The 139,311-nt window shown below is 52.2% G+C and overlaps 4 protein-coding genes across 10 annotated transcripts in view; 2 read left to right on the top strand and 2 right to left on the bottom strand.

Annotated features, from left to right (window-relative positions):
• Positions 1-24,232: 24,232 nt before the first annotated feature.
• Positions 24,233-97,226, top strand: Myh14 (myosin heavy chain 14). 2 transcript variants are annotated; one of them, XM_076839462.2, is made up of 42 exons: positions 24,272-24,293; positions 25,254-25,889; positions 29,550-29,957; positions 34,015-34,171; positions 36,660-36,687; positions 36,815-36,917; positions 38,709-38,801; positions 39,142-39,205; positions 40,779-40,877; positions 41,766-41,906; positions 51,529-51,624; positions 53,826-53,944; positions 54,410-54,562; positions 54,696-54,869; positions 55,157-55,330; positions 56,215-56,329; positions 60,312-60,499; positions 60,673-60,794; positions 61,421-61,490; positions 61,632-61,792; positions 62,527-62,635; positions 63,750-63,881; positions 64,859-65,065; positions 66,078-66,215; positions 67,506-67,629; positions 68,105-68,276; positions 69,687-69,899; positions 70,331-70,475; positions 70,873-71,079; positions 72,475-72,579; positions 72,663-72,815; positions 73,677-73,925; positions 78,489-78,701; positions 80,492-80,704; positions 82,086-82,247; positions 83,953-84,081; positions 84,602-84,690; positions 84,776-84,899; positions 88,566-88,774; positions 94,063-94,171; positions 95,737-95,909; positions 96,388-97,226. In XM_076839462.2, exons 3-42 carry the CDS (start codon positions 29,553-29,555, stop codon positions 96,542-96,544), a joined length of 5,994 nt encoding a protein of 1,997 aa, XP_076695577.1. In that variant the 5' UTR covers positions 24,272-24,293; positions 25,254-25,889; positions 29,550-29,552; the 3' UTR covers positions 96,545-97,226. The 2 variants fall into 2 exon arrangements, with proteins under 2 accessions (XP_076695576.1, XP_076695577.1); XM_076839461.2 differs by lacking the exon at positions 25,254-25,889 and having other exon boundaries at positions 24,233-24,293.
• A 3,596-nt stretch (positions 97,227-100,822) lies between these two features.
• Positions 100,823-112,752, bottom strand: Kcnc3 (potassium voltage-gated channel subfamily C member 3). Of its 5 annotated transcripts, none has more exons than XM_076838388.2 (5): positions 111,865-112,752; positions 106,640-107,747; positions 106,206-106,208; positions 105,168-105,359; positions 100,823-100,959 (listed from the first exon to the last, which is right to left on the bottom strand). In XM_076838388.2, the coding sequence occupies exons 1-5, from the start codon at positions 112,750-112,752 to the stop codon at positions 100,823-100,825; spliced, it is 2,328 nt and encodes a 775-aa protein (XP_076694503.2). The 5 variants fall into 5 exon arrangements, with proteins under 5 accessions (XP_076694503.2, XP_076694502.2, XP_076694506.2 ...); XM_076838391.2 differs by lacking the exon at positions 100,823-100,959 and adding an exon at positions 104,817-104,920; XM_076838389.2 differs by lacking the exons at positions 100,823-100,959; positions 106,206-106,208 and adding exons at positions 104,817-104,920; positions 105,909-105,933 and having other exon boundaries at positions 105,168-105,367.
• A 4,280-nt stretch (positions 112,753-117,032) lies between these two features.
• Positions 117,033-124,663, bottom strand: Napsa (napsin A aspartic peptidase). The gene is made up of 9 exons (XM_076838975.1): positions 124,587-124,663; positions 120,420-120,561; positions 120,218-120,341; positions 119,911-120,029; positions 119,440-119,639; positions 118,277-118,399; positions 118,039-118,183; positions 117,527-117,625; positions 117,033-117,313 (listed from the first exon to the last, which is right to left on the bottom strand). Exons 1-9 carry the CDS (start codon positions 124,658-124,660, stop codon positions 117,053-117,055), a joined length of 1,287 nt encoding a protein of 428 aa, XP_076695090.1. The 5' UTR covers positions 124,661-124,663; the 3' UTR covers positions 117,033-117,052.
• An 11,343-nt stretch (positions 124,664-136,006) lies between these two features.
• Positions 136,007-139,311, top strand: part of Nr1h2 (nuclear receptor subfamily 1 group H member 2) — a 6,475-nt gene continuing 3,170 nt past the window's right edge. Inside the window, exons 1-7 of one of the 2 annotated variants that reach the window (XM_076838728.2) lie at positions 136,007-136,121; positions 136,358-136,490; positions 137,245-137,306; positions 137,392-137,523; positions 137,840-138,130; positions 138,208-138,476; positions 138,644-138,823. In XM_076838728.2, coding sequence (XP_076694843.2) covers positions 137,264-137,306; positions 137,392-137,523; positions 137,840-138,130; positions 138,208-138,476; positions 138,644-138,823 — 915 coding nt within the window. In that variant the 5' untranslated portion in view covers positions 136,007-136,121; positions 136,358-136,490; positions 137,245-137,263. Of the gene's footprint in view, positions 136,245-136,357; positions 136,491-137,244; positions 137,307-137,391; positions 137,524-137,839; positions 138,131-138,207; positions 138,477-138,643; positions 138,824-139,311 lie in introns of both variants that reach the window. The other variant, XM_076838727.2, reaches the window with a different exon arrangement.

Genomic DNA, 139,311 nt, shown 5'->3' with positions numbered 1-139,311 from the left:
TGCTGTGAGATCTCCAGAAAATTGCCTCCCCTCTCTGAGGCTCCATTTCCTCACTTGTAAAACGGGAGAGTCCTAATTTCAAAAGTTGCAGTGAATACTAAATAATAAAACATGTAAAGAATCACAGATGGCATATAGTAAGCATTCAAAAAAAGGTGTTTTAGCTTTTAATGTTAATATAGAGGTTGGCCATCCTGTGAAGGGCCGGATGGTGAGCACTTTGGACTCTGTAGACCACGGGGTCTCTTGGGATAACTCAGCCCTGTTCTTGTAGTGCAGGAGCAGTTGGTGGCAGCGTGTAGACGAACGGGTGCAGCTGTATTCCAACAGCATTGTATTTAATAGACACGAGGCCCCTGGGCCACAGTTGGCCAGCATTTGTACTGGAACCGAAAAGAGGCAATAATGTACTTTTACAGGCTTTGGATGCCTAAAAGCCGCATGGAAGTATTTGCAAGAAATTTTGTTTGGGCTGGGGATGTGGCTCCAGCGGTAGCGTGCTCGCCTGGCATGCGTGCGACCCGGGTTCGATCCTCAGCACCATATACAAACAAAGATGTTGTGTCCATTGAAAAACTAAGAAATAAATATTTAAAAAAAAAAGAAAAAAAAAGAAATTTTGTTTACCTGTAGAAATAAAACTTCTGGGTGTTTAGATGGGAGGGAACTTTTGTTGTATATCCCCAAATTTTTCACTATGTACATATACTATTTTGGTCCAAAACTTGGAGCTTGATGTATGGCACAGCCTTTCATGAGAAATAAAAGTATTAAAGATGGTAAGGCATTGTGCAATTATCAAAACCTAATTATTATCTGTCCCTCTGAGACAAGAGGTCATAATCTCAGTCTAAAAGAGGCATCTATAAAATGCACATTAACTCTCTGACATAATGAGCTCTTAGGTGTGGTTTTGAGTTGCAGAGTTTGGCTGTTATAAGTGACATTTAAGTCATTCTTGCTGGAAGCACTCTCAGGAATGGTGCTGGGGTTAACAATGAGAGGGTATGACTTCAAATACTCACACTGCTTTTATGGAATTGGTAAGTGATTGTTCATTACAATTCAGTTGTTCAATACAATTACAATTCATCAGAATGGCTAAAATGAGAGACACTGCCAATTCCAAGTGTTGACAGGGATGCGGAGCAACTAGAACTCACACACCGCTGCAAGGGGTGCCACATGGTGCATCCATTTCATGACATCATTTGGCAATTTCTTGTAAAGGGAAGCAAGCACTCTCCTTTGACTCAATTTCCACTCCTGGGAATTCACCCTGGAGAAGAAAGCTTATGTTCATAAAAAGACTAGTGCAAGAATGTTCACAGTAGCTTTATTCACAGTAACCATAATTGGAAATGATGCAAATGTCCTTCAGTAGGTAAATGGCTGCAAAGACTGTGGTGGATCCACAGAGCAAAATGCTCAGCTCTAAACAGGAGGAACCACCGAGACACACAATGTGGATGAACCTCAAATGCAGAGTGGAAGCAGTCAGTCACAAAAGATGGTAGACTGCACCCACCATCCTGTGCAAAGAAATGGCCAAGCAGATCTGTAGGGACAGGAGCAGATTAGCATTGCTTCTGGAAGGTGAGCGGGAATATTGACTGGGACAGGGCACAGGGGAGCCCTCAGAGGGACTGGAAATGACCCACATCTTGGTCTGAGCAGCAGCCCCAAGGGTGTGTTCAATTTGCACAAACTCATTGATCTGCACACTTAAGAGTCATGGACATTACTTACACCACAATTTCAAAGTAAGACAAATAAACAAGAAATCCACTTTAAAAGAGAGCATCTTTATGAAATTTGGCCTGTCTTGAAATTCATTTTGCACTGGTCCCTGGCAGTTGATAGAGTGCTTAACCTGTGGGTTCTGTTTCACACACAAAATATTTCTCACTCAGTTTGAGTTTACATTAATTGTTCCAGGGGTGCAGCTGTTGAGTAAATTGAAAGAAGGTTGTACCCCATCTTGCTGAGACCACCAAGAGTTGGCTGCCATTTTGGAAGAAAAAAATCCCACACGTGATAGCAAAGCTGTCAGTTGGTAATATAGCTGCCAGGTCAGACTGGCTTGGTAGCTCTCACTTTCAGGACAATTGTATTATCCCATGGATAATAATAATTGTATAACCCATCTGGCTGCTTCATTATTTCACATAAGTTAGTGATTCTCATGCTTTAAAGTAAACACAAATTCCCTGGGCATGGGGATGAAGTGCAGATTATGATTTGCTGGGTCTGGGCTCAGGCCTGAGAGTCTACATTTCTACCAAATTTCAAGGAGTTGCTGATGCTTCTGGTCACTTTGGGAGTAAGCCTCTGGGCAGTTTCTCATCCTTGGCACTAGTGACCTTTGGGGCTGGATGATTCTTTGTTGTAGACACTCTCCTGTGCATTGTAAGATGTTGACAGCATCCTTGGCCCCTACCCACTAGATATCAGCAGACTTCACCACCAGTCATGACAATTAAAATTATCTCCAGACATTGCAAAATAATTTCTGAGGGACACAGGGTTGAGAATCACTAATCCAATATCATCATGGCAATAGCATGAAAGAGTCAGAAGAAAGTGGGTCATGCTGCAGTAACAAGCAAACCCCAAATCTCAAAAAGACATCACACTGCAAATATGTTTCTTCTTCGTGCTAATGCCTTCAAAGTCAACTTTGTGAAGTGTGGCTTCACTTCCACAACCTCGCAGTCTTGCCTATTACACCCAGGCTGAGGAAACATCTACTCTTGGGATTCTGCTGCCAGTCATTAAGTAGAGGAAGAAAGCAAGCATTTGTTGCTCCTAGAAATGCCACCTATTTCCATTCTCATTTCATTGGCTGGACCAAGTCACACTTCAGGAAGTATACAATCTTATGTACTCGGAGGAGAAATAAACAAAATATCTGTGAGCAGTTTGTCATCTTGCCTCAACATGTGCATAATGAATTTCATATTATTTATTTATTCATTTTTAGAGAATTTTAATATTTATTTTTTAGTTTTTCGGCAGACACAACATCTTTGTTGGTATGTGGTGCTGAGGATCGAACCCGGGCCGCACACATGCCAGGCGAGCGCGCTACCGCTTGAGCCACATCCCCAGCCCAATTTCATATTATTTTATTATAAATTACCCTCACTTTATCCTTTGTTTGGTGATTAATTGAATATTTAAAATTATATGTGAATTTCATTTCAGTAAAGTCAAGGGAATAACAAAACATTTGTTATAAAAAGAGGACATTGGGGCTGGGGATGTGGCTCAAGCGGTAGCGCACTCGCCTGGCATGCGTGCGGCCCGGGTTCGATCCTCAGCACCACATACAAAGATGTTGTGTCCGCCAAAAACTAAAAAAATAAATATTAAAAATTCTCTCTGTCTCTCTCTCTCTCTTTCACTTCTCTCTTTAAAAAAAAAAAAAAAAAAAAAAAAAAAGAGGACATTAGCATGCCAAGCAGCAGAATGTGTGTGTGTGTGTGTGTGTGTGTGTGATCAAAACCCATGCACTAATGCAGGGACTGAAAAACTGCAGCTTGAGAGCCAAAACTGTTTTGCAGCCTGTTCTTCTATGGTCAAGAGATAAGAATGGCTTATATACTTTTGAAGGATTGTTAAAAAAAAAAAAAAAAAAAAAAAAAGAAGAAGAAGAAAAGAACATGTAAGAAAGATTGTATGTGACCCGAAAATTTGAAGTATTTACTACCTGGTCTTTACAGAAAAAGTGAGACAACCACATTCTTAAGGGTCATATGGTAACTAAAAGTGGAAACTAGGAAAACACCCACCCTCCATTAAATGGAAAGACTGCTGTTATTTGTGTTTTTGTCACAGAATGCCACACAGCAGGGGTGAACAAACTTGTGCTAAGGGCTGATAGTAAATGTTTTCAGCTTTCTGGGCATAAGGTCACTTCTGCAGCCACAGGCCACTGCGAGGGGAAGGGCGAGGCTGGGTTCTAGTAAAGCTTCACTTACTCAAGTAGGCAACGGGCCAGGTGGGGCCCCCAGAGCCCGGGGTCCCACAAGGAGCATGGACAACAGGGTGGAACCTTCTTCACTGGAGATGGTCAGACTCAAGAGCACAGATTGCACCGTCCACCCTTGGGAAATTCAAGAGCAGGAAGAATCTGTGGTGTTAGGAGTGGGACAGTAGTGACCGTGGGGGAGGGGGCACCAGGAGGCTTCAGGGGCTGGAGTCTGTCTGCTTTCCCAGTCTGGGTGCTGGTCTCGTGGGAGAGTTGGCGAGTGGCAATCCCCTGAGCCGTATGTGTACGACCTGTCCTCTCTTTGGTGTGCATGTTGTTCTAAATGAAGGTGGCAGGGGCGTTGGCCGTGACAGCGTGAGACCTGGCAGAGCAGCTGGTGCTCAGCCGGGGCGCAAACTCTCCCTGGAATCAGGATCTGATGGCCTCTCTCCTCACAGCTGTCAGGGCTGCTCAGAGCTGCTGATTTAGTTAATTTGACACGGCAGAAACATTCTTGGGTTGTTAGGGGACCCCGCCTCAGTGACTCCTCCTGATGAATCTCACCAGGAAATGAGAGGGGACAAAAATTAAGAACAATTGAAATACCTCTGAGATGCCAAGGGAAATGTCTTAAATGCCAGGCAATGAAATCCATGCCCTTCCCTCCTGAGGAGAGCTTCGTTCACATGGCTCCCTTGGGTCTGTGACTCATGTCCCTTGCACCAAGAGGCCTCCCCAGGCCACCGGATCTAGGGGAGCAGCTCCCCAGGCCACCACTTCCTGGCTCTCTTTTCTGCTTCTTATTTGACATTCGTGTGTCTTAGTGGTTAAATTGCGTGTCCTCCAAGACAGAATAATACAACAGAAGAATTGTCACCCTAACCTCCAGGACCTCTCGGCAGGTGAACTTTGCTAACTGGGAAGAAAAAAGATTGCTCCAGAGGCAAAAGGAAATAGACTTTATTTGGGAAACAAAGAATCAAAATCGAGATCCCCTGGATCAGGGCAGGCCTAAGGCGAGCTCAGGAGAGGGTTTCTACAGGGGATTTCCACAGAAAGTTGTCTTTGAAAAATCTGTCTTGATTGGTTAGTTGATTGGGGTACTCCCAGCTGAGAGATGGGGAAGGCCATGGATATTGATTTCTATTGTTTATCCGTCTACTGGAATATTCTGTGGTCGGGCCTTTAGCAAATGCGAATAAAATCCTCTCCCCTTGAGACCCCTCTTAGAAAGTATAGGCTTAGTCTCTTTATTTTCTTCCTTACCTTATTCAGAAACAGTCACTGAAGATGTCATTAGTTCAGATGAGGTCATGCTGGAGCAGGGTGGGCCCCAAATCCAATACAATTGGTGCCATTTAAAAAAGAATACTTCCATGTGACAAGGAAGGTGGAGACCTCGGTGATGTGGCCAGGAGACAAAGAGGGACAATGGTTCACAGCAACCACAGAAGCTGGGAGAGATGGCAAAGATTTCATAGGAGGCTTGACCCTGCTGACACCTGGATTTTCAGACTTCAGCCTTTAGAATCAGAAGACAATAAAGTTCTGTTGTTCTAAGTTAGACTGTGTGTGTGTGTGTTTTACAGATTGTCCTAGGAAATCAATAGAGTGTGTATCACCATCTAACTTACTTATCTTGCTTATTCTCTTTCTCTCCTGGTGGGGGTATAAAAATCTATGAAGAAAAGGGATTTTTTTAAAAAAATCTGTTTTGATCACTGCTGTGCCCCTGAGAAGTAGCACAGGGCTTGTTCCTAGTAGGTATTCAATAAATATTGAATAAATTCATTGGTTCATTCTGAAACTATAGACTGAGCATTTTCTTTCTACCAATGCACCGTGGGGACAAAGAGTGTCTAAGACATCAGGAGCTGTCCTGAGCAAGCTCATATTCTACAAAAACAATTACAAAACACAGACGAAACTACCTAGACAAGTCTGCATTTAATACAGACTGGAAAAAGAAGCTCTGGAGATTCTGTGAGCAGAGTAGTGAGTGTGGGCGATTAGAGAATATTTTAAGGAGGAATCAGGAGTTAACATTTGCAGCTGGTATTATGGGTCAAAAGATGTCCCCCTCACCCCCAAAAGATGTTGAAGTCCTAACCCTTAGTACCTGTCAGTGTAATCTTATTTGGAAATAGGGACTTTTCAGATAACCCAGTTAAGATGAGGTTCTTAGAGGGCCCCCAACCCAACATGACCAGTATCCTTATAAGAAAGGGGAAACTTGAATACAGACACATGCAGAAGGAGGATGAGGAGGAGATGAAGGGCGAAGCCATATGTAGTTCAAGGAATACCTGTGGCCATAAGGAGCTAGGAGAGAGGCCAGGAACTGACCCTTATCATAGCCCTAGGTGGGCACCAACCCAAATGACCCTTTTATTTTAAACATCAAGCCTCCAGTCTGTGAAACAAGAGATTTCTCTTGTTGGAGGCACCCAGTTTGTGGTATTTGGTTATGTCAGTCCTAGCAAGCTAATATGGATGGGAAAGATTCGGATGTGTGGGGAAGAGTTCAGCCCGGACAGTGGCACACAGTCAGGACACCATGGAGCTTCTACAAGGAACACACAATTTAGTTTCATGCAGAGCTACAGGGTGCTGCATCCTGAGGAAGCCAACCTGTGGCCACTCACACCTTCTCAGTTTCAGATTTGTCTCCATTTTCCAGGTGACCTAAAACCATGCTGGGTCTTTCAGTAGAAGCTGATTGAATGTAGGGGACTGGTCACCTTGGGGAGTCGAGCTGTGCACGGGGAGGCTTCCAAGGGAGAGGCTGAGGGTGGAACACAGCACTCTATAGTTTTTCAAGTTCTCCAGGTGATTTCCAGATCTGCTCAAGTTCAGACCCTGGGCTTGCTGCCCAAAATAAGGTCTATGGAGAATTGGAATCTGCTGATCTATGAGGGATTGAGGGGTTCACTACATGTGATTCATTTTCTTTTAATTTTTCCTTTTGAAATAATTTCAAACAATGAAAAAGTTGTAAAAATAGTGCAAAGAAGTCTCATGTACTCTTCACCCAAGATTTTTTGAATGTCCCCACCTTAAAAATGATCAAAACCTTGAAATTAGCATTGTAACATTCCTATGAATTAATTCCTTTGTCAAATTCCACGGAGATTCCCTCTCGTGTCTTTTTTTCTGGTCTGGGGTCTCACCGTGCATTTAGAAATCAGGTCTTCTTAATCTCCTCCAGTGTGTGGGGGCTCAGCCATGGTCTTTCTTTGATGGTCAAGATCTCGGCTCTTTCTAGACATACTGGCCACCCAGTTTGTAGGCTGTCCCTCGGCTCAGCTTTGTCTGTTGTTTTCTTTATGGTTGGACCCGGGCCACGCACCTCGGGCAGTAATGCCATGGCAGTGATGCTGTGTCCTTCTCCCTGCGTGACATTGGGATCCATGGTCCTGGAAGGTGACGTCACTGCTGATGCAACTTTGATCACTTACCTATGATGCTGTGTTCCTCATGTTTTCCCTGGAAAGTTCCCATTCTGCACACAGGGTTCATTTGAGGTTGATGGTCCTGAGTGCCTGTGACATGCTAGGCCCCAGCCCTGCTGTCGTGGTTACGAAGAATAAGAATTTGCCCTTCTGGGAGTCGACTCTCAAAAGGAAGGTTTAGGAGAGGTGGTCAGCAACTCGTAACAGACCAGGTGGACAGGGCAGAGGCTCAGAGGAGGTGTGAACTGGCTTATCTGAAGGAATCGGGGGAGGCTTCTGGGAAGAAGAGATGTATGATTTGGGTGTTGAAGGCTGAGTAGGAGTTCACCAGAGATGGAGAAAAGAGAGTTTCTCTGTTGCAAAGAAACAGAACATTTCCAATGCCACACGGAAAGACTGGGATATCATCCTACAAATACTGGGGGGCTGTGGGAGGGCTGTGAGCAGAGGCGGGCAGAATCAACACTGGGTATAGAAAGACCCTCCAGAATGTGTGAGTGTCGGGGGACGTGCTGGAGGGGCGAAGCAGGAGGCCTGGAAGGAGGCTGGGGCAAAGGACCAGGTGGGAGAGGCTTGAACTGAGGCTGTGCCCATGAGGATAGGGACAGGGAGCAGGAAAGCCACCTGCAGGGCTTGGGCGAGGGGTGCGGCAGTAAGGATGTGCCCCTGTATCTAACACCGGCTCTGCTCACCGGGAGAGGCCCTTTTCTGAGAGGGGAAGGGCCAGCCTTAGAGCAGGTTTGGCAGGGGAGATAATGAGCCCTGTTCCAGCATCTCAGAGAAATCTCCTCCCCAGATGGCTGGCCCTGGGGCTGTGCAGAGCTTACCCAGTGCACCCCTCGGCTCTTTGCAAAAGAAGGGGCCTGGGTGAGAGTCCTCTCTCCTGCTGGTCCTAATTCCCTGAGCATAAACACATGTCAGATAAAGCAGAAGGTGCCTGGGGCTCAGTAAGCACTCATTAGACGGTAGTTGTGTAGTTTTGCAAATGTAACGAGTACTTACAAAGTGCCAGAGGATTATTATCATTCTCTCCTCTCCTTGATGTCTTCCCTTCCTCACCCCCAGTGGGAAAGGCAGTCGTTTAGCATAATGACACATCTGTGCGGTCTTAGAAAAGGCACTGGCTATGAGAGACAGGTTGGTCCTCCCCCATCCCAGAGACTTCTAGAACGTTCCACCAGGGTGGGAATGTGGAGCATCTGTGCTGCCAGCACGGTAGCCACGGCCTCGTGTGCCTGTGGATTGTGTAGGAGAGGACAGACGAGGCCGAGGAACCGAACTGTTCATCTTACTTAATTTTAATCCATTTATATTTCAGTAGCCTCCCGAGACCTGTGGTTCCCATGTCGGACAGGAGGGTTCCAGAGCTAAGCTTCCTTCCCAGGGAGTGTCCAATTGACCCTGTTGTCCCCAAAGCCGGGAAGACTCTTGAGGAAGCAGGGGAGGGAGCTGGCAGAGACTGAGGGAGAGGAGGAGGGAAGGAGGGCAGACGCTGCTTTCTGCTCCTCTGAAGCGCCGTTGTGAGTGGAGCCAAGGTGGCCATTAGTTCCTCTCCAAAAAATGCTCCTCCTGGAACTCAGACACACAACCCGATTACAATATGAGCAAAGGATCTGAACAGACACACCCCAAGGAGGAAAAGCATGAGAAAATGAAGGCTGAACGTCACCGGTCACCAGGGAAGGGCAACTGAAAGCACACTGGGGTGCAGCCACCGACCAGAGCCACAGGACCGGGGTGCAGGATGAGGAAGATGTTAGATCCCTGGGGAAAGACCTAAGCAGAACATCCCCCAAAATGTCCCACCCCAATCCCAGAACCTCTGACCATGTTGTCCTGCCTGGGAGAAAGGACTCCGCTTGTGTGGCGCGTTAAGGCTCCTGAGACGGGATCCTGGGTTACCAGGGGACCCAGTGGAACCACAGGGCAGGAGACAGGCAGGTGGGTCAGAGTCAGGGAGGGAGGTGTGATGACAGAAGCAGGGGTCAGAGTGACGAGGTCACGAGCTGAGGGGAAAGGCGGCTTCTCAGACCTACAGATAAGATGGAAAACAATTCTTCAGAGCTTCCAGAAGAAGCAACCCCAATAACACCTTGATGCCCACCCTATAATGCCCACTCCAGACATCTTGATCTCTACAATTACAGGATAACAAACCTGGGCTGTTTTAAGCCACCAAATTTGTGACAATTTGTTATAGCAGCCATAGGAAGCTCATACAGACATCCTGGGGAGAGTTCTGGCATTTTCTTATAAATTAAAACTACACTCACTCTATCACCAAGACATCCAACTCTTAGATATTTCTTCCAAGAGAAATTAATGCAAAATATCTTCAGACTTGAATATCCCAGATGTTCATCAATAAGACAATGAATAAACACACTAGTGACATCCATGTCTTAGAATATTACCCAGCAATCAAAAGGAAAATGGCTTAAGAAACATTCCTACAACAAGATGAATAAATACCAAAAGTGTTATGTTGAATTAAAAAGGCAGACACAAAATCATCTATATAGGATTCTATTTATAAAAATTTCTAGAACAGACTAGTTTACACTGATTAAAACCAGAACAGTAGCTGTTGGGACAGATTTGGGAGTTTGTGGGGGCTGATGGCAGAGGAATATGAGGCAACTCCCTCAGGTAGGGAAATGTTCTCTATTTTTGATGATTGGATGTGAATATTTGTCAAAACTCATTGCCTGGTATATGCAGGAGTTATATATTTTATTGTATGTACCTTTTACCTCAAAAGGGGAACTGTAGGGCTGGGGTTGTGGCTCAGCAGTAGAGCACTCACTTAGCATGTGGGAGGCCCTGGGTTCGATCCTCAGCACCATATAAAAACAAATAAATAAAGGTATTGTGTCCAACTACAACTAAAAAAAATAAATATTAAAAAAGGGCAACTGTAAACAATTACTGAGCTTGAGTTAATAATGTGCCCAATGATGTGTTTAGAACTGAAGCACACTGTTGTCTTGAGTCATTCTTTTTTTTTTTTTTAATTATTTATTTATTTTTATGTGATGCTGAGGATCAAACCCAGGGCCTCGCATCTGCTAGGTGAGTGCTCTGCCACTTGGCCACAGACACAGCCCTTGAGTTATCCTAATAAGCAGATTGACTGCAGAGTCCCTCAATGTTGGCACTTTTGACATTTGGGGCCAGAGATTTCTTCATTGTAGAATGACGTCCTGAATTATAGGACGTCACTGGCATTTTGGATTCTACCAAGCAAATGCCATAACTCTCTCCCATGCACAGATTGTGACCATAGTAAATGATCCTAGACATTGAATGTCCCCTGGAAGGCAAATTTATCTCTGGCTCGGAATCATTGAGATAAGAGAGACAGACAGGTGGATGCACATGAAATAAAGGAAATGCATCCGGAGGCTCACAAGTGGAGAAGCTAGCCAGGGTCTACTTGGGTGATCCTCCTACAGTTTTTTCCTTCCAATTCTCTACATTTCTATATGCTCCACAGTGAAATGTGTGGGGGAAAATGTACGGAGATCCAGCAGTACTACTCACAGTTTCCATCCCAGGGGAAGTAACTGGCCCATGTTTGTGAAGGGGCACGGTAACACCGTCTCCACTTTCTTCTCCATCAGAGCAAAACACAGGGAATGATTTGAACATCCATCAGCCCCTCTGTGGGTTGTTTAAAATAAACCACGGGACATCCATGTATGGAATTCTGCGCAGTAGATTTTGTTTTTAATGCCAAAGAAAAGAAGCATGCACCCACAGAGAATCAGAGAGCTGCCTGGAGACCCAGGGAATCCCTGTGCTGGGAGCTGAGTTGACGCCCTCTCTTACCACCAACATGCATGTTGGACTCCAGGACCCAGGGCACCTTCTCCACTCAGGGTATAAAATTTAATTAGTTTTAAAATTTTTAGATTTATTCTTTTTAGTTATTCTACATGACTGTAGAGTGTATTTTGACATAAATTACATACATGAAGTGGAACTTCCCATTTTTGTGGTTGTTCATGATGTGGAGCTACCCTGGTCGTGTATTCATACATAACACAGGATACATACATAAATGTTATTATACATACATAAAGTTACATTCTATTGTCTTTCCTATTCCCATCCCCCTTTCTTTCCCCCACTCTGCCCTGTCAAATCCAGTGAACCTCCCGCCTCCCCACCTATTCTGAGTCAGTATTTGCATATCAGAGAGAACTGGATACTCAGCCCCTGGGTTTTTTTGGAGTTGGCTTATTTTACATAGCATGATAGTATCCAGATCCATCCATCCAGGAAATTTCATTCTTCTTTATGGCTGAATAATACTCCATTGTGTATATGTACCACATTTTATTTATCCATTCGTCTGTTGAAGGGCATCTAGGTGCTTCCATAGCTTAGCTATTGTGAACTGAGCTGCTACCAACACTGATTCCACTCAGAATCTAGTGTTCAGTGCTGACACAGCATGACCCAGATCCCTAAACATCCACTTTGGTGACCAACACCGTTCAGGCCCCAGGACGACACAGCTGCATAGCTTTTGAATCATGTCCTTAAAATAAAGTCTGCACCCAAATGCCAAGACAGTTTTGGGGTTGTATTGGTGTCAAGATACTACTTTAGGATGAAAAGAGAATTTTGTACATGGCGGTTCTTAGGTTAGAGGAAACTCAAGGTAACACATTGTCAAATTCCTTCCCCCAGATAACATGACAGTTTTTATTACAAAGCAAAGTATTGTTGACGGCTAGGGATGGCCATCTAATTCTTTTGATCTCCTTGTCCCAACTTGTGGTTCTGGGGGTGGCCCAGTGGTGCGCAGAGCTGCTGAGGAACAGCTTGTGTTCAGCTTGGTACTTCTGTCTTCTCCTGCTCATCCAGTCATTGTCCGCCTGTCATCAGGACGCCCAGACATGCGGTAATAAACTCAGCCACCATTTTTTTTTTTTTGAGTATCCAAAAATCTCAGCGAAACCACAGATAAGGGAGACTACTGTGTAGATACACAAAGATTATAAATTTGAACATAAATTAAATCTCGACAAACCTGACTTTAGGAATGCATGCTTGGGAAGGGTCCGTAAGCTTTCTCTGAGGCCAAGGGACCCACACACATGCACAAGACTGAGAGTGATTGTTGTCCACTGTATCACATCTCGTCACCTGACACAATGACAATGGAGAAGGGGGAAGGAGAGGTGTCCCTCCAGGTCCAGGCTGAGGCTCAGAGCCGGCTGTGGCCTGGGTGTGCTTCCTGGGAGCCTGGAGTGCAGGGGCAGCCCGGGGGAGGAGGCGGGTGGGTTGAAACCGGCGGGGACTCGGCAGGCTGGTCTCCCCTGTCAGCAGGCTCTTATCACACTCAGCCCGCTATATATTCGTTAATTATACACCTGCCTTATCTGTCCTCCTTGCCCGCATTCCGTTCCGATGGGCAGATGGTTCTGGAGGCCAAGGGACACCAGCCACTATGCCAGGCTCTGAGGAACTCAAGGCCAACCCACCCTGGTCCCGGACCTTGAGGAGTTCCCGGTCCAGCGTGGGAGACCGACAGGTGAGCAGGCAGTGTCCACACCTGGGGGAGATGTGGACAGAGTGGCCACAGGAGCTGGAGGGCTCCCTGGGGAACAATCAGGAAGCCTCCTGAAGGCCGGGGCGTCGGAGCGGGTAGTTCTCAAGGCCCTGAGGCCAATCCCAATGACAATATTAGTAATGCTGAGGATAACCATAGCCACTGACTTTTACTGAGGGCTCGCAATGTGCCCAAGTCGCTGTGCATAGTGCAGGAGGTGGCTTAGTTAACCTGCTTCCCGACAGTTCTGTGTGGGAGGTGCTTCCCCACCAGCCCATCGGGGAACTGAGTCAGGGGCTGGATTTCCTCCTTCAGCACCTTCTGCTCTGGCTGTAGACCGTCACCGACAGTCTCCATTTAGTGAGATGGTGGCGTCGCGGTGCATCGGAAGGCACTGGCAGGATCTGAGAGGAGACAGAGGCTGATTCTGGCTGAGGAAGGATTGGAGGACAGGGGCACAGCATAGGGACAGCTCCTGCAAAGAGACGACCCTCTAAGATGGACCCTCTGGCAGCGGGGTGGCGTCTGGTGCCTAGAATTTGTGTCATACGTGCATCTCTTGGCTTGTCATTTGTCTGTGTCCCTCTTTTGCTCTTGTTTATTTTTCTCTTGACAAACCCCAATACCTGCAGCCATCATTCAGCTTCAGATGCACAGACCCCTGCAGCCCGGGAGTGTTGCTGTGGGTAGTTACGTCTTCTAAGTCGACACTAGAGATGATATCGTTTAAGTTGTGCTGTGGACCCCGTTTTGTTTAGGATTCTCTATGTTACCCTGCAGAACTCTTGATTTATTGCTTCTAAAACATTGGAGGGGAATCAACCTCCTTCTACTTATCCATTCTCCAAGGACAGTACCCAGGGTGTCTCCACATCCCCATTCTGCCCTGGGCATCCTTGGGCATATCCTTGTGCCCACTGCATGTGCCTCCCTGTGAGTACCCACCAGGGGCTGGGATTGCTGGGTCCCAGGACAATTGCACAGTTAAGGCCACAAATCCTGCCCTGTCATTCTCGATGGATTTTGAAACCTTAGAGACATCTCAGCAGGCAGAGAAGGGCGGTGGAAGGAACAGTCAGCACAAAGGGCTGAGAGTCTGCGGTGTGTCCTGGGGTCAGGGAAACCTCCCAAGGGGTGGAACCTCTCGCAGAATAGCCATGTAATAAATACCTCGATCAGACTGGTTTCTTTTCCATTAGTTTTTTTCCTAAGAAGGAAAATAGTACTGTTGTGGGTGGCAGCTTGGCAACACCTATTAAAATCTTAACTGCACATACACTTTGACCTGGCATCATCCCCCTGCTTGCAGAAGGAAGCAGGAAGAAGGGTGTTCACTGTATTGCCATTAGTGAAGGTGAAAAAACAGAAAGCCACTTACAGCCCCACCAAAGAGAGAGGTGCCAACGGAACTAGAGACGGTGGTCATGGAATACTATGCACATGTGGAAAATGATCAAGGTTAATTCAAATGTATGAAATAAAAATTTGCCAAGACATATTGCCAAGTAAGAACAAGTCAGAATTCCCTGTCACATATCTTCCTATTTTTCTAAACATGAGAAATCAATAAGGGATATTTCTCAGCTATTTGTCCTTGACTCTGCCCTGGTAGCCTGAAAGTGGCCTTAGGCAATAATGAAACCAAAGAGCATGGCTGTGTTCCAATAAAACTTTAATGACGAACACAGGTGGCGGGGGGACAGATGTGACTGTGGACTGTCATTTGCTGATCTCTGATGTAAATAAATAGTGGAAGTTTCTGGAAGAGTTCAAACTAAAATATCATCAGGGAAATACATCTGGAAGGGGGAGAGGGAAGGAAGGAGCTGGTCAGGGGAACTGTTACCTTCTTTGAATCTTCCACCTTTTTTTAATTCAAAAAGAAAAGAAGGTTTAAAAAATATCTTTGATGGCCTTTTCCCCTGCTCCTGATCTTGGGGTAATGATGGTCACGTTAGATAATGCCAATGGCACAGAAAAGCAATGAGGAATTTGAAGCTCCCTCGCATTCTACGGGCTAGAGCAGAATTTCTAAAGGGTTAATGTATTTCGTTCGTTTGACAGAGAGTTACTTAGCTCACTGTGTGTGCAAGGAACTGTCCTAGGTGCTGGGAAGACAGAACAGTGAATGAAAGAGAGTCCCTGCCCTTTATGGGACTGATGTTCCTTAGTTAAGAGAAGCAATCAATAACAGACACAGTAAATATGTCAATCACATAACATATTAGACAGTAACAAAGCTGTGGAAACAGGAGAGATGAAGGGCATTGAAGGCCCTGGGGTGTGGCTGAGGTGTTGAGCAGGGTGACCAGAGAAAACGTCCTTGTGAATGAATTGGGGGAAAGCCATGTCAGGAGAATGCATGAAGGAAAAGCTTTTCAGCAGAGGTGTTAGTGCAGACGGACCAGGCCAGACACAAGCTTTATGGATCAGCTCCGGACAGTCTTTATTCAGGAAGAGAGTTACACTTCTGATGGAAAAAGAGTCATCGGCCCAAGGGATGTTTTGGGTTATATAGGTTACACTGAGAGGTGACTCAATTAATGAGTGTGTCAATTTGGGCTATCTTAACTGGGCTGGATGGAGGGTGTGGGGTTAGTGGGTGTGGGGTCAGTGGTCCATGCCTAGGATTTATCTTTACAAATAAAGATGAATATCAGTTGGGGTTGTGGGGTCAGTTTAGGGTGGAATCAATGTTTTGGCCTCTTCCCAGAAATCATCATTTCAGACTTGATGGAAATTTGTTCCCGGGGCCTGTCTTGTCACTGGGAAAGACAGTGACTTTTTCATTCCTTCGCCATGGGCCACATTATTTTGGGGTTTGTCCTTTTCCATATCCAACAAGAGGGAAGCTCCATGCAGAGTCCTGAGGTGGGAATGTGTCTGTTGTATTTGGGGTGCAGCAAGAGGCCAGGGTGCACCTATGGAGTGAGTGAAGGGCAGCTGAAGTCCAAGACAAGACAAAGGGGCCATATCCTGCAGGATCTGGTGGCCCATGGTGAGATCTTTGATCTGGGTGAGCCCGGAGCCAGAGGAGGACTCAGAGTCAAGGAGGGATGTGAGCTGTCCGGGGTTCTAAGGGGATCTGAGGGCCATGTGGGAAGTAGCAACACAGGGCAGGGATGCACTAGAGTCCGGCTGCTGCCATGGACTGGGCAGGAGACGCAGGTGGTGGGGACCGAGAGCAGCAGTGGGGGCCGCACAGGGGGGTCAGATTGTGGCTATCTGCTGAAGGTCAAATTGATTATATTTGCTGTGGGACTGGATTTAAGAGGTGAGCGAAAAAGGGATGCAGAAGGGCACGAGGCGCCGCGATTTTGGTAGGTGAAGCGTCAGATCAGCCCGTGTCGTGGTCCATTTTCTGCGGCTATAGACGAGGACCTCGGACTGGGTGATCCAGAAAGAAAAGTTTAGTTTTCACAGCTCTGGAAGCTGGAGAGGCCAACATATGGGACCTGTGAGGGCCATTTTTGGCCCAGGTGGCTCGAGTGGAAATGCCACACGGCCTGCCAGAGGCCCAGAGCTCGCTTTTATAGCAAGCCAGATCTAAGCTGTTCCCGTGGTAAGGGCATTAATCCATTCACCAGGGTGATGTCATCAGACCTTAACGGTCCCGTCTCCCCAAATGGTCGAAATGGCAATTAAATTTCATCATAGGGGGCTGGGGCTGGGGCTCCGCAGTGGAGCATTCGCCTAGCACATGCGGAGCCCTGGGTTTGATCCTCAGCACCGCATATAAATAAATAAAATAAAGTTATTGTGTCCACTTACAACAAAAAAATTTAAAAATTTTTCAATGAGGGTTTTGAAGGGGTCATTAGGATGGTAGCACCGGGGAAGTCGGTGGAAAGGCAGACCCCTGGGCCGCGCCAAGATCTGCCCAACTGGCACCACTGGGGGGGTGGGGCAGGAACCGCCACCATGGGCTCCTCTGCATCCTCCCCTCTAAGGAGCAGAGCATTAGTGTAGGGGCAAGACTCCCCTGGTTCAAATCCCAGACCTGCCACTCTGCCTTCTTGAGCTGGTGGTCGCCTTAAATTCTGCCAGCCACCATTGTCTTCATCCTCAGTAGGAAACTTGGGATGGTGCCTGCCTCCCAGGGCCGTTGAAGGATCTGAATGAGTTCAGGTGTATAAAATATTTAAAACGGTGCCAGCACATACATTCTCCCAGTACAGGGTGACTATAATTAGCACCTTCTTCCAGAGATGATAAATACTTAATAATAAAGTCCTGGGTGCTTGTTTTCCCACCTTGACTAATTAAAATAGTTTTCATTAAAAAAATTAATAAAATAGCTGGTCCTCTGCTTCAGGGTCTCCCAGGGCCCAGATCACGTGGGCTAGGGCTGTGGCTCGTCTCAGGGCTCGACTCACTTGGTTCTTGGCAGGATTCAGGTTTTCATGGGCTGTTGGTCAGTGGTCACCCTCAGTTTCTTGCCACATGGGTCCCTCCAATAGAGTAGTTTGATTTATCAAATTACCAGAAAAGAGAGTCACCTGATAATAGAGTCACAGTGTTTTCTAACCAAATCATGGAAATGACACCCATCACTTTTGCCTTTTTCTATTCATTAGACTTCTCTCCCATTCATAAAAGAGAAATAATGTCTCCCCCAAATCTTGTTGTGAGTGTTATTTGGCCACCAGAAGGAGTCAGAGATGTGTTCTCGGAAGAGGTATACAAAAGATGGATTCTTTTGAGTTGTTTTTTTTTTTTTATTGGGGGGTACCAGGGATTGAACTCAGGGGCACTCCACCACTGAGCCACATCCCTAGCCCTAGTTTGTATTTTATTTAGAAACAGGGTCTCACTGAGTTGCTTAGCACCTCATTTTTGCTGAGGCTGGCTTTGAACTTGTGGTCCTCCTGCCTCTGACTCCCAAGCAGCTGGGATTATAGGCCGGCTTGAGTCAGGATTTGAAGTGTGAGTAGGAGCGTGACAGCCTCCCCTGAGGCATGCTGTGCTCCAGATCCTGTGCTGGGGTCCTGGGCACCTAGTAAGCGTCTGACTCTGGCCTTTTGGGAGTTAACAGATGCAGGGATGGGTCAGACCCAAGCCCTGCCCTCAAGGGCCTCCAAACGGTAGGGGAGGCAAAGAGGGATAGAATTCAGGGTGAGCATGGCAGGTGGAGGCAGGAACAGGGAGGGTGAGAGACTGAGAAGCTCAGCATTGAACTGGGTCTGGCTAGAGATGCAGACCTGCCCTCCCAAACACTCTCCACTCAGACACTCACGGGGTCCCGGGTGGGACAACACACCCAAGCCCCACACTCGGCCCTGCAGAGCCCCACAGACAGCGATGGGGTCAGACTTCTGCCTCACCAGCCCTGGGAGGGGGGCAGACACGCTCCATCCCTTGCTCAGGCACAGCATGGCTCTGAGAGAGCCCTTCTGGTCCTATGCGCCATCCCTGGCTGGGTCAGGCTGTGGACACTGACGTGACTCTGGACTCAGGCCCAGCCCTGGAAGGACTGCTGGTGTGTGAAGCGCCACAGACATCACTAAGATCCATGTGATCAGAGCCTCTGCAGGAGAGAGCAAGCTGGCAGGGCCGCGACGGGAGCCCGCTGAGATCAGGGAGCCCTCCGCACACTCTGAGCATGGAGGGGCCCTTGGGAAGCTGACCACAGGTGGTGAGATGGGGAAAGGAGTGACAGGCCAGAAGGCACAGCACGTGCAAAGGCAGGGGTGCTTGAAAGACCATCCGCCACCCCTGCGCCCACCATCCCTGCACCCACCCACCCATCCATCTGTTCATCTGTCTATCCCTCCATCTGCCTGTCCACCTGTCTGTCCCTCTCTCTGCCTGTCCATCATCCATCCACCCATCCATCCATCTGTTCATCTGTCTGTCTTTCCATCCACCTATTTGTCCCTCCCTCTGCCCGTCCCACATTGTCTGTCCCTCCCTCTGCCCACCCATCATCTGTCTGTCCCTCCCTCTCCCTGTCCACCTGTCTGTGTGCTCACTGCTCATCGTCTTGCCCTGGTTGATCCTCCACCCACCTGCCCCCTGGCCCTGCTGTGGGCTCTGCTCACTGACTCGTCCATACAGAACCCTTGGCTCCCTCTTCATCCTCCTGTTCACCAGCCACCCATCCGTCCATTCATTTATGTACTCACATAATCAGCCGTCACGTGCTCCTTCTCCAGTGTCACCTGTCAAATGGATCTACCCAAATGTCACCTCTTCAGAGGGCCTTCCCCGACCCCCTTCTGAAACGATGCCCCTGTCACCGTGCTCCTCTCGCCCGCCCGTGGCTCTTCTCTCAGCACTTCCCCTGACTTGCTGTGTGCTCTGTGCCGTGCATTCACTTGGTTGGCGTCTGTGTCCACCACTAGAATGCCATCATGCCACAGACAAGCATTTGTCGACTATCAACTCTGTGCCAGGCTCTGTTGTAGGTACTGGGAACACGGCAGGGGACAAGCTGGACAAATTCCCCACCTACACAGAGCTGCCATTCTAGGGGGTGTCGGAGAATAGACAATAAAGGTAGCAAGCAAAGGACTGGCAGGTGGGATGCTCAGGATGCTGAGCGCTGTGGTGAAGAGAAGAGAGCAGGGTGAGGGTGTAGGGGGGCCAGGGGAATGAGTGTGTGCTCAGGGGAGGCCTCCCTGAAACTGCAAGGAATCGCCAGGAAGAACATTCCAGGTAGAGAGAGTGGCAGGTACAAGGGCCCTGAGGCAGGATGGTGCCTGGTGTATTTGAGGAGCAATAAAGAGGTCAGTGTGGCTGGAGCGGAGTGAGGGAGTGACAGAGAACAGGCAAAGGGACCAGATCACACCAATGACTCTGTGGGCCTCGGTGGGGACTCTGCTTTCACTCTGAGTGTGACTGGGCAGGATTCTGAGCAAGGGAGGAACAGGGTCTGACTTAGGGGTGAGCTGGTTTCTCCTGCCTGCTGTGCAGGTGGATTAAAATCTGCATTTTGTGAGAGCCAGGGCCAAGTCTTGGGGTCTTCTCTCTTCTCTAAAACAGCCCAAGGGTCAAATTCTTTCTGTTTGTGTGAACAGTTTTGTTCAAATGTGACCTCATTGGTCCGTCTACACCTTGTCCCTGGCCGCTCTTGAGCTGCAGGCGTGGCGTGGAGCAGTCACAGCCCAGGCCATCTGGCCCTCAAAGCTAGGGACCTTCACTGTCTGCCCTTTCACAGATGAGGTTTGCTGACGCCTAGTCCAAAGCAATGCATGGCACACAGTAGGCGCTCAATAAATATTTGTTGTTGCAGAACTGAGCCTGTCATTCATCCATGACCCATATGTGGCTGCCAGCTTGCTCTTGTCTCCGAGCCAGTTCAGCTCTGGGTCACATGCACCAAAACAACAGCCCAGCAACCAAAAATAAAATACTGGAGCCATTCAAGGCTGCCACGGGGAAGATGTCCAGGCAGAGCTGCCGTGAGGCCCCAGAGCAGACTCACAGCCTTGTTCTCCTGGTCCCCCTCCTCCCACCAGGCAAGGAAGCTGCTCCCCCCAACTTTGTTTTTTGATTCAAAAAAGCCCCTGAACCCTCTTCCACCCCCAAACAGTCCTGTCCCTAACCCTCCTGTCTTCTCCCCTTCCAGCTCCAGTTTTTATTTGTGTAGGTCCACTTAGCTCTTGAGGGCTTTCCCCCACACCTGTCTGCCCATTACTCAGATTGTGCACACCAAGGTCATGCCTCTGGGTGGCGCCAGCTGGCGGGAATCCATCTGCCCTGGAGACTCAGGATGCTCCACTTAATCTTCCCCAGCACACACCCGTTCCGGTGTCCCACTCACCCTCATGTCTGAGTCCCCTCTCTCATACTGTACCCTCAGGACCCACCGAGGGGTCGGCGCAGTCCCTGAGAGCCAGGCCTCGTGACTTCGTAGGACCGTCCCAGCTGGTTGGTGGGGAGGTCTTGAGCCTAAAGGGAATGAGTTTGGGACTTTATCCTGAGGATGTTCTCTCGCAGGTGTAGATGGGGGAATGAAGAGGGCTCAGAGGTGGTGTAATGCCCGCTTTGGACTTGGTTCTCTGGGCCTCAGTTTCTCTCTGGTGGTTTCGTGGAGTGATCTGGAGACAGATTACATGGGTTCCAACTCAGCCTCTGCCACTTTGGAAATGTGCAAACTTGGGCAACTGTGCCTGGGTATTCTCACCTGTAAAGTGGGCATGCTCTCGGTGCTTACCGCTGAGACTAGTGGGAGGATTGTGGGTTTTGCTACTTATGAAGGGCTTAGAAGTATTAAGCACTCAATAAATATTGCCAACTATTTTTCTGAAGCTCTGGGGATTGAACCCAGGAGCGCCCTACCGCTGAGCTACTTCCCCAGCCCTTTTCATTTTTCAGTTTGAGACAGGGTCTTTCTCCATTGCCCAGATGTTATCAACAATTAAAGTGCTTAGCGCAGGATAGAGAACCCTCACAAAAAGCAGCTCATTATCATCACCCAGTGATGTCATCAGTTTCCCCAGAGCTCAACAGCAATGACTGCCCTCTCCAGTTCCCAGGCAGGTTTCGACTCGCGGTGGGAATGACGACATCACTACACGCCAGGCAGATATCGCACCCAAGGGGACTGATGGCATCTCTGATTTCCAAACAGGTTGGGGTTAGACTAGGGGTGCCAGAGCCCTGTTTCCTGTGTGAAATTCTGTGGCATCCCAGTGCCCACTCTTCCCAGGGCCTCCCAGCACAGGACTCTCACACTTCTGAGCCTCAGTTTTCTCCCCACCCAGTGAGGATGATAAATACCAACCTCACGGGGTGTGAGATGCTGCTGTGCGTCCTACATGGAGGCACCACGTCCAGCACCCAGAGAGCACTTTGTAAACCATCTCTGTTACCCTCTCTGCAGGATGAGAGTGCGCCAGCCCAGCCAGAGTGACAGGAACCCTCAGCTCTGTCCTGGTTAAGAGCTCGGATTCAAGGGTCTGACCCACTGGTGTTGGATCCCAGATCTGGAACCAGCAGGAGGAGTCAGGAGACCCTGGGCATTTTGCTGGCTGTAAAGTAGGGTGGTGATGCTGCCAATCTCACGGGGCTGGCATTGGGCGTGTTGAGATAACGACGGCCGGGTTCCCAGCAGCCATTCAGGTCTCTGTCACTGCCGGTCCTCTTGGCAAGGCCCTCTTCTCCCTGGGACTCAGTTTCCCCAGCCGCCTAGAGGTGGGAGGGGCTGGGCAATGGGGAAGCCATGGTGGCCCCAACACTTCATGACTCCAAGACAGTTCAGCAACTCACTTTTGTGATCATGGGGCAAATATACCCAGAGCAGATGCTCAGACTTCCATATAACACACCTCTGGCTTCTCTCCCTGGTCTCTTTGTCTCTCCATTTCTTAATTCCCAACTTTTCCCTTCCTGTTCTCCAGCGTCTCTCCCCTGTTCCACAGTTACCAGGTGTATAGTTTTTCCTCCTGTGTGCTGTTTGTAGGGCAAAAGATAACAACCATTACAATAATCATTGTTTATTTAGCCTTTGGCCCAATGTCAGGACTGAACTAAGAGCATATGTATGAATTCATTGACTCCACACCATACGAGGATTTACTACTATCTATTCAACAAATATGTTTATCTGTTTGCCTGTTTTTGGTACTGGGATTAAACCCAGGGGCACTCTACCACTGAACTACATTCCCAGCACCCTCCCCCCCCCTTTTTTAAGTTTCAAGACACAGTCTCACTAAGTTGCTGAGACTGGCCTCAAATCTGCAATCCTGCCTTAGCCTCCTGAGTTGCTGGGATTAGAGGTGTGTACTGCTGCACCTGGCTGACAAAAATTTATTGAGCACCTATTGTGTGCCAGGTCCTGGGGATTCAGCATTGAATAAAACAAAGATCCTTGCCCTCCTGGGCCTGAAATTCTAGTGCAGAGACATGATAGACAGATAAATAAACAAACTAGTGTCATGAAGAAAAACAAAGCAGGATCCAGTGGGGAGAGAGTGAAGAGGGAAGTGGTTTTTATAGAGGATAATCATAAAAAGCCTCTCAGAAGAGATGGCATTGGAGAAGAACTGATACCAGAAGAAGGCAGCTATGAAAACCTGGGAGAACAACTTTCCTGCTGCAAAGACCAGAGAATGCAAAGGCCCTGAGGCAGGACCATGCCTAAGGAGCTCTGAAGGAACTGAAGAACGATCAGGAGCAGAATGAAAGAAGCAGAGGTGGAGGGAGGAATGAGGTCAGAGGGACAGGGGCCTGAGTACGAGGTGCAGGGCCTGTGGGCCATGGAGAGGACTTTGACTTTAAGTGAAATGGTTGCCAGACAACGTTCTGAACCGAAGAGGGGCCAGGTCTGAATAGAGATCCCAGTGGACACCCTTGGCGGTAGACAGTGGAAGGGGTGGGAGCAAGGGCAGAGGTAGGGTCATCATCAGCCCAGTTTTACAGATGCAGAACCCAGCTGCTGAGCTGCACTGAACCACCTGGGAGTTCCGTGGAGCCCTTGCTTTGTGACCTTGGGATGTCTCTGGCCTCTTCCGAGCCTCGATTTTCCTGTCTGTGAATTAGGAATCATTTCCCCACGTTTGTGCAGAGCCGTGGGGACTAAAAGCCCAAGCTCTGGAGTCAGACTCGGAGTTCTTTGTCCTGCCATTTGTCAGCTCGGCAATTAACACTCTTTCTCAGCTTGGGTTTACCTCATCGGGAAGATGAAGCTCTTAATAGCACCAATTTCAAGGGGTTTCGTTGTAAGGATTAAATGAAATCATGCAGGTAACGCGCTTTGCAGAGCTCCTGGCATACATCGGGCGCTCAATAAATGATTATTATTACTGATGGTATCACCGCCCACACCTCCCCTGTGGGTGAGGGCCCGGGATAGTGCCGGATACGCGGTCGGCGGTCGACAAAAGCGAATTCTTTCTCCCGTCTGTCCTGCCCGCCGGCTCCCTGGGGACCCAGGCATTCCGACCTCCAGCCGCACCCCCCACGCCGGCCCTCACAAAGGCCCCCATTCAAACCGTGCGCACAAAGCGGCCCATTCACTCGGTCCGCTTGGGCCTCCTGCCCCCGGCCGCCCCCCGCTCCTCTCCATTGGTCACGCCCGCTGCCGGTCAGGCCTCGGGTCCCACCCACGACCGCGCTGCCAGCCTCGGCTCTCCGGCCAAGATCTTTTCCCACGGCTGGCACCTTTCGGCAACTTCTGATTGGCCCTAGCCACCAGCCGCTCTTCTTGATTGGCGGTCGCTGGCCCCCATGGGCGGGGCCGTGGCTTGCCGCAGCAGGCGCGGATTGGTCCCCGCTGTGCTCGTGGGGGCGGGGCTGTCTTGGCAGACCCTCCTCTCTTTCTCCCCAGGCCGAAGCCTCTGGACGGCCCTGCAAGCCGGTGAGTGTCCTGGGCCAGCAACGCGCTGGGGGCCGCAGAGCGGGACTGGGCCCGGGGAGGCTGTAGGCTGGGGGCTGCGATCGGGCCCCGGAGGCCGGTGCGGGCAACCGGAGAGGGGCGGTGACGCGGACACTCACCTTGGGCGCGCAGGGGGACGGCGGCGGGGGAGGGGGCACAGGAGAGCTGCACTCCCCCAACCCGAGTTCCTACTGTGTTGGAGGTCGGGTCTGGGTCCTCGCTGGCGTCACCAGGCCTTTTCCACAAAAAAGGGAAACTGTGGCTTTCTTTGGGACTGTGGACAGTTTAATGCCTGAGTCATTGCCTTCAATCCCCCGCCCCCAGGATGACAGTGTCTCTCTTTTCACGTGTAAAAACTGCGGGCCAGAGAGGAGTGGGGAAAGACTTTTTGAATACCTACGATGTCCTTGGCCGCTTTTATTTTTATAACTAAAACTATTTCCTTTTATTATCAAATTAACTCGGAGTGATTATATTGTACCCATTTCACAGAAAACAGATGGAGGCAGGGACTGCAGAGAAACCAGGTGGAGAATACTTTGGCGACAAAGTGTGTGCTGAGGCTCTCAACCTTTTTTTTTTTTTTTAGTTTATTTTTTAGTTCTAGTTGGACACAATACCTTTATTTTATGTGGTGCTGGGGATCGAACCCAGGGTCTTACACGTAGGAGGCGAGTGCTCTACCTCTGAGGCACAACCCCAGCCCCTCTCAACCTTTTTAAACCCATAGTAGCCCCCTAAGGATGGCGGTGGCCACTTTGAGGACCTACCACATATTTGCCCCAACCCCCCCCCTTTAGAATGGCAGCTGACAGTCTGGGCTTGAATCCCAGATGTCCCTCTTAGTGTGTGACCTTGAGCACATTTCTTCATCGCTCCATGCCTCAGTTTCCCCGTCAGAGAAATGGAGATGCTAATTGTTCCTATCTCATTGGTTGTTAGGATCGTTCTATGAATCAAAATTCCAAGAGCTGTTCTAGGTGAGCAGAAAGACACCTGGCCCCTGGGGGACACTCTTACCGGTGTTTCATCCTCCCATTCACCGGTGAGGAGCCCGCAGCTCAGCCGGCCAGAATTGCCTTTGGTCCTCTTCGCTTCACTCTGTGGACTGTGTTCTCCACTTCCAGGGGTGGGGACACCGAGGCTCAGAGGGAGTACCTGGTGGAACGCTGGCCTGGGCCTTTTCTCCACATCGCTTTATTAATTTCATGGACCGCAATCCCCAGCCAGGGAGGCTGGGAGCGGGATTGAATACTGGGAGTCCTAAGCCCTCTCCGCCGCGGGCCTCGACCTTCGCCCGCCGAGGAGGAGGAGCCCCTGGCGCCGCCGCCCATCTGGCAATAGGATCCCTCTGCCCTCCGCTCGCGCGTCCCCCGTCACAGGCCTGCAGCTCCAGGACCCGCCCCCTTCCCCAGCCAGGCAGGTGCTGGGTGACATCAGACCCGGGCTCCCACCCCGTGACGCGACGTGGCCCCGCCCCGCGCTGGACCGCGGAGGTAGACGCACCTGAGTGCTTTGAAGAGGACCCGGGATTCCTGCGCCCCCTCCCCATCTTCCCGCTCCAGCTGGCGCCCCCAGGTAGTCCCGACGATCAGCGGGTGGGGAGGGGGCGACACAGGCGCTTGAGACTGGGGTAGATGAGGTTTTGGACTCCTGGATCCGGAGATGGGCCCTGGGGGCCGGGTACCCCAGGTCTGAGCAAGGTCGGCAGCGCAGCCAGCGGGGATTCCTGGGCCTTGAGAGAGGGAAGGATTGGGGCCATTCAGGGACTGGAGGCCTGGATTCCTAGATCCGGGGAAGGAGGTTGGGGCCCCAACTCCTGGAGGTGAGGAGGAGGGTTAAGGGCTGGACCCCTGGGTCTGAGGGTTAAGGGCTTGGATCTGGTTTTCTGGGTCAGAGGGAGGAGAGACTGGGTTCTGGACCCCTGGGTCTGAGGGAAGAGGCTGGGATATGGACTCCTGGGTCTGAGGGAAGAGGCTGGGATCTGGACTCCTGGGTCTGAGGGAAGAGGCTGGGATCTGGACTCCTGGATCTGAGGGAAGAGGCTGGGATCTGGACTCCTGGGTCTGAGGGAAGAGACTGGGTTCTGGACCCCTGGGTCTGAGGGAAGAGGCTGGGATCTGGACTCCTGGGTCTGAGGGAGGAGGCTGGACTCCTGGGTGGTAGCAAGAAGCTCAGGTTGGAGGGCGGATGCCAGCAGCCCCAACCCCTGCCCCAGGGCGGCTCCCTGGCTCCTTTTACTCAAGCCCAGTGATGTCTGCCCCTCCCAGGGCAGGTGCTCTCACCTGCCTGGGTGACTCTAATGAGCCCTGGCAAAGCGTTCCTGCTGGCTGAGGGAGGGCGGGGGAGCGGAGGGGCGCAGCTGTTTGGGCCAGGCCTGCTGGCTCGCTCCTGGAGTGCCACTGTCAGTCCTTAGAACCCAGCATCCTCCCCTCCAAGGGATTGGGGTGAGGTGAGAGAGGGCTGAGGGTTCAGACTGCTGAGTCCCGAGGGGTCTAGGGGGCTGGGGCCTGGATCCCTGACTCCAGGGAGGGAGGCCTAGGACTGAGCGATTGCAAAAACTCCCAAACCCTTCCTGGTCAAAGGCCACGGGGCTGGAGAGGAAGTGGGTGGGGTGGGGTGGAGTGGGGGGTAAAGTCCCAGGGATGGAGCTTCTCTGGGTGTATCAAGGCCACACAAGAGGCCTGGGGTGAGCCTTAGCTCTCTGGGGCTCCAGGGTGGAGAAATGCCTTTCAGTTTTCGGAGTGCAGGGTCCAGGGGTTGAAGCCCAGGAGTATCAGGGCCAGGAGAGACTGGGAGCCAGGACTGCTGGTGCTGGGCGGTGAGGACGGCAGGTACCTGTAGGCCTGGTGGCAGAGGTGGAAGGTCTGAGTGGGAGGCAGACATGACCAGAAGTCCTGTGGCCCTGGGGATGCAGTGATGGGTGTGTCTGAGGCAGTGGACAGGCAGAGGCAGCCTTCTCCCTGAGGACAAAATGCAGGTCACTTCCTGCCCATCTTGGACTGCCTTGGGATTGCTGTCTGCTCACTACTGTCCACAGCCTCCCAGGGAGCGGGAGGGAGCCAGCTCGCTCTGGTTTATGCAGTGCCCCAGGTGCTTCCGGAATCATTCACAGACTCCTTGGATTGTCTGAGACCGGAGCTGGGCCCCTCTGCAGGAGCTCCAAGAGACAGGGCCCCCTGATGCTTCCCTGTTCCTCCCCATGCCCAGACCCATCTGGGCACAGCCTGGTACTGGAAAGGCATCTGCAGAGTGAAAGCGAAAGAATGGGGCCGAAGGTGGTGTTAACCGAGGGGATGAGATGTTAGCAGGTGGGAAGACAGGTGTCAACACAGGTGTTCAGGGAACCATATAACAAAAGTCAGATCAAGACCTTCCTGGGGCTCACATCTCAGAGTAAAAAGCCAGATTGTGTCCTTTGTCCCCTCCCTTACCTCACCTTCTGTCCTCTTTATCCCCATCTCCTGGCTCTAGTCACCCTGGTCTCTTCACAGTAACAGAGGCCTATGAGCATATTCCTGCCACAGGGCTTTTGCACTGGCTATCTGGAAAGCTTTTTCTCCCAACATCCCTGTTACTTCCTTCTTTTAAATCACTCAGGTCTTTATTTAAAAGTGCCACATCAGAGAGGCCTTCCCCAGCCACCCCAATTAAAACTTCAGTACCTCCAATGATTTCTTTCATTGGCATTCATTACCATTTAACATACTATATAATTTACTTACTTATCTTTTTATCTTCTCCTGGGATTAGAATAGCACTGCCAATATAAATACACTGCAAGTCCAATGTGTAATTTAAAATTCAAAAAATTTCTAGTAGCCACATTTTAAAAAAAGTAAAAAAGAACAGATGACATTAGTGAAATGTATTTTACTCAACCCAGGGCATCCAAAATATTATCATTTCATTATACTAAATGGCACCGAATAGTATCATTTCAACATGTCACCAAATAAAAAAAAATTCTGATGGGTTATCTTTCTGTCATACTGAATCTTTGAAGTGTAGGGTGTATCTTATACTCAGAGACCCATTGGGTTTGGACTCCTTATTTCAAGTGCCTGATAGTTACAGGGTGCTATTTATATTTAACTTTAATTAAAGTAGAAGAAGGGGGCTGGGGTGGAGCCCAATGGTAGAGCACTTGCCTAGCGTGTGTGAGGCACTAGTTTTGATTTTCAGCACCACATATAAATAAACTAATAAATAAAATAAAGCTCCTACTACGATTTTTAAAAATATTTTTAAAAATAATAAAATAGAAGAAAATAAATATTCCCATTCTTTGGATCTACTTGACACATCTCAAGTGTCCAGTAGCCCCAGATGGCAGAGGCTCTTGTGTCGGACAGTCTGGGACTAGAATGCACCTGCTTCTGAAGGCAGGAACCTATGACCTTGACAGTTGCTACCTTGTGAATGCATAGAGCTGTGCCTGGTTCCCCAAGCCTGGCCAATTATGGAATTATTGAATGGATGGATGGATGGATGGATTATTGGATGGATGGATGGATGGATTATTGGATGGATGGATGGATGGATTATTGAATGGATGGATGGATGGATGGATGGATTATTGGATGGATGGATGGATGGATTATTGGATGGATGGATGGATGGATTATTGGATGGATGGATGGATGGATTATTGGATGGATGGATGGATGGATGGATTATTGGATGGATGGATGGATGGATTATTGGATGGATGGATGGATGGATTACTGGATGGATGGATTATTGGATGGATGGATGGATTATTGAATGGATGGATGGATTATTGAATGGATGGATGGATTATTGAATGGATGGATGGATGGATTACTGGATGGATGGGTGGATGGATGGATTATTGGATGGATGGATTACTGGATGGATGGATTATTGGATGGATGGATGGATTATTGAATGGATGGATGGATTATTGAATGGATGGGTGGGTGGATGGATTATTGAATGGATGGATGGATGGATGGGTGGATGGATGGATTATTGAATGAATGGATGGATGGATGGATTATTGGATGGATGGATGGATTACTGGATGGATGGGTAAATGGATGAGTAGAGGTGGAAAAATGGAAGCCAACTCTATTGACCTATTTTGCAGAAATGCAAAAGAGGTAAAAAGAGGTGAAGGAAGGTGAGGATCCCACCTGGGGGTTGGAGTGGGGCTGGGGGCACCAAGGATGGAGCCCCATTGATGGGACATGACCCTCCTTCTCGCCCCTGCAGACCATGGCAGCCGTGACCCTGTCGGTGCCCGGACGGAAGGCGCCCCCCAGGCCGGGCCCTGTGCCCGAGGCGGCCCAGCCTTTCCTGTTCGCGCCCCGAGGGCCGAGCGGGGGCAGCGGGCCTGGCTCGGGCAGCGCCCCGCAGGTGGAGTGGACGGCGCGGCGCCTGGTGTGGGTGCCCTCGGAGCTGCACGGGTTCGAGGCGGCTGCGCTGCGCGATGAGGGCGAGGAGGAGGCCGAGGTGGAGCTGGCCGAGAGCGGGCGGCGCCTGCGGCTGCCGCGGGACCAGATCCAGCGCATGAACCCGCCCAAGTTCAGCAAGGCCGAGGACATGGCCGAGCTGACCTGCCTCAACGAGGCGTCCGTCCTGCACAACCTCCGCGAGCGCTACTACTCGGGCCTCATCTACGTGAGTGGCCGCGCGAGGGCCGTGTCCCGGGAGGGCGCCGGGTGTCAAGGCCCCACCTGCATTGATGTCTGTCCTCCAGGTCCTGCGACTGTGCCTTCCCCAGGCCAAACACTAGCAGGACAGCCACTGGGGTGTCCAGATGGTAGACCCCACTGGGGTGTCCAGATGGTAGATCCCCTGGGTTATAATGATAATGACGGGAACCAAAGAGATAGAAAACTCCATGCTCCTGGTTAATCTCCCTCAGACAAAAACCAGCCTATTATCACCCCATGTTATATCAGAGGCAACTGTGAGGCAACCCAGAGAGTTATGACATTGAAAACTAACCTCTATTAAGTATTTGCTAAGCACGCTTCTAAGCTTTTTAAAGTACATTGTCTCAAAAAAATTTAACGATCATAAAGCATTTGGTCCCCATTTTACAGATAAAGAAACTGAGGCACAGAGAGGCCAAGTTCCTTGACCAAGGGCATCCAATTACACCTGGAAGTCAGGAATGGTCTGGGTCCAGGCCTGAGAGTGAGATGGGACTGACTCTAGTGAGGTTGATGGTGGTGCCTGTCCACCTCTGTGCTCATCCTTTAATGTCTGTCTCACTATTGAAACTTTACAGCAAACAGATGGTGGAGGGCAGCAGGCTTAGTCCTGCTTCATGTGGGAATCCTCTGGGGAGTTCTTAGAAAATACCCACATCCTACCTCAGACTATTTAAATCTGGGTGTGTGACTTTTTTTTTTTTTTTTAATAAGCTTCCAGGGAGGTTCTAGTGGGGTGATTAGTTCATTCATCATAGGGGCAAACAGGATCAGAGAGCGTGACAAGGAATGTCCACAATTATAATGAAAAACAAAAATAATGGCTGGCTAGCAAATATTTATTAAGCACTTATGAAGCGTTGTGTGTGTTATCAGCTGTCCTCTAGGGCAGGGTCCGTTGACACCACCTGATGTTCAGGAATGTTAACTGCCCTGGGCCTGGATCACAGGGCTGTGGAGGAAGCACTCCTGGATTCGAACCCAGAGCCACGCTCTGAACTCCAGCCTAGAGTGCCAGGGAATCTCAGCCTGGCCCCTGCCCTTCCCTGTCCAGGGCCACTAGGCACAAGATGAGGGTGTTTTGAGGATGTTTGATTCCCATTTGGAGACTGGGCCCTGGGAGGAGCTGTAGCTGGCATGGGGGTGGCTGTGGGGCTTGACTCAAGGGCTCTCTGGCCCTGGTGGAGCTGGCACCGTCTCCAGACTCCTTGCCCCAGGGGAGAGGACTGTGCCCAGGGCACTGCTGAGGCCCCGGAGGTCAGAGTGGCATCCCAAACATTTGGCCACTATTTTCCTTTGAATGAACACTCTGAACCCTCACCGCCACCTCGTGGGGTCTTTGCTGCCATCTGTGTTCTTCAGATGAAGCCTCACGGGGACGGGGGGGGGGGGGAGTCCTTGAACAAACCCCACGGCTGGGAACTCTGCAGTTGGATCTGAACCCAGGTCAGGAACCCAGACCCCAGGTCCGAGCCGCTGCGCTAGGAAGATTATCAGTTAGTTCAGTGGGAAAACTGTAAGCTTGAGCAGGGGCTGTGGCTAGAGAGCCAGAAACTTGGGTCTGGAAGGTGGTTCCAGAAGTACAACGGGAAGCGAGGGGGCCCTAATAATGATCACTAGTGCTGAGCGAGCACCCGCTTCCTGGGTCAGCGGGGCCCAAACCTCTTTCCCATACAATCTCATTGCCCCACCGCCATCTACAGGAAGCCACGAGGCTGGGATTGTCACCTCTGGAGGGGGCGGCCCTGGACCCAGGAGGGGCTGGTCACATGTGGAGCGTGCTGAGTTCCTGGGTCCACGCTGGGTCCTGTGAGTGCCACACAAGCTTGCACGTGGCTCACCCTGTGTGGGAAGTGCTTTTCCTGTCCCCAGTAAATGAGGACAGGGACACCCACAAAGGCTGCTTGCTCGGCTGGGTCAGCAGAGACTCAGCTCCAGCTTCTTGTCTTAGGTCCGTGCTTAATACACACCTGTGGTCCAGCTGGTGGAAGGTGGGTTCCCAGGGCTCCAGAAACCCAGGTTCCATCCTCGAGAACCTGTTGGCCTGGAGTTGCTGAGGAGCCCTTGACGCAGGGGTGCGGGGGAGGCCGTTTAAGGAGCTCCCCGAGTCTCTGGAATACACCTCAGGCCATTCCGCCCTCAGAATCCTTTGAGGTGACAGGGGTTAAAACCCCATTTCCCAGGGCTGCATACTGAGGCTTAACGAAGGTGAATCTGGGCTGGGGAGGTGACTCAGGGGTGGAGCGCTTGCCTAGCACGCGGAAGGCTGTGGGGTTAATCCCCAGCTCTGCAAAGCAACAGAAAAAGAAAAAAAAAAAAAAGGCAAATCTGTCCTGCAAAGTCCCCCAGAGCTAGAAAACCCCTCCTCTGGTTTCCAACGCAGGATGGAGTGGCTTCCAGGAGCCAGCCCTTGGTCCCCAGAGGGACAGGTAATGTGAGAGGCCCAGAGCCCATATTTGGAGTGTCGAGGGCCCTGCCTCCGCCTGGCTGGGTTTTATTCATTATCTCTAATCCCTGGGCCTTTGTAATGAGGCGATTGTCTCCTTGGTTTCTCGGGAGGAAACTGAGACTGTGGGGAAAGTTGCAGGCTGAGGAGGGAAGCAGGCTGCCTCCGGAGCCCAGGAGCTGGGTGGCCCTTCCAGACCCTTCCACCGGGCTCCCCCAGCCGTGCCCTGGCAATTCGGATGTCCCGACCCTCCCGAGGTGCAGCGGCCTCTACCCCGTCCCCTGGCCTTGTTGGTCAACTCAGGTTTCCATCCTGGGTGTTGCCCTGGGAGCCAGGTGTGGCTGGAGGGAGGGGGCTGGCGCAGGGGTGGGTTCCCCAGCCAGCCAGGAGTGGGGGCCGGCGCCGGCAGCCATGAGATACCCACCCAGGGAATGCGGTCCGGCCACCCCACCCTGGAGAGCCAGCCGAGAGCTCCCGAGAGCCTTCCAGGCGCGGAGAGCAGACACCCAGCAAACCGGTTGTGCTGCTCCTGGCTGCCACCCACCACCCTCCCTCCGTTAGAAGGTTGGCACCTACGAGCCGGGCAGCCTGCGGTGGCCACACCTACCCTGCTTGAGAAGCCCCAGTTGTCTGGGAGTTCAAAGCAGCTCTGCTGTGAACCGGCTAAGTAACAGCCAGCCGGTTAACTAGCTAAGTGCGAGACTAACTGGCTGGGTGGCTGACGGTTCAATGGTTAGTTAAGATGATAGGCATCAATTCTGCTTGCCTGATACCTGTTAGTTTCACTGGTTCTTAGATTGTAACGAAGTCCCAAATCTGGGCCTAACAGTGCATAGATAGAGCTCAGGGTGCCCAACTCAGTGCAGGGGTACACACTTGTAATCCCAGAGACTTGGGAGGCTGAGGCAGCCTCAGCAATTTAGTGAGGCCCTAAGCAGCTTAGCACGACTGTTGGGGGGTGGGGACACAAACCTGAAGTTCCACCAACAGTCACCTAAGCAGACAGGTCATCTGATGGCTGTAGGGAGCACAGACGGGTTCTGTTGTGTTTCCCTGCGGCAGGGGCCGTGGGGCTGAGGGGAACGTGTAAACCTGGCTCTCCCAGCCCAGCGCAGGCGGAGGCCCCTCTCCCCAGCCCTCCGCCCCCTGCCTTCCTCACAACACCTGGGAGATGGCCCCACGTAGAGCTCCGTGGGAATCCGGAGCGTGCACTCGGGTCCTCGTGGTCTTCTGCTGCCACAGATGTGCTTCAGGGGGACCCTGCACCCGGTCCCTTCCTGCATGTTGGTTGAGGCAGTCTCAGGCTGTGACCCAAGTCTGACTGGCTGCAAGGCCCATTTCCTCTCCCATGGGGACCCTTGATCTGCACAGCACCTTTATGTAATTTGGGAAGCTTCTTTCATGTCATTAGCCTGAAGATGTTTATAACAGACATTCAGATCTACATTGTCCTGGTATAGACAGGCCTTGTCCAGATGCCCTCGTGTAGTGCACAACCTGCCCAGCTGTACCCAGTGGCTTTGGGCTGCTCTCGGCCTCTTGCTGAGGCCCTCTTCCTTCCTGCCTGCTGTAGACATACTCCGGCCTCTTCTGTGTGGTCATCAACCCATACAAGCAGCTTCCAATCTACACGGAGGCCATTGTGGAGATGTATCGGGGCAAGAAGCGCCATGAGGTGCCACCCCATGTGTATGCAGTGACAGAGGGGGCCTACCGAAGCATGCTCCAAGGTGAGTGTGGGCTGGGGCTTCAGGCTGGAGCCAGAGCTCGTCACTGGGTGCTCTCAGGAGCGGGGTTGAACCCCAGGCTGGGCATTTCCGACTCTTGGCGGTTTCTTGGGGAACCGGAGGGAACACGAATGGAGGCCTGGGCGGCCAGGTTCTGGGTCCTTCCACACAGCCCTGCTGTGTTCCCCTTCTTTCAGCCATGTTGTTTGGAAACCAACTGGTGTCGGGCTTTTACAGGAATTTCCCTTGATAGACGATAATTCCTAGAGTGTCCATTCACTGGACATCGAGGGTTGAATTTCAGACCGGCTGTACGTTGTCATGGGGTGAAATGCAACCTTTAGACAGATGACAGCGCAAGGCTGCTGTACAGCTGGTCAAGTTGTGCACTTCCAAGGGCAGCCTAAGGATGGGTCCCATGACAACACGGAGCAGTCGGGTCAAGTTACAGAATCGGTGTACATAATGCACTTCTTATATATCACCTATTTTAGTAAATATTTAGTACATAGTAAGTATATATTAGACACAAAATTTTACCTCTGATTATATCAAATGACATGATAGCAAACAGCAGTGTGTGTGTGGTGGACGTATTGTATTGACACGCTGCATTTCTACTGTGTGTTTTAATAATACACGCACGTCATCTAACGTGGTGGTCCCCATAGCAGGGACAGCATTGGCAGCTCCCCCTCCCCCCTACCTGCTGAGTCAGACGTTCTGGGGCTCTGGGGACACCCAGCAGTGGGCATGTGCTGCGGGTCCAGGTGGCTGCAGGGTCCTTCCAGGTGATGGGTTCAGGCTCACGTGACCCAGCTGTGTGTGGTGACAGCCAGCCGCGTCTGGCCATGTCACCTAACTTTGTTCCTTATTTGCTTTTCTCATAATCCCGAGCTATTGTTACCTGCCAGCTATTGTGATATCTGAGGGATAAACAGCCGAGTCGGGTGAGCCCGCACGCCCGCATCTTTCCCAGACCTGTTTCTCTGGGAGCCTGCCTGGACCCGCGTGTGGTTGGCTCTGGGTGCGGGCTGCGATTTTCCAGTTGTCTTTCTGATTCTGTTTCTATTCAGCTCCGCTGTGGTCTGAGGGCAGCCGGGGTTCGCTCTGGACCCCCACCAGCCCGTGCAGTATGTCGTGGTGCAGAGGCCCCATCTGTCTTGAGATGGTCACGGGCGGGGTGTTCCGCTGTGGTGTGTGAGGCTGGCGGCCCACGGTGCCCAGCTGCCCCACGGGGCCCTGGTTCAACTCTGACCTCTTGATCTTCGTCCTGCCCATCTGTCTGTTTGTGTGCAAGGGATGTTGACGTCCCCAACTGGAATAGTGGCTTCAGCTGTTTCTCCTGGCAGTCCTCTGTTTGTATGTCACTGGGTTACATCATTAGCCTCGCGGTACCCGCTGTCTCTCATTTGTAGATGGGGACACTGAGGCATGGAGCAGTGCAGCCACTCTGGGGTGACACCGGTGGGTGGGTGGCTGGGCGCTGTGTCTTTGTGTCCTGCTGTAAGGTCTCGTTCCCTGCTGGGCGTGTTGAGGACATTCTCCCTGAGCTCTGACTGCCTCCCTGGGCTGCTGTTTCACGTCCCCTTTGTCAGATGGGGAATCGGAGGCAAAGAGCCACTGAGCGGCTGGTCCCAGGCCACACAGAGGGCCAGTCAGGTCTCAACGCTGTGTCCCTATGACACCCGAACCAGGCTGCTCACCCCGAGGTTCCGCTGGGTGCAGCTCATCCTCCCCCCACCCCTTAAAACCACACAGACCCTTAATGAGGCTCAAAACCCAGCTGCCCCCTCCCGCCTCGCCCCTGGACCTCTTCTGTCTCTCCACCCCTCGGCTCAGCGCCTCCGCAGGGCCTGGGGCTGTGTCCTCCGCCCACCTGCAGTGCTGCCCCGGTCTGAAAGGTCACCTCTTCTGAGGTGGCCTGCTGTGTCCCCATGCTGTCCCCTCCGACCCCAGCTTCAGGCCTGGCTCTATCCACCTGAGGAGCCAAACACGTCTTTGGTGTTGGTTCCCTTTTTGTCCGTCCCCCGCTGGAGCTGAAGCTCCATGACAGCAGACACCGTCCTGTCCCTGAGTCCTAGGCAGCTGGATTTTAGCAGGTCATCCTTTGCGTGGGAATGATTCTGCAGGGCCCAGGTGGACAGATGGGGCTGAAGTTCAAGACTTCATTCTGTGTCTTTGAGTCTCTGAAGCCCAGATGAAGTGGCGCACAATAGGGACTCAAATCGTGATTATGATCTGTTCAGGTGGGGTTTGTGGTCTCCGTTTCCAGGTGAAAACCAAGGCACAGAGAGGGCAGCTGCTTTCCCAGGGTCACAGAGCAAGCAAGAGGTTTAGTCAGGGAGGGATATTAGAATCCAGGAGTGTTGTGCAACAGAACCCAATCATTTCCTTACCCTTTGGAAATGATTTTAAAATGCATAAGGGACCAGAGGGTCCTGTGGGAGAGCCTCTCCCACATGACATGCTCTCCTTCTTTCCTCTACAGATCGCGAGGATCAGTCCATTCTCTGCACGTGAGTAATCTGGAAGGACTTCCTGGAGGAAGAGGGTCCCGGCTGGGCATGTTCTCTTTGCAGCGGGCAGGGCAGGGGCTACCTGGCCTCCTTACCCAGCCTTGTGCTTCCCCGTGTTCCCCCACAGCGGGGAGTCTGGAGCCGGGAAGACAGAAAATACCAAGAAGGTCATCCAATACCTGGCCCACGTGGCATCATCGCCGAAGGGCAGGAAGGAGCCTGGCGTCCCCGTAAGCCATCTAGCCTTGGGACACCCCAGGCCTGGCCACCAGCATCGTCCCCTCTGTCCTGGGCTTTGCTCCCCACACACTGCCTGCCTCCCTCACTGAGCTGCCATCTCCTGCCCCCTAGGCCACCCGAGCACCTACAGTGTGCCTGAAGCACCTATGGCATGCCTGAGCACCTACTGTATGCCTACAGCACCTACTGTGTGCTGCAGTGGTGCTGGGAGTGAGGCGGGGCCATACACAGATAGTCCCGAATGGCAGCCGGCACTCTGAGCCCTACTGTGGTGTCCATGTGCCTGGGCATGGGGTCTGCATGGGGTCTGCATGGCCGCCTGTGCTGCTCCCACTTCCCACATCTCTGTTCTGTGACTCAGCAGCCCTGAAGCAGGGCCTCTGTCTCCCCGAGGTAACCATGAGAAACCCCAGGCAGGGGCGGGTGAGTCCTGCTCGCACCCTGGAGCGGGATCACACCCAGGCCTGTGGCCTCACCCCGCACCACCCACTCCACACTCCTGGTTCCTCTGCTCCCTGGCCCTGCCTCTGCCCAAGGCCACCTGTTCACCTGTGTGTCTGTCCACGTTCCATGTGCTGTGTCCTGGTCCATGTCTCGTGTCCCGTGACTTCCTCAGGCCTCCGCCAGCACCGTGTCTTATGTGAGTAGCAGGGAACTGCCTCCAGTCTTGCTGCCCCTAATGTGCCCTGGCCACCTAGCCCATGGTCATCTGGTAGAGAGGGTCCAAGAGTGATCGCACCAGCCAAGGACTGCACACAGTAGGACCGCACTTATCAGTCCTACTGTGTGCACGCCAAGGCCCATGCTGTCATTTGGTGCAACCCTACTGTGTAGACACTGCCCCCTGCTGCTGTTTTCAGTGGCCCTACTGTGTGCATGTACCCGGGCCCCATGCTAACATGGATAGCCCAGATACCAATGTACCTCTTATTGCTGATCCACTGTGTGTCTAGAGGTGGCGGTGACACTGCCTCCACACACACAGAGCTGGCGGCTGAGCAAGGGAGGCGGACTCCCGTATTGAATGCTCATGTGCCAAGCCACAGGTCCATTTCGCTTTGCATATATTTTTTCACTCTTCAAAACCATCCACCTTCATCCAACTCAAGCGAGATGCAGACTGAGAAGACACACGTGGGCTTCTGTTTACTGAGCACCTATTATGTGCCAGGTCTAACACTGAGGGTCAGGAGGGAAAGTCAGAGTAAGGGTCCTGCCATGGAGCAGGCTTGTTGGGGAAGGAACCCACCCCTTCCTGAATGCCTGCTTTGTGCCGGATGGTTTGAAGAGCTTTACCTGGATGGTGTATAGACTTATTCTCTAGGTGACACCTGGGCGCATGTGCATCACCACCCCGACAAAATCAGACAGGGTGGAAGTCCCCTCTCCTCCTCGCAGTCCCGAGTGGCTTGCGCGGCTGACAGCTTGGTGTGTGACCTGGCAGTCTTTTCCATGTTTACCAGCATGTGTGTATCTGAGAAATAAGAGTCTTGTTTCCTGGTGTTTCTCCCTCGACTTATTTTTAATTAATGGATCGCCTGTGGCCGCTGCTCTCCAGCTTGTTTTTTGTTGTCTGGTTCCATCTCCCCTCGGGATGCCTTGGAGGCGCTTCCCGGTTGACCTAGTGATAGAAGGAGCAGCAGGACCCGGATGTGGGGGGCGGGCATGACCCCCCCACACAGGAGGGCCCCTCCCACACAGACCCTCAACCCGCTAGACACAGCGCCCCAGCTGGGCCGCGGGGTCCCCTCTCCCTGACGCCCATGTCCCACGCCCGGCAGGGGGAGCTGGAGCGGCAGCTTCTTCAGGCCAACCCCATCCTGGAGGCCTTCGGCAACGCCAAGACAGTGAAGAACGACAACTCCTCCCGATTTGTGAGTGTTGGGGACGGCTGGGCGCCAGGGGTACAGGCACTGGGCACCTGGGGTGGGGCCAGACGGATGGGCTTGCTGAAGGAGGAGGCTGGGCCTGGACCTTGGGTCTGAGGGAGGGGGCTGGGCCTGGACCCTGGGTCTGAGGGGGGAGGCTGGGCCTGGACCTGGACCTTGAATTCTCCAGGGAACCCTTCCCTGGGAACGCACAGTTGGGGTGGGATTCGGGTATCAGTGGAGAGGAAGTCAGAGGCACTCCTGCTTTGGTGGGTGTGGGATGAGGGTCCCTTGGGATCTGAGGGGTAAAAGACCCTCTCTGAAGCTCCCATGTCGTCCCTCCCAGGGGAAATTCATCCGCATCAACTTTGACGTTGCTGGGTACATCGTGGGCGCCAACATCGAGACCTGTATCCTCTCACAGCCCTGAGGGGTGCCCGGGAGGACCTGGGGTGGCTGAGGAAGGTGGCCCTTTGAATGTGGACCCTACAGGAGGGAGACGCCGGTGCAGGGCTGCCACCCCCCACTTCCTGAGCTCAGACGCAGTGTCTCTGGCGTAGGCAGCAGGGTGTGGGTGGCTGCTGGTTTTGCAGGTGCTGGGCTAGGGGTCCTCATGCCCACCCACCTCCAGTGATGGACTGGAAGGATCCCTGGACTCAGCTGCAGAGCCCTCAGTCTGGCTGTGGCTCACCACAGTGAAGAGGTGCCAAGCGAAGTCAGGAGGGGGAGATGGCTCTGGGGGCCAAATCCAGGGAAGCCACCTTCTGCCTCAGTGTCTCCTTCTGTAGGCAGAAAAGGAGCAGAGAACCTGCCTCAAGGGGCTCGGAGGACTGTGTGAGTCACAGCTTAGCGAGGGAGCCCACCGCATAGGAAAAGCCATTGTTGCCAGCCATTCATGACTACAGTAGTTAGCCATGTCCTGAGGGTGATAATTGATTGACAACCATACAGCCCACCTTCAGACTGGCTCCCTGCACCTGGGGAAAGGGTCTCTGGTCAGGCCAGAAGGACCAGGGGTCTCAGCTCTTGGGCCCAGCTGCCTTTGAGACCAGTAACCACCCGGGCCAGTCAGAGGGGTGTCAGGGTGGCCCATGGGTGGGGGCCTGGGCTGGAATCCTCACCCCAGTGGTGCTGCTGTCATCCCCACTCAGCAGGAGGAAGCCAAGGCTTGGGGTGATGGTGATCCGGGTCCCCATTCCTCCAGGGGCCCTTCCCCCACCCCTCCCATCTACCTCAAGCAGATTACCTACCATCTTCACTGGGCATGGGGTCTGCATGGCCGCCTGTGCTGCTCCCACTTCCCACATCTCTGTCCTGTGACTCAGCAGCCCTGAAGCAGGGCCTCTGTCTCCCCGAGGTAACCATGAGAAACCCCAGGCAGGGGCGGGTGAGTCCTGCTGGCACCCTGGAGCGGGATCACACCCAGGCCTGTGGCCCCGCCCCATGCCACCCCACTCCACACTCCTCATGATTTGATCTTGGGCAAAATATGGGCTCCATGGTCCTGTGTTTTATTTTGCTCTAAGGTGTCCTGCCATTATTTATTGTGTAAACATGTCACATGACTTAGAAGGAAAGAACACATGAGGGACACAGTCTAGTGGGCGAAGGGAGCTCATGGTCCCAACGTCCAGGTGGGAAGACTGAGGCCGGTGGGGAGCTGACACCCTGCTTGCCTATGGGTAATGGTGAGCCAGGTGCTGTTCGGGTGCTTTCTGCCTGGCAGGTCATTTTCTCTGGCGGCAGCTCACTCAGGGGTGGTGTTTTTAAGCCCCTTGAGCAGATGAGGAAACTGAGGTGTGAGTGCTTAGGTGACATGTCCAAGTCCACTTACCCAGTTAGTGGCACAGTCACTAGCCGGGCTGCAGGTGACTCCATAGCTTTGCAGGGGTACGTTGCCTGGGGGACCCCTGTCTTGGCCTGGCAACACCCAGGGCTCTGGGCTCCCTCCTCTCTCTGGCTCCTTGACTTGCCTCCCCTGAGACCTGCTGGAGAAGTCCCGCGCCATCCGCCAGGCCAAGGACGAGTGCAGCTTCCACATCTTCTACCAGCTGCTCGGGGGCGCTGGGGAGCAGCTCAAGGGTCAGCGCACCCCCTGCCCTGCCCAGCCCTGCCCTGCGCTGCCCTGCGCTGCTCACAGGGAGGAGTGGGAGCTGCGTTGGGGGCCCGGGAGGAAGGAGCAGGATGCTCTAGTGCGGCTCTTGCGGGCGTGTCGGGTCCTGGGTGGATTCTGCTGCCCTCTGGTTCCAGCTCTCTCCTGACTCTCGCTCCCGCTCGCTGTCCTGGCTCGTGGCTCCGCTGCCTCCTGACCCCTGCTCCTCCCGGCTGCGTGGCCCCGTGGCTCCTGCTCACACTTCTGACGCTGCGGGCTCCGCTGGCTGTGGCTCCTCTGCCCCTGCTCACACAGCCAGGGTTACCCGGTGACTCCAGCTCTGCTGTGGCTCCGGCTGCCTCTTGCCTCCTGATGGTCCTGGTGTGTGCCCCTCTCGGCTCCTGCCAGCCGCCCCCATCCCGCTCCTGCAGCCACAGCCCGGCTTCTGCGGCCACGCCCCCCATCCATGCCTGTCCCCCACTGCCTGGCGGCTCCTTCCCATTTCTGGCTCATTCCACCCTGTAGCTAGCTTGTGCTTCCTCTTGCTCCGGCTGCCACATGGCCCTTCATCACTCAGGGCCACTCTCTGTGGCGTCTGAAACCACACGTCCTCTGGTGCTGGTGCTCACCTCCCATGGCCTCTGTAACTCTCATTCCTAGTCCCTCTGCACCTGCCAGGGATAGCTCCTGCCTGATCCAGGAGCAAACAGGAGGTGTCTAATGTGTGCTAACACCAGCTTCATGCCCAGCGCTTTCTGCCAAACCTGTGAGGGAAGGACCCTGTCCATGCAACAGAGGGGAGGGCCTGGTCCCAGTCCACCATCAGGGGACCTGTCTGTGGCTGACCCCTGACCTCGTCCCCCTCCTTCCCCCTGCAGCCGACCTCCTCCTGGAGCCCTGCTCCAACTACCGCTTCCTGACCAATGGGCCGTCGTCCTCTCCGGGCCAGGAGCGGGAGCTGTTCCAGGAGACGCTGGAGTCCCTCCGGGTCCTGGGATTTGCCCCTGAGGAGATCACCTGTGAGTGAGCCCCGAGCCTTGGCGAAGGCTGGGGCAGAGGTGGGGGGTGGGGGGCCGGCTGGGGCAGGTCATCCACGCCTTGGCTCATCTGCTGAAGCATTTATCAAGTACGGCCCTGGGGCCACAGACCCTGGCTTGGGGAGACTGACGGGCAGATAAATAAGGTTTCTGTGATGAGAGCATGGAGGAACCCAGACCAGGGGGCGGAGGGGAGGGGCTGTGTCACACGGGGCTCAGGAAGACGCATGGAGCAATGAAGGAGGCGAGGAGGTGCCCATCAGAGGTGCTGGGAAGGGTAGAGGAAGCAGCCTGTGCCAAGGCCCTGGGGCAGGAAAGTGCCACACTGGAGGCCCTGGAACTCCTGGATTCAGTCCAGCGAGTCACAGGCAGGTGAGGTGATGGCGCTGGTAGGGCCTAAAAATGCTGGCCTCAGGGTTGGGGCTTGTCCTGGGACTGCTGGGGCGCCCTGGGGACTCTGGGAGCAGGGACAGGATGAGGGCAGCTCTAGGAGAAGAAAGACGCCTTGGTGGCATGTGAGGACACATGAGTGGAGGGGTGGGGGCAACCTGGGACGCTGGCTGGGGTCTGCGGGCGGTCTGGGCGGGGGTGCAGGCAAAGCCCCCACCTTTTTCAGTGAGTGGTTTGTCCCGCCCGTGACTCTGCATGTTGTGTGTTGGTCCGCTCCAACTGCTGTGACACAGAAATGGAGGCTCTCGCTGTTCCCAGACGTCTGGGACCCAGGGGTGCCCAGGCAGATGGGTTCCGTTTTCTGCCTCTGCCCTGGCTGGCTTCTGGCAGCCACTGGCAATCTCAGGTTTTCCTTGGCCTGTGGAACCCTCACCCCGTCCGTCCGTCCGTCTCTGCTGTCGTGTTCTCGTGGGGTTCTCCGGGAGTGTGTGTGTCCAAGATCTCCCTTCAAAGGACGGGGGTCACCCCGCAACCTCCTCTTAACTAAGTACATCTCAGTGACCTTATTTCCATAAAGGTCAGTTCTGAGGACCTGGGGTTGGGGTTCCACACATCTTTTGTGTGTTTGGGGGTGTGGATCCTGTCGACCCATGGCCCCCGGTGGGGAGAGGGACGCCAGTGTTTTCAAGGTGGCCTAAGGTCTTGTGTCGGCTGAACGCTGAGTCTTTAGCAGAGCTGGGGAGGAAGATTCTCCTCTGGTCCCTGCACTGTAGGAAGGAGCGGTTGTTGCTCGGGGTGGCAACGGGAGGTATGGAGTGCCGCTTGGCCCTCTACCCAGGCGGAACAGCTCGGCCTCTTTGGTCATATTGACACAGCCCTCCCCCGCCCCGCCAGAGTTTCCAGCCGGGTTGTGTAAGGCCCCAGCAGGCCTGTCCCAGCAGCTGGGCAGCTGGCAGACATGTCCAGCCCCAGCCCCATCCTGCAGGTCCTGGCTGACCCCTCCTGCCACCCCCTGCAGTGCAGTGAGCACAGCCAGCAGCTCTATTTCTGCATTTCCAAAGCAAAAATTTTTGAGTAACCTGTGCCTTCCAGAGACATGGCCAGAATGGGGCCAAAGGTCAACTGAGAAATCCAAGTGTCCTCCCAGCCCTGGCCCTAGTTTCCCACCTGTCTCCTTCAGAAGTGCTTCAGACACATAAGAAGACGTGTACAGCTGTACCCCCGTGTCCACGGCTTTCCAGCTCTCCCACAGGATGCCCGGGACCCTCACATAAAGTGCCTCAGTGTTTCTATACAGTCCTCGCCCACATGCTTTGAATCATCTCCAAATGACTTGCAATACCTAATATCAAAGAAAATGTTATGCAGATAGTTGTCACATTGTGTCACTTAGGGTTAAGTGATGGGGAGAGTCTGTACGTGTTCAGTACAGGTGAGACATTTTCTCATGTTTGATCCGAGCCTGGCCGAGTGCGCAGATGCGGGTCGCGTCGGCCGCTGCGCTCTCTTTCAGTAGGGAGGCGCTCTCCGCCCCAGGCTGGCGTTGGCCATGCTGCTGATAAAAACATGATGCTGTACTCTACTGCGTTTTAAAGCTGGTTGTTCTAGGAGGGCGCTTGGCTCCCTGGCCTCCCACCGGGTCCCCAGGACTTTCAGAGGCAGGCACTACAGGTTAGCGCCTGGCGCGGCTGCCTGGCAGCTGGCCCAGCTTGGTCTGGTCTGGTCTTCTTGGTCTGGTCTTGGTCTTGGTCTGGTCTTGGTCTGGTCTTGGTCTGGTCTTGGTCTTGGTCTTGGTCTTGGTCTGGTCTTGGTCTTGGTCTTGGTCTTGGTCTTGGTCTTGGTCTGGTCTTGGTCTGGCCTTGGTCTGGCCTTGGTCTGGCCTTGGTCTGGCCTTGGTCTGGCCTTGGTCTGGTCTTGGTCTGGCCTTGGTCTGGTCTTGGTCTGGCCTTGGTCTGGTCTTGGTCTGGTCTTGGTCTGGTCTTGGTCTGGTCTTGGTCTGGTCTTGGTGTTGGTCTGGTCTTGGTCTGGCCTTGGTCTGGCCTTGGTCTGGCCTTGGTCTGGCCTTGGTCTGGCCTTGGTCTGGTCTTGGTCTGGTCTTGGTCTGGTCTTGGTCTGGTCTTGGTCTTGGTCTTGGTCTTGGTCTTGGTGTTGGTCTGGCCTTGGTCTGGCCTTGGTCTGGCCTTGGTCTGGCCTTGGTCTGGCCTTGGTCTGGCCTTGGTCTGGCCTTGGTCTGGCCTTGGTCTGGCCTTGGTCTGGCCTTGGTCTGGCCTTGGTCTGGCCTTGGTCTGGCCTTGGTCTGGTCTTGGTCTTGGTCTGGTCTTGGTCTGGTCTTGGTCTGGTCTTGGTCTGGTCTTGGTCTGGCCTTGGTCTGGCCTTGGTCTGGTCTTGGTCTTGGTCTGGTCTTGGTCTGGTCTTGGTCTGGCCTTGGTCTGGCCTTGGTCTGGCCTTGGTCTGGCCTTGGTCTGGCCTTGGTCTGGCCTTGGTCTTGGTCTGGTCTTGGTCTGGTCTTGGTCTGGTCTTGGTCTGGCCTTGGTCTGGCCTTGGTCTGGCCTTGGTCTGGTCTTGGTCTGGTCTGGTCTTGGTCTGGCCTTGGTCTGGCCTTGGTCTGGCCTTGGTCTGGTCTTGGTCTGGCCTTGGTCTGGTCTTGGTCTGGTCTTCTTGGTCTGGTCTTGGTCTGGCCTTGGTCTGGTCTTGGTGTGGTCTTGGTCTTGTCATGGTCTGGTCGTGGTCTGGTCGTGGCACTGGTGGCAGAGGCTCCACCTGTGTGTGGGGGCGTGATTCTGCAAGAAGTGGATCTCAGACCTTTCCCTAACTTAACACTTCACGGCGTTTCCTTTCTGTCGCTGTTGGAGTTACAAAGACAAAACCGGATGGAGCACAGCCTGGCTGAGGAGGTCTGTGTGGTCCCCGTGAGCACATCTGTAGGGCCAATTCTGAGAGGTGAAATGTGGAATCCAAGGGGACAGGGAAGGTTTTGTTTGTATCCAGCTTAATTTTTCTTTTTGGCAGCATTGGGGATTGAACCCGGGGTGCTCTACCACCGAGTCCTTGTCTGTTTTTTTTATTTTGAGACAAGGTCTGGCTAAGTTACCAAGGCTGGCCTTGAACCTGTCTGTGATCCTGCCTTGGTCTCCCAAGTTGCTGGGATCCTGAGTCTGCGCCACTGCATCTGGCAGCTTAAAAAATTCTGATAACTTTATTTCAGATACAATTTATCATTACCATTTATCTATTTAAAGGGTATAACTTGGTGGCTTTAGCACAGTCACAGCCTTGTGTGCTGTCACTATGATCTTTCTGGAACATTTTCAGCAGCTGAGAAGACCTTTCACACCCCTTTGCCAACCCCCCAGGTTCCTGCCCTGGCTCCCACCAACCACAGACCTGCTTCCTGCCTCTGTGGATTTGCCACTCGGAGCCCTCATGTCAGTGAGATGGTGCCACTTGGGTCCTTGTCTGGCTTCCCTCATGCAGCGTGGTGTGTTCAAGGGTCCGCGCTGTAGCACGCAGCATGCTTCAGTCCCCTTTTTGCAGATTAGTTCAGACTTCATCTCTTTACTATGGAAAGTGTCAGATAGGTGTACAAGCAGGGTGGAAGGAACCCGTCACCGCTCCAGCAGTTGTGGCCTCTCCTGTCACCGCCCCGCCCACCTCCCAACTTGTTTTTACTATAGGGAGCTACCATGCTGCCATCCATCAGATGGTGCTAGTTTCCAGTTACCCCAGGAGTGCCTGTTGTCCCCCATCCCTGCCAGCAACCATGGTGGGAAGCCATTTGGCTTTGGCCAGTGTAGCCGGTGGATAGAGCCATGCTACAGTTTTATTTTGTGCTTCCCTTGAGAGGAGTGCAGCCAATCACCTTTTGATAGATGCTGCTTCTGACAGAAGAGGAGACGGAGGGTCAGGGCAGTGGGTGCCTGCTCTAGGGCTCACCTTAATTCAAGAGGAGGGGACAGAGTTGTGGAAGAACCCAAAGTCAGGCCATGATCCATTTGCTGAGAAGCAGATGGATACCTCAGTGTCACCCACAGGCCGTCCAGGCGGAAAGCATTTGGGGCCAATCGAGGCAGGGCCTCCTTCACCCCACTTCACGTCCTGTCTCCCTGCCAGTCCTCAGCACCAAGTGTGCCAGGCCCAGAGATTGTGCTTGGGTTGGGACACAGGGAGGCATGGTAGCCTCTCGTGTGAGCCAGGCTCAATGTCCCCAGCCCTCATGGTCCCCCTACCAGGGCTTGTGTGTGATCAGCAGCTCTGAAGTCCTCAGCGAGAGCTGACCACCCCGTCCTCAGGGCGTCACCTTTGCCCAGGTACTTGACAAAAACACAGATTCCTGAGCTGACCTCACAGGCCATTTTCAAGGCCACCAGGGAAACCTGAGTCAGGACAGGTCCTAGCTGATGTTCAGGAGTTCGTCAGGCGAGACGGGACAGGTGATGAGGACGGGTCTGGGTTGAGGGCATGTCCTTATTGATCTTTTGAGATGCATTCCGAGAAGAGTTATCACTAGGGGTGAAGTGATACCCTCTCAGGGGTTTGCTTTAACGTATTCCTGCAAAAACAATCATGACTAGCCAGAAAGAGGAGATGGGGGCAAGGATGGCCGACCTGTCGATCTGTAAAAACTGGGCTTTGGGGCCTAAGGGGCCACAGAATCTTCTAGGAAGTTCTCATAGAAAGAAGTTAAATAGCCCACGTGCACATGGGGCTGGGCCTGCAGCTGCCTCATCAGAGAATCCAGGGAAAGGTGGAGTGTGGCTGTGACTCTTCCTTAGGGGGACTTTGTTCTGTGTTCTGAGTGATGTTGCACTGATAGTTATAACCACCCCGTCAGCGGTTCCCACGGGAAGCTCCTGGGGTTGTTGACAGGCCTTGCTCTAGGGACATACACAGGTTTTCTGGCTCACCTAAATTTTGGGATGTGCAGGGTTCAACAGCTTACCTTGGGAGCTTTTTGAACCTGTACCCTGCAACCCCGGGAGGTGACAGGAAGCTGGAATATTCAGCAGTCATGACTGTGGAACCCTTCCTCAAGGTTGGCATTCCGTGGGACGCACATTGAGAAACAGGTTTCCCTGGCTCAGAATGGGCCTTGGCAGTACTGGGCAGGAATGTGAGTCCAAGGCAGGCCTCAATCAGAGAGTCCCAGTCTGCAGAGGAGACAGATTTAGAGAGAGGGAGTCTCTGTCCAGGGGCCTCAGGGCTATAACAGGGGCATCCCAGGCTCAGGAGCCACCACATGGGCCAGAGGACACCCGCTGGCCCAGGGCAGTGTCTGTCTCCTGCCGACCTGTCGATCTGTGCTCATGCCTTCATCCATTTGCATATTGATTGATTTGTGATTGATTCCTTCCACACACACTGCCTGGGCCTCCCCAGGAGCTGCATCCTGTGCTGGGCCTGCTGGGGGAGGAGGCCTCAGACCAGCTGGGCACTCTGACCCCAGGGAGCCCGAGGTGGAGTGGCGGTGTCACATCCCTCTGCTGCTACTGCCTGAGGCCCTTCCTAGGTGTGATGGTGATGCTCATGGCAGTCCCCGGGGTGCACCCCCATTTTACAGCTAGAGGATCAAGGCCCAGAGTGGGGGAAGGGGCTGCCCATCACATAGGGGTCAAGGGCATGGACTCCAAGTCTCAGCTCCCCTCCTTACTTTGAACAGCAAATATTGTCAGTATCTTATTTTTTTAAAACTATTTTTTAATATTTCTTAGTTGTAGATGAACACAATGTATTTTTTTGTGGTGCTGATCGAACCCAGGGTCTCACACGTGCGAGGCGGGTGCTCTACCACCGAGCCCCAGCCCCAGCCCCTCCGTATCTCATTTTTCCGAGCCTCATTTTCCTCATCTGAGAGCAGGACTATAACAGTCTCCTGAGTCCTTTGGATTTGGGGACTCCGATTGTTCCAGACATCCCCATGCACCTTCTTTTGCTGGGCATGATTCCAGGCACTGGGGACATACCTGAGACTCAGACCCACCCTCCCCCTACCCTGCTGTTGGTCTTCAGGTGGAACAGCATGGAGCTGGAGACAGCTCCGTCCTCGCCACCTGTGCCCCTGCCCAGTGGTGTCCCCTGGAGGACTCAGTTTTCTCATCTGTGAAGTGGAAATGGCTTCAGACCCCAGATTGCAAGGCTGGCCACTGAGCACATGCCTGTTACACACAGGAGGACACAAGGCCTGTCCTCTCTGTCCCCAGGCTGGCTGAGACCAGAGCTTATGCCCTGCCCCTGCCTGGCCCCAGCATTCCCCCTCGTCTCCCCTCATAGGCGGTTTCCCTCAGAAGTGGCCCTGGGAGTCCCTTGTGATGTGGCAGGACTGCCTCATCCTGTCCCTCCTCCTGTGCATCCAGGTGCCTGCTGGCCCGTCCCTGCCACAGGGCTACTTCACCTGCCGGCCTGTGTTCTCCAAATACCTCAGCCCAGGAGAGACCAGGGCCTGGGGCTGGATGGGAGGAGCCCCTGTTAGCATTCCTGGGGCCCTCACCTGTCCCTGTCTACTCAGCCCCCATCTCTGAGAGGGCAGCTAGAGGACACTGCCCAGTTGGGGAAACTGAGGCCCAGGAGGCCACCCAGATTTCCACAGCCACATGGCGAACTCCGCTGGTCAACAGTGAGCCCCATTTGGCCAGCTCTCTGCTGTGTATCGTTAATCTGTTGATTCGTTAGGCTCAAGGTGGACTTTGCCAGAAATCTGCAGGAGAAAACTAACGGGCCCAGACAGACGGAACCCTGCTCTGTGGGGTGTTCAGACTAGCAGGAGCATCGAGGGACCCAAATGAGTTAAAATTGGACCTTCCAAAGGGTGGAGAGGTGTCGGCATCTGGCCCCCCAGGAGGCAGCACTTGGCAAGTCCTGTGCTTGGGCAGAAATAACCAGATGCAGATGGTACAGGGATGGCGTCTGCCTGGCGGCAGCTGTCTAAGCAAAAACCCAGGGGCAGGAGTGAGTGTGTTGGCGGAGCTGGGAGAAGGCTGCCCGGCTGGTAGAGCTGGATCAAGGTGGTGGGCTGGAGGGGCTAGAGGGGCTGGAGGGCTGGGAACCTGGGGCCACGGACCCTGACGCCAGAAGCAGGGGTGCTGCAGAAAGAACTGTCCCCCCCCCAACAGGCCAGTGGAAGTTCATTTGTGAAAACACTTATAGAGTGCTTACTGAATACAGAGGGCAGGTTTGGGGGTAGATGGGAAGTAAGGAAGGTCGTTTCCACAAGGAATTAGGGTCTCCTTGGAGACACAGAAGCTAACATTATTACACACCCTTCAGACTTCACCAAGAGCCCCGCGGGCTTTACCAAGACCTTCTGTTTTTTAGAATTCATGTTCACACCTCGTCCAGGATTCCATGTCACCTTCAAGATCACACCTCTGAGTCAAGCCCTTTAGTCTGGGCCTGTTCCTTATCACTCATGACCCTGGCACTTCTGAAGAGGAGACTGGTGGTTTGGTCTCACTCTGGGTCGGTTTCCACAGGGTTAGATGCCAGTTTGTGGTTTTGGCAGGAGTGTCCCAGGAGGCACGCCAGCCCCCTCCCCTCAGCCCACACGCTCCTCTTCCAAGTCAACCTGGTGCTGGGTCCCAAGCATGCAGCCCCGGGGAGCTTCACAAGGGAGCATCCTGTATTGACAGCACCTCAAAGGCCCCTGGTGTCCCCTCACACCCCCAACACACCCTAAGTGCACCCCCCTGCTGCCTGCTGACAGCGAGGAGCTGTTTCTCTTGCTCTTGGACTTGGTGCAAATGAAGTCAGCCCCCACCTGCATGACATCACTGAGTCAACAGATGAGGCAGCTTCCTGACAGCGTTGATCCGTGGTGTTTCCATGAAAGCCACAGGTGCAGACAGCCTGCCCAGGCGCGACTCCCTGCCTCGGCTGTTGAAGGATTGGGGAGGTTCTGGAAGGGCAGCCACATCTTGATAACACCCACAGCCAAGCACAGGCTTCCCTGAGATTGCAAAAGGGGCTCCTCCTGGAAAATCTGCTGTTATTTAAAAAACCCAGAATACTTTTGTGTTCGTCTGCAAAACAGTTTCGATTTAGAATCTCAGAAAACCACAAACCATTATTTTATGCACTCAGGTGTCCCATGGGACATTTAGAAGTCATCTAGGGTGGGAATAGTTCTTTGTGATGCAGGATGTTTGGGACTGGATATCAATGTTTGGACACCTGGGACACTCCTGCCACCTTCACACCCCCTCAGGAGACTGCAGGACCCTGGACTCACAGGTCACTTAAAACTGCACGGAGAAGCCAGTACCACCCTCCTTGTTAGGGCTCCATTTACAAATCCACCTGTTCAGTAGATTTATTTATAAGCCCCAAATCAGTACTCCTGCTGTTTCTGTGGGCACTTGCTGTCGGTGTACAACAGGGCAAAATTTGTGCCAGAGAACAGTCAATTCCAGAGAGGTTCCGCCCAGGGTCTTGCTTGGTCTCTCATTCTGTAAACCGTTTCCCTTTCGTGGTATATTTAGTAGAACGTTTTCACGTGTTTCTGCTTTTTTTGTTGGTGATTTCACTGTCCAAAAATGTCGCCTGAGCAAGTGTTGAAGTGCCATCTAGCGTTCTAAGAGCCTCACCCTGAGTCTGGTGAACCTCGCCGGCGTGTGCGCGCCAGGAGCTCAGGGTGCACGGGTCTGCAGGGTACTATATCAATAAGGTGTCTCTAAGAGAAACGCACGAAACACGAAACACGAGGTGCCTTATTGATCAGTTGGTGAAAACGTAATGAACAGAGCTCACAAGAGCCAGACCTGGTGATTCCACCGAAGCCTCGATTCATATTCTCATCCGCGGATTCAGGGCCCGCGGGTGACCGTAGACGGGAACTCGCGCCAGTCTCGAGGATCCAGGGTGCTTTGTTTTCTCCCTTCTCGGTTGTTACGGAGATCTTACCTTGGATTTTCAGTCAGTGGTTTAGAAACCTTTGCGTAGCCCTGTAGACCGTCCTCATTCATTTCCGCTTGTGGGACGGACCAAGGGCCACGCAAAACCCCCGAGTGCTGATGAAGCAGCGCCAGCTCACATCTCCGGCCTGCGTTGATCCGGGCTCATTTTTAAAGGCCTGTCCAGGGTCCAGACAGGTTTTTAGTCGAGGGGTGGTGGCATGCTTCGCCTTAGGGTTGTCAAGTTTAATTTTCAAGGGGCTGATCCGTGCTGCGCTAGTGGTCCGGTGAATAGTGGCCGGTGACGTGACGTCTGGCTTTGTCGCCCCCAGCTATGCTGCGCACGGTGTCCGCCGTGCTCCAGTTCGGCAACGTGGTTCTCAAATCGGAGCGGAACACGGACCAAGCCACCATGCCCGACAACACAGGTACTGCCCCCGCGAGCCCTGCCCACGGGTGGGGCCCCCTCCCCAGCCTCCCGCCCAGAGCTACTCTGACTCCCTGTCCCTGGCTGAGGCCTGCCCCCAAGTCACATCCCGCGCTCTTCCTGTCATTCGAAAAAGCTTGAGCTCCGTTGAGCCTTTCCACGACCCCAGCAGCAGGGCGCCCTGCCCACCAGCCCCTCGGAGAGAACCACCCATAGCATTTGGCAAATCTTCTCCAGAACTGTGCTCTCTGTTTATATGCCTTATTTTTTTTTCCTTTTCAAAAGCAGAATTATAGTCAATATTCCTTTTTTAACCAAAATGAAAATATCTATGCTTCTGTATTATTACATACTAATACAGGATGGAAGGCGAAAACCCCGATGAGACAGAGAGAAAATGCCTGTAATCATATCTCTGAGAAATGACTGCTCTCTGGGCTTTTCTGTATATCTGTACTAGTGTGGATGTAGATTGTCACAGAAATATGGTCATATTTCACATGGCTCCCCCTAGAGATCAGAAGAGCCTTCTGCCCTGGTTATAAAATCCTATGGGCTCATTTCCAAAAGCTGCACAGCCCAGAGCATCTGAGGAAGCGGGGCACCCCAGCAGGCTGTGGGCTGTGGGACGGGCAACGCTATCTGGGGCCCTCAGGGCTGAGTCAAGAACCCAGCAAAGGTGCCATGCACATGCAGATTTTTGCTTTATGAAATTGGGACCAGACCTCACAAACTCTCTTGAAACCTGCTTTTTCCTCTTAGTGCATTGAGGGCAACTTTTGAGGTTGTTAGACAGAGATTTCTTAATCTGGGGTCCACTGGTGGAGCTGTATGTCTCTGTCATTGGTCCCCTTTGAAATCTGTGCAATTTTGATTTTTGCATTTGCAAACATAAATCACAGAAGCACTCTGTGGGCTTATTTTACAGATGCCACAGGGCCCACAAGGCTGGGAACCCATGAACAACACTCAGTTGACGGCTGCGTAGTGCCCCACAGCCTGCTAACCACCGTGCTGTTTTGAGTCCCCTCCTTTAGCTCTGAAACTCCACACATGCAATGCACAGAGACCTGGCAGAATCAGAATGCTGGGCTGGGGCATGGCTCAGGGTAGAGCTAGGGCTTAGCATTCCAGGCCCTGAGTTCCATCCCCAGCTTCTTGAAAGAAATAAAGAAAGGATTAGAAACTGCAGTCACATGCCCACACCAAAGGAGAAATTTAAATCCTCCTGTCCTCACCTCTCAGATGTAATGACCAATGACATTTTGATGCTATTTCTTTCCGGCGTTTATCTTTAATGCTGAGGCTGAGCATTTGTAGTAACTGTTCCCCATGATGGAAGTGACAGAGGCTTGAGGACATTTCTTTATTATGGGTTTAACCCAGAAACGTGAAACTCCCTTCCGGCACAATCTCGCCCTTCTCCTGCCCCGCATTGTGCTGTCCGTGCATTTCTCCCTGCAATTTTTATCTGTAAAAATAAGATGGACTTTGCATGATTCTTTTAAGACATTTTAGAATTAAATGAAAATTGCCAAGTATTGCACATTTTTTTTGAGTTCATAAACTATTTCCCAATATAACGCCCCCCCCCATTATTTTCTTGGTAAAACACATTTGAAAATCAAAAGGATTTAGGTTTTATTACTATTTCTTTTGGCAGTACTGGGGATTGAACCCAGGGGTGCTCTGCCACTGAGCCACATCCCCAACCCTTTTTATTTTTCACTTTGAGACAGGATTTGGCTAAGTTGCTGAGGCTGGCTTCAAGTTTGCAATCCTCCTGCCTCAGCCTCCTGAGCCTCTGGGATCACAAGTATGCACCACCCCACCTGGCTTGAAAAGGATTGATTTAGAATTAGGTTGTGTTTCTGCCGACATCAAAGGATTCCATCCTGCTCCTTCTTTTACCCGCAGTCGCTGAACTCTGGGCTGTTCGCTGGCCTCCGTTAGGAACAAGGATGTGATGAGCAGCGTAGTCTTTGCTCACGTCCTGGGTCATTTTGTCTGGTTATTAATTCTCTAGCTCCTACAGTGATTGGACCGGAACATCACACTTAGGACTGAAAACACCCCATGGAGAAGGCCCCGGCTCTCCGCCCCGCCCCCTCGCCGCCGCAGCCCCGCCCCCTGGCCACCGCAGCCCCCTCTTGGTACTGATGGGTCTTCCTTCCTCCTTCCTCCTTTCTCCTTTCTCTTCAGCTGCGCAGAAGCTCTGCCGCCTCCTGGGACTGGGAGTGACCGACTTCTCCCGAGCCCTGCTCACACCCCGCATCAAAGTTGGCAGAGATTATGTGCAAAAGGCCCAGAGCAAGGAACAGGTAGGCGGGGCCTGACATTGAGGCCCCTGCTGTTGAAGACAGAGTTTGGAAGGGATACAGACCCCCATTCCACTGTTAGCTGGGGTTTTTCTGTTAGTACCCAATTTTCATATGAAGGAACTGAGGCACAGAGAGGTTTATTTTCATGTCTGAAGTCACACAGCCTTTAAGTGTTAGAGCTGGGATTCCAGCCCAGTTTATCTGGCTCCAGAGTCCAGCTCTTAACCCCAACATGGAAATTGACTTGAGGCATGGGCCAGACTGGTGAGCTGGCCTGCTGGGCGCACTTGGCCCCATCGCTGGCAGCAGAGGGGCTTCCTTCATGGAGGGCTGTTCTTGGTGACATTCCTAACCAAGAAGCTGGGGGTGAAGCTCAAGGGGCCAGGACTCAGGGCCCAACCACGGTCTCCTCCACGGCTGGGGACGGGCTGGGGCCTCACGGTGCTGCGTCCCCGTCCGTCGCAGGCCGACTTTGCGCTGGAGGCCCTGGCCAAGGCCACCTACGAGCGCCTCTTCCGCTGGCTGGTGCTGCGCCTCAACCGAGCTTTGGACCGCAGCCCCCGCCAGGGCGCCTCGTTCCTGGGAATCCTGGACATCGCGGGCTTTGAGATCTTCCAGGTATGTCGCTTGTGCTGGCACGGGGCTGCCAGACTTCCCTCGGGGTCTCTGCCGCCCCTGTCCCTCTCTCGCTGGGCGACGGTCCGGCTCAGGTCCGCCCCTGTGCCGCTCACCCCTGTGCCGCTCCCCGCAGCTCAACTCCTTCGAGCAGCTGTGCATCAACTACACCAACGAGAAGCTGCAGCAGCTCTTCAACCACACCATGTTCGTGCTGGAGCAGGAGGAGTACCAGCGCGAGGGCATCCCCTGGACCTTCCTCGACTTCGGCCTCGACCTGCAGCCCTGCATCGACCTCATAGAGCGCCCGGTGAGCTGCGCCGGCTGGTGCTCTCTGCACCCACCAGCCCTGGCCTCAGGGCTCCTGGGGCTTTGGTGCCCCCATTGGTGCTTCTTAGAGCCCTGCCACCAGGAGGCAGTAGGGACCCGGAATGCCCTGCCACAGGGCCTTGTCACTGGGTTCATGAACCAATCTAACTATTGTCCTCACATCTGGTTCTAGGCCCAGGTGTTGTTTGTAGGACCTAAAAATCAGCAGCAACCTAAGTGGCCAATGTTTGGGGATCTGTCTTACTCTCCCCTCCTGTCCATGGTCAGGCCAACCCTCCCGGACTCCTGGCCCTGCTGGATGAGGAGTGCTGGTTCCCCAAGGCCACTGACAAGTCATTTGTGGAGAAGGTAGCCCAGGAGCAGGGAAGCCACCCCAAGTTCCAGCGCCCGAGGCACCTGCGGGATCAGGCTGACTTCAGTGTCCTGCACTATGCAGGCAAGGTAGGGGGCTGGGATGGCCTTGGGACAAGTGGGCAGGAGTGGGGATCAGAGGGTCTCTACTTAGCTGCAGGGGTGGGGAGGACGCAGAGGGAAAGCAGGGCCCCTGATTTCTAGTCACAGACAAACAGGGGCCAGGAGAGCCCAGGAAGGAGCCAGGACTCCAATGAAGTCAGAAAAAAAACTTCCTCCAGGAGGGATATTTGCAAGGTTTTGAGGAATGGGTAGGAGTTCATCAGAGGATGTCTCCTTTTTTTCAGTCATTCAGCAAACATGTGCAAAGGCCTTTTATGTGCCCTGCTCTGTGCTGAGCATAGCTAGGGACATAAGTCAAGTATGGTTTCTGTCCTCATAAACTTCCTTATTGGGAGGGATACTAGTACAGGCTGTGAGGATGTAAGGCTGGCAGGAACTTTAACAGGGGCAGCTACATGAAGAGGAAGGCCAGGAGGCCTCCACGAGAATACTGCTCCATCAGAGTTGAAATCCAGGGCCCGCTGACGTTTTCTGTAAAGGGCCAGACAGCAATAGCGTCTTCTTTGTGGGTCGATGGCCTCTGTCACAGCGACACAATTTTGTTGTAGCATGAAAGAAGCCACTGCTAACATAAGAGAACACTGTATCCAGTAAAACTTTCATAGAAAGAGGCCGCAGGCTGGATGTGGTCTGTGATCTTAGTGAGGAGGGGACGCAGGCAGCCAAGAGAGGACATCAGAAGCTGAGTTGTGCTCTCCTGGCCCAGGGCACAGAAGGATAGGGCAGGAGATGTTGTTCCCACTGCAGACACCAGGTGGCGCCCACGCTCTGGTCCCTGGGAGCTGCATGGGGCTCAGCCACCCAGGGAGCTGGTGAGCCCAAGACACATGGTCTCTCTCTGGCTCCATCAGGTGGACTACAAGGCCAACGAGTGGCTGATGAAGAACATGGACCCACTGAACGACAATGTTGCAGCCTTGCTTCACCAGAGCACCGACCGGCTCACGGCAGAGATCTGGAAGGACGGTGAGGACCACCTTCCTGTCCCTGGGTGCCTGTACATCCCTCTCCCTGCTCACAGTGTGGCCATTTTGATGAGCTCTCTGCTCAGACCCAGAACCCAGGGCTCACAGGTAGTGTTTCCAGTTAGTGGCGGATGGATGTGTCATTTGGTTGATATCTTCAACCAGCATCCCATTCAAGGATAAAACACTCCCTTCATCAGAAGCAACACGATGATGTCTACTATTGATTGGCCTGCTGTCAATCACTGTTTTTAGAAACACTAGCTTATGCAATCAGACCAGAAAAAGAAATAGATACAGTCATCCCTCAGTTCACTAGGACTTGGTTTTTGCATTCCTTTCAAGTACCAAAGTCTGTGAATGTCCAAGTCCTTTGTATACTATGGAGTATTAGTTGCATACAACCTACACACATCTTTCTATATACTTAAAATCATCTCTAAATTAGTTATAATACCTGATATATTATAAATGATATAAATAACTATGATACTGTATTCTTTGGAGAATAATGGCACACACCCCCCCACCAAAAAAACAAAAAAAAACAAAAAACAAGCTGTTAATATTGCTTATGGATTCAGGAGGTTTTCTCTGAATATTTTCAATCCACAGTTTGTTGAGTCCATGAATATAGAACCTGCAGATTGGAGAGCAAGTTGCATATGGATATTCTAATGGAAGAGGGAAACTTATTTGTAGATCTATGTATAAACATATGTAGGAATACTTGTAGACAAACGTTCCCTAAAATAAATTAGGAGATTCTACTAAAAAGGGATTAACAACCACAAGAGAACCTAGAAAGGGATTCTGTAGGCTCATTGGCTTTGGGTCTTTGCTTTCTTCACTTGATTACAAAGTCCCCTTCCAGCCCCTGAGGAGGAGAGAAACCACAGGCTGAGATATGGTTTGCCAGGGTTTTCCTGCTCCAACAAGGAAAGAGTTTGGCCATCCATGTGCTTGGGGGCATTGGCAGCAATGTCAGGTGCCTTCATAGCAGGATCCTGACCTTCACCAGATGTTTTGTCTGCTGCCCTCATCTTGAGGGCAGGTTTGAGAAATGATTTTATAAACTGGCAGAACCAGCATTTTGATTTTGAATTTGTGAATTTGCCGTAACCTTTTAACTGATCTGGAGAGTGTAGCTGTAGAAGTACCAGCCTATGCAATTAGGCAAGAAAACAAAATAGGTGAGTTGCTTCTAGAAAAAAGAGCACACAAAGCCTTGATTTTGTGAGCTGATGTCATCAAGAAGAATTTGATTTTTGTGTCTCGTATTGTTTACACCAGAGAGTGAAAAGCTGCATTTGATATTCAGATTCTGCTATGAAAATCATCTCTGAAAAATTTCCCCTGCTATTCTTTAAAACAGGTGCCCCCTCAAGGATACACAAATCCCCCAGTGAGCCCACATTTTTCACATCCAGTGTGTGCCTGGCTCATGAGAGAAAGTGGAGGCTGTGAAGCTTCCTGAATCCAGGTTGGGAGCTGGTATAGTCGCACTTCCTCCAAGTTCTCCTAAACAAAGGCACTCATGAAGCCAGTCCAGATTCAAAGTGTTAGACGTCACAGGCAAAGGATTCCAAGTGAGGGAAGGGATGGAATTGGGGCCATTTTGGGTATTCAAAATGTCTGCTGTAGCAGCCTTGATCATGAATTGGGCATGCTGCATCCTGGCAGCCCAGGGGAAAGGTAGATGAGATAAGCTGTCCTCTGAGCGGCTGAACTAACAAGTGTGCTGGGAGCATCAAGTTAGTTCTTGAGCTTCCCAGAAGCCTGGGGAAATAGGAGATATATCGCCATCTATCCTAGCTGGCGACCTCATGCTGGGATCACAAAATGTGACTATGCCAGTAATTTAAGAAAATGACAAAGCACAAAAACACACAGAAGAACCTTTTCAATAATAGTAAGGAGTTGGCTCTGCGACCTTAGGGGTCTATGGAAAGAGAGAGGGCCACCTTATTCTTATATAGGGAACACACAAGGGCAGGTTCCATGGAACATTCTATCCCAAAAAGGGCAAAGGTAGGATTACAAGGGAACAGGTGAGGGTAGCTCACCCCCATGGGTGACACCTACACCTGGAGCCAAATGTCATCTGAGCTGGGGTAACGCCCAAGTTCCTGGGACCTGCCATGACCCCGCCAGACTGCAGGCAATAATTGGTCAGAAGCCAGTGCATTGGGACTTAAAGGCATCTGCATCCAGAGCAGCTCCTGACAGGGATCCCTATTAAAAGCAGACAGACGCAGCCTCTAGGAAGAGAGAGTTTTCCCCTTGTGCTCAAGGCCCATAGAGGACATTCATCCTGTCAGCCACACCAGTGCCCTCAGTGGGTAGATATAAAGGTGAACAGGACTTGAAAATCTCATGGCCAACATTCAGGCTTCCCACCTGCTCCGCTCTGTGCTCTTGACTAACGACCTCTCCTCTCTTTCTTCATGCCATCTTCCCTCCCTCCATGCATCTCTCTGCCATCTCCCCACCCTCTCATCTGCCCTCACTCCCCAGAACATGGGGGCCTCCAGCAGCTCTCCTTCCTTGGCTCCTTCCCCCCATCACCCCCAGGATCTGCAGGGAGGCGCGGCTCGGACACTCCTCTGCCAGGGGGTGGGTGTCCCTGTGCATCGACGGGTGAGGCTGCTGGTCAGGGAGGGTGGACTGTTGGGCTGGGGACCTGGTTTGAGCATCCAGCCCCTCTCCTCTCTGCTGGAGGTCTCTCCCTCCCCCTCCCCCCGTGCTGGCCCCTTCTGCAGTTTCCAGTGTCTAACTGACCCTCGAGGAAAGTACAGACAAGCATGGTAAAGCTGTGGTTTTTTTGTTTTTAATTTTTTATTTGTTCTTTTAGTTGTGTTTCTTGAATGCTTACTATGTGCTGTTCATGATATGAAGCTCTCTAATGATCGACACCCAGAATCCTCCTCACAACCCAGTGAGGAGGATGTTAGGACTGTTACCCCCATGATGCAAATGAGGAAACTGAAACACAGAAAAAGGTTAAGTAACTTGCCCAAAGTCACACAGCCGCTAAGTGGCAGAGCTGGGATTTGAACACAGAACCTTACTTCTTCCCTATGCTCTAAGCACTTGATAATTATCATTTTGAAAATGACTGAAAGCATGAGAGTAGGGGAGAGTTGAACCCAGGGAGGAACAAGTCACACTCCAGGCCCTGCCCTAAGGCTGGATTATCCAGTTGACCACTGATGGCCTTTAGGTGGGTTGAGTTTCGAAGGACGTCAGATTCTGTCCGGCTGCAGGTTTCCGAGAACCCAGCATGATTCTGTACACAGAATGTGAGGTGATACAGAAGGAAGGTGTGTGGGGTTTATGTTACTAGCTGAAGTGGCCCCGCCAAGTGGCAACAGAGGTCAAAGGTTACTGAGAAATTGAGGTTTTCTAAAAACGGAGCTTAGAGGGAAGCACTGTGCCCTGTTCAGAGGTCACACGTGACAACTGGCTTTATCACATTTTCAAGGTGTCACTGTTCCATGCTCCTGCAACTGCACTGGGGTTGCTCTCCCTGTTTCCCTCTCTGGGCCTCAGTTTCCTCCTCTATAAAATGGGAATGACCCTAGGCTTACAAGCAGCTGTGTGTGAACTGCTCTGAGCACAACTAGGGAGAGTAGAGTCTCCACAAGTCATCGGTGAGGGGCATCGTCAGGCCCATTGTCTGGACGCTGATGAAGGAAGCATCTCATCCTTGAGAAGAGGGTTCTGAGATGGGGGTGGGGCTGGAGAGGGCGCACACTGCATCTTCTGAGTCGCGTGACCTTGTGCACAGTCTCTGGTCTCTCCGAGCCTCAATCTGCCCTTCTATAATGGGGCTGACAAGAGCCACCTCCCGGGGCTGTGTGCCCCGGGCATTTATGATGATATGAAATGATAAAGTTGCAGGGCCCATAAGGCCCTGGCCTTTGCCAGCGCAGCTCCTTCAAGCTGACCGGACTCCCCCTCTCTGTTTCCGCCGCCCACAGTGGAGGGCATCGTGGGGCTGGAACAGGTGAGCAGCCTCGGGGACGGCCCTCCAGGCGGCCGCCCCCGCCGGGGCATGTTCCGGACGGTGGGACAGCTCTACAAGGAATCCCTGAGCCGCCTCATGGCCACGCTCAGCAACACCAACCCCAGCTTTGTTCGCTGCATCGTCCCCAACCACGAGAAGAGGGTGAGTGCGCCCGCGCAGGGAGGCAGGACAGCCCCAGCGGGGGAAAGGCCTGGCCGGTCCTTGGCCGCACCCACTTGGGATCCGTTTTCGATCCGCCGCCCGCTGGTTCTGCCCGGCGCATGGCGCCCCCTTGTGGCCGCCGCCGACCCCGCGTGTCCGCTCCCTCTCCGCAGGCCGGGAAGCTGGAGCCGCGGCTGGTGCTGGACCAGCTGCGCTGCAACGGCGTCCTGGAGGGCATCCGCATCTGCCGCCAGGGCTTCCCCAACCGCATCCTCTTCCAGGAGTTCCGGCAGCGGTGAGCGGGCCTGCCCGTGGCGGGGCTGAGTGGCGCGCAGGTGTGGGAGCCCCCGCAGCTTCAGTACCCTCAAAGCTACTTCTGAAGTGGGGCCGTTGGGGCCAGGGGCACACTGAGTCCCTGGTGTCCTCCTCCGTGAATTGGGAGGACAGTACCCACTCAGTTGCCCTCCATACAAAGCACGCGGAACGCTTAGGGACCTGGGCATGTCGTGCCTCTGTTGGGACCAGGGGCCCTGAGTCAGGACTGAACTCACCCCAGCGTGTGGCAGCCTGCGCTTTAACACGGAAGCAGAACAGGGGACACTCTCAGAGTCTGATAAGCAAGGGTAACAAAAAGTGTGCTCCCCCAAGCCACAGAGAGCGCGTCACCCCTTAAACAGGACACGCGCTGCATGGAGCCCTGGAAACGTTCTAGTAGCCACGTTTTTAAAAATAAAAGCAACAGCAAGACTGGCTTTAACACTCTTACCTAACCCGGTGCATCCAAAGTATTTTAACATGTGATCAATATGAAAAAAAAAAAATAGCAGTGGGGTATTTTGCACAACTGCTTTCCTGGCCAGGTTAGGAAATCTAGTCTACGCGGCTAGAACGCTGTTCCTCTGCCCTCCCTGCCCACCACAGGTATGAGATCCTGACGCCCAACGCCATTCCCAAGGGCTTTATGGATGGGAAGCAGGCCTGTGAGAAGATGGTGAGTGTGCAGCAGCAGGGAGCTGTGCCCACCCACTTGCCCACCTAGGGGCCCAGGCACAGGAGGGGGAACTGGACCTCCCCTCCCCCACCTCCTGATCCTCCCCCTCTCCCCCCCCATTGACCCCTCCATCCCTCACAGATCCAGGCCCTAGAACTGGACCCCAACCTCTACCGTGTGGGACAGAGCAAGATCTTCTTCCGGGCAGGGGTTCTGGCCCAGCTGGAAGAGGAACGGGACCTGAAGGTCACCGACATCATCGTGTCCTTCCAGGCAGCTGCCCGGGGATACCTGGCTCGCAGGTGGGGGTCTTGCCATTCCTCAAGAACCTGTTGGCTGAGGGCGGGTCAGGGAGACGTTGACCAGATGACCCACTAAGTGTGTGTGTGTGTGTGTGTGTGTGTGTGTGAGACACAATGGTGGAAGGACTCAGGGGAGTTGAAGAAGTTGGCTTCTTGGTCCCATGGCCAAGTGCTGTTGAAGACAGCGGAGTGGCCCAGCCCTCCTGGGTTTGCATGGGTCTTGATTTCCCAGGATGCAGGACTCTCAGGTTTGAAGCAGAGAAGGCCTGGGGTGAAGGCCCTTGGTGCGGGGCCTGGCATGTGTTAGGATGCAGGAAGTTTGGGGGTGCCTCCTGCCCCCTTAAAGGTGGCTCAGAGAATGCAGAGCATAGCAGAAGAGGGAATCCCAAACACCAGGCTGGAGGGCGCTGGGGAGCCAGGGAGGGCTGGGATCAGGGAGGGCCAGGCCAGCTCTGGATGGAGGAAGATCCCTCTGAGGGCCTGCTGGGGTGGACACAGGGGAGAGGGTGGGGGATGGGAGGTGGGGGAAGAGGTGGGGAAGGGGCTAGGTCAGGAGGATGTCACCTGAACTGGGATGGGGCTCTGGGCCAGGCAGAGAGAGCTGAGGACAGGAGGACTAATGAGACCCACCTACAGCAGAACAGGCCGCACACCCTGGGCATTTAGGAATGGGCAGGCGGAAGGAGCTCCAGCCCCTTGCTAAAGGGACTCTCCATCGCCTTTCCCCCGCCCAGGGCCTTCCAGAGGCGCCAGCAGCAGCAGAGCGCCCTGAGGGTGATGCAGAGGAACTGTGCAGCCTACCTCAAGCTGAGGCACTGGCAGTGGTGGCGGCTCTTCATCAAGGTGAGGGCAGCTGGAGGGTCGGGGGCTGAGTGGCCGGATGACAGTGTCTACCTGGACAGTGACTTCCTCCATTCAAGCCTCAGGTTTCTGTATCTGTAGAATCCGTGCAACCTTTGTTAACCAGGTTTTTTTTTTTTGTTGTTGTTGTTGTTGCTTTTTATTTTATTTGTGCATGGACAGAATGCCTTTATTTGTTTTTTATTTTTATGTGAACCCAGTGCCTCACACATGCTAGGCAAGTGCTCTGCCACTGAGCCACAACCTCAGCCCTACCCAGGATTTTTTAAGTAGCAAGTGACAAGAAAATCTGACTCAAGCCAACATGGTTAAAAGATACAGGGAAGCTGCAGTTACAGCTGGATCCAGGGCAGAAGGAGCCCGCCTGAGCTTGTTGTTTAGGGTTTTCAATGAGATTTTAATCAGGTCCAGTGGGAAGATATCAAGCAGAATTGTGTAAAACTGAATAGAAAACAAGAGAACCAAAATTGCCAGAGTGCATCCCACTTAGCAAGGCCGGAGCAGTTTGGTGAGACTCTGGTTGCCGTTAGGGGGTGTAGACCCTGCACCTGTCCCTCCCACCTACATCAGGCAAAGTAAAGTGCATCTCCCACTCTGGACTTTGGGTTTAGGACACTGCACAGAGGAGCAAGGGCCACAGGCCACAGAGGATGACTTCAGTGGGAAAACAAATGTGTTAATGCACTTAGTGGGGCTTGCTATGTCCCTGTCAACGTTTTGCACCCTTTAGAAGGGGTAACTTATTTATTTATTTACTTTTGTACCAGGAATTGAACCCAGGGGCACTCAGCCACTGAGCCACATCCCCAGCATCTTTTGTATTTTATTAGAGACAGGGTCTCACTGAATTGCTTAGGGCTTTGCTAAGTTGCAAGGCTCCTACCTCAGTCTCCCGAGTTACGGGGATTACAGGGGTGCGCCACCGCTTGCAGCCTACAAAGAGGATAATCCGAGCACCCTGTGAAGTAGGGGCCGTTAGATGGACAAGGAAGCAGATGGGGGGCTTCCCACAGTACCAGGAATGCTTAGCCCCTGGGCCTCCAAGCGGCCTCCCACCATGGGAGCCGCCATTCCATCACCCCTCCCCTCTCTCTAGGTGAAGCCACTGCTGCAGGTGACACGGCAGGACGAGGTGCTGCAGGCGCGGGCCCAGGAGCTGCAGAAAGTGCAAGAGCTGCAGCAACAGAGCGCCCGGGAAGTAGGGGAGCTCCAGGGCCGAGTTGCACAGGTGAGGGGCGGGTGGTGGGCGGGGCCACCGGGGCGTGGTTAAGAGAGCGACGGGGCAGGGTCACAGGAAAGGAGGACTAGGCGGCCAGATGTGAAGGGCGGAGCTTCTGCTCCAGCCCCAGTGCAGGGCAGGGCTGCAAGGAGAACTGTGGGGCACAGCAGGGTGGACTGTGGCTGTGCAGCCCGGCTGAGCCGCATCCTGAGGGCGGAACCGCAGTCTGGGATCAGATTGGGGTCGCAGGGTCCGCAGAGGTGGGATGGGAGGACAGTAAGGTGGTGGAGTTCTAAACTGTTTCCCGCATGTTTCCTATCTAAAATGCTTCTGGGGTAGTTTTCTGTTGGTTTTTTATTTTTATTTTTGGTCCCAGGCATTAAGCCACCGAGCCACATCCCCCGCCCTCTTTTGTATTTTATCTCTAGAGAAAGGGTCTCCCTGAGTTGCTTAGGGCCTCGCTAAGTTGCTGAGGCTGAGTTTTGAACTCGAGATCCTCCTGCCTCAGCCTCCAGAGCCGCTGGGATTTGCAGGCTTGCGCCACTGCACCGGGCTCTGTTGACTTTTCCTGAATTATTTTGGTTGGGTCGCTGTCAGAGTTAGTTGTATTAAATGAAAGGCGAGGTGGGAAAAGCTCTGCTGGGTTAGCTGGAGTATGTACTGAAAGGGGAGGGAATGGCCAGGAGTCCTGAGGAAGGGGCTGGAGAGAAAAAGTCCAGGACGGAGAGGATGAGATCTGAGCCTGCGAGGCTGTGGGGACAGGGAGGAGGGACAGAGCTGGGGACTGATGGGCGGTGGGAGGTGAAGAGGGAGATGCACGGCCTCCCTGGTGATATGAAGGTCTTTCTGAGAGGGGAACCTGAGGAGGCGCCTCCCACCCACTCCTGCCCCCAAAGCAAGTTAGGTAACAGGAAGGTCATGGCGCTCCACGAAGGGCCACCTTGGGAGCCCTGCCTGCTGACCACTGACCTCTCGCCGCTCCCCAGCTGGAGGAGGAGCGAGCCCGCCTGGCGGAGCAGTTGCGAGCGGAGGCAGAACTGTGCGCGGAGGCTGAGGAGACGCGGGGGCGGCTGGCAGCCCGAAAGCAGGAGCTGGAGCTGGTGGTGTCGGAGCTGGAGGCCCGCGTGGGTGAGGAGGAGGAGTGCAGCCGCCAACTGCAGACCGAGAAGAAGAGGCTGCAGCAGCACATCCAGGTCTGGCCTCGACTTCCCGCCATCTCCCTGGACCCTTCTGTCTACCCCAGCCGCCTTTGCTTCTATATATCATGTTTCTTTTGCCATGAATTTACAGAAAAAAAGTCAGCTCAAAATGACTTTTTTAGGGTAGACCCTAAAACATGTAAGCTTCAGGTATGGCTGAGTCCAGGCACTCAAGTGATATCCTCAACACTCTGCCTCTCCATCTCCTGGCTCTGTCTGCCTTGTGCTGCTGCGTTCACAGGCAGCTTCACTTCCGTGGCTCCTCGTCAAGATTTAGTGTGTTTCACACTCAAGGCCTGGCTCAACTTGGACGCTGTGTTTTCACTGGAAACATTTGATCTCTACTTAAATTTCAAATCTTCTACAGTTTAAAAAAGTAGATTCACAAACCCAGCTTGTTCCAGACACACTTAAGAGTTTTCATAGTGTCTGGTCTTAAGTTTCAAATAAAGTCGAAAATTTGGTTCCCCAGCCACAATGGCCACATTTCAAGAGCTGTGTGGCATTTTAATGGCCTCCTCTTCAACTCCTTGGTGGGAGAGGGACGGTGCCCTAGAGTTTGGGGACACTGAACTCAGGGTACCTGAAAGATTGCAGGGACAGACCAGATTGACAGCAGCTCATGAGTCATAAATACAGCTCCCTAGAATCATTTCATGGCAGGGAACTGACACGTCCTCTCAGGGTTAGGCTTTTCAAGTGCCTGGTCCCTGATCAGGAGGGGAGATGGCCAGGGAGCAGAGTGGTCAGTACCCGCCTACATGATTTGTGTGTGTCTTTATTATGCTTACTGGCCTCCATCTGCATCCCCCAGTGCACACAGAGGAATGTGATTTCCATTATCCCTCCCAGGGCTTAGGGCAGCCCTGGGGCTCCCCAGGCCTTGTGAACCAGTGAAGGAAGTGGGAAGGGCAGTGAGGATTTGGCGCTGCCTAGGGCGTGGACCTGTCTGCACCAGAAGCCCCAGAGGTCTGCGGGCGCCCTGCCCACTCCCTTCTCCCTCCAGGAGCTAGAGACCCACCTGGAGGCAGAGGAGGGGGCTCGGCAGAAGCTGCAGCTGGAGAAGGTGACGACAGAGGCGAAGCTGAAGAAATTTGAGGAGGACCTGCTGCTCTTGGAGGATCAGAATGCCAAGCTGAGCAAGGTGGGGCCCTGAGAGCTGGGGATGGGGTCGGGTGTGTCTGCCAGGTGACAGGGATGAAGAATTGGGGTCCAGGTGCTAGAACGAGCTCTGGACACCCATAAGCAAAACCCAAACAGCCGTAGAGAAAAGTGCTTCTCCTACACCTTAAACCATCTCTCGGCCAGTCATGGTGGCACACGCCTGTAATCCCAGTGACGTGGGAGGCTGAAGCAGGAAGATTGCAAGTTCAAAGCCAGTCTCAGCAATTTAGCAAGGGCCTAAACAACTTATCGAGATCCTGTCTCAAAACTATACAGGGCTGGGGATGTGGCTCGGTGGCTAAGCGCCCTGGATTCAATCCCATTGCAACAAGAGAAACAAAAATGCTGTGGAAATTGGGCCGGCTGGGCTCAGCCTCAGGCTGAGGTGCGCCAGGGGCCAGCAGCAACCTGGGCTCTCTCTTCTCATGGGAGAAGGACCAGGCCAGGTCAGACCAGACCTCACAGCACCTCTAACCTCCCACCTGCACTGCATTCACCACCTCTTTGGCTAGAACAAGTCACATGGCCAAACCCAGTGTGGATGGGACTGGGAGTTACATCCCATGGACTGTGCAGAGCAACAGGTCCGGGGTGGAGGTGTAGAGCAGTGTGACAGGAAGACAGTGTGGGGACCACCGAGCCAGCTCTGACCCTTTGTATTCTATTCTACTACCTTTTCTGTGTGCCGGGGATGGAACCCGGCTCCTAGGGTAGGGCAAGAGCTCCACCCTGAGCATCCGCATTTGTCCTGAAGGACAGTGCTAGCCCATTGCATGCATTTCCAAAACCACTCAGGGTTTGGAGAGCACTCCCCAGTCCATGGTCCCCAAACTCCAATGTGCACAGGAGTCAGGGAGGAGCTCATTAAATGCAGATCCTGGTTCAGCTGGTCTGGGGGCCCCAGGCTCTGCATGCCTGCCCAGGCATGCTGGTCCACAACCATCCTTTGAGTAGTGCAAGAATCCCGAACTCACACTCGAGTGCAGCCGATTGGGTGCCGGTGGCCATGGTGTTCATGTTAGCGATGCTGGAGCAGCCTCAGTGTCCCTGAGTGGAACTAACAGTCACTGTCCTGCAGCTCACAGCCGTGAACTTGTGGTGGGGGGGAAATGGACCCAGAGGCACCAGGGAATAGGGCAAAGGAGGCAGGGGTGAGAGAAGGCCGACCAGGAAGGTGACGCTCCAGACGCAGATGAGCATGGGAGAAGCCACTGGTGAGGACCTGTGTGGCTGGCCCCGCTCCTGACCCCTGGCCTCTGCTACCCCTCAGGAGCGGCGGCTGCTGGAAGAGCGCCTGGCCGAGTTCTCCTCCCAGGCGGCCGAGGAGGAGGAGAAGGTCAAGAGCCTCAACAAGCTGCGACTCAAATATGAGGCCACAATTGCAGACATGGAGGGTGAGCGCCATGCACGTAGTGGGGGACTGAGGGCTGCGCATGCTCTAAGGGGACCTCAGGCAAGCCTCCTGCGCTGTGCGCCCAGCGGTCACATCAGTTAAGTGTGGGAAAGCAGGCCCAGGACAGGAAGGCGTCCCAGTGCCCGCGTTCCTAAGCATCTCAGATCCTACTCTCGATCCCTCCCGGAGGGGCTGGCTGCTCCCACTCTCTCCACCTGACTGTCCCTGTCTACCTCACCATGTTGTCCCTCTGCCCCTCGCTGCTCGCTTTCAATCAGAAAGGAAACAGCATAGGGAGGAGGCCGGGCTCCTCAGAGGCGGGAGTGAGAACTCAGAGCCTGGGGTCCGGCTGGGGTCTGGAGAAATTGGTCCCTGAGACCGGGGAGCCTGGGAAGAGGAGGTGGCGTCCGGGGAGGCTTGATCCATGGCCATCTGAGTTTGGAGCTCGGGTGCATGGCCCCACCTCCCGCCTGCAGACCGCCTGCGGAAGGAGGAGAAGGGCCGCCAGGAGCTGGAGAAGCTGAAGCGGCGGCTGGACGGGGAGAGCTCCGAGCTGCAGGAGCAGATGGTGGAGCAGCAGCAGCGCGCGGAGGAGCTGCGGGCCCAGCTGGGCCGCAAGGAGGAGGAGCTGCAGGCGGCGCTGGCCAGGTGCGGGCGGGTGGGCGTGGCAGGGCCAGCCTCGGGGGCGTAGTGCGACCCCAGGAGCTCTCCCCGCTGTGGGCAGACCCCAGCCCTTCCCAGCTGCAGCGTCCCTTCTGCCCAGTGCAGATAGCAGGGGTGCGAAGCCACCGGGCAGGGAAAAGAGGAAGGACCCTGCAGCCCTGGGCGCACAGCGCTCCGCCCCCTCAGCCTCCCCGGGCCAAGCTGCTCAGAATCAGCGTGATTTACAGGGTGTGGCTCTGTGGCTCACCTGTAATCCTAGTGGCTATGGAGGCTGAGTGAGGCAGGAGGATTGTGAGTTCAAAGCCAGCCCCAGAAACTGAGCGAGGCCCCATCTCAAAAAAAAAAAAAAAAAAAAGTTTGGAGCCTGCTGTATGCCACAGGTGTTCCTGGGGTTCCCAGGGTTTTTCTGCACTGGGCTTCACGCAGTGTGGGGGGTGTAAGAACGTGCTCCCTCGAGGCTGAATCCTGGCTCCTCGGCTCTCTGGACCTGTGACCTCACCTGTCTAGCCTTGGTTTCTTCCTCTGTAAAACAGGAACAATTGCAGAAGCTACCCTAGGGTTAGCGTGGGAAAGCACGCACCCCACACCTCCCTGGACACCGGGTGTTTTGGCTCCTACTTGTATTGCTCTTGCTTGTTTTGTTTTGTGGTGGAATCTGCACAGCATCCGCCACTCCAAAGCACACTCTGCCCGTGTGGGGCAAGCACCCCTCCATCCCAGTCCCACGTTTCCATCACCCTGAAAGGAGATGGGGGCCCTCTCAGCCGTCACTCCACCCTCCGCCTCCTCCCAACCCGACTCCACTCCACCACGCTGCTCTGTCCAGGCGGGGCTGGGCCTGGGGCAGTTCCAAAGGTAGAAGCAAGCTCCCAACATTCCTCTTCCCGTCTGTGTCGCTGAGCCTGCAGCAGCCCCATCCTCAGGCCTCTTTCAGCACAGGAGCCTGTGCTTCCGAGGTGCCATGCAGGCAGGGACAGGGACGGCAAGCCCAGCCTGCGTGGCACTGAGTGTTGAACCCCCAACAAGTACTGTCCCCAATGCAGAGTTCTGCAGGGGTGCTGCCCGGAGCCACGAGGGACCCTCTGGTGGGTCATGGGCCTGGACAGTGCTCTCCCCCTTGAGCCCCAGTTTTGTCCTCTGGCGGGAGCATTCCAAGAGACAATAAAGCAAAGGACGAGTGGGGACTTTGCTAGCCTCACCTGGTGATTACCGTGGGTGACATTCCCACCTCACAGCAGGGATAACTGAGGCCCAAGGACTGAGTCACGTGCCCATGGCAGAGCTGGGGTCTGAACCTGGGACTGGCCACTCCCCAAACCCAGAAATCTGGCCCCAGAAACCATCCCTCACCTCTGCCTGCCCCTGTGCCACCCCCATGGTCCTTGTCACCTCCAGGGCAGAGGAGGAGGGCGGAGCCCGAGCCCAGCTGCTCAAGTCCCTGCGGGAGGCACAGGCAGGTCTGGCCGAGGCCCAGGAGGACCTAGAGGCCGAGCGCGCAGCCAGGTCCAAGGCCGAGAAGCAGCGCCGCGACCTGGGCGAGGAGCTGGAGGCGCTCCGTGGTGAGCTGGAGGACACGCTGGACTCCACCAACGCGCAGCAGGAGCTCCGGTGAGGGGCAGGCGTTGGCACTGCCCGCCCTGGCTAGGCAGGGTGTGGGAGGAGGATGGCGAGCCAGGTCTTCACCTGCACCAGCTCTGTGCCAGCTTGGGCACAGAGACAGACCCAGTCCAGGGCAACAGGTGCTTTAATGCAGTGACACGGCACGGGGAATAATAAATGAAGGCCCAAAACCAGGTCTATGGAAGACGGTCCAGAAAGACTTCCCTGAGGAGGGCCTTTTGAATAGGGCTTTGCATGACGAGTAAGTTCACATCAGAGCCTCATGCCCGCACAGCATCACCACCCAGATCTCCTGGGTGGTGTGGAGTGAGGTCTGTGCCCTCAGAGGAAGCAAGAACAGGAGCCACAGCCAGCTCCCCCAAAGACCTGCCACCCTCTATCCTGAGAGTCTGTCCCTGTCATCCTTCCTCCAACAAAAGGTCCAAGAGGGAACAGGAGGTGACCGAGCTGAAGAAGGCTCTGGAGGAGGAAACTCGCGTTCACGAGGTGGCGGTGCAGGAGCTGAGGCAGCGCCACGGCCAGGCTCTGGGGGAGCTGGCGGAGCAGCTGGAGCAGGCCCGGAGGGTGGGTTGGGGCCGGGCCGGGAGGGTGTGACCTGGGTTGGAGGAGGATCACAACAGCAGTGCTGCCCACCTGGAGGGGCTCTGTGTTTGTAGGAGAGGAGAGTCAGCAGGCTCCACTCGTTCATGATCTGTCTCGGGGGAGCAGGGGCCCTGGGAAGGGGAAGGTGACCAGGGAAGGGTCCCAGAGCCAAGGTGCAGGTCTGTGATTTTAAACAGCTGTGGAGGCTTCTGTGAGGAGGTGGCATCTGAGTAAAACCCGGGGAGGCGCGAGTGAGCCACCTCTGGAGCGGTGTGTTCCAGGCAGAGGAAACTGCCAGTGCAAAGGCCCTGGGACAGGCATGTCCCGGCCTGGTGGCAGGGGGATGCTCAGACACCTTGCCCGTCTCCTGCTCCAACAGGGCAAAGGTGCGTGGGAGAAGACCCGCTTGGCCCTGGAGGCAGAGGTGTCTGAGCTTCGGGCAGAGCTGAGCAACCTGCAGACTGCCCGTCAGGAGGGTGAGCAGAAGAGACGCCGCTTAGAGTCCCAGCTGCAGGAAGTGCAGGGCCGGGCAGGCGACGGGGAGCGGGCACGAGTGGAGGCTGCTGAGAAGCTGCAGCGAGCCCAGGTGAGTGGGGTGGCCGCGTGGTGGTGGTGTCTCTGCTGTGTGACCTCAGAGAGATGCCTGCTCTCTCTGGGTTTGTGTGTGGTCCACATCAACCCTGTTGCCCCCCCACCCCCAAGCTCTTCACACATCCGTGGCTGGGAATTGGTGAGCAGTAACTGCATATCCAACACTTTTAAGAGAGAAAATTATTCACATTTTACCTATGAGGAAGCTGAGGCCCGGAGAGTACAGTTGACTGCCCTTAGTCGCTCAGGACTGAAGTCTAGTTCCAGGCGTGCCTGGCCCTTTGAAGTGTACCCTGCCATAGCCCCAAGCTCTTCTTCTCTTTTCTGCCTTTGAATAATTCATAGTCTGATTAGAAAAGTCCAGAGGAGGGACATGGAGCAGCGTGAGCGCAGTAGCATTCCGCAGCCCTTTGAAGCAAAGCCCGTTTTTTTTTAAAACTTCATTTTATTCTGTTTCAAACTGAACGGTCTATACCTGTTCATTACTGAGAACACAGACAAGCAAAACGAAGATGACTTGTAATCTCAGCTCCTCCAGGGAAACCACCAGTACCGTGCAGTTTTAATTCCTGATTTAAGTGGTGTGATCAGTAGCTGGGTGTAATCCCGGCAGCTCGGGAGACAGACGCAGGCGGATTGCAAGTTCGAGGCCAGCCTCTGCGATTTAGGAGATCCTATCTTGAAATAAAAAGGGCTGGGGATGTGGCTCGGTGGTGAAGACCCCTGGATTCACTTCTGGCTTTAAAAATAAAGGTCGTGGGTTGGTTCCCCGAAAACACTGGCCTCATTACATAAACGGGACTTGAGCATCCCGGAGTTGGATGTGAGTGGAGTCTGGAACCAGTCCCTGCCCAGGGGCACTCTCCAACCCTCAGAGCTGCGCAGCCATCGCCACCATCTACTCCTACACATTGTCATTAGCCCCAGAAGAAACCCTAAGGTCCTTGCTGCCACCCGTGGTCCTCACTGCCAACCGTGGTCCTCTGCGTCCTACACACGCAGCTACGACCCAGTCTCTGTGGCTCTTCCAAAGCTGAGCCGCGAGCCAGGTGGCCTGTTCCACGGCACATCCTAGGACTCCGTTGCTTTCTTGCTGGCTGACACTGGTGGCCCTGGTGGTCCGGTGGTCCTGGTGGCCCTGGTGGCCCTGGTGGTCCCGGTGGTCTGGGTGGTCCTGGTGGCCCGGATCTCCTGCGCAGCTGTCCCGTTCATCCTCCGAGGGCATTTGGGTCCAGGCTGCCGGGAGCCTCCCGCCCCGTGGGCACCTCCTGGGAGCGGATTGCTGCCTCCGCACTTGGTCTTGAACCCTCTGAGCTGCTGTTCCGAGGTGCCCACGGACGTGTGGGTGGAAGTCGCCAGGAGTCTTCACCACCCGCCCCCTTCTCCACAGGCTGAGCTGGAGAACGTGTCGGGAGCCCTGAGCGAGGCTGAGTCAAAAGCCATCCGCCTGGGCAAGGAGCTGAGCAGCACAGAAGCCCAGCTGCACGACACCCAGGTGACCGCCCCTCCCCCCGCCGGCACCCTCCCCACCGCCCTTGTGCTGGCCACGCCTGACTTCCATCATCTCTCCATCCACAGGAGCTGCTGCAGGAGGAGACCAGGGCAAAGCTGGCCCTGGGGTCCCGGGTGCGGGCCGTGGAGGCCGAGGTGGCCGGGCTGCGGGAGCAGCTGGAGGAGGAGGCCGCGGCCAGGGAGCGTGCAGGCCGGGAGCTGCAGACAGCCCAGGCCCAGGTGGGCGGTCCCAGCACCCCACAGGGAGGCACAGCGCCCCCCTCTGCCTGGGGTCCCCAGCTAAGGGACAGTCCGCCACCCACCTGCCGACTCCCCCTCACTCACCCTTGTCTCAGTGTCCACCCAGCCCCAGCCCCGGTCATCCTGTCCCCTCCAGGCCCTCCTGGCCTCCAGTCTGCCTTTCCAGCTCATTCCTCATGCCCAGGGTCTCTTCCTGCACACACTGGCCGGCCCTGCTCTGCTCCCAGTACCCCTGGACCAAGCCTCTCAGCTGGGCACCTGAGGCTGGGACTCTCTTGACTACTCACCAGATTTTCAGCCACTTCAAAGGGGAACTCCAGAGTTAGATCTGGGTCCCCAGCACAGCCCAACAAGCAGTCCAGGCCTTGAGAAATGCCTGTTAAATGATTGGGTGATGACTTACGCTGCAAATATCCTTCAGTTGTCAAACTCCTGCATATACTTCAACACCCATCTCAAGTGCCCCTCTACCAGGAAATCTCTTCCAAATATTCAAAACGGATCCTGAAATCCTCCTGTGGGATCCCATGAAGCCTATAACTTCTACCTTAGCCCCCATCAATCTAACTCAGTCATCCCCTTCAGACTAGGGGCTCCCCGAGACCAAAGCCAGATCTGATTCTCCCTGGGTCCTGCCAGAGGTCACTTGGGTACCCTGAAAGAGCTGGGGCTCATGGTACTCAGAACCTCAACCCCATCCTGAGGCAGAGGAGCCCAGTGGAATGACTCCTTTCCTTCCTCACGCCTCAGTCTCCTCATCTGGAAAATGGAGCCTCACAAGGTCCTTGGCTGCTCACAGCCATGACAGCCGCTGACCGTCCCTCCCTCTCCTCTCCCCAGCTTGCAGATTGGCGGCGGCGCCAGGAGGAAGAGGCCGGGGCACTGGAGGCAGGGGAGGAGGCTCGGCGCCGGGCAGCCCGAGAGGCAGAGGCCCTGGCCCAGCGCCTGGCAGAAAAGACAGAGGCTGTGGAAAGGCTGGAGCGGGGCCGCCGGCGGCTGCAGCAGGAGCTGGACGATGTCACCGTGGACCTGGAGCAACAGCGGCAGCTCGTGAGCACCCTGGAGAAGAAGCAGCGCAAGTTCGATCAGGTGAGGGCCTCAGTTTACCTGGCTAGGTAATCTGCAAGCTCATCTGTGCTCCCCGCGGCTACGGGGAGGGGTCGGGCTAGGTGACGCACAGCTCCCTGACTGGACTAGAGGCCGGGTGCCTCTTCCCCTGAGCCTCCATAAAGTGGGACACCCTGTCTGTCCTGGTTTTGCCTCCAGTCCCAGCATCATTATTAACAGTGCTTGCTGACATTCTCAGGGGCGTCCTGGTTTGGGTACTGAAACACAGGAGCACCCTTTCGGTACCCCAGAGGGTGCCTATGAGGAATCAACGGAGGCTGGGGTGTGGCTCAGTGGCAGAGCACTTGCCTGGCATGTGGGAGGCACTGGGTTCGATTCTCAGCACCACATAAAAAAATATTCTCAGCATCGACAACTAAAAAAATATTTAAAAAAAAGATTCAATGGAAGAACACATCTCACTTGTCCTGCAGATTCACTGAGTACCTCAAGCAAGTTGCTTTCCCCCTCCCAGCCTCAGTTTGCCAACCTAGAAGGTGGGCATCATATTGAGCATTTGCAGCCTGAGGGAGAAATAAAAATTACACGGAAAGCTCCAGAGTTCAGGTTGTTAGAGGGTTAGTCAGCTTTCTGTTACTGCTGAGATAATCAACTTGCAAGGAGAAAAGGGTGCTTTTCACCCATGGTCAGTGGCCTAATGAGCCACCGCAGGCTTTCAGGCGGTGAGGCTGCACATGATGGCAGGGAGCACATAGTGGCCGAAGCTGCTCACCTTATGAGCAGGGAAAAGAAGAAAGAAAGGGCTGGGTCCCACTGTTCCCCCAATGACCTAAGACCTCCCACTAGACCCCGCCTCTTAAAGGTTCCACAACCTCCTCCCAGTAGCACCACAAGCTGGGACCAAGCTTTTCACACAGGGGCCTGTGAGGGGCATTTTGGATCCAAAATCCGTCCAGAAAATGGGAATGATATTAAGAATTTGACCACCTGCCAGTGCACATCTATAATCCTAGCAACTTGGGAGACTGAGGCAGGAGGACTGTGAGTTTGAAAACAGCCTAGGCACCTTAGTGAGACCTTGTCTCAAAATAAAAAATAAAAAGGGCTGGGGACATGCCTCAGTGGCAGAGCACTCCCGGGTTCAATCCCCAGTATCAAAATAAATAAATTAATTAATTAATTAATTAATTAATTAATTAATTAAATAATTCTGACTATTGGACCATGAAATAAAAATCACAGACTGCCATAGATTTAAGATCAGGCGATCCTGAGATTCAAACCCAGCTTAGCCAGGGACGGTGGCACATGCCTGTAATCTCAGTGGCTTGGGAGGCTGAGGCAGGAGGATCTCAAGTTCAAAGCCAGCCTCAGCAACTTAGCAAGACCCTGTCCCAAAAGATGAAAAGGGCTGGGGATGTGGCTCAGTGGGTTCAGTTCTTGGTGCCCAGAACAAACAAACAGAAAACCCAGCTTAGCCCTTTCTTGCTGTGTAGCTTTGGGCAAATGCCCAACCTCTCTGTTAGTCTAGAAAATGCAGAGTGGCCATGTCATTATGTCCCTCATATCTTCTCCCTGGGCATAGAATCCTAAGTGAGCACTTTTATTCTCTCAGCACTTTGAAGCTGCCCTTCTGTCTGTCACCTCTGCCCTCCATTGTTTTAGGTGAGAAGTTCCCTGCAGGGAAGGTGATGTTTTCCTAGCTGATTTAGAAGTTGTCTCTTGATCTTCGGTTCTCACAGTCTTGGCTGTATTTGTCCTGCTTCAGCCTTGCTGAGCTTCCTAGCTAAGGGCTTTCTGTTGTTGTTACATGGATGTTTTCTGCCATTATTTCTTCACATATTTTTCTGGTCCACTCTTCTTCTTCTTGGACACCACATACGTGAGTTTTTGATTGCTTAGCACTGTTCCAAAGGTTATCCAGGCTCTGATAAATTTTTTTTGCAACTTCTAGAATTTTCTATAAATTCTTTTCATTTAATTATTTTTGGATTGGCATCTTTGACTTATAATAGTCATTTGAAGTTTATCCATATGTTTGCATGTATCAATAATTTATTCCTTTTTATCTCTGAGTATTATTCCTGTATAGCTAAACCACATTTGTGTTTCTGTTAACCTAGTGATGAACAATGTTTGGATTGTTTCCAATTTGGGGCTATTCAGAGGGAACCTTAGTCTTTCTAATAGATGTGTAGTGGCTTTAATTCACATTTCCCTAACAGCTGATGATGCTAAGTATCTTTTCCTGACTTTTGTGATATCCATGTGTCTTCTTTGCTAAAGTGTCTGTTCCTTCATCCTTTGTCTTTTGATTGGGTTGTGGTTTTCTTATTATTTAATTTTGAGAGTTTTGTATATATTCTGAGTACAAGTTCTCTGTCAGATGTATGATTTGTAAATATTTTGGGCAGACAAGCCAGTCTGCAGCTTGTCTTTTGATTCTCCTGAAAGAGTCTCTTTGAGAGCAGAAGTTTTTCATTTTGATGAAATCCTACTTATCAATGGTTTTGGTTTTGCATGTATGAGATCTTCACCTAACTTGAGGTTGGAAAGGTTTTCTCCTCACTTCTAGAAGTTCTCCAGCCTTAGGTTTACATTGAATTCTGATCCTCTATGAGTTAATTTTTATATGGCAGTATTGTGGCTCCAAATGATTTTTTCCCAAATTAATTTTTGTTAATATAGATATCCAAGTGTTTGCTGGGTGTAGTGGTGCTCACTTGTAATTCCAGCGACTTGGGACACTGAGGCAGGTTTGAGACCAACCTCAGCAACTTAGGCCTGTCTGAAAATAAAAATTAAAAAGAAAAAGAACTGGGGCTGGGATTGTGGCTCAGAGGAAGAGCACTTGACTCGCATGTGTAAGGCACTGGGTTCAATCCTCAGCACCACATAAAGATAAAAAATAAAGATATCGTGTCCACCTATAACTAAAAAATTAGTTTAAAATTAAAAATAAAATAAAATAAACTGGAGCTGGGTGCAGCGGCGCATGCCTATAATCCCAGTGGCTTGGGAGGCTGTGGCAGAAGGATCCCGAGTTCAAAGAAGGCAACTTAGTGAGATCCTGTCTCTAAATAAAATATTTTAAAAGGGGGGTGGGGTCTGGGGATGTGGCTCAGTGGTTAAGCACCTCTGGGTTCAATCCCTGGTAGCACACAGACACAAAGATACCCAAGTCCCAAGTATTCCAACACAATTTTTTCTCTACTTAGTTTATGTACATATTAAATTCTTTTTTCTTTTTTCTTCATTTCCATATGTGTTTTAGAATTAATATTTCAGTGTCCAAAACAACAACAACAAAAGCACCTCCTGGTTTGGGACTATTGAATCTATAGGTCAATTTGTGGAGGATGCACCACTTCTTCTTCTTTTTTTAAAATATTTGTTTCTTTTACTTGTACACAATGCCTTTGTTTTTATTTATTTATTTTTTTATGTGATGCTGAGGATCGAACCCAAGGCCTCGCACGTGCTAGGCGAGTGCTGTACTGCTGAGCCACAACCCCAACCAGAGGATGCACTTCTTAATCCTATTAAATTTTGGGTCCAAATAACTGGGTATCTATGATCATTCATTTAGCTTTTCTTAATCTTGGAAATGTTTTGTGGTTTTTAACTGTATATCTTTCCCATCTTTTGTCAGATTTATTTCTTAAGTTTTTCATAGTTTTGATGCTATCTTAAATGGAGTTATTTTGTTTGCTTCTGATTGCTACTGTGCAATTGTGCGATTGATTTTTGCATATTTGTGTAATATTCTGCAACGTAGCGAATGCACTTATTACTGCTAGTAGGTTTGTACATAATTTCACTAGATTTTTATCATATTTTCTCTGAATAAAGACAGGTACCTTTTCCTTTACCCTCCTTCTGTGACTCCAAATACATGCGTGTTTGATTGTTGGATGCTCTCTTAAAGGTTATTAAAGCTCTGTTAATTTTTGCAACTTTTTTTCTTTTTAAAATCTATTTGGATAACTTCCATTGGCCTGTCATCTTTTGCTGAATCTTCTGATGTGTCCAGTATGCTCTTATTTTCATGCAGTGACTTGTTTTATTTCATACATTATGTTTTCAGGTCTGTCATTTCACTGGGGTTCTATTTCACAGTTTCAAATCCCTCCTGAAATAGCCTTTCTATTCTTTCATTAAGTCCATCTTGTTCTAAAATTTACTTATCATAGCAAAAATCCTTGGGTGATAATTCCAATAGGAAATTCATCTGCAAATCTGTTTGTATGGACTGATTTTTTTGTCTTAACTGTGCATCCTGTTCTCTTCCTTCTTTGAATACCTTGAAGTTTCATTGTTTGCCAATTATTGTAACTTTTAAAAAACAGAAAAGGTCATAAAAATGCATATATTTTTCCTACCACCACCCCAAAGAAACACTATTTCCCAAAGGACTGATTGGTTTGGTCCATTTGAGGGTCGAGCTGCTTTGGGGCATGGTTGCAATCCTGCTAACTCCCTCTTGTCTGTCAGTCTTTCTGTCTGTCTGTCTCTCTTCCCTAACCCCTGGACACTGCTTTCGGCTAATCGGTTTCCCCCACTCCCTTTCCCTTGTCCTGGAAGCTCCTGGCTGAGGAGAAGGCAGCTGTGCTGCGGGCCGTGGAGGAGCGTGAGCGCGTTGAGGCCGAGGGCCGGGAGCGCGAGGCTCGGGCCCTGTCTCTGACCCGGGCGCTGGAGGAGGAGCAGGAGGCACGCGAGGAGCTGGAGCGCCAGAACCGGGCGCTTCGGGCGGAGCTGGAGGCTCTACTGAGCAGCAAGGACGACGTCGGCAAGAGCGTGAGCAGGGCCAGCACCCCGAGACGCGCCTGTATGAGGGGAAACACGCATGCGCACATACATATGCCCTTGCACACACGGGAGAAGAACCCGCTGTGGAAGTCATTGCCCCTGCACAAGCAGCAAGGGGAATGCAGCTCACCAAGCACAGGCATCCATGCACATGTGCAGGGAGGGTGAAGGGGAGCTTTCCACCAGACACACTTATTCACACATTCAGGCCCATGCTCAGAATGGGGAAAACTACTCAACACACAGATGTGAACAGAGAGAACTTACCCAGCACACAGCCCAAGAACCACCCGGACATTCCTGCACACACCACGCACATGCATGCGCACACACGTGCAACGTGGGAACTTCCACTTTGCCTCCTCCAACCCCAGCACATGCAGGCTCCCCCACCAGGCTTCCCTCTTCCCTCCATAGAAGGGAGGGACCCGAGGCAGCGAGCAAATGTGCCCCTCCCAGTTCATGCTACCAATTCAATGCTACCAAGCAGCTGAGTCTCAGGTGTGCAGAATCATCCTAGAAAGTGTTTTATGAATAACCTGTGCATGAAAATTCTGTTGTCTGAAGCTACATCCCTCATGGCCTGTAGGGGGTGCTGCAGGTCTGTCCTAGGCCCTTGTCACACCACTTCTGTCTCAGAACCCTGAAAGTTCAAAGTGGCCTGAGGAACGCTCTGCTCCATCCATCCAGTGAGGACTCTTGCAGAGCAGCACAGGCCCCAGGACACAGTCCGCCCTCGCGGACTGTGTGATGGGGACACTGACAGAATCTGTGTTTAGTTGAGTCTCTGGGCACACACCCTCCGTACACCCTTATTTCCTTCATACCCAACCGTGTGCTCTTGGGGGTGCCCAGATAGGAGTTTTGTCTTCCTCACAGACTGGCTGGTTTGCTGGGGCTTTTAGCCAGGACTGGGGAGAGCCCTGCCCCCAGACAAGCACCTGGCCTGCAGCCCCAGAATACCAGAGCTGAGTCCCTGCTGGTCCTAGAGCCATGAAAGTCTGTCCTTTAGGAAAACTGCCCAAAAATTATTTATAGTGACCCAAAGGCTTTTGCAGAAAATAGGATGTTGAGGGCAGAAAGTTTGATCCTTTTTGAGTAGACAAAATTAATTGACAGGTGCCAAATCAGAGAAGGCTCAGTGGGCCCCTTCCAAGGGCTGAAAGTAACTACCACCACTGACCAGAATCTTAATAAGGGCCACTTGGCCAGCAGTGATCATATGATAGAATACAGGTTGAATAGCACCTATCTGAAATACTTGGAACCGAGTGCTTCAGAATTTGGTGTGTTTTGGATTTTGGAATATTTCCTTTTATGCAATAAATTACTTTGGGGTGGAGACCAGGTTGAAACACAAAAGTAATTTATGCTTCATATACACCTTATACATTAGCCTAAGGTGAATTTTTACAATATTTTTAATGTACCTTCTGTTGACTGCAGCATGTCAAATGAAGTCAGGTGTGGAATTTTCCATCTGTGGTGTTAGCACTATTAAATTTTAGGTTTTTCGATCCCTAACACTAATAAAAAACAGTTTTGGAGTTTGGATTTCCAGATTAGGAATGTTCAACCTGTATCAGGCACAGGCTATTCATAAAATTTGTTAAGGTAATTTATAATGAGACAGTAAAGGATGAATGGATCAGGGAAGAACTGGAGGGGCACAGCTGCTGCTGCCTCCTCGTCCTTCAGCTTCCCCAACTCTGCCCAGGATCCCCACCTCCCCTACCCTCAGTGCCCTGGTACCCAGTGCTCACTCGCCCTCCCCCCAGGTGCATGAGCTGGAACGCGCCCGCAGGGTGGCAGAACAGGCCGCCAGTGACCTACGCACACAAGTGACAGAACTGGAGGACGAGCTGACGGCGGCCGAGGATGCCAAGCTGCGTCTGGAGGTGACTGTTCAGGCTCTCAAGACACAGCACGAGCGGGACCTGCAGGGCCGGGACGAGGCTGGCGAGGAGAGGCGGAGGCAGCTGGCCAAGCAGGTACGGGGGCAGGGGCTGAGGGTACCAGACCAGCTGGGTGCACCCTGTTGCACACAGGCACCAAGGGGGTCCCATCCGCCCGTCTGCCAGTCAGTGTGTCCACCAGCATCCCTCTTGCTGGCCAACCATCCTCTTGTCCCCAAACCATCTTCCTACCCCCAGCCCATTGAACCCCTGTGTTTATCTATGGACGGACCCAATCATGCACCAAGCTAGCTATCACCCTCATCTACACTACCACCTCCACCACCCACCAGCAGACAACTACCCAGCCAACCTGGCATCCAGCTATTCCTCCATCCACCCAGCTGCCCCTTCCAGCTGTGGACCTCAGTAATACCCAGGGAAAAATCATATAAAGAACCAAGTTCACCATTAGGGATAACAGCATTGCAGTGGGAATACACGGGCCATAGAACTGTTGAAGTTCTCCAAGGAGGTGGGGGCAAGGGGAGACCCGAAAAGGGAGATGCATGCACAGGCTGCACGATCTTGGAGACTGAGGCAGGAGTTGGCATCAGGCATGGGTGGAGGTGCCCTGGCTGGGCAGCTATCTGTCTGGAGTATGTATTAATTGCTACCATGGAAAAGAACATAAAGATAAGCTTTATTACAGAAATTCCGTACATATGTGCAAGGCTTGTGCTGCAAAGCATGGGGGCACGTGGACCAGGAAGGAATTTCTTGAGAGAGTTTTAGGAAATCTGTGAGAAAGTGATTATCTCAGGCAGGCCTGAGCCCTCCCCCTTCATTATTTCTTGGCTCCAGTGTTGTCTGGATCTGACTGGAGTGAGTTCAGTCGGGTATCAGCACCTTTCCCTAGCCTCTCACTCCACCGGGACCCCAGTCCCCAGTTTCCCCAGCTCTGCCCTCTGTGGCCTTGAGTACTGGGCATGGAAGGGGCAGTGGCAGCCCTAAGTGTCAGAAAGATCCCTCTGGGGCCAGGTGGGCAGCAGACTTGGGGTGGGGGTGCTAGCAGGTGGGAAGGGAGGGAACAGTAGCAGGTAACAAAGGCAAGGGCTCTGTGGGTGTCAGTTCCCTACAAGACCCTTTGCCCCATGGAGATGCACTCCAAGACTTCTCCCTGGTGGCCCTGGGAAGCCACGGGAGGACTATGAGCAGGATTAGCCCAGTGTGTACAAAGAACCTTCTGGAACTGTGGGAATGGGCTGGAGGGGAGAGATGGGAAACCAGGAAAGAGGCACTTGTGAAAAGGGAGGACTAGGCCAGAGCCAGGACCATGGGGAAGAAGAGGGAGAGGACAGGAGAGGGAGGGGAGAGGCGAGGCAGAAGGATCTGGGCTTGAGGCGGATGGACCAGCCCCGCCTCGGGGGAGCCTGGGCGTCCTGTCCTCTGACCACCCTGCCGCCCGCTCCCACAGCTGAGGGATGCGGAGGTGGAGCGCGATGAGGAGCGCAAGCAGCGGGCTCTGGCGGTGGCCGCCCGCAAGAAACTGGAGGCAGAGCTGGAGGAGCTGAAGGCGCAGACGACGGCCGCGGGGCAAGGCAAGGAGGAGGCGGTGAAGCAGCTCCGCAAGATGCAGGTGAGCGCGCTCCAGCTGCGCAGGCGCACAGAGCATCCCGCCGCCAGGGAGCTCGCGGGCCGCTTCTGTGCTTGGCATGTTCTTTCTTCTTTTACACACACACACACATTTTTATATATACATATATATGTGTATGTATAAAAGTTGTAGATGGACACAATACCTTTATTTTTTTAATATTTATTTTTTAGTTGTAGTTTGCAGAGTACCTTTATTTTATTTTTTAATTTTTATGTGGTGCTGAGAATCAAACCCAGGGCCTGGCATGTGCAAGGCGAGCGCTCTACCACTGAGCCACAACCCCAGACCCCTCAGCCCCTATTTTGTTTTATTTTTATGTGGTGCTGGATCGAACCTCATGCCTCCCGCATGCACCACAAGCGCGCTCTCCCACTGAGCCACAACCCGGCCCAACTTTGCATGTTCTTTAACTCTAGTTTCATCACTTTATTTTTCCATATGGAAATAGCCTGCATGTTTTAAAAATCTACCTATGAATTATACTTGGTTTTTGTTCAACAAAAAAGTATAGATCTGCCCCCTAGCCCCAGGTAGCTATTAGACATCTGACACGTGGGATCTGAAACACGAGTTACATACTGGATTTTAAAAACAGTACCCCAAAAAAGTGACAGTACCCCAAAAATATGATTTTACCATTATGATTTTTATGTTGATTATAAGGGGAATATTAAATAAATTTGCTATATTATATATGATCACATATTAGGATATTAATAAAATATAGCATCTAAATTAATTTCACCTATTTCTTTTTGCCTTTTGAATGTAGCCACTAGAAAATTTAAAACCTCACGTGTTCTTCACGTTGCATTTCTGTGGGGAAGAGCTGGTGTAAAAACTGCCCCTCATGTCATCACTGAGGAAAACCCCTTCATTTAAAATTACATCAAAAAATCATGTTAAGAACAGTAATAATAGGGCTGGGCTGGGGCTCAGCGGCAGCGCACTTGCCTGGCACGTGTGAAGCACTGGGTTCGATTCTCACCGGCACATATAAATAAATAAATTAAATAAAGGTTTATCAACAATTAAAAAAAATAGAACAATAATAATTGTCTGTCACCACCTGATGTCCTCCCTGTCATTATAAACAGCTGTGCCAGGACCCACTGTCAAGGTGTAGTGTGTCTTTTATTTTTTTAATGGTGGTGGACATTTGGGTGGTTTTAAATTTTTCTTTTATTTTAAGCACTGAGCAGAAATCCTTTGTGTTTGCGTGTTAACACATTCCCAGAAGTGCCCAGGGAGCAGCCTGGCTTAACATGAAAATCTGAGAGGGCTGGGTCGGAATGCCGGCTCTGCCTCCGACTGCCCTGCATGTTAACTCTGTGCCTCGGTTTCTCTCTCTGTGGACTGGGGTCGTGGCACTGAGTTGTCAGCATGTGTAGGTGCAGGGCCTGGCCCCAGGTAAGCGGTCAGTGTTGCCATCCTCATCGTCCAGCCGTCACACTCGTTTTAAACTTTAATTTTAAGATGTGTTTTAAGAGGAAGCATCTGAGGCCCAGAGAGTGGGCAGAGATGGCCCAAGGTCACACAGCAAGCAACTTGTGGGCAGAAGCCCAGGTCCTTAGGACTCTGAGATCGATGGGAACCAAGCCCCCTCTGCCAGGCTGGTATGAGGGTTGGGGCTCCCTGGGAGGCACAGCCAGGCTGAGCCCGCCACCCACTCTGTTGTGCCCAGGCCCAGATGAAGGAGCTGTGGCGGGAGGTGGAGGAGTCACGCAGCTCCCGGGAGGAGATCTTTGTCCAGAACCGGGAGAGTGAGAAGCGCCTCAAGGGGCTGGAAGCGGAGGTGCTGCGGCTGCAGGAGGTGAGGCTGGGAGGTCGGCAGGGCTGACCACTGGCCCTGATGAGGCAGGGGAGGTGGGCGGGCCTGATAACTGACTGCCAGAGGCAGGGATTTTGTCCTGAGGATTTTGTCCTGGGGGATGTCCGGGGGTGAAACTGGAGGCAGGGAGGCTGGAGAGAGAAGATGAAGCCTGAGTCGGTTCCAGGGGACACAGAAGAGGGACAACGTAGTCAGGGGCAGGAGGGAGGGGGCAAAGAGTACTGCGGGTCTGGCCAGGTACCTGCTTGGCACCTGGAAGAGACAGCGAGCTTAGCAGCAGAGGGCTAGGGCATCCAGAGGTGGGCACGGGTCAGTGCAGGAGATGGACCTAAGAGAAACCTGCCTGTACACTGATGTTCACTCCTGAGTTGCTTGGGGACAGTGTCTTCCTGATCAGTGGAAGAAAGACCAAGAGACTTGAGGTGTGAGGACCAGGAGCAGGTGAGATCAGTGTCCAGATAATTCCCCTCATCCCACTGACCGTCCGCCCCTGTCATCACAGGAACTGGCCGCCTCAGACCGCGCCAGGCGACAAGCCCAGCAGGATCGGGATGAGATGGCAGACGAAGTAGCCAACGGCAACCTTAGCAAGTGCGTGGCCCCGGGGAACATGGGACGAGACGTCCTCCTCTGGCCACCCTGCCCTCTCACACCTGCCCCTTCCCGTTCTCTCTAGGGCAGCCATTCTGGAGGAGAAGCGCCAGCTGGAGGGGCGCCTGGGGCAGATGGAAGAGGAGCTGGAGGAGGAGCAGAGCAACGCAGAGCTGCTCAATGACCGGTACCGCAAGCTCCTCCTGCAGGTGCGTGTGCTCCGCCATCCACTGCTAGTCTGGGTGTACACTCGCCTGGGATCCTAATCTTCAGTCCTTCTACCCAGCAGACATGGAAAAGGGAGTATTTGAGTTGGGTTTTGAAGGTTGAATAGGAGTTTGTACTGGCGGGGAGGCTCGGTGCATTCATTCACTTGTGTTTCTGCGGTATCTCAAGGTCTGGGTACAAATACGAATTAGATGAGGCCTATGGAGTTTCTGGAGGTAACAGACTGTCACTTTATAGGGTGACAAGCATGATAATAGGAGTATTCTGGTCAGCCGGGGGTGGGAGGAAAGAGAAAGAGAGTTGACTCTCTCCGCAGGAGTCACAAGAAGGCCTTTGGAAGGAGAGATGTTTGTCTGGAGTTTTAAAGCACTAGTAGGTGGTCAGCAGAGAAGAAAAGCATGTGTTTTTAATTCATAAATATTTTCTGAGGCTTCTGGAAGCCCAGGTCCTATTCTGGCTGGTGCTGGGGACCAGCAGATGGATCAGTCTAGGTCCCTGCCCTGGAACACGTGGGGGTGTGATGGAGAAGACAGACGAGCCCATGCAGGAGACCCCTAGGATGCCTTCTGGGAAGCGGGAGGTCTGGGAGGACAACAGAGCAATGAGATTTCCAGAGACTGTGTCCACTTGCGTCATTCATGTTTAAAGCCACATCTTGAGGTGTCTCATGTACCATGTCCCTGCGCAGCTGGGGGCACAGGAAGGAGTCAGACGCAGCCCTTGTGGGGCTCCCAGGGTGGGGGTGGCAGGCGAGTTCCAGGATATGGCTGCTCCCATTACTCAGAATAAAATCGCAATCACTTCCGAGGCCTGCAGGTTCTGAGGCCCACTTGCCCCGTGAGGGAGGCATGCTTAGGGTGAGCCCCACCATCTGAGAAAAAGAGAGATTTATGCAGCTTGCAGTTGTGGAGGTTCTAGTCTGTGAACAGGCAGAGCCGTGGCTCCTCGGCCTCTGTCAGGGATTCCGGGTGGCGATGGTGGGGAGCATGTGGCAGAGCAGGACCCCTCTCCATGGAGTTCCCCTAGAGAGCGCGCCCCCAATGGCCTGAACACCTCCCTCTAACTCCGCCTCTCAAAGGTTCCACCCACTCCCAGCAGCACCAACCTGGGGACCATGCTAGGGTTCCTGAGCCTTCTGGAGACATTTAAGAGTCAAACTTTCGCAGTGTTTTAACGAATCTTCCAAGTAGCTCCAATGTCAGCCAGATTGAAGCCACTGCCCAAGAGAACAAGGTGCCAATTGCCACTGGACAGACACCAGCAGAAGAGTAATAATGTGCCGTTTCCTCCTAGTCCTAGACTTAACGAAGGTTAAAAGGGTTGGAGTGAGGAAAGTGACGGCCACGTGCTCAGCAGTTATGTGGAGTATGACTTTAAAATAAGGGGAAACAGGCAAGAACTCTTTTAAAACCAATTTTCATTCATTATATTGGTGGTGATATTATAAGCATTGTTTTTTCTGGGATCACTGTGCACGTCACATGGGATAACGTAAATGACAGTATGGGATGTGCTGATTCTGGCACCCACCATGCCCTGGACATGAGGATGCTGATGTGGAAGAATCTAGCAGGCATAAGGAAGGGGTTAAAGTCAACAGAACAGGCCAGTGGCCCTGATTTGGATGGGTCATATCCACAGGGGCTGACAGGGTAATTGATGTGATCCATTTTCTCAGGGTCCACCCCCACGGGTTGGAAGCAACCTTCAACCCAGTAGCAGTGGGCATCCCCGTGCCCAGGTTGTGCCCCGGGTTCCATACCCAGCACAACGAAAAGGAAAGAAAGAAAAGAGGTGAACAAGGATAGCCTAAACCCCTGCCCGTCCTCTCAGGGATACAGACGGTGCAGCGATGTCAAAAGGAGTTGGAAGTTGACGCGCAGCGCCTTCCCCTGGCCCAAGATGGGGCAGTGTGAGCTTCAGAAGGAGAATAATGGCAGTTGATTTGAACCCATCAAATATGTAACTGTGTTTAAGTCTAGCTCACAGTGATTTTTTTTTTTTAATACTGGGGATTGAACCCAGGGGCACTTAACTACGAGTCACATCCCCAGGTATTTTAATTTTTTATTTTGGTACAGGGTCTCACTAAGTTGCTCAGGGCCTCACTAGCCTTAAACTTGTGATCCTCCTGCCTCAGTCTCCTGAGTTTCTGATATTACAGGTGTATGCCACTGTGCCTGTCTTCATAGTGACATTTAAAAAAAAAATACTAGTCACCACACTGGTGTCCTAGAACTGCTGTTAGCAAATTATCTCAAACCTGGTGGCTTAAAACAAGAATTTATTCTTATACTTCTGGAGGCCAGAAGTCCAAAATCATCAAGGTGTCATCTGGCTTGGTTGGTCCTGTCTCTCCCTGCTTCAGTGACTGCCAGTCACCCTTGGTGTCCCTGGGCCTGCAGGGCACCACTCCAGCCTTCGCCTCTGTCCTCCCGTGGCTTCTGCCCTGCGTCCTCTCTGCCTGCCTGGGCCTCCTCCCTTCTTACAAGGACACCAGGCCTGTGGGATCTAGGGCCAGCCCTACCCCAATATGACCTCATCTGAATTAACTAATTACATCTGCAGAGGCCCTATTTCCAAATGAGGTCACATTCTGAAGTTCTGAGTAGACGTGGCTTTGGCAGGGGCAGATTATCCAACTCTGTGAAGACACTCTTGGCAGATGACAGAGAGCCAGCTCATCACCTTGAAAACTCACAAATAGAATTGAGTCCTTGGACCGACTGCCAGTTTGCAGGAAGCAGAGAGGACAGAGAACCATGCTGAGCGTGCGTGTGTGAGCAGAGGGGTGCAGACAGGGTGCAGCTCTACACATGCAAAGGGTGCAAGGAAGAGATAGCCCTGAGAGTCAGGATGACGAGCTATTTGGGAGGCAGGGTTGTTAATACTAACATCCTAACACCTTTACCTGGAATGGTAAGGTTTTGTTTCTTGACTGGGAGAGTGTTGACAATATATCACACTTTTATTTTGCAATAAAAAGTTGAAGAAATAGAGGAAACTATGCGAATCCCTGGGTGGATGTGTTCAGGTGAGTGGGAGATGAAATGAGCACGAATCAGCCGGCCTGACCTGCTTCCTTGCCCAGCACGAGGCCTGGCTCAGAGCACCTGCTGAATAGATCAGCGGGACCACAGGAGTGTGTTGACACAGCCACCATGGAGTAGCTGCTCTTTACCGAGGACACGATCCTCACGTCCTGCGGGTCTCTCCTGTCAGACCTGCTGGGTTGCTCCTTACAAATCCAGACCCACTGAGGCAGAATCTCTGGAAGGTGGCACCCTGGAACTTGCATGTTCCTCACAAACTTCCCCAGATGATCCTGCTGCAAACAAAAATGATAAACCCCTGGAACAGACTCAGTCACAGTCAGAGGTAGAATTCATAGCACTTCAACAAGTTTGTGGTGGTCTCGTGGACTTATTAAAACAGGAAAAAAAAACTTCCCAAAAGGTTAAAACCCAGGGTTGGCAGTGCTGTTGGGTGATACAGCAATGGCTAAAAGTACAAGTTAGCGTTTGTGAGTATTTAGAATGTGTGCAGGCTCTGTAATATAGAACTCATCAGTCCTCTTAATTCTTGATTGGTCACCTGTTTGCTTCTGAGGCTCCATCACCATGTCCTGCCCTTACCCACCTCTGCAGGTGGAAACTCTGACCACAGAGCTGTCTGCAGAGCGCAGTTTCTCAGCCAAGGCTGAGAGTGGGCGGCAACAGCTAGAGCGGCAGATCCAGGAGCTACGAGGACGCCTGGGTGAGGAAGATGCTGGGGCCCGGGCCCGCCAGAAGATGGTGATTGCAGCCCTTGAGTCTAAGTTAGCCCAGGCAGAAGAGCAACTGGAGCAGGAAAGCAGGTAGGTGGGAGAGGATGCTTTGGGCTGCAAGTAACTGCTTCCTACGGAGAGTACAGTTTATACAAGAAGTAGCAGTTAGCTATAAATGCATAACAAACCACCCTAAAAACTTAGTGTTTGTGAGTTTGGGGACTGGCTGGTTCTCTTGAGCTTGACTGGGTGAACCTCACTTTTGCATCTTTGCTCAGCGAAGGGTCAAGTAGATGGTTTTGCTGGTCTTGACTGGGCTCAGTTAATAATAAGCACTTGCCTCTCTGCTCCATATGGCCTCTAATCCTTCAGCAGGCTCACCCAGGGTGAGTCAAGGTCCCAAGAGTAAAGTAAAGTGTTTTAAGTTTTCTGAAGGCCTACATTTGGAGGCTGTGCTGCATCACTTCTACCATAGTCTATTAACCAAAGCAAGTCATGGGCCAGCTCAAGTTCAAGGGCATGAGAAAACAGATCACCACTTGACAAATGCAGCTCTGGTCATTATTGCCAAGGGTGTGGGTGCAGGAAGGGGTAAGAATTAGGGTCATTGTTTCTATAAGTCTACCACAAAAGGAATTTCTTTTTCTCACATGATAAGAGTTGGAGTCAGTCAAAAGAGGGAGAGCTCTGGGTGAGCATCTTTGTAGTCCTTCCCTCATGATCACAAAATTGCTGTGCTTTCACCAAGCACATATCCACATATCCACACATATCCACATTCAGAGTAAGGAAACAGATGCAATATATGGCTGAAAGATTTTCCATCTTCAGTTTTTGGAGGAATTAAGAACAGTCCCGGGCTGGGTTGTGGCTCAGTGGTGAGTGCTCACTTAGCATGCATGAGGCACTAGGTTCGAGCCTCAGCACCACATAAAAATAAAAATATTGTGTCTACCTAAAACTAAAAAAGAAATTTAAAAACAAAAGAGCAATCCCATGACATTCCCAGGTGAAAACTCTATGCTAATATGAAAACAAAACATTTATTACTAAACTTAATACAAATAGATCTTCCTACTGCTGGATACTATTTGGCAACAACAATACTAATAGTTCTCATTTACTGAGGACTCACTATATAGTAGGTATATAACTACCTGTATGGACATGTGTGACATCATGTAACCCTTGTGAGAAGACCATTATTATCCCTATTTTAATATAAGAAGACTGAAACAGAAATAAGCTATAAATCTAGGATGCCTGACTTGCAACTCAGCATCTACCATTGTCTAGAGGGATGAGTGCTGTCACATAGGAAAAAGTATAGTAGGTTCCCTTTTCATTCACTCACTCTCTCATTCATTCATTGGTTCAGTCAGGAAGCCTGTAGTAACAGTATACTGCATACCCTCCCATGTGTATGGCACTGAGGAAATGGTGAAGCTAGACATCTCCCCACAAAGACATGGTTGGCTGGGATTCCCCACTTGAGATAAACTCAGGTCTGGGAGTAGGTGTGGGAGGGAAAGGTATGGAGGGCACCAGGGCACGTGGAAGAGGGTCATTGGTTATGGGAATCTGAGATGCAAGAAAGGGATCAAGGAGATGAAATGGAGACAAGGCTTGAACTGCACAGAGCCTTGAATGCCAGGCCAGGGAGCTCTCTTCTGGAGCACAGGGAAGTCATGAGGGTGCCATGAGCCAGAGGAGGAGCAGGACCAGCTCACATATAGAGCTGAGAAGGACTAGAATACAGAGGCTGGAGCTGGGAGGCCTAGAAGGAGGTTGAATGAGGGGCCAAGAGCCCAGGTAGAAGATGAGGCCTGAGCTGGGACTGGAGTCATGAGGATGCACAGAGGGGGACAAAGAAGAGGTTGTGGGGGGGAGATGGGGGAAGCTGAGGACTGGTGGGCTGTGACGGGGAGGGGAAGAGCAGATAATTGGGGGTTAAGCCTGGTGACTGGGGAGTACTGGGAGCTGGAAGGAAGCTGCTGGATTCACTGTGAGAGGTCTCACAGACAAGAGGAAGGACTCAGCCCTGGAAGTTCACCAAAGGAGGTCCACAGGCTTGCCTGGCACCCAGGGACTCATGGGAATTGTAGTTTAAGGCCCATAGGGAGGCCTTCCAGGGGCTCATGGGTATAGGGACCCAAGCCCCTGTGCTCTCTGCTCCATTATAAAGATGAGGATACAGATTGAGAGGTGAACCACCAGCTCAAAGTCACCCTGGGAGCTACAAGTGGTCAGACGATTTGTAGTTGAAGGGGTCTCTTCCCTTGCCCCACTTTCCACTTCTCAGTGCCATCCCACTCCCCCCATCAGCCCTGTGCCTGATTCTCAGCCAGGGATGAAAAGGTCCAGTTGTAGCTGTTGATCACTGCCCATCACTAGGGGCCCATCACGTGAACTTTACCCGGGGTGTAACAGGCCCTGCAGGAGACAGCAGGCAAGCAGGGACTGTAGGTGGGGGAAATTCAGGAGATGGGAGGAAAAGGATGTGAGGGGAGTTAGGAGATAGAGAAGGTAAGGATGATTCCCAGGCTCTTACCTGCAGCTCCAGGTGGATCATGAAGAACCCAGAGGTGGAATGGGCTTGGGAGAAGGCGCTGAGCTCTATAGGGAACTGAGGGACATGTGGTCTGGTGGAGGCCCAAGCTGGGGGCTGGGCCAGGCTGCAGCTCTGAAAACAGACTTAGCAGACTTCAACCTGCTGATGTGGGAGAGCTGAACTTGTCCAGGGAAGTGTGTGAATGAGAAAGAGAGAAGGTGCTTATGGACAGCCAGAGAGGGAGGCTGAGAAGGAGGACAGGAAATTCCATGCCAGACAGTGAAAGTAGAGCAGGAGAGACTTGAGTCCTGAGTGGACAGGGCTTTGAGCTCAGAGAAGAGGGAACAAGACAGTTCAGGGGATCACTGGGACAGGGTCCAGATACTGAGTGGCCTAAAGCTGAATGGGGCAAAGTGAAGAAGAAGGCAAATATTCTGCATGGTGATGTGGCCTGGAAACTGGTTTCAAGCCCTAAAGAAACTCACTGGAGACAGCTCTCCAGAGTGGAGGGATGGGGGTGGGAGGGAGCAATGGGGCTACAGGAAGAGCAAGCTGTAGCATCTGAGGTGGTCAGGAAAGAGGAAGTCCATGTGAGCTGGACCAGAGGCCACAGGATTTTTGTGGGAGCTGGTGTTGGCTAATTGGTTGACAGGGCATTGCCCCTTGAGTGCCCTTGTGCAAGCGGTTTTGAGAAGTCCTGGACAAGCCCTTAGACCACTCTGCCTAAGAATGTCTGTCCCATGATGAGTCCTCTTGTGGTCATCTGGGCATCTGTGCATGAGAGCTTCCTGGACTTGCTTTTGTTAGAGTTGTGACACAAGTGACTCCAGTTTTTATGTCACTTTCACACTGGGTGGTCAGTGGGTCATTTGGTCCTGAGATGGAGGACTTAAGAGAAGAGGATGAGGGGGGAAAGCTGGGGTATGTGAGGGATCTAGTGGAGACTGGAAACTGTGAAAACATGGATTGGATCCTCAGGAGTGACTGGAAGGAAAAAAAATTGCTTTTCTCTATACTCCACTCTGCACAAAACACTTCTAGTTCTAAATGTGCAGCGGCTTCTCCCCCACACTCAGTTCTCCTGTGCTTGTTTCTTTGTTGATGTTGCTGCCCCTTGCTGTTTTGAGACAAAGTCTCACTATGTTGCTGAGCCTGGCCTGGAACTCAGGATCCTCCTGCCTCAGCCCCCAGAGTAGCTGGGATTACAGGCATGTCCCATTATGCCTGGCTTCAGTTCTCCAGTCCTCTAGTTCTCTGGGTGTCCTATGATTCAGTTCCCACCTAATCCAAGTTAGCACAAACCCTGCAGCATAAGGCCCAGTCCCAAAGACTGTCCTGCACTTCAGATGCCAATTAAGCAGGAAGCCCCAGCTTACCCTCACTTTCTGTCTGACTTGGCTGGAAATTAAAGGTTCTTACAACAGATCTCAGAGAAATGCTTTACTTATATTTACCCATTTATACAGTTCAGGAACAGACACAGAGAGGTGCATAGGGCAAGGCATGTGTGAAGGTACAGAACCTCCATGTTTTCTGTGGGTGCACCATCCTCATGTGGCTAGCAACCTGGAAGCTCCTCAAACTCCAACTGAAAGGGTTTCTATAAGGTTTTATTACCTGGGTGCTGCGTTCCTCGTGACTAACACACTCAGAGTCACTCCAGGGAAACTGGGCTGCATGAAATAACCACACAAGAGACAGAGATACCTTTTTCTTTTGGGTCCTGTGATGGCTCCTCTGACCTTAAGGGTCTGGGGGGGGGGGGGAGAGAGAGAGAGAGAGAGAGAGAGAGAGAGAGAGAGAGAGAGGGAGAGAGATATGACCCCTTTTCTTGAGGAGAAGCCATTCAGATGAGGCAAGGGGTCAGGTTTCAGGGGGCTGAGTCTAGCTTCCTGATGTCTGCTGTCAGCAGGTGACTGACATCTAGAAGGCTGCACCCAAGGGTAGAGCAAGAGAAGGGGACACACAAAGGGCGTTTCCATGGAACAGTCTATCCCAAACAGGGCTAAGGGGTAGTATCACAAAGGAAGAGGTAAGTATAGCTTGATCCATGGGGCTGTAGGAAGGCGCGCCTATACATGAAGACACATTCTGCTACTTCGAGGGTCGGGGCAGCCATCTAGGGTCACTATGAATGTGGCCAGATCACTACGAAAGTGACCAACAAAGCCTCTACCAATCACAGGTAGGAAAATGCTGGTCACTTAGCGCAACAGCCCCCCACACCTGGTGTGATTGGTTAAATCATTGGCCATTGGTAATTGGCTTAACTTCCAGCCCCTTTCCCCTCTCTAAGGTGTGTGTGAGGAGTTGAAAGTCTTGACCCTCTAATCGCATGCCCTCCAGGACACCCTGGCCATCAGTCATCTCATTAGCATACAAAAGGACACCTCACTTCAGAGATTCCAAGGGGTTTAGCAGCTGAGAGCCAGGAAGCCAGGTGAAGACCAAATATATATATATTTATTATAAGTCACAGTATCACAGGAGACATTTTTAGGAACAAAAATGGTATCAAAGTGGAAGTCAAGAATGTAGGGGCTGGGGTTGTGGCTCAGCGGTAGAATGCTCACCTACCACGCATGAGGCACTGGGTTACATCCTCAGCACCACATAAAAATAAAATAAGGATATTGTTAAAAAAAATAAATAATGTAGATGCCCTTGGAGACAGGAGCCCAGTTGCCAGGGTCTGGCTGAATAGACCGTGGAAGCCTGCTAGGGGTGAGAAAGAGGGAAGAGGCCAGTCCAAGAACAGGGTAGCAGCCACTAGACTGTTGGCAGTTCCAGGGGAGTCCCCCTGAGCCTCCTCTGCATCTCCCTTTAGAGAACGCATCCTCTCGGGCAAGCTGGTGCGCAGAGCTGAGAAGCGGCTGAAGGAAGTGGTTATGCAGGTGGAGGAGGAGCGCAGGGTGGCAGACCAGCTCCGGGACCAGGTAAGCAGTTGATGTCATTAGGGAAGAATGGGCAGTGGGACTGCTGACTTAAAAACAGCATAGACCATCTCAAGAGGCAGTGAGCTCCTCTGCCACACAAGGAAACAACATGCAGATGCTGGACTATACTGAGTTCTAGTCAGATGCCAACCTGGGGTTTGGAGCATCAACAGAGGGTTTTAACTAGTGATTTGGCTTTTCACAAAAATTCTGGTGTCTGAAAAGGGCGCAGGTAGGAAGCTGAGGCAATCAGGATGAGGAAAGAAATTAAGCCCTAAAAAGAAGCTAGACCAATAATTAAGTAACAATAGATTAAGTGCTTTTTATATGCCAGGCACTGTGCTAAAGACATAACATGTAGTACATTCATTCTTATCAGAACCCTATAAGATAGGTACTGTTACTTCCCCTATTCAAGTGAAGAAACTGCACAGAAATATAAAGTGACTTGCTCAAAATTATATAGCTAGTAGGAGATGGGATTGGGTTTCAGACACTGACCCAGAATCTGTGCTGTTATTTATTGAGCAGTTATTGTGTCATAAGTAATTGCTTTAAAAAATAACTAGCATTTTCTCACTAGCCCTATTTCACAGGTAAAGAAACCAAAATTTTAAAAAGGGATATAATTTGCACCCAAATCACAGAGTTCATAGGTGATTGAACCTGGAGCAGACTCCAGGTCTATCTGGCTGGACTTAGTCCCTGTGCCCTTAAAAGCTCAGCTATGCTTTATTTGCTGTTCATTCCACAATTATTGAGCACCTGCTACATGGCAAGCACTAGGCTAGGCATTAAGAGATATGGATGTTAATGAGACAGAAGGTTCTGTCCCTCATGGAGTTCACATTGTCAGCACAGAGAAGGATGCAGTAAACATAAATGGGCAAAGGTAATTGCAGATTGTGGCAAGAGATATAAAGAAAAAAAGGAAATGAAGAGAGGAAGTCAGAGGAATAGGGAATTCATTTTATCAAGAAGACCTCTCTAAGGAGGTGAAATTTGTATTGAGATGCATAGGATAAGGAAGAGCTAGGAAGAAGGAGTAGGTGCAAAGTCCTTGAAGAGTGAAAATAAGCTTAGTGACTTAAAAGCAAAAACGAACAAGCATGCTAGAGAGAAAAAAGGGGTGAGGTGTTGAAGGATAAGAAATGGACTATGTGTGTTCCCTCCCTGGAGAAAGAGATGACAGGGTCTGAGAGGATCTTGATGAAGTCGTTCTGGTCAGTGGGCATATGAAGAGCAGAGAAATAGTCAGGAATGAGAGCCTGCCCACCTGAAATGCTGGGACCTTATGCCAGCAGTACTGGGGAGCCATGGAAAGTTATGAACAGGGGACAGGGTCAGATCTAGGTGTAGGAAGAGCCCTCTGAGGCCATGTGCAGATTGGCTTACAGAGGATCAACTGGAGGCCCACTGGAGACTGGCATGACAAGAGTGAACAGAGAGCAGGGGATGGGACAGAAGGGGTCAGGGAGCAGGTGAGAAGGAGCTGGGAATTAGATGGCTGTGGGAGAAGGAGAGAGAGACCCAGAGATAAATCCTGGGCCCCCTACTCTGCCAAGCTGGAGAAAGGGAACCTTCGGGTGAAGCAGCTGAAGCGGCAGCTGGAAGAGGCTGAGGAGGAGGCATCTAGGGCTCAAGCTGGTCGCCGGAGGCTTCAGCGGGAACTGGAGGATGTCACAGAGTCAGCTGAGTCCATGAATCGAGAGGTGACAACGCTGAGGAACCGGCTCAGGTGAGGCCTTCCTAAACATATGCCTGATGTGTTCTAGGGATAGAGAGGCTGGGTCCTTGCCAGCGTGAGAAGAGAACAGGGATGCGGGGAGCGGGGAGCTTGGGAACAGGGCTGGGATGGAGGAGCCAGATCCTCAGTTATTCCCTTTTCTTCCCACCCCCATTGCTCTGGCTCATTTCTGTGCCCTCTCTTTCCTCCTTTGTACCTCTGTTTTTCTGTCCATTTTCCACTTCATCTTCCTCTGTCCCCCATCTCCCTCTGTCTTCACCTCCTCTTGTCCCCCCATCTTTCTCTGCCCCTCATTTTGCCATCCCCCATTTCTCGGTCCCCCATCTCTTCATCCCTCTCTCTGCTTTTGGTCTTCTGCCCCTCTCTCCCCATTTCCTTTTCTTTCCCTGTCTCTCTCCATATTTCCTCATCTCTCTTCTTTCTGCCCCTCTCTTTTCATCTTTGTGTTGGTTTTCTCTTCTTTCCACAGAAGGGGCCCGCTCACCTTCACCACCCGAACTGTGCGGCAGGTCTTCCGCCTGGAGGAGGGCGTGGCTTCTGACGAGGAGGAAGCCCAGGAGGCGGAGCCTGGCTCTGGACCACCGCCCCCTGAACCTGAGGGCCCTCCACCAGCCCAGCCCCAGTGACCCACCTCGCCAAGGTGCACTAAGGGCAGCAGGCACTTGTCCCATGCACCCCACCCTTTGGCTTCTTGCACTTTGGAAATGATGTTGCCCTTTGGCACTTTTTGGCATTTATCAACCATCCCCCCTCCCTGAGACATCCTGTCAACTGGTGGTCCCTCAAGCACAAAGGAGAGAGACTGGCTAGACTGCAACCACTGGGGCTCTATTGCTTGAGGGGAAGCTATGATCCCCTCAGCTCCCCATCCTTTCTTCAATTGTTAAGGATCCTGAGCCCCTTGCAAAGACAGGACAAGGAGCCCCTCTTATCCTCTCCTGCCCACTCTGTCCTCCTTTCTAATTGGTCTTCTGTAGTCACAGGTTGGAGTTCCCAGAGGGGTCTGGTAGCGTCTCCCTTACTGTTCCAGCTTCCCAGCCCCGGCAGAAATAAACTCCAACCCCTGATTGGACTCTTAGCTGTGACTGTGTGTCCCTCCAGGGAACCTCTGATGGGATGTGGGGGCTTCTTCAGTTCCCCTGGGTTAGAAGGAGGGGTTCTGCTGGTTTTAATCACAGCTTATTATATAGTTGAGGAAGCCCAGGCTCTCTGAGGCCTTATTCCTCACTCCAAGCCTCCAGTGAGTGCCAGGGGTGGGCTGTGCCAGACCAACTCTCAAGTCTTTGCAATAAATAAAAAATTTTAAAACGACTGATCATTTGGGGCTGGGATTGTGGCTCAGGGGTAGAGCGCTCGCCTCACACGTGGAGACCCTGGGTTCAATCCTCTGCACCACATAAAAATAAATAAGTGAAATAAAGGCATTGTGTCCAACTACAACTAAAAAAAAATAATAATAAATCTTTTAAAAACGATTGTTTGAGCTGGGAGATCTGTGCCAAGCACATGATGTTTGTCTCTACCCCGGCAATTCTTTAGAGAGAGGCATGTCACTGCTTTCCAGTACCTGGAACAGCTCCTGGCACTTAGTAGACAGCAAATACAGCTTATTGATAAACCACGCCCCTCCCGCCCTATTAGCATGATGAAAAACAAGCTCTGCTAGATTGAGTTGCTTGCCCAAGGACACAGCTGGTTAGAAGTTGAGTCAGGATTCCAACCCAGGCATAATTCAGAGGGTGGGGCCCTCAGCCCTGAGCTCATGGTGGGTGCTCAGGTATGCAGCTCCTGTGCGGACTAGGCCCTTCTCTATAAGGGCTCACATTCCCCAGACTCCACCAGGTTTTTAGTTGGGAGTGCTGATCCGCATGTTTATCACCAAAGAAACTGAAGAAGGCTCTTGCCCAAATAGGGTGAGAGTCCGCAATCAAGGGGATGTGTGACCCACCAAAATCACACCCTTGCCATTTTAATACCAACCCACTCCTGAAGTCCCAGTTCCTCTGTGTGCTCCCAACCCCAATCAGGAGAACTTCTCAACAAATAGGAAGCAACTTAAATGAAAAGGAAGTTTTTATTTCGATGGGGAGTGAGAGAGTGGGTGGGAAGGGGGCATGACAGTTTTTCTTTGGGGAGGGTGTGACATGCGGCAGCTTCTGCATTGGGCGGTTCATGCACCCTGGGTGGGCGTGGGGGAGGCTTGGGGGAGGGGCCTTGCCGACCCCTCCCTCCCTGCCCTGCGGGTGGGCTGAGAAGACCCGCCGTTAGCACCAGAAATGGACGATTTGCAGACCTCCCCTCCCCACACTTAACTCCAGACCCCCGCCCCCATCCCTGAGAGCGCCCCTTTGCCACTCCCTCCCCCCCTCCCAGCGACAGGCCAGGCCCGCCCCGCCCACAGTTGAGTGAGAGAAACTTATTGCTGTGTGTGTGTTGGGGAGGGGGAGCCGCTGAGCTCTGGAAAAACCCCAGCCATTCATTCCTCCCCAATCGCCCCGCCCCCTGCCCCGTTTCCGTGCGTTCCCGGAGCGCTGGAGGGGCGTGACATGCGTGTGGGGGGCGCGTCATGCAGCGCATGCGTGTAGTTGCAGGCACCCTGGCGGCCGGGGGAAAGTAGGGAGCTGGACTATGAACTAGTCCGTTTAGCTCGCTCTCCCTCCCCGAATCCCACACTGTTGACTTGGGAGATGGGGAGGGAGGGAACGAAAGTTACGTTTTGTAGACATTTATAATGATTGTGGTTATTTTTTAAAAGCTGAACTAAAAAGCTGGGTACTTTTGGCGGATTGGCGAGCTTGGGGAGACTTTGGGAAGAGGTCAGTACCCTTTGGAAAAGACCCTCACCCCTTTCCCCGCCCTGTCCGGCTTCTCTGAGGGTCTGGGAAACTGGGGGTTGTTTAAAGAAGTTGAACCCTTTGGCAATATAATCAGTCCCCACCTCGTACCCTGGTGTCTGAAGCCCCTAGCCCTTTGCCCCGCCCCCACCAGAGCCCTCCCCACCCCTCAACCCTGATTCAGGGTTTAGGGTCCGAGGGAAGGATGAGGGGACTCAAAATGCCCCTTGCATAGGAATCATTGCATCAAGAATTGTGCTCAGTGACCTCCCCACACACACACCATCGGGTGGAAGTGGGGGGTTCTGAGCCTGTGGGAGCAGAGGGAGGTTGCTGATTCACGTGGGCCCCCAGCTGCAAAAGTGGGGGGCCGCTAAGGATTCTGGGACCAGTGTGGTCTCTGGGCTTGGGGGAGGTAGCGCATCCTTGAGCCAGGATGGGATATGAGAAATGATTTTCCACCCGCGAGTGTAGTGGGACGAGGAAAGCTGGGGAAGGGAGGGCTGGAATCCCAGCCAAGTGGGGTATATCGTTATCTCCCAAGCTTGATATCAGTGTCCCTCCATTCAGGCACAGCCTCTATGATCACTTATGGACTGCTTTAAATGGAAACATTTTTAACCTGCATAAACGGTGCCCTGGCCAAGTAGCAATACGTGCACTTATGAGCTTAATATGCAAGATGTGCACATTAAAGAATTCTTAACAGGTGTTTGTCCTTGTATTGCCTAATACCTTAACACACCAGCAGGAGCATGAGAACGACACTTTGGAAACACTGGTGGCCATGAAGAGGGTACCTTTGGGGCACCATCTTGGGGAAGGAGCCTCGTGAGGGGCAGGGCTAGGCTTACCTAAGAAAGGGGGTGCTGGGATGGGTCTGGCTCCCTGGATTTAAAGATAGGCTGAGCCTATTTTGGAAGTTTAGCATTAGTGGGACCTAGGGTGGATGAGTCTGATGTTAGGGATATGGGGGTGTATGGGGGGCAGGCCTGAGGACTTGGGGGTGTCTGGGATATGTCAAAGTTGTGGGAAGGATTTGGAGCATCCCAAAGGCTGAAATTGAGCTAAAGAGCTGGGTCAAGTCTTGGAGGTTTAAAAAGTGCTGGGATGCGGTCCAGGGAATTTGGGGGTGGGCATATTAGGGAGGGGAAGGGAAGCATCTGTGTGCAGAGGCAAGGCCCCTGGGGCGTGTGGGGATTTGGGGGTGTGGGGTGCCAGGGTCCATCTCAGGAATCCTAGATGCAGGTCTCATGTCCTGGGAACAGAGGGAAAGGGTTGGGGAATTTTATGTGCTAGGGCCAAATCATCCCAAGAATTCTAGGATGGCAGGTCTGAGTCCATGCAGCAAGAATAGAGGCGAGCAGATCCCTGGGGGTGGGGTGGGGGATGAGAGGGTGGAATTCACCAGAGGGATCCTCCTAAAGGCTGAGGGAGCAGCTGGCAGCAGCCCACCACTCCTGTCTCATCCTGCCATCTGAGCTCAGCTCTTTGTTGGCCTGGTTAGCAATCTCTCCTTTCCCTGAGCCCTTTCTAGGATTTTGTTTCTCCTTAATCAATGCGTGATGGGTTGGTTGCCCTCTTGGGGTGAAGGGTAGGAAGCCAGGACACCCTCCTGTGGCTTAAAGGCCAGCCCTACTCCTGGAGCTCCCAGCCCCCTACTCGCAGCACGCAGCCCCTGGTGGCTTATTGCTGAGGAGTTGGAGCAGGGTCCGGATCTGGGAGGCATGCAGAGTGCGTTTGGGGGGAGGTGCCCCAAGATGTAACTGGCATAATTTGGACTTATTTACACGAGTTGATGGGAAGGGGTGTCCTATGGCTCATGGAGACCTGAGAAGGCTTTTTTGGGGGGTTGGGGGAACGGCTACAGCCCCTCCCCCTCCATCCTGGGGCCCAGATTGTGGGTGAGGGGCCCGGGGGTGTCTGCTGGCGTCATCATTTCGGTTGCATATTATTAATGACTTTTTGATATTTTTTTTTTAAAAAAACCTTTCCCCCACCCCCCACCCCCAGCTCCTTTGACCTTCTTCCCGGTCACCCCCGAGTCCCCCCACAGGGGGGAGGGGAGCGCTAAAGGATGGAGGGCAGGGTTGGGGGAGCACGGCGGGTGGCCCGGGGAGAGCCTGGGGGGGTGGCAAGGGGTGCGAGGCGTAGGGACACCCCGCTCAGGCCCGCGATGCTGCTCAGGCTGCGGGATTTCTCGTAACCTGGGTGGGGGGAAGGGCAGAAACACCGGGAGGAAGCATGGAAATGCGAGTGCAGGGAGAGTCCCAGAGAGAGACCCCAAGACAGGGAGAAAGAGAGAGAAAGGGATGGAGAGGGCAAGAGGTAACCCAGAGAGACAGAGGTGGCCAGACACAGAGACGGTGAAGAAGACAGAAATAAGAGACAGGAGGAAGGGGGGGGCAGAGACAGACATGGAGACACAAAAAGAGGGATGGCAAGAGACAGAGATGGACCAAGGAGATGGAGAGAGAGAGAGAGAGAGAAGTGAACAAATCGGAGCGTCAGTCAGCATCCACGAGAAAGGTTCAGACACAGGGAGGGGGAGAGACTCAGGATTAGGAGGCGGTGGCGCCCACCGAGCCTCCCCCCCACCCGACCCCACCCCAGCCCAGCCTTTCCCTGCCCACCCCTCCCTCCCCGTAGACCCTCATCTCAGGCCAAAAGATGGGGGGCAGCAAGGCGGGATGGTGGGCGGCAGGGGCGTGGGGAGGGGCCGGTGGAATGCATGTGGGGAGCAGCCAGTGGAGAGGGCTTGGAGGGAAACGGGCTGGGCAGGACAGCAGAGTGGGGTTGGGGGCCACCTAGTGTAGGGAATGGGGACAAGGCGGGCAGGGCTGTGGGGGGCTGAGGAACCAAAGCTGGCAGTGCCCTGGGGGAGTGAGAGAACTCCAAGAGCGGTGGGCGGGAGCAAGGCTCATCCCTGGGGCATCGTCCCAGGGTCCAGGAAGGTCCAGGCAGTGTCAGTGGTGAAAGGATTTGAAGCAACCCAAAGTCTGAAAGAAATGGGCTTCTGCGGGTGAGGGGAGGCGCTAAGGGACAGCTCACGGGACTCAAGATCCAGGAGCAGTGTGTGTGGTTTCTGAAAGCTTGGTCCGTCTTCGGTTCTGCCAGCATCTGGGGGGAGTTCCATGGCTTTTCTACAGAGCCAGGGGCGCTGTCTGAAGGCGGGAGTCCTGACTGTAGGAGAGGGCCTGGGAGTTTGAAGCCCAGTATCGTGGGGACACCCCCTCCCAGCCATTCCCAATTGCTAACCTGGGGGGAAGGGGCAGGGGGGACCCGAGGGTCTCACGAGGTCTCAGGCGGTGACAAGAGCTGGGGACAGAAATACAGAGAGTCACGGCGGGGGGCGGGAGGATGGTCGGGGAACCCCCCAACACAGCCTCACTGTTGGGGGGACGGAGAAACGCCGGGATCTCTTCCTCCTCTCTGGTGTTTTCCGGGAAGGGGAGCAGTGAAATGGGGCGGCCAGAGACTTCAAATGTGGAAGGAGCTTCCGGGTGGCTGGGGGAGGGGCAGGGGAGCCAAGGCTGGGTGGGCAGGGATAAGGGCGGGGCAAGGGTCAGGTGCAATCAGTGGTTGGTCAGGGTGGAGGGCAGACAAGGAAGGAGGGTCTGGGGGAAAGGAGGGAAAGAGGACAACTGGGATGGGGAGGGGTCTCGGTGGAAGGGAGAGTCCTGGGAAAAGAAATTGGGGTGGGCATTGGTAGGGAAGGATCCTGGACTTGGGTGGAAGACTCAGCCAGCCCCATCAGCTCCAGCCATCATTTGAGTTCAATGAATGGATTTTGGCATCTTAGGCAGAGAAGCAGGGACCTCCCCATCCCCCACCCATATTCCCCGTCCTCTGGCCCCCTCCCCCCTCCAATTCACCAGGGCCCCTCAGATGTGGGGGGGAGGATCAAAGGGTGGAAGGGCTGGGTGCAAGCAGGGGGAGGGGCAAGATGAGATAAGGGAGGGGAGTGGGGGAGAGTAATGAGATGAGAATGGAGGATGGTGGGGGTTGCAAAAAGGAGAGGCAGAGGGATGGAACCAAGGAGCCGGCAGTCCTTCCTGGACTAGGAACTGGAAGCCTGGGTCCTCCCCGTGTGCTCTATGGCCTGGGGTTGGTCAAACCCTTCCTGAACTTCTGTGGAACGTAGGTTTTAGACAAGCTATCCCTGGGGACTCCTCAAGTTCCCCGGTGGCATCTCCTTAGACTGCAGCAGAGTTTCTTTTTTATCTTTTTTTTTGGTTTGAGGGATTGAACCCAGGAGTACTCGACCACTGAGCCACATCCCCATCCCTTTTTATTTTTTATTTTGAGGCAGGGCCTCCCTAAGTTGCTTAGGGCTTTGCTAAATTGCTAAGGCTGGTCTTTAGCTTATGATTCTCCTACCTCAGCCTCCTAAACTGCTGGGATTACAAGCATGCACCAGCGCACCTGGCTCCTGTATGTTTAAGATCAAACCCAGCCTCATCGTGCCATGGTGCTCCTTAGACCCCACTCTGCACTACCCCCACCCCCCGTCAGCTCAGCTCCAGCCCTGCTGCCCTCCTGGTCATTTCTTTGACAGATGGCCTCAGCACCTGAGGGCCTTGACACTTGCTGTTCCTTCTGCCTGGCTGGCTCTTTCCACCCTTCAGGTTTTATGTCATCTCTTATAAAAGGCTTCCACAGATCCCCCTTATTTGAAGTGACCTGAAAAAAATCTTTTTCTTTTCTTTCTTATTTTCTGCTTCCTCCAACCAGGGTTTGGCAAACTGTTTCTATAAAGGGCCAGAGAGTGAGCCTTTTTGGTCTGGGGGCTGTGTGGCCTCCACTCTGCCTTTGTAGTTAAACAGTAGCTGCATCCCAATAAAGTTCTGTTATAAAAACAGCTGGCTGGATGCGTTGGCCTCTGGGCCTCAGCTTGCCGACCTTTGCTCTGGACTGGGAACCATGATGGCAGATTCTCCAATATCTGGCACTATGCCCTTAAGAATTCATTGCTGAAGGAGCAAATGATTGGATATGTGAAAGGAGCCAGGGGCTGGCAGGTTCTGCAGGATGACAGAACATGTTCACTTCCCAGCGTGTGCTAAGCGCTGGATGCTTCATCCATGAACACCTCTGCACACTCTCATTCCCTGTCCCTCTTGGTCCCTGACCCCTGTCTGCCTCATCTCTTTCTCTCTATTCCCACAGCTCCATTCAGGCCTTATCCTCTCCCCTGGACCCTCACCGGTCTCCTGACTTCATCTCTCCTTCCAGCTATTTCCCACAAGGCCCCCTTGAGCTGCCCCTGTCCTGCCCAGACTCACCTGCCGGCCTGGGCTCCTGGACAAGGTTCCCAGCCCCCAGCCTGGCCCAGCTTTCCTGTCTCATCTAGCTGCAACTTTCCCTTCTCGTGCGACCTGGTCTCCCAGGCTTTGCCTGTGTGGTTCCTCTAGTCATTAGCAGATAGAATTAGGTCTCTGGCTCTCAGCCAGAGCTCTGGCCCACTGCAGACCTCTGATCCTAAGTCCCATTCCTGGGAGTTTTGCTTGTACCCCTTCCTGCCCTTCCTGTGCCTCCTCCATCTGAGCCTAGATCACCTCTGCCAGTAGCCTCCTAGGTTAGTGCCTGTTCCCCACCTCCCTGAGCTCCTGGGAGGTGGGTTTGCTCAGGGGAATCCCTATGCCCCAGCTAGTGTTGGATGCTGGTGGGGACACCAGATTAAATGCTGGCTCACCCCTGAGGGCTTGAGCCATTCTACACCTGGGTGTCTCAGGTGTGCATCCAGGTTTCGCGATTGAATAAAAAAATCCAGGGGGGAGATGTGAATGGGGTGATGGGTCAGTCATGGGGCAGGGTGTAGGGGTCAGGCACCAGGTGTGGGAGGGAGGGTGAGGGTTAGTTCTCAGGGGTTAGTGAGGGGCAGGGCAAGTCCTGGGGTAGGTGGGTGAGGGTCCGTGTCAGGAGCTGGATGCAGCTGTCCACGGTGAGGGGTGGGAGTCTCGGTCAGTGGGGGCTGCATGTTCTCAGAGGGGTTAGTCAGGAGGGAGGGGGAGTCAGGAGGGACCAAGGGGGCTACTTACCCCGGGGGGAGGGGGTTCGTCCACTAGGGGGATATCCAGGCCGCAGCGTTGGCGTTGAGGTCGGGCAAGAAGCTTGGGGGGCCTGGCTTACGCCAGTCTGGGGGGGGCAGTGGGGGAGCACCAGTGGCTGGGGGTGGGGGAAGAGGTCAGAGGGTCCAGGGTTGGGTGGGGGGAAATGGAGATGGAATAAAGATAGGCGAAGGGTCAGTGGTGAGGAAATTTAGGGCAGGGAGGGAGAGGAGATCTGGGAGGGAGGCAGTTAGGGACTAAGGGAGTGGGGGAGGGAATCCAGTGCCTCCACCCCCACCACTCGCCCCTCCCCCCTGGACAGGGGAGAGAGGGAGGGTCCCAGGGGCCCACGGAGGGCACCTCACCTTTTCGAATGGAGCCATCAGGGGAGGGGGCGTAGTCGGTAAGGAGGAAGCAGGCTCGGTCGCGGCTGTAGCGGCCCCGGCTTCCAGGTGTAATGGGGCTCTTGTCCTCCGGGGACATGGCAGGCTGGTCAATGGCGGGGCAGTCCTCGTGGGCCAGTGCTGCTGCAGCTGGATCCCCATTGGGGCGGGGGTCTGCATCCAAGGGAGTCAGAAGGAGACAAGAGTGAGATGCTGGGGAGCCGGAGGAGGCTCGTGGGTGCTAGAGGGTGTTGGGAAGGGAGATGACAACGGGGCATGTTGGGGACAAGGTATTAAGGGCAACCGGGATGGTCAAGGTAGACAGGGTGTTGGCAGAAGCTGGGCCAGGTATAGGTGCTGGGTGTTGGGAGGTGGTGTGGGAAGCAGGCTGGGTGCTGAGAAGGACCAAGGCAGAGCCCTGAGTTGGTAGGGCAGGGCCGCACTGGGTGGGGTACTGGGCTTGGAGTGATGGCTGTGGAGGAAGTAGTGGGTCAGGAAGTGACTGTTTAGGGACAAGTGTTGGGAGCTGGAAAGGGCACCATGGGGAAGGGCTGGGGAGGTGATAGATGAGGGAGGGGGAGGGGGGTCCCCTAGGCTCTGACTCCAGCTATTTTTAATTGGTGTGAAACTGGGTCAGTGGCTGAGGGAGCAAGATGGGGACTGGGCGGCCCAGCTCCCTTTCTTGGCCTACTTAAGACCTGGGGGGTGGGGTCCACCTCTTCCTCCTCCCTGACACCCAAATCTCTGCCTCTAAGGCACGGACTCCCCTGGGACACAGGACACACGCACACAGTCAACTTTCTTCTCCCCTCTTCTCCCTCACCTCATCTCCCCTCACAGCGACATCTGTCTGGGCTCTCTCCAGTCCCCTCGCATGCTGTCCTCTGCAGAGCCCACCTGGTCCTGGTGTCCAAATCACCTTTCTGTCCTCTGACCATATTGTCCACGAGGCCTCTGACTCTTAGTTTTCAGACCTGTCTCCCTCTCCAGCCTCACCCTTACTAGATCCTGGACTCCTACCCACTGCCCCTCAGCTGTCCCCCACTACTCACTCAAGTCTCGGCTTTCTTTAAGTGACATTCTGACCCCTGCCTCAGACTCCACTATGTCACCTCTGGCCTTGGGGCCTCAGGACAGTCTCTGAATAGCTCAGATGCTACAGCTGTCTTCTGCCTGCCTCTGTCCTGCTGGGACTCCTGTGAGACCCTGTGTCTCCCCTGGAGCCCCTCCTGGGTCCCTCTCACCAAACGCCAATTACTCCTATTTCCACAGCCTCTGCCCTGCTGGCCTCTTGGAATAGTCTTGTCTCTCCCCATAATTCTCTTTCACGAGATCTCCGTTGCAGTGTGCTCCTCCTCTCTGGCCTTTCCTCTTCCCTCTATGGTGCCCACCACCCTGGTCTCTCTGAAACTCAGCAGCCACTCCTCCCAATGACCCCCAGGTCCCAGCCTCACCTGCCCTGTTGATTTCAACCACCTCCTCCTGAGCCAGCGGGCAGGGCTCCCCAGGGGCCGGCAAAGGAGGCAGCCCCATAATCCCCAGCCCCCCTGCACCCCCCCTGAGCAGCCCAGGGTGTGTGTGTGGCCCTGAAGGGTAGGCCCCAGCCACAGTCACACCCACGGAAGGTGGAGTGATGGGTGATGGGGGGCTGATGCCACCACTTCCATGGTGAGGGTGGGGTGGAGGTGGTGGGGGTGGGTCAGGCTTGCAGTAGTTGGGAGAGCCAGGCTGCGGGGGTCGGGGGATATGTTTGTTCTTCTTCTTGGGTAGCTTCTGTTTGGCCATAGCCAGTGAATAGTACATGCCAAAGTTGTTGACAATGACGGGCACAGGCATGGCGATGGTCAGCACGCCCGCCAGGGCACAGAGCGCCCCAACCAGCATCCCCGACCACGTCTTAGGGTACATGTCTCCATAGCCCAGGGTGGTCATGGTGACCACGGCCCACCAGAAACCAATGGGGATGTTCTTAAAGTAGGTGTGGTTGGAGCCCAGGATGTCATCCGGATCAGCGCCAATGCGCTCTGCGTAGTAAATCATGGTGGCAAAGATGAGCACCCCCAGAGCCAGGAAGATGATGAGCAGCAGGAACTCATTGGTGCTGGCACGGAGCGTGTGGCCCAGCACACGCAGCCCCACAAAATGTCGGGTCAGCTTGAAGATACGCAGGATTCGGACAAAGCGGACAACGCGCAGGAAGCCCAGTACATCCTTGGCGGCCTTGGAGCTCAGGCCCGAGAGGCCCACCTCCAAGTAGAAGGGCAGGATGGCTACACAGTCAATGATGTTGAGGCTGCTTTTGAGGAACTCCACCTTGTCCGGGCAGAAGGTGATGCGCATGAGGAACTCGAAGGTGAACCACACCACGCACACCCCCTCCACGTAGGTCAGGAAGGGCTCCGTCTCCACCTCCACATTGGTGATGTTCTCTGGTGGAGCCCCCGGGATTGGGGAGGCCTGTGTCACCGTCTTGTTGCTGATGTGGATGAAGCCCTCATGGGTCTCCAGGCAGAAGGTGGTGATGGAGATAAGGATGAAGAAGAGTGAGGCAAAGGCCACATACTGCAGGCAGGATGAGAGAGAAAAGTGGTGACCCACCAGAAGAAAGACCCTTCCAGTGCCCCTTTCCCTAGCTTCCTGGGGCCCAAACTCTGGGGGAACCATGGTACCCCAACCCTGTGGCTCTAACACTTCTAGCATCCTGTTCTCTCCTCCAAAACCAGAGAAAGGGTAGAAACAGAGGCTGCAAGACAGGAGCTGGTCCCATCATATGCAGTAGGAAGCCTTCCCTGGAACCTGCGTTCCTAGCCCCTTCTGTCTCCTAGACCACTGCCCCTGCCCTCCCGGTCCCTGGACTCCATCTCAGGGCCCCCTGGAAAGGTCCAAGTGTTGTGCTGAAGGATGGGGGTGAGGGGGACTAAGATCACACACCCTCAGTGCCTTAGAAGCTTTGGGACTCAGCTTGGAGCTGAGGGAAGGGGAAGAATGGAGAGTCAGAACCATGGGGCAGTAAAACCAAGAAAACCTGGGTTTGATTTCAGCTTTTAACCTACCAAACTTGGACAAGGAGATTTTATTCATGTGGGATTATTGTATGGATTAATTTATATGAGTGTATAAAGGGCTTGGCTCCAAAAAACATTTTTGGTCCAGTGCCGGGAACATAATAAGAAGATCTGAACCTTTACTGGGATATAGGACATCAGTTAGTGGAGGGCAAGTCTGAGTCTGAGACAGGTCAGGGTTAAGAATCTCAGTGCCGCACTGGAGTTGTGGCTCAGAGGTAGAGTGCTCACCCAGCATGCGTGAGGCACTGGGTTTGATCCTCAGCACCAAATAAAAATAAAATAAAGGTATTGCACGGCTGAGGTTGTGGCTCAGCGGTAGAGCACTGGCCTCACAGATGTGAGACTCTGGGTTTGATCTTCAGCACCACATAAAAATAAATAAGTGAAATAAAGGTATTGTGTCCACCTACAACCAAATAAACCTAAAATAATAATAATAATAATAATAATCTCAGTGCCAATGTCCAGGCCCCAGAAAGGGGAGATAGAGGACCTCACAAAGGAATAGGCAGAGGTAGAACCAAAAAGTGGAGGCAGGAGATCAGAGCCCTGAAGGAGGTGTTGAAGGGTTAAGCTACAAAAAAGGAAGAGGATAAAGAAGTCGAGAGAGGAGTGGCTTAAGGCTCTGGATAAGGAGTAAGGGGCCTAGACATTTGGGGAGAGGACAGGGCAAGGATCAAAGGTGCGAGTAGGCTGTTTCAAGTTGATGGAGAACCATAGTCCTGCTACATAATGGTGGGGGAGGGGTTGACAAAAGCCTTGAAGAGGGGACAGAGTCAAGGTTTGGGAGAAGGCAGCCCAGGGGTCACACCTCTAGGAATGGCAGTGGGCTTTATCAGCTATGTAGAGGGGAGAGGTTAAGAGTTCATGCATTGGGAAGGGAAGACAATGGGTGCTGAGGTGAAGAGGGGCCTTTAATCAGATGGGTAGTGAAGGCACAGAGGATGGAGGGGAGGATCGACTTTTAATCCTAAATGCACACTAGAGAGCAAGAAGAGTGTCCAGCAACAGAGGACTCTAGACCTCGGGGTGGGCCAGGGGGTTAATGCAGGCCGTTTCTCCGCAGTGGTTTACTGAGGCCAGAGCACTCTGCAGAGCGCATGCCCACTGCTTCCCCGCCCCCCTTCGTGCCGGGTGAGTGGCACAGGCTGCGGCACTGCAGTGGGGGCGGGCCGGCAGGGCCGGGAGGCGGGGCGCAGAGCGGCCAGAACCATGGACAGCTCCCCCGCCGCAGTGCGCAGCCGCAGTGGCGGGTGCCTCCTTAACCCTTTCCAGGCTGGAGCCCAGCAGGCAGCGCAGCCGCAGTGCTGCTTTACGGCGAGAGGCCCCCTGCCAAGTCTTTGGTTAACTCCTTCCCTCCCAGGGCAAAGGGGAAGGTGGGCACCCGCCGCAGTACACAGCTACAGAGATGGACAGCGTCGGGTTGATTTAACCCCTTGCTCTGGCTGGCTCAAAAGCAGAAGGGATAGAAGGACACAAAGTCCCTGTAAAAGGAAAGGAGAGATTACGAAGGGAGAAGGGAGGTAGGACCGGACCCTCCACTTTGCATTGACCAGCGCTCCCAACTCTAAAAGCAATCTTACTAAGAAGCTGGAAAGTGCTTGGCACACCGCGGACACTCAGAAAAACATGTGTGCCAAATGAATGACCTCCGTAGCTATCCCGGACCCCTAACCTGACCATTACGGAAGGACTTCACATTCACCTTCCCCTTCACCTCAGCACCTTTCAATGGGGTCACAAGAGGGAAGGGCGCCCCAGGCCATGGGGGAAGGGGCCTAGGAAGCCAGCGGGGGCATCTGGGGCCGTGTCCCTTCCGCACCTCTACTTCTCACCTCCCCCAACTCAACCCCAAATCTTGCCAACTCAGCGCTTCCCAGGGACCAAACTTTATGCGGTGCCTCCGGGGGCACCCCTCCCCCTACTCCCTCCCCCGGCGCGAATGCGGCACTGCGGCTCCTTGTCCTTCCTGGCCCAGGACGTGGCACCGTGGGGGGAGGGGCCCGATTGACTCCTCTGGGTGTTTATGCCCCTCAGGAGGCTCGAAGGGGACACTGGGATTGCTCCTTTTCCCCTCTTTCCAATCCCCCCATTTTGAACTGCCCCCTTTCTTTCCACTCATTCCCACTCTGGGGTCCCTGGGACCGGGAGGAAGTTAGGAGGAGGAAGAGGTTCAGAGGAGAAACAAGTGGAGAACCATTTAGCCTGGGAAGTTCCAGATGCTTAAGAAAGTTTTTTTGGGAGAGATGGAGAGATCGATGGGGGAACTATGGACTTTTGAGGGAGACAAATTTGGAAGAAAGAAAAGGTTAGGGTGTGGGGTCTTTGGGTCACTTTGGTGAATGGAAATAAGTTGAAGGGCCAAGTTCTGGGTTTTGGGGTGAGGAAACTTGAGAAAGGGGCAGAAAGCAAGGCTAGGGGAAGGGAAACCCAGCAGGTAGAAATATCCTAGACAGGATAGAAAGAATTTAAGCTATTCTGAGAAGTTTCTGGGCTTATGACTTGAGATAAAGTTCTGCAGCAGGAGGGAAGTCACTTCGCAGACCAGGAAAGGAGCTAGGAGCTTTTGGAAGCAGCAGTTCTTAGAGGCAGTGAGGTATGCAGTTGAAGGGATGGAAGGGAGAGGTGAAGGCATCTGTGTGAGGAAGAGCAATTCAGGAGAACATGCGGGGTTCTGGAGAGGAAAGGCATAGTATAGGGGCTTGTGGCTCTTCTGGAAACATGAGGAGGCTTGTGGAGGAAGTCTGGGGCTCTAAGAGGAAAGTCCTTAGGATGGGAGTTGGTGTGCAGGATGCAAGAAGGGACATGAACAGAGGGGGTAGAGGGAAGTTCCAGGAGGGAAGGTGCCCCACCACTCTGTTGTGAAGGGTAGAAGTGTCCAGACTAGGAAAGTACTTTGAAGGTTCAGAGAGATCCAGGAAGCTCTGAGGTGCAGGTGGGGTTTGGGAGTGTCAAAATAACCAGGAGACCAAAACTTGGAGCTCTAAAGGTCTTCTGGGATACAGGCTCAGGGAGAATGGGGGAGGAGTTCGGAGAACTGAAAGAGTGAGAGTTGAAGAAAAGACTTCAGAGGTTCTGGAGGGGGTGAGGAATGCGGGACAGTGTTAACAGGGTCTTGATACCTTGAGGGGTGGGAAGGAATGTCTTTTGAGGGACTGGGGTTGGTCTGAAAAACTGAGGACTGAGGGAAGTCGGGGCGGGGGGAGGGGTGACCAAGGGTCGTGACAAAAAGTTTAGAGGGAATGGAGAGCCTCTGAGGATTAAGGAAGGTCTTCAGAAGGTCTTGGAGGGGCCCAAGAAAGGCAAGGCAAGAGTGATTCACAGGAACCTGGAAGATTCACAGGAGGAAGGGAGTTTCTAAGGATCTAAGGTGGCCTGGGGCAGCAGGGTGGGCATGGAGAGATCTGGGAGATTCTAAAGGTTGGAGAGGCATCATTTGAGGACTTAGGAGATGGCCAGGAGAGGGAGGTGTGTTTGGAAGACTCTGGTTTGGGGGAAGAGGCTTCTAAGAATCTGGGAGCAGAGAGAGTCCAGAACAGGTTGGGATGGGGCACCCCTGAAGGTCTAGAGGAAGGGTCTGGGGTATTTGGGAGCTCCAAGAGCGCGCTCACCCTGGCGGCCCGCGATGAGTAGGGGTCCTCGAAGAGTGCCCACACTCTCGGCTGCCAGCGGCGCCACCACGTGCCTCCCGCGCCGCCCGCTCCCCCTGGAGGGCCCCCGGCGCCGCCGCCCGCGTCTTGGAAGCAGAGGCGCTTGAGTTCGCCGCCAGCGCCGTCCAGACCGCCGCCGCCCGCGCCCGCCTCGTCGTCCAGGCCTGCGTCGTGGGCTCCTGCGGCATTGGCGGCGTTGGAGGCACCCGAGGAATCGGGAGACTCGAAGGAGTCGAGCGCCTCCTCAGCATCGCGATGCTGTCGGTACGTCATCCAGCAGCAGGCCTCTACGTCGGTCTCGTCGATGCCCCAGAAGCCCAGCTCCTCTTCGAAGAGCGGCCCGCACACGTCGGCCGGGCAGTGCAGCTTGCCGGTGCGGTAGTAGTTGAGCACATAGGCAAAGACGCCCGGGTGTCGGTCGAAAAAGAACTCGTCTGCACCCGGATCGTAGTCGAAGCGCGCAGCCGCCTCGGGCTCCGTCAGGCCGGCTAGCCGCGTCCCTGGCAGGGTGCGCAGCGTCGAACGGTACGTCTCATGGCGCACGCCGCCCACGTTGATCACGATCTTGCCGCTGTCGCCACCGCCGCCGCCGTGCCGCCCCATGGCCGCCGCCGGCAGCCCGGGGCATGGCTCGGCGCGCCGGCCCCCGGGCCCGCGGGGTGCCGGGGGGCCCGCCGAGGACGCGGCGGGGCCGGGCTGCGCAGGCTGCTGCTGCTGCTGCAGCGGCGGCGCTGGCAGCGGCGGGGACAGCGGCGGCGGGGACTCGGGCAGCTGCGGCTCTGGTGCCGGCTGCTGCTTGCTGGCCCCCTGGCGCCGGCGGAACGACGAGACGCAGACTGAGCTAAGCATTGGACGGGGGGCGGGGCGGGAGAGGCAGGGCCAAGAGGGGCGGGGCTCAGGGAAGACACAGACGTGATTGGGTGGGAGGAGAAGATGGACGGAGGAGGCGGGCCCGAAAGGGGCAAAGACCAACGTGATTGGATGGGAGGAGACGATAGAATGGAGGGACAGAGCCTTAGTGGGGGAGGATCCGAACTGATTGGCCTGAGGGAGTTGGGTGGGGCTAGGATCGAGAGGAGAGAAGCTGATACTCTACCACTGCCTAGCTGGGTGAGGCGGAGCCACAAATGAGGCTCTTGGTTGGATCTTTGGGAGCAAAACGGAGGGGCGGAGCGTCAGAGGAAGCGGGACCCGTAACAAACGCTTCTTGGCTCAGCAGCACAGTGAAAACGGAGAAAGCCGGGCAAGATGTAAGAAAGAGACCTGATAGAACCGAAAAAAGGGTAGCCAGACTGGCCTGGAGGGGCGAGGTCATAATCTGAGAAGCCGATCTGGTTGGACTGAGAAGGTCCGGAGAGAAGGGTCTGGAGAGAAATAAAAAGAGATCTCTCCCCGGGACCTAAAGCTTTGGCAGGGAGGACCCGGGTGTCGGATAACATAGGTTGGATGGGGCAAGACTTAAGAGCATAGAGCAAAGAGAGTCCTGATTAGCTGGGACAGTGAACGGGCAGGACTGAACTAGGGAAGGGAACTGGAGATGGACCACTTTCTCACGGAATGGGACTGGCTTGAGTGAAAAGGGACAGGGAGAAGGGAAGAGAGATTGAGAGATTGAGACCCAGTGAGAAGGTTTGAAACAAGTGAGGCTTGAAAACCTGAGAGCGTCTGAATAGGACTTAGGGAGGAGGAGCCCAGGCAGAAAGCTGAGGGTGCTGGGCCTGGAGAATGAATGAATGAATGAAGGATAGGTCGGGACCGAGAAAAGTAGGTGGGGTGTACGAATGGTAGACAACCCCTTGAACCGGCTGTAGGAAGGTGAGACTAAGGGAGGAGCGGGACTTTAAGGAGCTTGAAAGGGCTTGGGTGAGATGGTGGAGGGAGAAAAGGGACGAGGGGCGGGGGAAAAGAGGAAAAGTGAGACTTGCAGAGTAAAAGGCTACTGTGCTGGATAGAGCGGAGGGACCTGGATGAAGGAGAGTCTTGGAGTCCTTGGAGCCAAAGATCCTCAATGACTAAGGATCACTGACGATTTAAGGGGCAGGGTGAGAACGTCAATTGGTGAAAGAAAAGAGATGATGATTAGACCACAGTGAACTGCAGATTGGAGGATGAAGAGATGGATAAGAACTGGAGTGAGCCGAATGCACACAGAAGAGAGGGGAGGGGGAGAAGCCAAAGCGTCTAAACTGGGGCAATAGATGAGACCAATGCAAAATGATGCCGGGTTAGGTGTCAGAGAGGTCTGGAGTGGGGGCAGGGGTCGAATGGGGAGTTAGGGGCGGGGCCAGAACAAGGAGGACCGCCTTGAAGCGTCAGGCCCCGCCCCCAGAATGGTCCTGGGCTCTAGGAGGCAGTGCGCAGACGCAGGGGTTGGGGCGGAGCCAACGACTGCGGCTGGGTTTCTGAGCGAGGAGGTGCCAGTGGGAGCGAAGGGGGCGGGTCAGAGGGCTGCGGGCATCCTCTGGCTGCGCGCTGCCTTGCCCGCTGCCTCCCTCTGCCTGTGCAGCGGTTGGTTGGTGTCGCCTCTCCACCCCATCCTGCTCCCGTTTCTGTGTCTCTGGCCCCTCTTTTCTGCCCTTCCCCTGGGTCTCTGAATTTGTCCCTTTCCTTTTGAGGCTTTGCTCCTCTCTAGAGTTGTCTTCCCTTGCCTGGCCATGGTTTAGAATCCCATCCCCATTCTCATTCTTTTGGTCTCTACCTTTTACTCAGGGAGTGCCTCTCTAGGTCTCTCTTCCTCCCATTGGGTCTTTTGTCCCTCTTTGAGTCTCTGTCACCTCATGATCTCTATCCTCTTCTGTGTCTCAGTCCCCCACCCCACCTCACCTGTTTCTGCCTTTTCTAGAACTCTGGGCCCCCTCTTATTTTCTGACGAACTCCCTCTCCTTTCCTTTCCCTCTCCCTATTTATGATTGGTACCAGCCAGCTGCTTTACCTGCAGAGGGTGACATCAGGCCAGGCACCGGGTAGCTAGAGGATGCTGGCAGCCCCCTGGTGTGCCCCCTTCACTGCTCATCTCTGCCCTTTGTCGTCTGCTCTGTTGACTCACTCTAGTCCTACTTTCTCTCTGAGTCCTCTTTGGGTCTCTCTCCTATGTCTTACCCACTCCTGAGACTGTCTCTTCCTGAGGCTCCCCTCTCTCTAGGTCTCTTATTCTTTCTCTCAAGGCTCTCCTCCATACACTCTAACCCCCATCCTGGCCAGGGTTCATGCTGCGTCACTGCAGACAGTTACAAAGTGGGGTTTGTCCTGCAGACAAGGAGGTAGTTATCTCCTAGCCTCCAATCCAGTATCCACAATCCTTGGACAGCCCTTGGGTCTCTGATGGGACCCACCTAGGCAGAGAAAATACATCAGCACTTCCTACCTCTCTCTACCCTGAATTCTGATGTGGTCCTAGGCAAAAGCAGTGAATCTGTAGTGAGCATTGAATGAGGCTCCAAGGACAGTTAGAGATGGGGATGGAGGCTGGAGAAGGGGCTGGGTAGGCACTAGGGGCAGTGAATTGGGACTGGGGTGAGAACCTAAGTCAGCCATCCTTTATACCCCACCTCCACCCCTACTTTCTGCTTTTGACAGCAGCCAGGCCCAGGATCAAGTTACTAAATCAGCGGTTTTTGGTTTTTGTTTTGTTTCATTTCTTGGGTCCTCCCTCCCCCGCCACCAGAGGTCAGAAGTGTGGGAGAAGGTAGGTGTTGTTGGTGAGAAGGAGCTGGAAAAGGGGAGAATATGGAATGACATTTGGGATTAGAAGCTGGGGATGGGGGCAGCAGCCAGGAGTAACAGGATGGATCGGACTCCCTCAGTCATGGGAAATTTGGATGCTATCATTCATTCCTTTATTGCCCTCTCCATACCTCATCGGGGTATGTGAGGGTTTTGTGAGCCTGGATTCTCATCCATCCATCAGAGAGAAGGGGCCTTCAGGAGACAAGATGGGGTTCAGGACACCCAGCTGTGCTCACAGACCACAGGAAAACGAATTCCACGTTTGGCCATGGACCCAGGAGGAGAGAGGCTATCTGTCCACTTCTTCAGACCTTTTCACACCCCAGCTCCTCTACAGAGCATCCTTTCCCTGACACTAAACACAGAATTTCTGAAAGCTCCAAACTCCCACTCCTTATCCTGGACACTCCCTCCCCCATTCACCGAAGGACCCAAAAATTGAGGATGGGTCATCTTTTCCCTGACTTCTAGGGCTCCTTTCTTATGCCCTCACCTGCATTCCCATCACTTCCAAATCCAGGAAAGGGGAGTCCCACAAATGCTGAAAATACAGGACTCCTTGCCTGAGACCCTTCAAGTACCTTGGCCCCAAAGCTCAGAATCAAAGGGGATCCTTCCGATGTAATCTTGGGTTCCCTGCTTTCCAAGTCCCCTACCTCCCAAACTGGTACTTGGGCTGTCTTACTGTCCCCCCCCCCCCGGACCTGAGCCTCCGCCCCCTCCCCTGTACTCACCCCAAGTCGAGGCGAGGCGGGGATGGGGGAATCCGGGGCTGGCGACGGGGGAGGGTGACCCAGCCCCAGCAGCTCTGAGCAGGAAGAAGCTGCTGAAAGGGTAGTGACATCACCACCGGAGGAGGGGCGGCACCGCTTCCCCCCAACTCGGGGGCATCAAGCTCCGCCTTTATGGCGGACCCAGGGGTCCCCGGAATCCCAAGGGCAGAGAAAATGAACAAAAGATGAGGCCCACAGGAACGGTATCCCCCATCCTTAGAACAAGGGTTAGGAAACCCTTTATCGATTTCAGCCACCATCTCTCTCTACACACACACACACACACACACACACACACACACGGACACCTGTCGCTGTTGTCGCGACCTGTCGCCTCCCACGCATGTTGTGGCTGCGCCAGCCTCTGCTAAAAATGTAACAAGGCGTGGACTACAACATCCACGATGCTTCGCGAGGCCCGGAGCCTTCAACTGGAGGCAGAGAAAAGGTTAGGGATTCGTGGTATTTGTAGTGTAAGATTCCCCTCGCTAGTGTAAACCCAGCAGAATAGTCATGATACCCTTCCCCTCCTCGATTCCGGAGGTCCGACATTAATTTTTCCCTCTAAAACGTATGTGCTTAGTAAGAAGCGATCCAGGTAAGTTGTTTAAAAGGAAATGCTAGATTTTTACAAGGATGCGGGACCTCCGCTACCTGTCGGCGCGCATGCGCCTAGCAAGGGCGTCAGCCGCAGAACCGCGCCTGCGCGGGTTCATCCCCTTGCCGCCAGTTTCGCGGGAACGAGCGCGCGCCAGGCCCACCCGGGCGCTGCCGTTCACGTGCCCGCGGTCGAAGACAGACACGTAGGTCCCCAAGAAGACGTCGCCGAGGATCCACAGGGGTCCTGCAGGCGGAGGCATGTCCAAGCCCTGGAAGCCGGACATACACAGGCGGATGCCACCCTGAGCAATCTGCAAAGCGACAAGACAGAACCACTGGGTGTCACAACACGCCACTGTACCTGCCTTTTCCCCGGGAGCTAATGCTTCGCCCCTCCCACTTCCGCAAAAGAAAACAAGAAATGTTTCTGTGGGGGCTCCTACCCCGCCCTGGTGGTCTCACTCCCAGCTCCGCCCCTCAAGTCGGGTTATATTGTGTTACGCTGACGTCAATGAGTCACACACCTGAATGACGTAGTCCTGGGCCGTGAGGTTAAACCAAACCCCCCCAAGGAGGAAGGACACTGCGGGGAGCGATGGGATTTTCGAGCATTGAATGAGGTACTAGAGGAGAAGAACAAGTGAAGATGGGAGATTCTTGCTCAAATACCTTCCGCACCTCCCCAGCGCCATAGGGTAATGTCTGTATGGGACAACTAGATATTCAGGGCCTTGTATGGACAGGCCTTGTCACCAAGCCTTTTCTCATCCAGTCCTAAATAAGTAAGGTGGTACTCAATGGGTAATTCTCATCCCTCTCCCCACCACACCTGAGTCATTCAGAGAAGATGCTTGGAAATGTCCTTGCTTCCTTCCTCCGTGTTGCAGCCCATCAAGTAAAGGTCCAGTTCCTTCAGCCCTGGGACACTTTATAGCTACCTGCTTCCTCCCCTTTGTTCCCAGCATCCTGCCCAATGTCTGCCATCAAATTCCCATCAGCCTCCCCAGTCCACACTCACCAGAGACTGTGTCCTTACCTGCCCAGCCAGCAAGGGAAATCCCCCAATGGCTACATTCAGGGCCTGGATCTCCTCAGAGGGTCCTGTGATGAGGGATGTGCCTGTGTCTAGGATGGCAGCACAGCCCTGGGCACAGACAGTCAGCCCCGTGCCCACCTTCACACTGTGAGGGGAAAGGGGACAGGTATTAGAGGCAGAACTCTAGAAATGCACACCCCTAGCCTCCAACTTCAGGCCCAGGAAGCAAGCCACTCACCCCTCCATGTGGATCTGCCAGAAGGCAGGGACTGTGACTGGCACAAAGGTGAGGGGTGGGATGTAGTGAGTGGGGTCTGAGCCCCCCAGGACCAGCTCTCCTCCATCAGCCCCTTCAGAGTCCCTGCAGAAGCAGAGTGCTGTGGTGTCACTGATGTTTCCCCTTCCAGCCCCAGGAATGACCCGGGCTGCTGGGACTTCGTGCTAGTTGGTCTTTTCTCAGTTCTAGATGGGGGTAGTAGAGTGTGGGTGGGGCCTAGATATTGGAACTGGCAGCAAAGCAAGAAGTGAAGGGAAATGGTGCTCTTCTTGGTGGAGAAGGACTTTAGTGTGTTTGGGGGCATCCCAAAGTAGAGATGAGACTTCATTTGACTGGAAGGCAGAATTCTTGGGGTGGGGGAGTGGATTTCCTGAACTGCTGTAGTTACCAAACACAGCACTGAGGTTTCTGAATTGGCTCTGGATGTGTGATTTGTGTAGGGGTGGGGTGGCTTCCTGAGTAGGTAGTGAGACTTTCTAAATTGTGTGTCCTGGTATCAAGAGAGGTGTTAAGCTTCCTGAGTTGGCTGTCAGTGACCAGAAGAGAGAGTAGCGACTTCCTGAAAAATGGAGGAGGGCCCATCTACTAAGAGGAAGGCTGGACCTCCTGAGTGGGTTGCATGTTGGGGTAACTGAGTGGACATCGGGCTTTTTGGTTGTGGGTTATGGGCCTCTGGGAAGCAAGGTGGAGATTTGGGGATGGGGCGGAGACTTGCTGGTGAACAGGAGTGTAAGGTGGTACTCAATGGGTAATTCCTGACTTCCTGTTGAGTGTTCTCAAATGGAACTTGAGTTTTCTTTATGGTGAAGAGAGTGTTCCTAAGTCAAGTATTTGAAGGAAAGTGCATGAAATTCTCTGTTTGATTTTGAAACGTGGAGCATTTTGAAGTGATGGTGAGTTTCTTTAGTATGGTTTAAGTAGTAGTCACTTAAGCTGTGAAACTCATGAATAGGGTTGGGGCATTTCTTATATGAAACAAGCACTTTCCTCCATGGAGGCTAAAAATCGCTTTGTTAAGTGGATGACTTCCTGAAAGGATGATGAGATTTCCTGAATTGGGGGTGGGGGGCAGAACTTCCTTCTTGGGGCCAGGACTTGTAGGTGGGGAGACCCTCCCCCAGTACCTGTTGAGGTAAAAGGAGAAGACAGGCTTATCCAGTAGTCCCTGCTCCACCAGTGCATCCAGCGGGGGCTGAACTCCTCCCATAGCCAGACTGGGAAAGCCGAGGCCCAGTATCCCATCGAAATGGGCAAAAGTGAAGACCAGGCTGGGCTCCCACAGAGCCTCCCCAAAAGTCACTGGTGCACCTTTGATTTCCCCAATCTAGGAGTAGATTGAGATTGGGCCAGTTAGTTCTGGAAGGACATTACCTACCTATCCCTTAGATCCCCAAAGCAAGGCATGGATCCTTGTTTCTGAACATCCAGAAACAAGTCCCAACTGCCCAGGAAACTTTGCCTCCCTGCTTGGGAAGCCCCACCCTCAAGCCCTGCCTCTTTGCCCAGGAGACCCCGCCTCTTTAAGCCCCTCCTAGAATCAGTTGGTTTTGGTCACTGCGGTTCTTCCAAGGTCAAGCCTTCTTGCCATCACGCACAGTCAACTTGTCCTCGCTCAGGATTCCACTGAGCCGCCCGGTTCCATACTGAATGGCAAACTTGGTCCCATTGGGCCGGAAGGAGCTGGAAGCCTTGGGATCAAAACGGTGATGGAACCCTAATGCAGAAGATCAGAGAGGTGTCACTGGGGAGCAGGAGATTCCCATGACTCCTGCCCCTTAGACTTCTCACCGGTGAGGACATCAGAAGACAATGGTGGCTCAAACCCTTAGGAAGGATGAGGCCCCGTCCCTCCTTCTCCCTTCATCCCTGTTCAGCCTTATTCTCCCCACGATGAAAGCTCACAGCAAGGCAGACTGAGGAAGTGACATCGCTTGGATGGAACCCAGAGATTGGAGGAGCCAGTGTCAAAGACGACAGAGAAGTTTTGTGGAGGCGTTCCCAGGCCAATTTTCCCAAAATACTGGACCTGATGGCAAAGAGGAGATACATGAAGAGAGTCTGGCTTAAGAGCATAAGGGTGGGGCTGTGTATGGCTGTGACTCACATTCAAGAACTTGGAGAGAGGCACAAAGATGGGCTTGTCCCCAGTGGATGGAGTCCCCAACCTAGAGGGCTCTGCTGGCTCTCCCCATCCCCTCAGTGGGTTCAGGGTTCTGTGTCCAGGGTGAACTCGGTTAAGAGGGATCCTGAAGGGAAAGAAGATGCTGACAGTTACGAAGCTACCCTTCCTGGAAGCCCCTTATAATACAGTTCTCAAATAGGATATGATGGCAACTTAGACATCTCCATCAGCAGCAGCTACTAGAAACTTTACAATAGCAACCTTCCTGGAAATACAATGGAGAGCACCATGAAAAAGAATATCCTCAGAGATTTTACAATAGCAATACATCATCCCAAATAGAGCATCTCAAAGACCTTTAAATTTCTGAACACCTTAAAATAAGCCATTCCTGGGGAATTACCATTCTTAAAGGGTTCCAAAGACACTAACAAAAATCTAGCCCTTGCAAAAACCTAGAATTATGAACCTTTGTATGCTTCATTCATCATGTAAGAGGGGAATGTGAGAAAAAAAAAAAAACATAACTTCATTCCTTACACTAAAATACTTTGCACAGAGCTGGGCATAGTGGTGCACACCGTGATCCTAGCTGTTCAGGAAGCTGAGGCAGGAGGATCACAAGTTCAAAGCCAGCCTCAGCAACTCAGCAACTCTGTGAGACCCTGTCTCCAAATAAAATATATAAAAGGGCTGGGGATGTGGCTCAGTGGTTAAGCACCCCTGGGTTCAATCCCTGGTACCAATAAATAAATAACTAATACATTGCCTATATGTCAAAAATTTAAAGTGAAATAATAAGATCACCAGGAGCAAATGAAACATTAAAATAACTCTGGGAAGAGGACTGCTTTTCTAAGCATGACACCAAGAGAAGACTATTGATGAGTGAGATTCTAAAATTTTAAACCCTGGGGTAGGGGGTGTGGAAAGAAAATGAGGGAGGAAAAAAGAAGTAAATAAAAAAGCAAAAAAAAAAAAAAAAAAAAAAGAAAGAAAGAAATCTGGGGGAATACAAGTTGTATGTCAAAGAGGTAATATTCCCAATATGCAAAGAGTTTCTACAAATGAATAAGAATAATGAAACTCGGTATTCTCCATGGGTCTCACATTTCTACAGAGGCACTGGCTGGCTTTGTGCCAACTGCCCTTTCAAGGATTTTGTTTCATGAATAGTCACAGCAGAAGATAGACAGCATCTTTCTCTGGATTAAGGAACAGGCAGGTTTATGATCCATTTTAAGATTCCAGGTCACCTAAGGTCAGAGTTCTTCTCCTATAATGACCTCACTGCATGTTTAGGAATCACCTGACCCCCTTCGTATCATCTTGTGAAAGGGACTTCGAAAACTGAAACAAATGCTGATAGTCCTGCTCCTGCTATTGCTGGGAGTAATAAACTGTCTTTATCTCTGATCTGGGAGTCTTGTGTCTTCTTTGAGCAACATGATACTGTGGCAAGATAATTTCAGTTCTTGACAGTAGGGAAATGGCAAAGAACACAAATGGGTAATTCTCAAAAGTACAAAATTTCTAAACAAATTTAAGATGTTTGACTCCCAACAGTCATCAAATAAATACAAGTGACTTTATTTCACTCTGCAAGTTGGGAAAGAACTGAAAATACTGTCTCTGGTGGAAAAGAGAGTGTAACGTGATACATACTTTTAGGAGGATGATTTTTGATTTGGCAAATAGGTAACAAATACCTTAAAATTAAACACTTTTAAAAAAATATTTTTAGTTGTAGATGGACATAATACCTTTATTTTGTTTATTTAGTTTTTTTATGTGGTGCTGGGAATCAAACCTAGTGCCTCATGCATGCCAGGCAAGTGCTCAACCACCGATCCATAACCCCAGCCCAAAATTATACACGTGTGTGTGTGTGTGTGTGTATGTGTGTGTGTGTGTGTGTGTGCGCGCTGGGGATAGTGCCCAGGGCCCCACCCGTGCAAAGGACAGGCTCTATCACTGAGACACACTGACAGCATGCCTTTTTTTTTTAATTGAGAAATTTTTTAGTTCTGTGTTTGGCTAATTGTTCCATTGCTTTCCAGATAAATCATTAAGATATTATGTCCAATTGGGCATGGTGGCACATGCATATAATCCCAGCTACTGGGGAGGCTTAGGAAAGATGATCATAAATTGAAGGCCAACCTGGGCAGTTTAGCAAAAAGTGGGGAGCTGGGTGTTACTAAGGACGTAACTCAGTGGTACTTGCTTTCTTAGTATGTGAAAGACCCTGAGTTCAACACCCAGTATCACACAGAGACAGAAAGAGAGGTTAGGTCCTACATCAACATTCCATTATCATTTTATTTTTAATTAGAAAGTGATATTGAGGGCTGGGGATGTGGCTCAAGTGGTAGCACGCGCCTGGCATGCGTGCGGCCCGGGTTCGATCCTCAACACCACATAGAAACAAAGATGTTGTGTCTGCCGAGAACTGAAAAATAAACATTAAAAAATTCTCTCTCTCTCTCTCTCTCTCTCTCTCTCTCTCTCCCTCTCTCTTTAAAAAAAAAAGTGATATTGAAAGCTGAGATTACTGGAGGATTTCAGGAAGTAAAAGAAACCAAGGAACCAAAAAAAAAAAAAAAAAAAAAAAAAACCCTTGGACACACACCTTTTAACCCAACAATGTCAGTCTGGGGATTTCATCTGCAAGAGATGAGTGCAGAAAGATGTGTTCATGAGGATGTGCCTGACGGTGGAAACCAGAAACTGTCCAGTGGCCAACGGTGGGTTTGGCTTAGCTCTGTGGTGGAACTTACATGTACAGAATCTCATTTGACCACTAAAAATGAGGAAGGAGCTCACTATACCAATGGTTCTCAAAACTTTAGCATGAAGCAGAATCACCTAGATCAGGGGTGCTGGGCAAACCTTCTGTAAAGACTTTGCAGGTTATTACTCTCTGTCATAACTAAACTCTGTTAACAGAGCATGAAAGCAGCCACAGACACTAGGTAAATGAATGAACAGGACTAGTTCTCTTGAGCTTTATTTGCAAACTGGCCCTTGATCACAGTGTTTGCCAAACCCTGACCGGGGGCTAGTTAAAATTCAGATCTCTTAGCTTCTGATTAAGTAGGTCTAGGATGGAACATTTGCATTTCCAAATTCCTGGGTGGAATAGAAGCTCTCCATCCTGGACACCATTCCGAGACTCACTGCTCTGCATGGACTTGGAAAATGCCCATGATATATTAAGTTCAGAAACCAGGTTAACAAAAATCATGTGCATAATATTTTTGTACCTGCCTTGGAGCTCTGTCCCCTGGCTCACACCTTTGCCCTCACCCCAACTCCCATGACTCAGTCTTGAGAGGCAGGAGAATGTGAAGTGGGGAAAATACTTCCTGGAAGAGCCCCCCTCCCCCATCAAGAACCAGAGGGGTGAGAAGAGAAGAGAAAGGGAGAGGGGGAGGGAGGGAGGTAACAGAGGCAACGTGGTGGGAAAGGGACCCTTGAATGGGGGTCCCCAAAATTGGACTTTCAAAGGCCTGAACAGTTTGAAGGATGTGAGTTTCGAGGAATTGCAAATTCTTCAGGATCTGGAAGGTGGGGGGATCATCTGGCTAAAGACCCCCAAACCAGATCTTCAGAGCTCAGAATGGCATCTGAAGTGGCCACACAAAAATCCTGTCCTGAAAGGAGGAGGAGGCACAATGGTGAGCCCACACCTGTAATCCCAGCAGTTGGGGAGGCTGAGGCAGGAGGATCACCAGTCCAAAGCTAGCCTCAGCAACTTAGGTGGGCTCTAAGCAACTCAGCAAGATCCTATTCTAAATTAAAAAAAAAAAAAAAGTCTGGGGATGTGGCTCGGTGGTTAAGCGCCCCTAGGTTCAATCTCTGGTACAAAAGGTGGGGGGAGGAGAAGGAGAGGACCCCAACCGTGGGTTTCTATATTGGGGAATCCTAGACTGAAAAAAAAATGGAAGTAGGGGGCTTCAGAGGATGTCATGTTAGAGCCCTCAGGGGTAAGACCCCGGTTTAGAGATCTGGGGACCCAAGAAAGAGGAGCCAGGGATCCTGGGGTGCTGAGTTTGGAAGCCACGGAACTCGGGCGCACACACAGATTTAAAGGGCAATAGGTGGAGAAGCCTCCTCAGAGTTGGGGTGTCGGGTGGGATCCCATACCGGATCAGCTTGGCCCGGGCGGGCTCTGCGCTCAACAGCGTCAACAGCAGCAGGCACAGCGGCGCAGGCGACATCTCTGGAGACCCGGAGTGGACCCAGGCGCCCTGGGGCCCCTGTTCTTTCCCCTGAAACTCCGCCCTGTACACGCCCTCCCCCACCTCCCTCCGGTTTCGGAGGTGAAGTCCCTCGGTGCGTGACACCATGGCGGGGAGGCGGGATGCTTTTAAAGGTTACCGCCGAGTATTTTTTGAGAGGTCACCCAAAGTATTTTCCTGTGTCCCTGGCTCCTCACCCCTACCTTTGGCAGGGATGGGGGTGGGGGACCCGTCCTCAGCTGGACCCGTTCCCTCGCCCCGCTCCTTTAGTCTATCGGTTCGGTTTTTACTTTGAACTTTCACTTCACTTTTCTGAGACTAGAAATATTTCCTTGAACAAGAGGGAGGGACGGTGAGTGTTTGCGAAGGTTCTGGGGGAACCTTCCGAGAGGGCGTCAGATTAGACACCCGCTTCCCACGTGACGCTCCGCCTGTGTCTCGGGACCCCTGACTTGGAGCTGCTGTTGAGGGTGGTCGTGTGTGCATGTTTCTTCTTGAAACGGGATCTCTCTGTGTCACCCAGTTGGCCTCCAACTCCTGGATTCCAGGGAGCCTCCTACCTCAACCTCCGCTTGGACAACAGGCACGCGCCGCGGGGGGCTAGGAGCCCGGACTCCTGTTGTGTTCGGAAAACGTAGAAACACACGGATGCACACACGTACACAAGTGGTAGTGACACCACCAATAGAAAAGTTTTAAAATAATTCGCAGGAATTGTCTCCGTCCCTCCATGTAGCCCTCCCCTTTCCTTGATTAAGCATCGCAAATTTTAACAAACGTGAGAAATCAAGTGAAAATGCAGATTCCTGGTCGAACTTAGAAATTTTGGATAAGGAGGCCCGAGATGGGGGCCCTAAAGAATCTGCATTTTGCCTGGCGAGGTGGCGCACGCCTGTAATCCCAGCGGCTCCGAGGCTGAGACAGGAGGATCAAAGCCAGCCTCAGCAATGTAGCCGGGCGCTAAGCAACTCAGTGAGACCCTGTCTCTAAATAAAATACAAAATTGGGCTACGAATGTGGCTCAGTGGCAGAGCATACCCTGATACCAAAAAGAAAAAAGAAAAAGAATCTGCATTAAAAAAAAAAAAAAAGAAAAGAAAAACCCAATGAACCTGTAACCACAAACATTACTGAAAAATTCCCTCCCTCTCCCTCTCTCTCTCTCTCTCTCTCTGTGTGTGTGTCTGTGTGTGTGCACGTGCCTGCTGCTGTTTAGAGATCTGGGGACCCAAAAAAGAGGATCCAGGGATTGACCTAAGGGTGCTTTACTACAAACTTACATCCCTGCCCAATTTTTTTTTTTTTTTTTTTTTTTTTTTTTTTTTTTTTTTTTTACTTTGAGACAGGATCTCACTAAGTTGCTGAGGCTGGTGTCCAACTTGTGATTCTCCTGCCTCAGTCTCCAGAGTAGCTGGAATTACAAGTATTACTAAAATAAAAATATATAAAAATATATACATCCGATTTTTGGCTCACTTAATTAGATTTGCCTGTCAATATCAGCAGACACATCTCTTTTTTTAAGTAAATAAAAATAGATTTTGCTAGTTGATCTGCATCTTATTTTCCCACTTAACTATATAACTTAAACTTTTGGACACTGGCCTTAGCAACCTAGTGAGGTGCTGTCTCAAAAAGAAAAAAAAGGAAAGGGAGGAAGGAGAGAACTGGGGGGCGTCTAGAATGGAGCTCAGTGGTCAAGCACCCTGGCTTCACATCCAGTACCAGTACAGACAAGAAAAGAAAGAATAAGATACAATTTACCTATGATAAAATTCCCAAATCTTATTTATTTCTGGTACTGGGGATTGAACCCAGGGGCATTTTACCACTGAGTTACATCCCCAGTCCTTTAATTTTTTTTTTTTTTTTTTTGATACAGGGTCTCCCTAAGTTACTGATGCTGGATTCAAACGTGCAATCCTCCTGTCTCAGCCTCCAGAGTGACTGGGATGACAGGCGTGCAGTAACGTGCCAGGCTCATTTTTCTTTCATTCTTTCTTTTTTAAATTCTTTTTTATAACTTTATTTTATTTATTTATATGTGGTGCTGAGATTTGAACCCAGGGCCTTGCATGTGCAAGGCGAGTACTCTACCATTGAGCCATAACATAACCCCAGCTCCTCATTTTCTTGATTCCAAAATAAATTCCAGATATCAGTACCATTTGTTGCAAAGGGGCAAACCTTCTTTTAAATAGCTACATTGTATCTCAGAGTATCAAAAAAACACTATTTATATAACCAATCTATTTATTGTTCTTCCTTTTTAGTTATAAACATTAGCTATATTTTCTGTGCATACCTTTAATAGTATCCACACATCAGTCTCTAAAACCAGAATCCCTCAGGCAGAGACCACATGTGAGTTCTAGATTTTGACAGCTATTGCTAGATTGTTCCCCAGAGCTGGTATAATGGTCTAAGGGTTGGTACTTTCCACTACAGGGCCTAGGCCCAGAGCAACACCACCCGCCCACATCCGTACAATACTACCTGCTGTCAGATGGTGTAAAAAGAATGTTTTTTTCTTTATTGAAACGCCCATTTCCTGATTACTAATGCTGTCAGCCTTTTTATTCTTTCTTACTTTTTAATTATTTTATTCTTTTTTCTTTTCTTTTTTTTAACCAGGGATTGAATTTAGGGGCACTCGAACCACATCCCCAGTCCTATTTTGTATTTTATTTAGAGACAGGGTCTCACGGAGTTTCTTAGCACCTGGCTAAATTGCTGAGGGTGGCTTTGAACTCGCAATCCTCCTGCCTCAGCCTACCAAGCTGCTGGGATTACAGTCATGCGCCACCATGCCTGGCTAATACTGTGTCTTGATTTGTCTATTTTCGACATTATTATTTGCCTTCCCACTGTGCAAACTAGGCAATTGACTCTTTCCCCCCTGCCCACTCTCCTAACACCTGGCTTTGTATGATTATGTAATGATTTGGGTTAGGTCAATATTGAACACCTATGGTCATATCTCATCAAGGGTATGCATACTAAAACGATAGTGCAGAGCTGGGCTGTAGCTCAGTAGCAGAATGCCGGCCTAGCATGTGTGAGGCCCTGGGTTTCATCCCAAACTCAGGAAGAGAATGGGAAGGAGGAGGGGAAGAAGGGGAAGGAGGAGGAGGAAGAGGAAAGAAAAAAGAAAAATATGACACCAACACACTCTCATCAGAATAGTGAATATTAAAAAGATGACCAGTTTGGGGACAGCAGGGAGCTGTGCCATTGTTTCCTCTCTTCCATTTCCCATTGCAACCAATAAAGGATGTCAAATAAATTAAATAAACACTTTGTATGCTTAGTCATGTCCCTCTCTGGGTCTGTGGGATGCCAACATTCACCTCCCTCTGAGGCAGTAGGTGGTGCCCCTCAGTAGTCTCCTCTTCCTCCGCCTCTTCCCCCTCCTCCCCTTCTTCCTCATCCTCTTCCTTCTCCTTCTCCTCTTCTTCCTCTACTCCTCCTCCTTCTCCTCCTCTTCTTTCTCCTTCTCCTCCTGGGGAATTGAACCAAGGGCTCAAGCATACTCCCTTGAGCTACTTCCCCGGCCCAAGACTCAACTCTTAAACTTCGATTTCCTTTGAGATGCTACAGCAGGAAAGTTCCAGAGTTGGACCCTGGAGAAAAGGAATCTTCAAGAATTATTTAAGAGGAGTACCCAGGCAGAGGAGGACCCAGGACCTCCAGGTCTCTGGAATCACTCTCAGCAGCACCACGAGGAAGTGTAGCATTCTAATGTTTATAGTGACATCTTAAGGGACAAAAACTAACGAGTTGCATAAGTAATGGTGCAGAGAGAGGAAAACATGGGAGGGGAGACTGCCTAGGGAGAAAAGAAGGGGTCAGTGCTTATATGGGGGGGTGGCCAATATGGTCATGGGAGGGGTAATGGTGTAAGTGTATTTTGCCCATGAGCCAGTAGTGATCAGGGGAGTGTCTTCCTGATTGCTTCTGTTCCCCACCCCCCACTCCCCACCCCCACCACCCCACAAAAGAAGAAGTGAAACTTAAGAGAAGGAGAAGGAGAACTGTTGGAGGCTGGGAAAGAAAGTGAGGACTGGTTTCTTAGGCAATGGAGAAGGGCTCTGAGTGTTCACTTGCCACCTGCAGTTATGTGTCTGAAGGTGCCCACTGTGCTCAGCTGGGTGAGCTGGAGTGAGGGTTTCGCCAGGCAAGTGTAACTGGGGGAGTCAAGTTTAGAGTGTGCAAGATGTGATGATGGTGGTTGATCATACACTCTCTGCTGGAAGGACAAGAGGACATGAAAGGAGGGGAGCAAAATGGAGGGGAAAATCCGTGTGGTGGTGCGCACCTTAATCCCAGCAGCTCAGGAGGCTGAGGCAGGAAGATTTTGAGTTCAAACCTGCAGTAGCAATTTAGAGAGTCCCTATCTCAAATAAAACTAAAATGGCCTAGCGATGGGGGATTTCTCTGACACAGTAAACACGCAGGCAGAGTCTCTATAATTACCCTCACCTCCATCTCTCTTTGTTTCAGCATCCAGAACCCTCCATCTAGAGCCCCTTAGCTCACCCCCGACCACCACCACCACAGCGACCATGCTGTCTGCAGCATCCCTGTTCTGAGTTTCTAAAGTAGTTTGAGAAGCCTTGCCTGCAAATCCCCAAATGGCCACACGGTGGTAGTGGGGACCTATTTTCCCAGGTAAACACCACACACACACACACACACACACACACACTCCAATCTCCGCTGCAACTTTTGTTAACCGAACTGGAACACACACCATGCTCTTTCCAGATCCCCTGCTTTGGCCCTTTGGTTCCCACGGCCTGGAATGCCGCCTCGCTCACTGTCTCCACCAATGGTACAAACAGAACAAATGCTTCCTTCCTGACTGTCCAAGCTGACGGGAAGAAATTGCCCTTCTGAATACAGCCCCGCTAAAAGGGACCCACATTACCTCCTGTCTCGTCCCTTAGCATCTCCTGCCCACGTCGGCCTCCACCTTCAGACCAAGAGGCTCTCAAGCGAAGGCACCTGACTTTGTTGAATCTTCAAAATCATTCAACACCATCCTTCCCGGGGACTCAGGATGGGACTAGGGAAAGCCTTGGGAGTTTTCTCAATCCAGTATTTTATTTAATCGTCTAATTTTGTGAAAGGGATTATCGTCCATATTTCAAAGATTCCCCAGCCGGCCCTAGTGCACTCGGTGGGGGTTTGAACCGGATTATTTTTTGTTTTGTTCTTCGGGTACTGGGGGCCTTCATGCATGCTAGGCAAGTTCTACCACCCTTAGCCCTTTTTATTTTAATTCGAGAGTGGGTCTCACTAAATTGTCCAGTCTGGCCTTGAATTTACGACCCTCCTGCCTCAGGCTCTCGAGTAGCGGGGATGACAGGGGAGCTCAGGCGGTCGGAACTGAACTCAGGAACACTTAGGAATCCGTGCAGACACCTCGTTTCCCTCTCTGCCCGTTTAGTTTTGCCGCAGTCCCGTTGGCTGGCATAAACCACGTGACCACACCTAGCTGCATGAGCCGCTGGGAGTTGTAGTTCGAGGGTAAGGGACGGCTTTGGTGAGTGCTCAGCCCGCGTAGGACACCTCTAGTCTGGAAGGACACTTGATCAGAACTGCTGTTCCCTCTCTGATTTCTTTTTTATTTATTTTGTTTGTTTGTTTGCCTTGATGTGGATGGAGCCAGGGCCTTTTGCATGCTAGGCAAGTGCTCCACCACTGAGCCACACTTCAGCCCCTTGAAGGGATTTAAGTCAATGTTTCAACATAAGTTCAGAAATGTGAACCAGTCTTTTTGTTGATTTTGCCAGAAACTTATCTCTCTCCCACCACCACTATCCTATGGTCCTTATAGTTAAATTGAGGACATCGCAAAATTTTTCATATAATTTATGTTGTTGATAATTTTATTTGGCTGCATTTTTGGAAAAAAAAAATTATGTCACCTAGGGCAACGCTGCCTGAGGCGGTTGAGCTGATGACACAGCACACCTGAGGAGACTGCAATGCAGTTGTTAAATTCCCAGTGATTCTGCATCTCCAGGGAGGATCTGGCTGCCACGTTATCTTGTTACCTATATTGGAGGAGTTATCATTTTTTTACAAATGAGTTTTCACCTATTCATCTTTTTTGTGTTACAGTTGGTGAAATAAAATGGCCTTTTATTGTTGTACACATAGGTGGGTTACATTATCTCAGAATTCCATTTCAGAATAATAACTGTTACTGGAGTTTGAGTGGACTGCAGGATGACGACTTTTGGTCCTTCAGTGTAATGCCTAAGATTAGACAATCTGTGCAGGATAAAAGCAGAAGCACAGCAAGGCAGAAATGGGAATTTCAGTAAGCCAGGAAGAGGTGAGAGGAAAGGAGGTGCAGCTCAGAAAGGGGTGGGCAGAGAGAGGTTAGGGACCCAAATGTGCCAGAATGATGAGGTTTGGGGCTTTTGATAGGTTAGGGGGTGGGAATTTCCAGTGGTGCAAAACCTCAGAGGGACAGGTAGCCTCCCTACTTGAAATAGCACTGTGTGAAAATTGAGGACATGTGCCTATGCACTTGGGTCACTTTGCCCTTTCTGGCCTAGCGCCACTGGCAGAAAGTCAAATAATAGTCCACTAACCCTCTGAGCTACTTGCAGGTGCTTCATGATACGGGCCTATGAATCTACAGAGAAAAGTGATGGCCCCTTTGGTGGAATGCTGGGGAGTCTAGTATTGACATTTGATAGCTCTGAGTAGACTGCCCACCTTCCTAAGATGGATTTCTTCCATAGCCCCAGCCTCTCAAGGGGAGGGAGGAATGTATGTCCTCACTTGGTGGTATGTTGGGTATTGACTCTCCTGGGTCAACTACAGGCCAGGAGCCCTTTGACAGCTACTCCCTCTTGCCTCCCCCTTCTCCCTTGCTTTCTTATCTCTATGTCAACACAACCACAGAATTATATACATTAAATAAAAATTACAAGAGGTCATTCTTTTTTTTTTTTTTTTTTTAATGTGGGTGCTGGGGATTGAACCCAATGTTTCACTTGTGCTAGGCAAGCACTCTATCACTGAGCCCCAACCCCAGCCCCAGGAGGTCATTCTTTTAAACTCCCAACAGACTAAAAATCAAAATGGAGTCACTGGTGCCAAAGTTGTCACGGAGATGAAACTAAACTGTTCAGAGAAATCAGCATTAAAGACACAAATTTCCCAAACAGGCTAGTTCAATTAGCATGATAATGAAATTCTTTCTGTCTCAGTCTTTACACAAAAAAGGTAACCAGCTGGATTACCTGTGCAGGCCCAGACCTATAATCCCAGAAGCTGAGGTAAGAGGATCACAAATTTATAAATTTGCAAATTTGAGGTCAGCCTGGGCCCTTTACTGATACCCTGTCTCAAAATTTTAAAATAAATAAATAAATAAAAAGGACTGGGAATGTAACTCAGTGGTTAAGTACCCCAGGATTCAATCCCCAGTAGCAAAAAAAAAAAAAAAAAGTGGAGAAAATATGAGCCAGGAATACTGGTCAGCACCTATAGTCACAGCTAACTGGGAGGCTAAGGCAGAAGGATCACTAGAATCCAGGAGTTTCAGGTCAGACTGGGCAACAGAGCAAAAAGACCTCTGTGGGAGACCAACCTTGCACTGACTGGGTCACACTCCCCAACTGGGTGCTGAGGTGCTCAGTCACAGAAATGTGGCAGAGCTTTCCCCACCCTTCTTGGGTTCCAGGGATGGTGTCTCCTGCATGGGTGTGCAGCCCTATGGGTGAAGCTTCACTCACCTGTTCCTTTGTTATATAACCCCTTGCCCTGTTTAGGATAGAATTTTCCATGGAAGTGCCTTATATGTGTCCTCTTCTCTTACTATGCCCTTGGGTGTGGCCTACCCAGGTGTCAGTCAACCTGCTGACAGTGGACATCATAAAAGATAGACTCAGCCCCCTGAAACCTGACCTCTTGCCTCATTTGAACAGCTTCTCCTCAATAAAAGGGGTCAGCACTTGCTCTAGCTCTCTCTCTTCCTGTGGACCCTTAAGGTCAGAGGAGCCATCACAGCGACCCCAAAGAAAAAGGTATTTGTGTCTCTTTTGTGGTTATTTTGCGCAGCCCAGTTAGCCCAGTTTAACTGGAGTAACCCCTGAGCCTTTTAGTCTAGAGAACAGAAACCCGGCAGACCTCATTTCTTTAAAAAAAAAAAAAAAAAAAGTGGAGAAATTTAAGATTTCAAATGATAAGAATATAAATGATGCATGCACTTTGACAGTTCCTCAAAAGGCTAAACATAGAGTACCAAATAACCCAACAGTCCCACATCAAAGTACAAACCCAAGAGAAGTGAAAACATGCCTACACAAAAATTTGTCCATGAATATCTGTAGCAGCATTATAGCCAAGAATAAAAACAACCCAAATATTAATGGGTGTAATGCCTAAGATTATACAATCTGTGCAGGACAAAAGCAGAAGCACAGCAAGGCAGAAATGGGAATTACAGTAAGCCAGGAAGAGGTGAGAGGAAAGGAGGTGCAGCTCAGAAAGGGGTGGGCAGAGAGAGGTTAGGGACCCAAATGTGCCAAAATGATGAGGCTTGGGGCTTTTGTTAGGTTAGGGGGTGGGAATTTCCAGTGGTGCAAAACCTCAGAGGGACAGGTAGCCTCCCTACTTGGAAATAGCATTGTGTGAAAATTGAGGACATGTGCCTGTGCACTGGGTCACTTTGCCCTTTCTGGCCTAGCGCCACTGGCAGAAAGTCAAATAATAGTCCACTAACCCTCTGAGCTACTTGCGGGTACTTCATGATACAGACCTATGAATCTACAGAGATTTGGGTTGTTTTTATTCTTGGCTTATAATGCTGCTAAAAATATTAATGGACAAATTTTTTACCAATGGATAAACAATGGTATATCCATACAATAGAATATCATTCAGCCATAAATAGTAATGAAGCACTCATACATGCTACAACATAGATGAATCTTGAAAACATTAAGTGAAAGATAACCTCACAAAGAAGAACAGTCTAGATACTGTTTATAGGAAATGTTTATAGGAAATGCCCAGAATATGGAAATGTCATAGAGATGAAAGGTTGGTTAATGGTTGCCTAGGGCTGCAGGTGGGATGAGAAAATTGTAGGTAGCATCTAATGCCTGTGGGGTTTCTTTGTGGGGGTAGCAAAAAAATATTCTAAAATCATTCATGATGATCACTGGTGGAACTTACCTCGAATGTATGAGCCCTCAGTTTGATCCCCAGCACTGCCAATATAAATAAAATAAGGAAGTTGAAGTTAGACATTTTTAAAGCCGCTTACAGCCCTGAATTTCTAAATAAAGAGTCAAGGAGTCAGCTTGTTGAAACATTACAACATTTCTGTTATGTCATTAGTGAATATTCCTGTCAACAGTAGTTTCTGCATTGGTTTAACACTCTTAAATTACTGTTGTATTATGTAACAATATTGGTAGCTACTGTTTCTATTTAAATAAAAGATAATGATAGCTAAAGAAGAACCAGCCTGATGCAGTGGTTCACAGGGAGCTCCGAGGCCTGTAGGCTTTCTGTGTGTTTGCAGAATAATGAAAGAGGCAACAGGACCACCACAGGGCCAGAAGACAATAGAATCAGCCAACCAGTCAATAACCAAAATAAAAATAAATAAATTTGTTGATGGTAATGGTTGCAGAACTCTGTGAATATACTAAAAAATGAATTTTACTTTAAATGGGTGAATTATAGAGTGTGAGTTATAGCTCAATAAAGCTGTTACCTAAATGGGGGTGAGTATTGGATCCGTTACAAATGAAAACACTGGTGCACAACTAGATTCAGGCAACACTGCTACTGACCGGATGTTTACAAATGCCAGATGCAGGGTTTGCTGAGCTCTTGCACTCTTCACAACATACAATTTCCCCCATTTTACAATCAGGTCAGTGGATACTGAGCCTCATGTGACTCACCCCAAAAAGTGTGGTACAGTGATTCATATTAAGTCCCTATCAGCCTTTTGCACTTTTCTAAGAGTGTTAAGTTAGAAAGAACTTTAACCCCCATAGGAATAAACAAAGCTCCAACATGTCAGACTCATTTGAGCCCAGGTCTCTTCATCCCTTTAACCTCAAGTAATTACAAGAACAATACAATCAGGTCAGTTCTCTCTCCCATTTACAGACAAGGAAAGAGATGCAGGTAGGTTAAGTATCCTGGCTTAACCATGGCAGAGCAAGGAGGTGACAGAGACACCAGGTTCTGCCAGATCTGGATGCTCACATTAACCACATTTTATTTATGATGTTCTTGGATGGAAATTTCCATAGCTACAAAGGCCAGTCTGAAGTGAACAATGCAAACTGAAGAAGAGCATGCATTACACATTGTTTTTCCTTGAAAAAAAAAAAAAAAACTAAACTAAACTAAAAAAACATTCATGTTGGAGTGCAGCAGAGTGGTAGAGGCCTTGCCTAGCATGAGTGAGGCCTGGTGAGTTCAATTCTCGGCACCACAAAAATTATAACAATTAAAAAGTATCATATATGCATGATAAACTGATATGATAAAAAACCGATTATCAGTGAGCAAAAAAATCTTTGGAGCAATTTCATCTTCTATGTGAATTTTCTTTTTATTTACTTTTTAGGCGTAGATGGACACAACACAATGCCTTTATTTTTACGTGGTGCTGAGGATCGAACCCGGGTCCCGCCCGTGCTAGGCGAGCGCTCTACCGCTGAGCCACAATCCCAGCCCCTCTGAATTTTCTTAAAGAGCTATTTATTTTGGGTAGTGGAGACCATATTTCTTATTTTTGAAGGTTTCAATCAACAGGGGTTTTTTTGCTTGTTTTTTTTTTTTTCCAAAATGTTTTCAGGAGCTCAGTGGTAGAGCGCTCGCACAGCATGAATAAGGCCTTGGATTTCATATCCCGCACTATATATATATTTTCTGGATCTATGTTTGTGATTTAACTTATTTAAAACTAACATACACCACACCCACAATATCAGAAAAGCATGTAATAAGCAAAAAAAAGGCAAACAGTCTTCGAATAAATCTTGTGTGAGAGGCAGTCACTGAGGGGAGATCTATGTCCATTAAGTCTTTGAGCGCCGGCCGACGGAAGCCCAAGGGTGGAACAAGGCCCCAGAGCGCGGACCCGGAAGATTTGAGGTCACCTGCGCCCCTCTTGCTCAACATTGAACGGAACTTTCCGGAACTCTTTTTCGTGACGCCAGTGGAGCTACCCGGTGGGGAACACTTCCGGTGAGCATATGACTTCCGTGCGGGGCAGTGGATTCCAGGCGGGTCCTAAGGGGACCGGAAGTCCGTCACCTTTGGCTCTCCGCCCCTTTCCGGAGGTGACGCTCGGCGGGGTTGCCGGAAGAAGTGGCGAAGTTACTTTTTCTCCTATTTTTTCTTGCGGTGTTGGGGATCGAACCCAGGGCTTCGCGCATGCTAGGCAAGTGCTGTGCCTCTGAGCTACACACCCAACGCCCCGAAGTTACTTTTGAGGGGACCCAGTAGCGGTCGCCTGTCAGGGACTGAGGAGGAGGAGAAAGAGAAGCAGAGCAAGGGGACGGAGGCAAGTGTTCCCTAGAGTGGGGAGGCGCGGGAGAAGCCCGGCCAGAGACTCCTGGGTGGTCCGCGCCACTCCACTCAGCCTCGCTCTCTCCCCTACGTCCCTCTCTTCTGTAGCTTGCGCCTCCCCCGGCTGTTTCCAGAACAACAGAGTAGGAGACCCCGCGAAAGACCGCCCACAAGACCCCTGCGCGCAGCCATGAGCCCCGCCTTCCCCTGGTGCTCGGAGAGGGGCGGGACTTGGAGCGAGGTGTGGGGGCGAGGCATGGAGGGAGGAGATGGGCGGGATCTGAAGCTGGGGGAGGGGGCGGAGTTCTAAGGCAGGCACGTTCCATGATGGGAGGAACGAGGGTCGGCCCTGGGAGGAGTGGGTGGGACCTAGGAGGAAAAGATGGGGCGGGGCATAACAGGAGATGGGTTCGGGATGAGAGATTGGGGGCGCTCTCAGCAGAAGTGAGGTAGAGCCTAGTAAAAGTAGATGGTGTGAAACTTGGTGGAGGGAGAACTTGAGGACAGAGCGCGATTTAAGAAGGAGCTGGTGGGTGGGACCTGGAGAAGGGGCGGGACTTGAGGGTGAAGGCTGGATTGGAGCAGAAGCGGGCGGGCATTGTTTAAATGGGTGGGGAGAGAGCCCCATGAGGTGGCCCGAGTTTGTAATCCCAGCAACTAGGGAGGCTGAAGCTGGAGGGTGGCAAGTTCAAGGCCAGCATGGGTAACTTAGTGAGATTGTGTCTCAAAGTGAAAAAATTAAAAGAACTGAGGGTGTGAGTCAGTGGTAGAACCCTTGCCTAACACGTGGGGCTCTGGGTTCCATTCCCGCACCAAAAAACGAGAAAAAAGAAAGAAAGAAAAAGTAGGGCTAGGGCTGAGAGTGGAGTCTTTGTGTAGCAGTTTTTTAAAAAATTCTGCCGGAGGTGAAAGAGAGGAGCACCCCCATCAGGTCAACTGGTCTGACCTGCCTGTCCCTGGCCTCAGAAAGCTCTCAACCCTTCCATATTCTGTAGGCTGCTCCGTGACCCCACCATGTCCTCCCCCACCACAAGTTCCCTGGACAGCCCCGTGCCTGGTGAGTGAGACTTCCCTATTTATTCCCCATCATACACTGGCAATAGAAGCTCAATGAGCCTCCTTCTGTTTCCTCCCTTTCCCAGGAAATGGCCCTCCTCAGCCCAGCACCTCCTCTTCTTCACCCACTATAAAGGAGGAGGGCCCTGAGCTGTGGCCAGAGGGTTTGAACCCTGAAGCCCTAGGCACTGATGGGGCCAGTTCCGCCTTCATAGAAGGTGAGACAGGGATAGGGGTCTGGAAGTTGGTGTGGGGCTCATGGAGGGATCTAGAAAGGGAGAAACAAGGATGGGGAGATGGGAGGCCCGTTTCTTTTTCCTTCGGTTTCTCCTTAATGCCTCCTACTTTGATTCCTTCTTGGGGGTCTACTGACTTGGACGTCTTTCCCTCTGCATTGCAGCCCCTCTGGGTGTGCACATCTCCTCTCACCCTTCGTCCTCTGGTTCTTCGCCTTGGGATCTCTCATGGGCCTGACCCTCTGGCAGCTGTTTCTCTTTGTGGCTCTCTCTCATGGCCTTTGTCTGCCCATCCCAGTCATCCTAGAGCCAGAGGAGGAGCCGGAGCGCAAGAGGAAGAAGGGCCCTGCTCCGAAGATGCTGGGCCACGAACTTTGCCGAGTGTGCGGGGACAAGGCCTCTGGCTTCCACTACAATGTGCTCAGTTGTGAAGGCTGCAAGGGCTTCTTCCGGCGTAGTGTGGTCCACGGTGGGGCTGGGCGCTATGCCTGCCGGGGCGGTGGAACCTGCCAGATGGACGCTTTCATGCGGCGCAAGTGCCAGCAGTGCCGGCTGCGCAAGTGCAAGGAGGCAGGGATGCGGGAGCAGTGTGAGTGCCAGGGAAGGGTGGTACAGCCTGCCCCTGCCCAGGCCTGGAGCCTCTGCTGAGGCCCATGTCCCCCACAGGTGTCCTCTCTGAGGAACAGATCCGGAAGAAGAAGATTCAGAAACAGCAGCAGCAGCAGCAGCAGCAGTCACTTGTGGAGCCAGGTGGCAGCAGCAGCTCAGCCTCTGGGCCTGGGGCGTCCCCTGGAGGGTCTGAGGCAGGTGGCCAGGGCTCAGGGGAAGGCGAGGGTGTCCAGTTAACAGCGGCTCAGGAACTAATGATCCAACAACTGGTGGCGGCCCAGCTGCAGTGCAACAAACGCTCCTTCTCTGACCAGCCCAAAGTCACGGTACTGCCCTTTCCACAGCCTTGAGCAGTGACAGACCCAGTGGGGAGAGCCAGCAGGGCTGGGGCCAGGATGTGGGGGGGTATGAGGCTTCAGAGGGCGGGACTCTTTAAAGGAGGGTCCTCAGAGTGTAGGATTCCTGGGAGTGACCCTGCTGTTCTGTATCCCAGCCTTGGCCCCTGGGTGCAGACCCCCAGTCCCGAGATGCCCGCCAGCAGCGCTTTGCCCACTTCACGGAATTGGCCATCATCTCAGTGCAGGAGATTGTGGACTTTGCCAAGCAGGTGCCTGGCTTCCTACAGCTGGGCCGTGAGGACCAGATTGCCCTCTTGAAGGCATCCACCATTGAGGTAACCACCAGACCACCCTTGCTCCTGCCCACAGGAACCTCAGAGACAGTTCCAGGACAGATGCTGGGGGCAGAGTGAAGAACAAGGCTAGTCTTTACCCTTGTGGGAATGGCATTCCACAGAGGATCATCTGAATTTTAAATTAGATAGCCAGAGCCTCCATTAGCCAAGGAGAGAGTGGAGAGGCAGCTGAGGTAGAGAGCAGTCAAGGGCTGCACTGGAGAGGCCAGCTTTGGAGGATACACGCCCAGAAGGCTTTTCAGAGGAATTGACATTCGATCCAAATCCTAGATAGTGAATAAGAAATGAGTCTACAGTATCTGAAGCTCGATCCTAAGTTGTGGCATATGGCAATGAACAAAACAGACAAAACTTCTGCCCCTGGCCCTTATTGTCACCAGGGGAGAGAGTACCCCAGAATGGAGCAGCATAGGCTGAAGCTGAAGCTTGGAGACAGAGCACTCAGAGGGTCCAGCCTGCCACTTGTG

The sequence above is a fragment of the Callospermophilus lateralis genome, chromosome 18 (assembly GCF_048772815.1).
Source record: "Callospermophilus lateralis isolate mCalLat2 chromosome 18, mCalLat2.hap1, whole genome shotgun sequence".
Classification (NCBI taxonomy): Eukaryota; Metazoa; Chordata; class Mammalia; order Rodentia; family Sciuridae; genus Callospermophilus; species Callospermophilus lateralis.
The sequence above is the reverse complement of the archived record's forward strand: the minus strand, read 5'-3'. Positions and strand labels throughout refer to the sequence as shown.

Bases quoted from the DNA above. Each gene is read 5' to 3' on its own strand.
- Myh14 (XM_076839461.2), top strand. From the start codon at position 29,553: ATGGCAGCCGTGACCCTGTCGGTGCCCGGACGGAAGGCGCCCCCCAGG. The intron at 36,688-36,814 runs GTGAGTAATCTG...GTTCCCCCACAG, and splicing joins GATCAGTCCATTCTCTGCAC to CGGGGAGTCTGGAGCCGGGA. The intron at 41,907-51,528 runs GTGAGTGAGCCC...TGTCGCCCCCAG, and splicing joins TGCCCCTGAGGAGATCACCT to CTATGCTGCGCACGGTGTCC.
- Kcnc3 (XM_076838388.2), bottom strand. From the start codon at position 112,752: ATGCTTAGCTCAGTCTGCGTCTCGTCGTTCCGCCGGCGCCAGGGGGCC. The intron at 107,748-111,864 runs GTGAGCGCGCTC...TCCTGCCTGCAG, and splicing joins ACTCATCGCGGGCCGCCAGG to TATGTGGCCTTTGCCTCACT. The intron at 100,960-105,167 runs GTGAGGTGCCCT...CCCCCCACCCAG, and splicing joins TGATGGCTCCATTCGAAAAG to GTTACGAGAAATCCCGCAGC.
- Napsa (XM_076838975.1), bottom strand. From the start codon at position 124,660: ATGTCGCCTGCGCCGCTGTGCCTGCTGCTGTTGACGCTGTTGAGCGCA. The intron at 120,562-124,586 runs GTATGGGATCCC...CTTTCCCTTCAG, and splicing joins GCCCGGGCCAAGCTGATCCG to GATCCCTCTTAACCGAGTTC. The intron at 120,342-120,419 runs GTGAGTCACAGC...CTTTGCCATCAG, and splicing joins CTCTCTCCAAGTTCTTGAAT to GTCCAGTATTTTGGGAAAAT.